We start from the raw sequence: 144,179 nt of genomic DNA, 5'->3' as shown, positions 1-144,179 counted from the left end.
CTATCTTCTATCATCCATACAGTCCGACTTGCCTCATCTTTTGTGTTTCCCAAACTTGAAGAACATCGTCGATGAATAACTCTGACAGTGATGAGCGATGCCAGCAGCGGTGAGGTTGTGGCTTCGTCAACAAATTCGAATATTTTACAGTGACGGTATAACAGACTGATCTCTCATTGAGAGAAATGTGTTCGTCGCCAGGGTGACTATATTAAGAAATAAATAAGTAGACGCGATAAATACATACGTAGAATATCTAAAACTTTTGTTTCATTTAAAATCTTTAAGATTTTTCACATAAAAAATCGGAGGCATTACTTTTCAAGATGCCCTCCTATTTGTAAGTGAGAAACTAAAACTCAAAACAAAGATCCAATAGTCTGTGAATATTCTCAAGTGAGCATAGCAATTTTCTGCTCTCTTTTAGAAACACCCGTTATAGTGATCCACGTCTTCACAACTAAGACATCGATATTAGTAATGAGCCAAAATATTGACATTAACTGCATAATAGCGCGTTGGTCCACCTTTTGTAAGCTATTACAGCAGCCATTCTGTGTAGCACGGATTCAACTAGCCCTTGATACACTATGTGATCAAAAGTATCCTGACACCCCCAAAAACATACGTTTTTCATACTAGGTGCGTTGTGCTGCCACTTACTGCCTGGTATTCCATATCAGCGATCTCAGTAGTCATTAGACATCGTGAGAGAGCAGAATGGGGCGTTCCGTGGGACTCACGGACTTCGAACGTGGTCAGGTGATGGGGTGTCACTTTCGTCATACATCTGTACGCGAGATTTTCACATCCCTAGGTCCACTGTTATGGATGTGATAGTGAAGTCGAAATGTGAAGGGACACGTACAGCACAAAAGCGTACAGGCTGACCTTGTCTGTTGACTGACAGAGACCACCGACAGTTGAAGGGGATCGTAGTGTGTAATAGACAGCTATCCAGACCATCACACAGGAATTCCGAACTGCCTCAGGATCCATTGCAAATACTGTGATAATTAGGCAGGAGGTGAGAAAACTTGGATTTCATGGTGGAGCGACTGCTCATAAACCTCACGTCAGGCCGGTAGATGCCAAACGACGCCTCGCTTGGTGTCAGCAGCGTAAACATTGGACGGTTGAACAGTGGAAAAACGTTGTGCGGAGTGGCGAATGATGGTACACAATGTGGCGATCCGACGGCACGGTGAAGGTATGGGGAATTCCCGGAGTACGTCATATGCCAGCGTGTGAAGTGCTAACAGTAAAATTCGGAGGCGGTGGTGTTATGGTGTGGTCGTGTTTTTCATGGAGGGGGCTTGCACCCCTTGTTTTTTTGCGTCTCACTATCGCAGCACAGGCCTACAATGATGTTTTAAGTACCTTGTTGTTTCCCACTGTTGAAGAGCAATTCGGGGATAGCGACTGCATCTTTTAACACGATCGGGCACCTGCTCATAATACACGGCCTGTAGCGCAGTGGTTACAAGACAATAACATCCCTGTAAAGGACTGGCCTGCTTTCAGTCCTGACTTGAATCCTACAGAACACCTGTGGGATGTTTTGGAAAGCTGAAATCGTGCCAGGCCTTACCGACCGACATCGATACCTCTCGTGTGCAGCACTCCGTGAAGAATGGGCTGCCATTCCCCAAGTAACCTCCTACCACCTGATTGGACTTATGCCTGCGAGAGTGGAAGCTGTCATCAAGGCTAAGGGTTGGCCAACACCATACTGAATTCCAGCATTACCGATGGAGGGTGCCACGAACTTGTAAGTCATTTTCAGACAGGTGTCCGGTTACTTTTGATCACATAGTGTAGGTATATGACATGAGATGTCTACGCACAGGTCACGTAATTCCAGTGAAGGACGAGCCAGTGGTTTGTGAGCGCGGAACCGGCGCTTAATAGTGTTCCATCGCGTTCAGATCAAAACGAATTTGGTGGCCAAGATATCAACCTGAGTACTGTAGCCTGCTTGCTCCTCAAGTCATTGTAGCGCGGTTCGGCGTGATGTCAGAGTCAGTCAGGCTGCTGGAAGATGCCACCGCCGTCGGTAGGACACCTAGCATGAAAGGATGCAGAGGATCCGCGAATATTTTTCGCGTCGTCTACGGCTGTCATATTCAGCTGCTACCACCCTTCAGTTGCTACCACAGGCACTATGGAAGCTCAGGTGAATGTTGCCCATAGCACAATGCTGCCCTACGAGGCTGCATAGTGAATGTTTCAAGCAACTGTTCGCCTGGATGGCTGCTTACCCCGACACGACTAATGTGCAGCTTCGTCAATTAGCCAATACATTTCCATGGATGCTCAAGTTCGATGCTTATGAAGTGAGGAGAAATATTTTTGCGTCTGCAAGACTGATTATGACAAATGTCTTTCTACGAGAGTTGAGAAAACTTTTACTGACTTATGAAATGCTATATAGCTATTGAATGACATTTTCATGCCTTGCCTTTTACATATTTGTTTATTTTATTTGATATTTAGTTTTTAGTTGCGCTGTAGCATTGGTTTTATAAAATAAAATTTAATATATATACTGCTGTAGACACTTTCTGTCTACAGGTATATTAAATAATGATTTTATGATCTACATTCTTAAAAAATGAGCACTAGGAAACTAAAGAAGCATAATAAGGAGAAGTGATTGATAACAGCTGTATAAATAATTTCCTTTCCAAGGACGTGGTAATTTTTTGGTAGAATAGGTTGTTGTGGTGCATCACTTATGTAAATAGACATTCCCTTATCTCAATTGCTATCTTTACTGTTTTTTTTTTTTTTTTTTTTTTTTTTTTTTTTTTTTTTTTTTTTTTTTTTGCTTTGTCATGTTTAGGTATAAGTCACTGCATTTGCTGCTGCTATTTCCCAGGCTTTGTCCTACTGAATTTTACTTTGTACTGCTCCTAGAAACCAGTTTTACCACTGATTTATTTTCCTTGTTTGCTGCGTATTGCCTTATATTAGTCATAATGTTGCATTTGCTTTGCTAATTTAGATATACTGCTGCTTGCTTTGCCAATTTGCATTTTTTTGTCATTGTTGTTTGTGTTAACTGTTTTGTGCTGCTGCATTGCCTTGTTCTCTGGTTTATGTATCTGAGCTCAGTAGATTTAAGTTAGGTTAAGAGGCGGTATGCTATATAAGAAAATGAATTGTCATGAGCTGTGAAAAATGTATTGAGAAGCTATCAGAAAAAAATGGCCCAAAGAGTTTTTAATATTGAGGAATAGTTATTTTGAAAGAGGAAATGAACCGATAAGTAGGATTTAGGGACAACAGGTTTAGGTGGGATTTTCTTGGGAACAAATGATGAAGTAAGATAATGGAAAATAAATGATGAGGTAAGAAATATGTGAAAGTGAATACAGAAAGCATGCTTACATAGGATTTTTCTTTGTGGGAACAAATGTTGGAATAAGAAGAAAAGATCTGTGGGAAAACGAAGTCTTGATTGGAAATGAAGTATCACAAGTAATGTAGTACCAAATGTTACACTGAAAACAAACCCTGTCCTTTCCTTTTGTGTTATTCTGATATGTGTTTATGTGTACCCTTGTGTATCTGTGTTCTTCCTGTCTCTCTGTATTTACCTGATAAGATTAACTGAATTTTTCTCTTCTACTACTAAGCTGCATTTACTATGATGAGGAATTCTGTTATCCTCAAATCTAATATATTCTTTACTTTGGAAAAATGTTTAGACATTATTTATTCTGTTCTGTTTTCTTTTGATGCTCATGTGTCAAGTTAATATTTCAATGGATATTCTCATTTTTCATTTCGTTACTTATGTCACAATTCCTGGAATACTCATTTATATGCTTATTTCTATTTCTTTGCAAAGCCTGTTTTACTATAAATGTTATCTGTATTTTCATGTTCTTTAATGATGTTTTCTGTATCTTTGTAATTGTATTCTTATTCTGTAAAATTGTAAATTGTAGAAACACCAGTTCTTCAAATTATATAAATAGTAGGGATTCATCATCTTGTGGTGCAGTTCTTCTTGTTGTCTCCGTGCTTGCTAAGAAAATGGGATGAGGAGTTCCGCCTTATGCAAGACACCTTTTTTCTTTTGTTTCACCCATACATGTTTCAGCATTTTTGTGCTATCTTCAGTGGGTTCTATTTTTATTTTAACTGTAAATTTGTTGTTAACATATTAACATTTTCGTCGAAATCCCAGTAGGGATTCATTTTACTGCATATGTTTCTGTTGGTCAAATTGTATGTGTAAAATCTCTGTGTTAGTGTTTGGACGTGTGTCGATAATTCAGCAAGGGACTGGTTAACAGCATTGCTGATTCTAAGGACATTGCAATAAAAAAAATTGTGAGTGCTCATGTGGTGGTTTATGGACTTTATTATCCGCAAGACTCTTCAATTGTGATTATGCACCCACACAGTCGCAATTGATGGCTGCTGGCCATCTCTACAAGTACTACAATGGATCTGCACCCTTGGTGGCCCACTACTACCATAATCTCTAAAAGGACTGTAGTGGGTCCACACCCTTGGTGGCCCACTACTACCATAAACTCTACAAGGACTACAGTGAGTCTGCATCCTTGGTGACCCGCTACTACTATAATCTCTACAAGAAATACTTGGGTCTCCTTTGTGGTGACCTACTAATTCTACCGATATTCTACAAGACTTAGACTGACTCTGCTGTGGGTTTTCTCTGTTGTAACCCATTACCAATCTTTATGTCAAGAGTCAGCACTGTGTTTCCGTTGGGAGGACAACACTTCTTCAAGACTGCATGGCGATCCACTACTTGCGTGTGCATTTTGTTTTACTGCTCACACTTTGTGCATATACTGTCACAGACTACTACTCTGATATATGATTAGGACTGTCTTTAGGGACTGTGAGGACAATATTTGCTTCTGACCAACAGTACAGTAATGATTGTGTGCATTTAATCTATTTGATATTGTTAATATAAAAAATTTAACAAATTGATCCTGGCCACTACCCAAAATAATTAGTAAACTTTGTTTTTGGGGAACAGGGGGGCTATGTAAGTGGGCTGCTTCTGTGCTGGCAGCGCTGTGTAGCGCTTTGCATTGGATCTCTGAATGCGCTTTCTTTGTCAGAGACTCTGTGGCTGGTTGGTCTCATTGTTGAAATTTAATCGTCAGTAGTGTTGGGCAGTTGGAAGTAAGACGCGAGCAGTGATGGCAGTACTGTTGGGCAGTTAGAGGTGAATAGCCAGCAGTGATGGATGTTAAATGTGAGAAGTTAGCATTGATGGAGGGTAGAGGCCTGAAGTGTTAGCGTAGGCTAACGATCTGGAAGTATCCGACTTGGAGACTGAAAATAATTCATGATATTATATCTTTGTACTGGATGTCAATGACGAGTAATATTCGTGTTTGAACTGGATGTCACATTATTAAGGTAAAAAATACATTATTTGGTTTGTAACAAAATCTCTCCTTTGCTAACCACATGCCTATTAGTAGTTAGTGGCTTCAGTAGTTAGAATATTTTATTTAGCTGGCAGTATTGACGCTCGCTGTATTGCAGTAGTTCGCGTAATGAAGATTTTTGTGAGCTAAGTGATTAATGAAATGTATAAGTTATTGTCAGGATTGCTTCTTATTCTGGGTCATTCTTTTTTATTAATTATTTGAAGTCAGGCTGTAATTTTGTTTGACCAGTCAGATTGTGTTGCGCTAGAATATTGTGGGTCAGTGTTGACATGACAAGAAAAAGTAAAGAGAAAGTAGGCTCAGTACGTTCAGTTTTACTCAGCTGTTTCAGAATCAAATAACGTAGAAGTTTCATCTCCTCAGTCATTCAGAAATTTAAGTACAGATTGACACATTAAAAATAAAGAAGTTTCAAAAGACCGCTTTAGCTTTATGATAAATATTTATTTCTGATCCAACTAGTTTCGCGACGTTCGATCCACATCTTCATGGATATATGTTTATTTTTGAACTAAGTTATGAAATAGATATGTATCCCTGAACATGTGGTTTTAACGCCATGAAACTAGCTGGATCACAAATAAGTGATTTTCATATAGCTGAAGCGGTCTTTTCCATCATGATGTTTCTGTTTTCTCTGGATTTAATGGACATGATATACAAGTATTTTATGTGTGAAGATTGCCAGGAACTATTCGTGATGTTACAAATAGTCTTTCAGTACATTTACTGTGTTCTAGAAACAGAGCACATATTTTTGGTTTAGGTTAGTTCGATTTATTTAACCTGCACATCCTAGACACTGTGCTACAAATCAGTGTATCAGTGCCTCCTGCTAATATTTCTCACTTTTACTATAACTACAATGAACTTTTTGAACCAAGATTAGGATGGGCTGAAGATTCTGGAGTGCAAATTATTGTCTAAGACAATGCACAACCACAATCTGATCGTGCTCGGTCTGTCCATGCAAAATGAGAGCAGATTTCTCAGCAACAGCAGCAATGGGGTGATACAGTCCGTTTCAGCAAGTCAGTGGGCATCGCTATTGGTCATTTTCACAAAGATATCAGGAGATTTTCGGCAGTGTGCTGATTTCAAAGCAACAGTGAACCCACAAACTGACGTATATTCACTTCCTGTCTCACATCTGGAGAATTAATGGACAGATTGGAACAGGGCTGATTCTTTCATAAGATTGATTACCGTGAGGCATACTTACAGTTACCGCTGGGTTAGCAGTCCAAGCAACCTGGGTTTATTCCAGTTTTGAAGACTACTGTTCAGAAGTGCTTCAGCTCCAAATTTTTCAACGTATCCTGCAACAATTTGCAGGAAAAGTTCCTTCATGAACAAACTACAGGTGATACGACTGCTGACCATTTGGCAAACTTAGAATGTTTCATTTTTGAGAACATTTCACATTGAGAACAGCATTGTCTTTTCTTTGTACTTTAAAATGAACGCAGTCTCAATTGCAAAACGTCGTTGTTTTGTGGTTTGTGGTTGGCGTTAGTGGAGTCGTAACACCTGCTCCATTCATCGCTACCGCCTACCGTCACGATATGAGGTCTGAAGATGGTCAAAAACTGACAGAAATCAGTAACGACAAAATAATTTTTTTTTTGTTGACAGTTTTCATTTTAAAACTTGGAATGTTTGTTTAAAGTGCTTGCTGTGGCTGGCTTAAAGTGTCAAGCCACCCATTCATGGACTGACCAGTCTGCCAACCCCCTGCCGAATGGGTTTGTCTTGACATGTTTGCCTTTGCAGTGTGCGATTTTATAGCAGTTGGGTCCAGGGTCTGAGTGTGTTGGCTGTACCAACGTCCCACTAACTGCTAGCCAAGATCTATGGCTGTCGCCCCACATTCTAACCTTTTCCCTTCTGTTTTGGCATGCCGAAAGCTGCCACACAACTGGGCACAGGTAGGGTCCACAAGCAGTCAGATGGGTCAGCAACCCACTCATTGGGGGGAGGGGTGCGCCTTAAGAACAAAAGGTGCTCTTGCTTTTACGAAGAACTAGAATTTTTAGGACTTGTCATAAACTCTCAGGGCATTCATCCTGCAGTTAAAGACTTGAAGGTACCATGCAACATGAAGGAGCGGTAGCCATCATGCGCAAGCTCATGTATTACATTAAGATTACTGCAAGCACTGCGCAAACTGCTGCTTCACTGAACTGGCTGCACTTGTGTGGTCCCAAGAATGTCAGAAGGCATCTCAGTGGTTAAAGGATACATTGTTACGTCGTCGTTGTCTGAGTCATTTTCATCCAGCCAAGCTGATTGTGTTAGCTGTGGATGCATCTTCTTACAAAACTGGAGCTGTGGTCTCCCACAGAACTGGTTCGTCTGATCGACTTATTGCTTTTGTCTTACAAACTCTCAACAAAGAGGAATGCAGTTACAGCCAACTTGAAACAGAGATGCTCGCCATTATCTATGGTGTTACCAAATTGCACCAATATTTGTACAGCTGAATGATTACTGATCATCAGCCTTTAACAGGTCTGTTCAATCCTTACACTTCTCTTCTATCATGGACAGTGCAAAAACTGCAACTTTGGGCTCTGTTGTGATTCTTGAAGTTTTCCCGGCGGACATAATGTTCCATCATATTTCGGGCGTGCACTCGGGACAGCGACAATTCTTCTTGCGATATTTCGGCTAGAAACCTCCCAGCCATCTTCAAGGCGAGTCGGAGACTGAGTTCATAGCGTTTGCGCGTGCCTATTTATACGGAGAGTCACGTGATACAAAGCTGCTGAGGATTGAAAGCGCATGCGTCAAAGATATCAAAGTCGCCACTACTGCGCTAGTCATAGATAAGATGTATATAGCAAAGATAAACATATAAGCGCAGAGCGCAAACAAAATAGTGGTGCTGAGAATCCACAGTGCTTGTAAATAAATAGTTAATCTTTAAAAGTGGTAACATCTGTCGGAAGTGAAGATGCAGAAATTCTTTCCGAACGAAGGTGTGAAATCAGCTGACACAACATTTGATTCATCAGAGGAATCCAAATGCCGGGATGGTTCCTTTGAAAGGCCACGGCCTATTTCCTTCCCATCCCAACCTAATCCGAGCTTGTGCTCCGTCTCTAATGACCTAGTTGTCGACGGGACGTTAAACACTAGTTCAGTTCCTCAAGTGCCTGAAAGCCAGGTGTCTGCTGTGTACGGTAAGCCTTCTTCAATACAAAATGACAACAAAATTTTTAAAACTCTATTTTTCTCCTGTGTGAATACAGGAAAGCTCCGCGTTTGTAATATAACTTAAGTCGGGAAGATGCTCCAGGGACTGCACGCCAACAACTGTCACACTTGTCTTGTCTCGATAGCCATTCATCCTCTCGGAGTATAACCGGTCTTGCGGTTAAGTAGGTTAAGTTCTTTCTTTTGCCATAAACGTCATATCAACTTTACAGCAAGGAATATTATTCACTGTGACGCACAATGTTGCACAACGTCGGGCTGCGATCGTTGACGCTCGCACAGAGCTTATTGGAAGTTACTGGAGAGTTCTTCAGTCCTCAGTTCCGGAGACCAGCGTTGGTTAGCCAGTTTGTTCGAAATCCCTGCTTAGCCGATACATATGCACACGTCTATTAAAACATGATGGTTTTCAGACTACCCTACAGACTGAGAACGGTTTTAAATGTTTAAATATGTATGTTTAGCGTTAGGTCCGGTATATGAAGGGCTTATTTCAATAGTGGTACAAGTCCACTTCTGTTCATTCTGGGATACAGAGTCCTAAGGTTAAATGAGCGCTGAAAAAACTGCAGTTGAGATACCAGAAATATTCAAGTATATGGCCTCTTGCTAGAGATGTACCTTTCTTTCTGTTTGTTTGGACCATTAATGTCAGAAGCATTATAGGCAGAGAAGTGGAGGTAATGGACTTGTATCACTATCGAAATAAGCCCTACGTATGTTGTTCGCACTCTTCTCGATCTATTTACTTCTTACATATTCATTATAAGCAACGACTGGTGCTGCATCTCTGCAGTCGCTTTTAAGAGTTTTTTTTACTTATTATGAGCCGTGGCGCTTTCTGTTTATCTCTGGCACCAGCTGTCTGTCGGTACTTAATCTTAGTGGCCTTAGTGGCGTGAAGTTTAAAAGGAGCGGGCTAAGGCGGGCTGACACGTCAGTTTTCAGCGAGATTGTAAGCGGTTAACGAACATGACTCTTGTACACCGAGAGTGGTTCGGCTACGGCGGTTGCAGCGAACTGTCAGCCCTGGAGCAGTGGGGGGCCACTATTGGTGAGTTAGTCGGCGCGGCGAGGCAGCATTGGCGTAGTGGAACAGGGGCTAGCAACACTCGCAGTGGAAACCGTTGCTGCCCGTGGGAGTTTAGGCTGTGTCCTGTCCTGTGGCATCAGGCAGTATCTGCAACCCTCATGCTCGTCTTACAGTAGGCGCTCTTTCTTGTAGTTATGCCGTTTTAAGTTCTGTGCTCCGAAATACCAAGTTGCTGGCAGTTATTTTTGTGTTGGAAACAGTGCCACGTTGTGATAGCACTGCTTTACTTTCTGGCTCAACAGTGTCCGACTTCTGTCCCTTCCATACTGCTACGCATATTTAAACCAGTTTGTTGTGCCTTTAACATGAGTTGTCTATGATCGTGCCAGCATGTACCATTTAATATTTTTAACGTGAAGCCATTGAAAAACCCTAACTCCTCTTGTTCTATTAGCGACTCCTGAAGTACATTCAGACTGGGAGGTATCATTAGAAACACTGTAAATTTCAAATCCGACTGCTGCACGTTACTGTGGTTCGTTGTTACTTAGGTTAGTTAAGCCGCTTAATACCCAGAGAATCTATAGCTTGAGTTGTGTAATTAAATACTAATACCTCTGTCCATTTACGCTGTGTTTATGCAAAGAGGAAAGATAGAAGACGACTACTCATAATTAAATTTCACCTCTTTATCTGAAAGTTTGTCTATATGAGCCACAATATGAGCTGCGTGGTGTCTCCTGATCGGTTAATTCAGTGTTTGCTATCTTAGATTAGTGTTGAGTAAAAGGCTGACGGCCTCACAAGAGTCACAACGCTCGGGTGTAAATGTATTGGATTTTTTTATATGTTGTAGAGTGCAACTTGTTTGTGTTGTGTCCGCGGCTGTCTTCGATGTTGCTGCCGTCATGCGCAGTCAGGGGGGAGGGGGGCGCTCGCTCTCTCAAGCGGCCGTAGTGCAACGACACAGTCTTGATGAGAGAGCGCCTTCCTTAAGAAAACTTTTAGTCGTAAATCATGCTATTTTCAATAAGAGTAATTAGATGGTACTGATTCTACTGGGCCCATCAAGATGCAGAATAGACGAACTAAAATTTCTGTTTGAAGGCGTCTGCTTTTTCTATTTGTCTCTTGTTGTTGTTGTGGTCTTCAGTCCTGAGACTGGCTTGATGCAGCTCTCCGTGCTACTCTATCCCGTGCAAGCTTCTTCATCTTCCAATACCTACTGCAGCCTACAGCCTTCTGAATCTGCTTAGTGTACTCATCTCTTGGTCTCCCTCTACGATTTTTACCCTCCACGCTGCCCTCCAATACTAAATTGGTGATCCCTCGATGTCTCAGAACATGTCCTACCAACCGATCCCTTCTTCTAGTAAAGTTGTGCCACAAGCTCCTCTTCCTCCCAATTCTATTCAATACCTCCTCACTAGTTATGTGATCCACCCATCTAATCTTCAGCATTTTTCTGTAGCACCACATTTCGAAAGCTTCTATTCTCTTCTTGTCTAAACTATTTATCGTCCACGTTTCACTTCCATACATGGCTACACTCCATGCAAATACTTTCAGAAACGACTTCCTGACGTTTAAATCTATACTCGATGTTAACAAATTTTTCTTCTTCAGAAACGCTTTCCTTGCCATTGCCAGTCTACATTTTATATCCTCTCTACTTCGACCATCATCAGTTATTTTGCTCCCCAAATAGCAAACCTCCCTTACTAGTTTAAGTGTCTCATTTCCAAATCTAATTCCCTCAGCATCACCGGACTTAATTCGACTATATTCCATTATCCTCGTTTTGCTTTTGTTGATGTTCATCTTATATCCTCCTTTCAAGACACTGTCCACTCCGTTCAACTGCTCTTCCAAGTCCTTTGCTGTCTCTGGCAGAATTACAATGTTATCAGCGAACCTCAAAGTTTTTATTTCTTCTCAATGGATTTTAATACCTACTCCGAACTTTTCTTTTGTTTCCTGTATTGATTGCTCAATATACAGATTGAATAACATTGGGGATAGGCTACAACCCTGTCTCACTCCCTTCCCAACCACTGCTTCCCTTTCATGTCCCTCGAGACTTATAATTGCCATCTGGTTTCTGTACAAATTGTGAATAGCCTTTCGCTACCTGTGTTTTACCCCTGCCACCTTCAGAATTTTTGCCTTTCCTTGACCTTTCTTCTAAGATAAGTCGTGGGGTCAGTATTGCCTCACGTGTTTCAACATTTCTACGGAAACCAAACTGATCTTCTCCGAGGTCGGCTTCTATCAGTTTTTCCATTCGTCTGTAAAGAATTTGCAGCTGTAACTTATTAAACTGATAGTTCGGTAATTTTCACATCTGTCAACACCTGCTTTCTTTGGGATTAAAATTTTTATATTCTTCTTCAAGTCTGATGGTATTTCGCGTGTCTCATACATCTTGCTCACCAGATGGTAGAGTTTCGTCTCTTACTTGGTTTAAATGTAGTCGCACCGTGTCATGCTTTTCGTTTTTTCTTTTTTGTATTTTATTTAAATAAAGTTTACCGACTTAAACCAGTTATTGTACTCTGAATGTCTATGCTGATACCACAGTGCAGCGCTGTTATGGTCTTCCACCGCTTAAAGTTTGATTAATAATCAACAATGGCGGCGGCAGACTTCTGGCGTAAGATGTCATCCTCAATCTGCCAACGGCCTTGTCAAAGAGGACGAAGGAGTAGACAGAGGTTCAGGCCACTCTCTTCTCCTTGTGGTGGGACACTGTCCTGAAGGTGGAAGGGTCAGTAATGATCAACGGCATGAGGATGCAGAATGCAGTAGCAACCACTCCAATAAAGACAAATAATAGTATCAGCAGGACAAGTGGCCTGTAAATGAAGATGTGTCATAATGATCTCTCTGTTGGGAAAAGATTCCGGAATGCCCCCCATTCTGATCTCCTGGAGGGGACGACCAAGGGGCAGGTGACCATGAGAAAAATATTTGATAACCAACGCGTCGTAGAATGTCAGGAGCCTGAACGTGGCAGGGAAGCTAGGAAATCTGAAATAGTAAATTCTAAAGTTCAGTCTAGAGATAGTAGGGGTCAGTGAAATGAAAAGGAAAAAAAGACAAGGATTTCTGGGCGGACGAGTATAGGATATATCAACAGCAGCAGAAAATGGTATAACAGGAGTAGGATTCATTATGAAGGTGGTTCAGAGAGTGTGTTGCTGCGAAAAATTCAGTAATGGGTTGTTCGTATTACAATCGACAGCAGACTAACAGTGAAAACAATACTTCAGGTGTACATGCCGACGTCGCAAGCTGAAGATGAAGAGATGGAGGAATTATATGACGACATTGAGAGAGTAATACAGTACGTAAAAAGAGATGAAAATCTACTGATCATAGGAGACTGGAATGCAATTATAGGGGAAGGAGAAGAAGAAAGGGTTACGGGAGAATATGGGCTTAGGACAAGGAATGAGGGAGGAGAATGAATAATACAGTTCTGTAATAAATTTCAGCTGGTAGTATCGAATACTGTGTTCAAGATCACAAGAAGAGGAGGTACATTTGTAAAAGGCCGAGTGACACTGGAAGATTTCAGATTACATCATGGTCAGACAGAGATTCTAAAATCAGATACTGGATTTTAAGGCGTACTCATGAGCAGATATACACTGAGATCACAATGTAGTAGTAATGAAGGGTGGGCTGAAGTGTAAGAGGTTAGTCAGGAAGAATCATTACACATAAAAGTGGGATACGGAAGTACTAAGGAATGACGAGATGCACTAGAAGTTCTCTGAAGCTATAGATACAGCAATAAGGAATAGCTCAGTAGACAGTACTGTTGAAGAAGAATGGACGTCTCTAAAAAAGTAAATAACAGAATTTGGAAAGAAAAACATAGGCACAAAGAAGGTCACTGCTTAGAAACCTTGGGTAACAGAAAAAATAGTTGATCGATGAAAGAAGGAAGTACAAAAATGTTCAGTGAAATTCAGGAAAAGGGAAGTACAAATCGCTGAGGAATGAAGTAAAGAGAAAGTGCATGGAAGCTAAGACGAAATGGCTGCATGAAAAATGAAGAAATCGAAAAAGAAATGACTTCGGAAGGACTAACTCACCATACAGGAAACTCAAAGCAACCTTCGGTGAAATTAAAAGCAAGGGTGGTAACATTAAGAGTGCAACGGGAATTCTACTGTTAAATTCAGAGGTCAGACTGAATAGATGGGAAGAGTACACTGATGGCTTCTATGAGGCGGAAGATTTGTCTGATGTCATAGAAAAAGAAACAGGTGTCTATTCAGAAAAAAAATAGGAGATCCAGTATTAGAGTCAGAATAAAAGACTGCTGTGAAGGACTTATGATCAAATAAGACAGAAGGGATAGATAATATTCCAATAGAATTTCTAAAATCATGGGGGGAAGTGGCAACAAAACGACTATTCTCGTTGGTGTGTTGAATGTATGAGTCTGGTGACATACCGTCTGACTTTCGGAAAAATATCATCCACACAGCAAGAGCTGGCAAGTGCGAGAATTTTCGTTCAATCAGCTTAACAGCTCATGCATCCAAGGTGCTGACATGAATAATATACAGAAGAACGGGAAAGAAAATTGAGGATGTGTTAGATGACTATCAGTTTGGTTTCAGGAAAGGTAAAGGCAACAGAATGGCAATTCTGACGTAGCGGTTGATAATTGAAGCAAACCTAAGGAAAAATCAAGACACGTTCATAACATTTGTCCACGTGGAAAAAGCGTTCGACAATATAAAATGATGCAAGATATTCAAAATTCTGCGAAAAGTAGGGGTAAGCAATAGGGAGAGATGGGTAATATAGAATATCTACAAGAGCCAACAGGGAATCATAAGAGTGGCCGAGCAAGAACGAAGTGCTCGGATTAAATGGGTGTAAGACAGGGATGTAGTCTTTCGCCCTTCTGTTCAATCTGCACATCGAAGAAGCAATGATGGAAATAAAAGAAGGGTACTGGAGTCGAATTAAAATTCAAGTTGAAAGGATGTCAGTGATACGATTCGCTGATGAGTGAAAGCGAAGACGTGTTACATGATATGATGAATGGAATGTACAATGTAATGAGTACGGAATGTGGATTCAGAATAAATCGGAGAAAGACGAAAATAGTAATAAGTAGCAGAAATAAGAACAGCGAGAAACTTAACATCAGGGGTGATGGACACGAAGCAGATGAAGTTAAGGAATTCTACTACCCAGACAGCTAAATAACCAATTAGTGACGGGGCAAGGAGGACATCAAAAGCAGACTAGAACTGGCAAAAAGGGAATTTCTGGCCAAGAGTCGTCTAGTAGTGCCATAGATAGGCCTTAATTTGTGGCAGAAATTTCTGAAAATGTGCATTTGGAGTACCGCCCTGGATAGCAGTGACACATGGACTGTGGGAAAGCCGGAACAGAAAAGAATCGAAGCATTTGAGATGTGGTGCTACAGACAGATGTTAAAAATTAGGTGTGCTGATAACGTTTGAGGAGGTTCTGTGGAGATCCGGAGAGGAAAGTAATATGGGAAATACTGACAAGGAGAAGGGACAGGATGATAGGGCATTTGTTAAGACATCAGGGGATGAATTTCATGGTGCTAGAGGGAGCTGTAAAGGGAAAAACTGTAACGGAAGGAAGAGGTTGGAATACATTCAGCCAACAGTTGAGGGCGCAGGTTGCAAGTGCTACTCTGAGATGAAGACATTGGCACATGAGAGGAATTCGTGTCGGGACGGATCAAACCAGTCAGAAGACTGATGTCACAAAAAACCATTAAATTGGACTAATCCTCCTACGCCCTCAGCCATGTGCTCTGCAACCACCTATCATATTGCTTAACACAAAACAATTTGAAGGCAAATGTAGGTACAGAGGTATGCTATATATACCTGAAGCTACGGTTTAATCACTGTTCCAAATATTCCCACACTTTTCTGTGGGATTAAGCTCGCGTTGTTTAGCAGAATAGCGAAGGTGTTTTCGTGTTTGAGTATTCATCAAACCAGGGAAGGATGAACACAAATGTCAGTCTGGAAGAGAAGGACTTACACAGCATTTGCATCACGAGAATGTACAAGAAATGATAATACTTGACTGCCTAGAGTGTTGAAATGAACATTCTGGTTCATGTTCACGGGAACCTGAATTAGTGAACACGAGTCATAGTACGAAGATCTCCCCCAAAACACACAATTACCTCTGTTTTCAGCTACAAGCTCCACGCACTGCGATTTAAACATCTGTGTCATCGGTACACTATTGTGTAATATGAAAAGTGTCAAAATTGCAACCCGTCGGACCACACACTACGTCTGCAGTCAACTACTGCCCAGTTCCAATGTTGCCTGGTTCACTGAAGTCGTGTAACTTTCTGTTTCGCCCTTATAAGAGATTTTTTTCGAATGCCCAGTGCATGCAGTTCCCTTCACAGTGCTAGCTCAGAAACTATCCCAAATGAACCTGCATTCATTGACAACTGCAATTCCTTCCTGTTTTGAAATTTATTATCGTACACAAGGCGTAATAGTCATCTCTGGTCCCTATCAGTTAGGAAGGAAGATTAGAAAGGAAGATTGCGGTTTAAAGTCCCGTCGGCGTGGAAGTCATTAGAGACAAATCTCAAGCACGAAATATTTCAAGGAGGGCGGAATTGTCTGTGTCCTTTCGATGGAATCATTCGGCATTTGCCTGGAGTGATTTAGGGAAATAATGGAAAACCTAAATTTGGATTGCTGTACCCGGATTTGAAATGTCGTTCTCTGGAATGAAAGTCCCGTATGCCAACCACTGCTCCACCTCACTCTCTCCTATCGGTTAGCATCTTTTCGCGATCACAGTTTTTGCACCATTATTAGTGGCACACCGTTCCTTGCAAACACAACAGGCAGTCCACAATGATGCACCAAAAATCGGGTAACTTAATTCATAGTGTGGTCAAGGCTGCATCCAAACTCGATAGCTAATTTCTGTCATTCTGTTACGTCTCTATGTCAGCCTACCTTACTTCACTGATTCCACGCAAACGACTGGAACATACTACAACTTCACTGCTAATTTGACTGCCTGGTACCAGAGCTACACTGTAAACAAGTCTGCTCTTTCAATGTGCTCACTTGTATTCTTTCCAGGGTGGTAATTTTACACTGGTTATTAATTTCTTTGTTTGTGCCTAATTATTAATGTTCTGTATTGGTAGATGGTTGATTTGATACTGTGATAAGAATCTGACAGAGAAGAGAAAGACCTGCTGAAAAAACAATACGTACTTTCATATAATGCTTATCTGATATTATTATTTCCAGAATTTTTTAATAATTTCCTAAATGAAGCCTATCAGCAGGGTGCACCTAACCCAAATGATATACTTGGTATGTATTGCCTTCCCAGGATGAAAATGCACTGACTGATGATGGTGATGTGATGATAATGATGATGACGATACAGGTATGTAACATGTCTGTATATACATCTGCATGTGAGTGTGTGTGTGTGTGTGTGAGTGTGTGTGTGTGTGTGTGTGTGTGTGTGTGTGTGTGAGTGTGTGTGTGTGTGTGTGTGTGTGTATTTATGCTTGGTATTTATACATCAGTGTCTTTTCACAAATATTGAGTCATGTTATTTTGTATGGGCCAGTAGAAAGGGCAAGCCAAATTCCATCTTCCTCCTCTGATGAATATGATTATTTTGATGATAATGTATCTGAAATGCACTTGGCTTGTGACATAAGTGGGTCTGAGTGGTAGAGGATAGAATAAGTGACCTGGTAGAAATATGCTATGTTGATGTTGAGACTAACTCTAGATGGCCTGATACTGATAGTAACTATGGCTTACGTAAGTACAAAACAAATAATTTATGATTCCTAACAAACGCTTCTCTCTTTTTCCTTGTAATAGTTATTGACCGCATGTGTCTGTTTTTCCACAGGACTGCTGGGACCATATGGATGGGAGTTAGCAACAACACCCCAGTCTGGACCATTGATATTGAAACCTTCCCGTCTTGTCTAAATCTCTTTTGTTACGCAGCCTCCCCTTCTACAATAACCTATGAAACCTTCCCTTAGGTTTTCTATCTCTTGCTTAATAATAACAAATGAAATCTTCCCTTTTAAATTAATTCTCTTTCTCAGTCTTCGCGTACAAATTTAAATGCTGCTTATTAAAAGTGATTTTCTGATTATTTCGACGAAACATATAATGTGTCGTCGTCGTAGCCCTCATCGTTACCTGCGATAACCCAAAACTGTTCCTTACATTTTTTACTGTTATTGGATCGCCATCTGACTGCTACATCGAACTGCGACATGAGTATACTTACTATATTTTACTATACTCTATTAGCTGCTGGTGGGCTGTCATAATAAGTGGCTGTATTTATTACCAAAGACGATGTTATTCTTTAATAGCAAAGCTGACGTTATTCTTTAATTAATTTGTCTGAAGTTACGTAATTCGTAGTTAAACTTTTTCTTGACAACAATAAAATTTTGCAAAGTTTTACGCCGATGGTTTTTGGGATGGATTATAATCAGTAATGCAATATTGCTGGCAAAAATTAATTATATTCCGAATGAAATGATTTTACAAACGTTCAAATGGGACTTACTTTTTACAATAATCTTACAACTAGCATTGCGCAAACATACCTTCAGTAGTCTTGAGTTTCTCAAAAAAAAAAATAATTCAATAATATTAGTTCCTCTTATGATAATAGTTAGCTGGCGTCTCTGTACATCCGTTTATAATCTCTTGTAAATCATAGCTGGTGGCTGACAGGCACATCGCTCCTCTCAACCTCTCGCTTCAGACCTGCTACCGACTCGCTTCACATCTCGGTCTCTTCCGCCAACAATGCTTTCTGGTGCAGACAATCCCTGCTACCATTACAAAATGTTTCAATGGGCGTCCTTCCCGCTCTTTTCTTAAAATGTATTCATACGCGGTCTCTACCGCCCATTCTAAAATTATATCAATGTGCGGTCTCTCCTGCCAACAATACTTTGGTGCAGACATTCCCTGCTACCACAATTATTTCCAACATGACAAATATTATTCCTACTTAATCCTATTAATAAAATATAAACATCTTTCATAAATTGTGGTTTGACAATAGAAATGTACGCGTCTTACGGTATCTTCTAGAGTGGGACTGTTGACTTCATGGTAACCTCACTCAGTCATCTTTCTCGCCATGTCCTGGAGTGTCTCATCAACTTACTTGGTCACCTCACTCACCATGTCCTGGATCTAGTTGTTGTAATCCTATGGCTAGCATCAGTCTCCTTTGCTGTCCTGTTGACGTAGAGGAGCACCAGGTTAGGTGCATGTCGGGTTTAAATTACTATGTGGCTGCCGACGCATTTGGGGGCAGAATCTCGTGTGCTCATGTTAGAAATAGTACGGGCGGCTACTGATGTCCAGTTTGTATCCTCAACATGTATCTATCTATTCTGGAAAGGAATTTTCGCAATATGACGAATGATCCACGTATCTCGCCGTTAAGTGCAGTGCAGTTTTTGTGCCAAAAACTCACAAAGTAATCTGGTGGTATTGGAGAGAATACCATTGTCTGTATTATGGGAGAGGGAGGGAGGGGGCGGGGGATGGTGTGACATGACACGATACCTCAATCGCAGATGGGATCCAGAATTTTACCTTGAGTGTCACGCTGGGTCTCTTTTCCAAAGTGGAGGAAACAGAATCTGGTAGAGCAATCAGCTCTGTACTCCATCTAGACATACATGCACAACTCTTTGGCTCATAATATGGGGGTCGAGTATACCCTGATTGCAGAGGATACAGCTGCTGAACGGGGTTTTATTAATGTTAAAAATAAAGACGACAAATTTTGATTTGCCTGATTACTTCTGCCTTGTGAAAGAAATTGCATAAAATTAGCAGAGCGTCCAAGTACACACCATGTGGATGATGATATTTGTGGATGTAATAACTTTGATGGTATCGGTTTCTCTGTTGAACTTCAGCACAAGAAGGAACACTGGCGTGGCAGTTCACTTTTACAGCCAGAAGGAGGGAGAAAACAAGCCACGGAAGGAGCACAGTGTGGAGGATAATAAAGTTAAGCATAAAGTCTTCAGAGCCCTTAGTCTTTTTTTTTTTTTTTTTTCATTTCGCTGGTCAGTGTCCCAAACAGGTAGATTTGCTGCAATTCTCCAGGGGCAGAATCAGCACTATATCTGGATCGGACACATATCCAAACTACTTTCCACCCAGTGGAGTAAATATGGTCATCAACGGCACTTTTCTCCTAGAAGTCTCAACTCGTTTACCTGAAGCAAGTTCGTGATAAACATCTGACAGACTACTCTACACAGGAAATGGTACATGTAGAAATGTCTACTGGGGCAAACAAGTTGTTAATGTTTAAGAATGCCCACCATCAGAGAAGTTGTTTCTTTGTAATATGCCGACTTAGAGTGCCCCCTAGGTGCTGTGATATGCAATGAAGGTGAATCCCTTGCCTCTCATGGTACTTTTCCAGAACGACACATGCCACATATGACAGTGCATTAAGTTCTGTGCTGATGTGACTTGTCTTACCCATTTTGATTCATACGTTAGGGACAATAATGTGGGATGGTTGCTCTCTGAGCTCGAAAAACTTGTGTAGGATGTTGGCAGGATTTACCACATCAGCATTCCCACTATCAAATCGCAGGAAAATGACGAATTATACAACAAATCAGTTGACTGCGATACTTGTGGGCTCCCATAAGATAAAAAAATGGAAATTCGACGTACAGACCACAGTCATATGATAGGAAAATACTGCTGCGCAACACACATGCAATTTAAAATACCAACTACAATGACAAATACTCAATGACAAATACTCATCTGCTTCCACAGTTTAAAAAAGTATGAGGCTCACTTTACTGTTGACCACTTGACTGATTTTGGCTAGAGAAATGGAAAGGTTAGGGTCGTACCTGATAGCATGCAAAAAGAGATTTCATTATCCAAGTGAATCACCAAGAACATTACCTGCCACTTTCTAGACGCACTAAGTTTTATGTACGCACAACTTCAGAAATTTTCTGGAACAGTGCATCGCAAGGAAATGCATATCACTGGAGATGCACATCCTGATGATGAAAAGTTTCACCTCATCACGAAAAAAGTAGTCTTCCCATACGAATATCTGAATTTGATGGAGAGATTCAGTGACACGACACAGCCCAACATAGCTACATTCATGAGTAGTCTTACACACAGTGCCATAATAGATGCGTAGTAATGGCATGCAGTGAATGTTTGTCAGGAATTCATCACCCCCAATTTATGTGAGTAAGCAAGACTTTACACGGACTTGAAAGTGCACTTACTTGCTGATATTCTCGATAAATTCCTGTGTGTATGCATGTCCATATCCACGATGAATCTTGCCTTCTATTACACAATGCCAGGACGTTTGTAGGAGGCCATTAGAAAAAGACGTGTCTCAACATCGAACTTTAGACCAACATAGACATGGTGCTCCTTTTCGAACGTGGGATTCGCAGGGGATTTTTCCAATGTGTGTACAGTTACCCCAAGGCAAACAATTAGCTAATCTGTCGATATGAGTAACATCCTGTACCTAGATGTAAGCAACTTACACACGCACATCATGCTACAATCTCTGTCAGTTGGAGGGTTTCAGTGGCGTCTGATGAAGGCATCATCAGACGAGGTGAATTTAAGGATATGACTGGAGAGTCCAGTGAAGAATATGTCATGGAAGCAGAACTGGAATATCCTAACAACTTGCATGACACACACAGCGATTTGACCCTATTTTAGAAGCGAGTAGTTCTGCACAATGGTTCAATGGTTCCCTCCCCAAGCGGATGACGACACTGTGGGATAAACAAAGATGCACTGCAGAAACCTCAGGCAATGCCTCAGTTTTGGAACAGAACAGATCACATTCATCTACACTAACTTTTTGAACCAGTTAGGCTGGTTGAATAATTATGTTAATGTTAAGATCAACATGAGCACTTCTGCGATATCTGACTTTGAAGGAGATTTATTTAACTAAAGAACAACGCATTTTACGGCAAGCAATGGACAATTTGAGAACTCACAGTGAAATTCGCGTAGTTTACCGCTCGAAGGGGCATTGTGGTGCAAGGGATTATATCGCCAGTACAAATTTGAAACGGTTCACTATCTTAAATCAAGGATTTGTCAGTCACGTATGGTTCAGGTTTTAACAGAGTTCACGTAACCAGTTTGTGTTGGTATGTGTATACTGGGTCTATACAAACCCCATAAGTATTAATTTCACTATGAGTTTGTGAAAACTTGTTTCACAGATGTAGTGTTATGTTATCTGGATATGGACAACTACGTCTGTTGGATGTAGCTTGTAATCCATATAAAGAAGTATGGTGCCATTTCAATATGTCTGGATATGTGGCCAATAATCCTGATGACATAATGCCTGCAAGCAATAAGGTCATCGGGTAATTAGCATAATGGAAGATGGGATGAGTGGGTCGTAGATTGTGGAGTTCGTGGGCTTAGATCGAAAATGTACACATACCTACTGCTTGAAAAGGCGTTGATGGCCTAACAGAACCGACAAGCCGCTGTGTTATCCTCAGCCCTTAGGCATCACAGATGCATATATGGAGGGGTATGTGGTCAGCACACCGTTCTCGCAGTATTTCTCAGTTTTTCTAACTGGTGTCGCTACTTTTCAATCAAGTAGCTCCTCACTCGGCCTCACTGGGTGCACTCCACTAGGCAACAGCACTCCGCAGACCCGGACAAAGACCCATCCAAATGATAGCTAAGCCCAATAGTGATTAACTTCGGTGATGTGATGGGAACTGATGTTACCACAGCAGCAAGGACATTGGCAATATATATACAGGGTGAGTCACCTAACGTTACCGCTGGATATATTTCGTAAACCACATCAAATACTGACGAACCGATTCCACAGACCGAACGTGAGGAGAGGGGCTAGTAAAATTGTTTAATACAAACCATACAAAAATGCACGGAAGTATGTTTTTTAACACAAACCTAAGTTTTTTTTAAATGGAACCCCGTTAGTTTTGTTAGCACATCTGAACATATAAACAAATACGTAATCAGTGCCGTTTGTTGCATTGTAAAATGTTAATTACATCCGGAGATATTGTAACCTAAAGTTGAAGCTTGAGTACCACTCCTCCGCTGTTAGATCGTGTGTATCGGAGAGCACCGAATTACGTAGGGATCCAAAGGGAACGGTGATGGACCTTAGGTACAGAAGAGACTGGAACAGCATATTACGTCCACATGCCAGCACCTTTTTATTGGTCTTTTTCACTGACGCACATGTACATTACCATGAGGGGTGAGGTACACGTACACACGTGGTTTCCGTTTTCAATTACGGAGTGGAATAGAGTGTGTCCCGACATGTCAGGCCAATAGATGTTCAATGTGGTGGCCATCATTTGCTGCACACAATTGCAATATCTGGCGTAATGAATGTCGTACACGCCGCAGTACATCTGGTGTAATGTCGCCGCAGGCTGCCACAATACGTTGTTTCATATCCTCTGGGGTTGTAGGCACATCGCGGTACACATTCTCCTTTAACGTACCCCACAGAAAGAAGTCCAGAGGTGTAAGATCAGGAGAACGGGCTGGCCAATTTATGTGTCCTCCATGTCCTATGAAACACCCGTCGAACATCCTGTCAAGGATCATCCTACTGTTAATTGCGGAATGTGCAGGTGCACCATCGTGCTGATACCACATACGTCGACGCGTTTCCACTGGGACATTTTCGAGCAACGTTGGCAGATCATTCTGTAGAAACGCGATGTATGTCGCAGTGCTCTCCGATACACACGATCGAACAGCGGAGGAGTGGTACTCAAGCGTCAACTTTAGGTTACAATATCTCCGGATGTAATTAACATTTTACAATGCAACAAACGGCACTGATTACGTATTTGTTTATATGTTCAGATGTGCTAACAAAACTAACGTGGTTCCATTTAAAAAAACTTAGGTTTGTGTTAAAAAACATACTTCCGTGCATTTTTGTATGGTTTGTATTAACCAATTACACTAGCCCCTCTCCTCACGTTCGGTCTGTGGAATCGGTTCGTCAGTATTTGATGTGGTTTACGAAATATATCCAGCGGTAACGTTAGGTGACTCACGCTATATATATATATATATATATATATATATATATATATATATATATATATATATATATATATATATATATATATGTGTGTGTGTGTGTGTGTATAACAATAGGGCCACTCTATTTTAATGGAAATGCTTTGCTAACTGAACTATGGTAACTGGGCATCTTTACATATCATGAATAGTCTACACATCACAACGAAACACTGTGCGGAGAGATAAACAATCATTTATTTTCTCTTGATTTCAGTAAACATTTTAAAGTACGTGAACCAAGCACAGGTAAATATATACTTCTTTAGCAATGTCAGTTAGTGAAGATGCAACATACATACAGAGTCCAGAACACACATCTAAATTAGTGCCAAAAATCTCCTCTCAAGCGTTCTTATGGGTGAGCATCCTAAGCATGTGCCATACATTTCCCAACAATTCATACACATGCTTCAACCACCCTCTCAAGACTGTCATTCACAGCACACTGCACGGAGGAGCTAGTATACATCAAGTTTCTGAACACTGATTCCTGAAATTGAGAGCACATTGCAGTGTTCTCGTCATTGTGTATTTCACTTGCGAGTATTCTTGGTTAGTCCGCAACACATATTGTCCATCAAACCAGTAACACAGGAGCCTTTGAGAGTTGAACAGTACAGTTATCTTTACAAAATTCTAACATACCTGCCACCATTCATAGGATGAATACATTACCTACAAGACAGTAAACTAGAGATTTTCAGACACTACCAATGTGTTGAATTCATGACTAGAGGACATGCCCACAATCACACGATTTTTCCCAGGCACCTTAAGATTGTATGTTACGGAGGAAATATTACTTTAGGTGGTGAGGTATTTCATCATAACCATCCAAAGAGTTGTGTCAGTGTTTTTAATTTTTGGGGTACAAATATTTTTCTCTGTCCTGCTGCAGTGTCTTGCTGGTTCACTGTTGCTACTGTTATGGTGGTGGAAAACTGAATCCCAGGAATGGGTGATCTGGTAAACCAAGTAGGCTGTTGGTGAGCTGTTGTTGCAGTGTAGACGTGTGTCAAGAGCCCATAAATCAGGTATGTCAACTGTTTGCTGCTACTGCTGCTCCTCCACAGCATCTTCAGGGGTCCTTTGCATTGTGGGGGAAATAATAATAAAAGAAAAAATGAGTAATAGTGAGCACTGTGAGGAAACTGTTAATATTTATACTTATATTCAAATTTGAGAGTCTCATTCTTCTTTTTATTCTGTTGGGATATGGTGGATTATCTTTACTGATGCCTCATTGTGACTGACCGATGTATGGAGCATGGATGACACTGCAGAATGAACTAGGCAGATAAGTAGTGGAATAATGTTCATCCTGGTGCAGTCTTAATTGTTGCCAAATTTATTCAAGATGGCGGCTCTATCTGGGTGGCCCCTACACCTCCTGTCTGGGGGGGGGGGGGGGAGGCTAGATTTAGGAACGTTGCACTGGTGCCATCACCAACCCCACTCCTCCCCTCTCCCACTTCCCCTCGCCACTATTTCCCCCTCACCTCCGTAAATTCCTTCACATCCTGCTGGAAAAACTTCCTAACTTTGACAGGGAAACTGAACTGACAAATACCCCCAACCTTGCTGCTTGAAATTCAAATAAATACAACTGCTTACAATTGGTGAAACATAAGAAAAATGTTCCTGTGAAAAAAGGGACCTCATGACACAAAATGGGCAGTAAATTCGAGCAACAGGTTGTTTAATTATTTAAATATTAGTCAAATTAATTAATTAAATTGCTGTAAAATGGGTTAAATGGACTAGATATTGGTGATGGACAGAGAGGAGTTCAACAAGTGTATTACCTGTAAGAGTATACAACCCTTTTCAGCAAATAATAGTGATGCAGCAGGATGGGCTGAGGGTACAGTTTGCAGCGCAGGAAACAATTTCATGCTATTGCACTATCATAGACTGAATGAAGCAGAGGTGCTCGCCTTGGTGTTTGAGGCTCTACTGAGGACAACTGAAATGGGTCGTGTTCTTTCCAATCACATGTGTGTCTATATGTTCACCTTGCTGTGTGCCCTATTCCACAGAACCACTCGAAGCTGGCGGGGAACTGCCTACAGCTGATACCAGAAGAATTGCCTCCTACCGATCTTAAGTGTCTAGCTACTGAGGAACTTGCGCACAGACACATGGTAAGAAGGGATAGGACAGTAAACTATAGCTGAAGTGTAGGAAGGCCAATACAGTTACCACAACCGACAGAAAATGCTTCATTTCTCTAATTATAGATAAATACAGTCATAAAAAAAACACCACTCGTAAACAACAGATCATGAAACTCACGCACGGACAATTGAGAAAAATCATTGTAATAACACAACTACCGCAAAAACTGACCTCAAAAGATATTATCAGGAGAGATTTGTACCAGCTGCAAGTGTGTTCACCTCAATTGTGAATACAGACTAAGCAGCTTAGAACCAGTTTTACCTCCCCTCCTACCTTCCCTTCTTTCTCCCTCAACTCCACCCATAGGTAGGGATACCGGTTTTCCAGGCCTGTTCTAACATGTCGCTGATGGTACAATTCGCAGGCAGTGATATAATGTTTCCAGTCTGCAGCAGTCAGTCACAGATGGATGAAAGACTCAAGACAAGATGCTTTCTGCAAGCTGTTAAAAGTATTTCTCAGAAAGACTGCCCGCCCCCCTGTAACAATAGCAATATACTTGACTATGTGTCATGGAAGAAGAACTGAATGGTCTACAACGGTGTGCTTTTAAATGTTCTGGATGTGCCATCACTATCTGAAAGTGGTCTCTGGCAAAGTCTAGTCAGTCTCACGAAGGAAAAACATTGAAATAGTATGTCTTGCGTAAATGAGATACATATGGATCTTGATGCTTAGTTGTCTCATTGTGCGCCAATGTGCCCGCTCTGCCCGTGACAGGTGGAACACCCACACTAGCTAGCCTCTGCTGCTGCATATGGTTATAACCCGTCATCACTCGTGTTTATCCTATTTCTTCAGGTAAACTGTCGAAAGACTGTCTGGTAGAGGTTTCAGAACTTCACTGAACCAAATAACAGCTTTGTGTGAGCGCGTGCGTGCGTGGTTGTGCTGTACACATGGTGGCGGAATAGATAGTGGAGGAATTTTACACAGCTCACTTGCTTCTGTTGGTGTAACACACTGCATATCTGCCTAAAGTGTTGCCATTTTTGGCAGCTCAGCTTCCACAATGTCAGTTCATTTATTTAGAAAAGTGCCTGAATAAATATGAACATTCATTTTCTGCATAAAGTACTGCCATCGTGTATTCTTCATAATGCTTGATACAACGAATATTGTACTAACAGACCTTACCTCACATTGTCTAGAGTGTAGTTTTAGGCTTTTGAAACGAATAGTGTGATGGCTACAGTGCTAATAGTGGGTGTAGTACTAAAATCAATGAAATCGCCAGCTAAATAATTGTAAACTCACTCTGGTGGTGTGAATTATACTTGTTACAATGCATATTGAACTGAGAACATTGAATTTTGCAATGAATACACTAAAACATAAGCACGTAACACCATACAACATTTCCAAAACACTCATTCAGTCAGGAGGCTCCACACACTATGATGAGCAGAAGACTCCACTAATAATGTAGTGTTGGTAGGTCCAAACAACATGATAACCGATACGGATTGAACACACCGGCATTGATAGACATGTTTATCTTGTGAGTGGTACCAGTGTGTCTTAGGAGGAGAGAGACATAACCCTCTTATAAGCCAGCGTATATTTTTTAAGAAAAGAAGAAACATAATAGCAATAACTCTGTTACACTGTGAGCGCATCCTAGTCTTGGTTCTGGTCCATTTGCTTGTGATGGTCTGCGTTGGTCGGTGTTGGATTGACAATGAATACTGTTTCATGTCTGTAAATGGGGCAAAGACAGCTCTCCAGACGAAGAGATGCAATGGCCCTCAGCTACACCATGTGGTGGGAGGAAGTAGCTCCAGGGGGCTGCACTCGCCAGAGGGGCAGCCACCATCACCAGCAGCCACTGAGGTCGTTGCGGGCAGTCGCTACTCAGTGTGCTGGAGACGATCACCCCTGTTTCCGTCGCTCACTGCCAGCAGCCCTCATGCTCTCCTAGTCTACAAGCAGTCAAAATTAGTGTCTGCGGAAGCCTCGTAAATAAATTGTCATGCATGTGGACGTCACAAACATTTCAAACGCACAAATACAATATAGAACAGCAGCTTTCTCGCTATCTGTTAAAAAGTTAGGAAAAAACACATTCTTACATACAACAGCAAGGTACAATTCTCAACCTCCACTCCGCACTATCTCGTAACATCCAACTGAATTAATTATACGAATTCGGCCTATGATACTATTGTGGATGATGGATGAGCAAACTGCCATGATTTTTATACACCCAGGCGAGCATGTAAGTATCCTCATTTCTATTGTATTTTTCTCATTGTTATTGTATTTTCCTTATTTTTATGTACTTACCATCAATTTTCGCCATTTTACCAGGTTTTCGATAATTTCAACGCATTTTACCCAGTTACTCGAGCTCCAAACCACTGCTCTCGATGACCTGTCATGTCAACAAAACATCTCATCGCGTAGATCTCCTAGACTATCAGCCAATGACATTGCAGCTTGGTTCTTAGTTTCTGTTGTAGCTAAACCACATCACCTTCCATTCCTTTGCGAGGGCTATATAAATGTGGACATGTCATGAACCCTGTTACACTGTCTACACCACATGACACAAATACTATTTCTGTGTGTGGGAAACAGCCAGGAGCAGAGAAGAGGTGCAAAAACTACGTTCCTTCGCCGAAAAACATTATAAATTTGGTGGGATTTTATTACGATTGGGCATCTCTATCCATGTGGGTGGGGGTCACGAAGTGTTCTCATTTGTAGCATGAAGTCGGAGATTGAAAGATCTCACCAACAGCTTTGACGATTACCACCCCAACAAACATACACTCCTGGAAATTGAAATAAGAACACCGTGAATTCATTGTCCCAGGAAGGGGAAACTTTATTGACACATTCCTGGGGTCAGATACATCACATGATCACACTGACAGAACCACAGGCACATAGACACAGGCAACAGAGCATGCACAATGTCGGCACTAGTACAGTGTATATCCACCTTTCGCAGCAATGCAGGCTGCTATTCTCCCATGGAGACGATCGTAGAGATGCTGGATGTAGTCCTGTGGAACGGCTTGCCATGCCATTTCCACTTGGCGCCTCAGTTGGACCAGCGTTCGTGCTGGACGTGCAGACCGCGTGAGACGACGCTTCATCCAGTCCCAAACATGCTCAATGGGGGACAGATCCGGAGATCTTGCTGGCCAGGGTAGTTGACTTACACCTTCTAGAGCACGTTGGGTGGCACGGGATACATGCGGACGTGCATTGTCCTGTTGGAACAGCAAGTTCCCTTGCCGGTCTAGGAATGGTAGAACGATGGGTTCGATGACGGTTTGGATGTACCGTGCACTATTCAGTGTCCCCTCGACGATCACCAGTGGTGTACGGCCAGTGTAGGAGATCGCTCCCCACACCATGATGCCGGGTGTTGGCCCTGTGCGCCTCGGTCGTATGCAGTCCTGATTGTGGCGCTCACCTGCACGGCGCCAAACACGCATACGACCATCATTGGCACCAAGGCAGAAGCGACTCTCATCGCTGAAGACGACACGTCTCCATTCGTCCCTCCATTCACGCCTGTCGCGACACCACTGGAGGCGGGCTGCACGATGTTGGGGCGTGAGCGGAAGACGGCCTAACGGTGTGCGGGACCGTAGCCCAGCTTCATGGAGACGGTTGTGAATGGTCCTCACCGATACCCCAGGAGCAACAGTGTCCCTAATTTGCTGGGAAGTGGCGGTGCGGTCCCCTACGGCACTGCGTAGGATCCTACGGTCTTGGCGTGCATCCGAGCGTCACTGCGGTCCGGTCCCAGGTCGACGGGCACGTGCACCTTCCGCCGACCACTGGCGACAACATCGATGTACTGTGGAGACCTCACGCCCCACGTGTTGAGCAATTCGGCGGTACGTCCACCCGGCCTCCCGCATGCCCACTATACGCCCTCGCTCAAAGTCCGTCAACTTCTTCTTCTTCTTCTTCTTCAGTAGCTCTACAGCCCTTGGTGAGCCTTGGCTTCTTCAACAATCTTCCTCCACACTTCTCGGTTATTTGCTGCTCTTTTCCACCCCCGGACTCCCATACTGGTAAGATCCATTATTACCTCGTCGATCCATCTTCTTCTAGGTCTCCCTTTTCGCCTAACTGAATGGATCATACATTTCATCAATTTCTTTGGAGTTCGATCCTCTGCCATTCTCTCCAAGTGTCCTAGCCATCGTATTCGCTGTGATTTCACAAATTTTACTATGTCCCTGCCTTGTATTAACTCTTGTAATTCGGCATTGTAGCGTATTCTCCAGCCTTCTTCCTCCCTTATTGGCCCATAGATTTTGCGTAGTATTTTCCGCTCAATGCTTCTTAGAGCATTTTTATCGTGTTCTGTCAACGTCCATACCTCTGAGCTGTATGTGATAACTGGGCGGACTAGGGAATTATATATTAGCAGTTTAGTTTTTCTTGTAACAAGGCTATTTTTGAAAAGCTGCATATTTGCAAAGTAAGCTCTGTTTCCTGCTTGTATTCTTTCCCTTATAGCCTTTCCAATACTGTTATCATTTGTTATTAGGGCTCCCAAGTTGTTAAAAGAGGCCACTCCTTTGAAGCATTTCCCATTGATGTTTAGGTTTTTAGGGGTTCTTCTGGCCTCAGATTGTGACATTACCATATATTTTGTTTTGTTTTCATTTACTATGAGGCCAATTTTTAAGGCTTCTGTTTCCATTGCCCGGTATGTTTCTAGGAGTGTATTGGTATTTCTTCCTACTATAGCAATGTCATCAGCGTATGCACATATCTGGCTAGTTTTCATAAATATGGTGCCTCTTTTGTTGATTTTATTTACTGCACTATGCAGGGCTATGTTGAATAGGACAGTGGAGAGACTATCCCCTTGCTTCACACCTTTATTAAAGTCAAAGCTATCACTTGTTCTGCTAAGGACCTTTACTTTTGCTCTTGTCTCTGTCATTGTCATTCTGATTAGTCTTATTAATTTAGCACATATACCAACTTCTTTCAGTACTCTGTATAGTTCTTGCCGATTTATGCTGTCAAAGGCTTGTTTGAAATCGATGAATAAGAAATGCAGATCTATATCATATTCATAGAACTTTTCCATCATTTGCCTTATCACAAATATTTGATCAGTTGTTCCTCTGCCTGGTCGAAAGCCACACTGATATTCCCCTAGTATGCCTTCTGCACACTTTTGTATTCTTTCGTTTAATATACTTGTGAAGATCTTATAAGCTGTACTTAGGAGTGTTACACCTCTATAGTTCTCACATGCTGTTCTGTCCCCTTTCTTATAAATGGGGACTATTATTCCAATTTTCCAATTATCTGGCATAGTTTCTGTTTCCCATATATCTGATATTAATGTGTGCAGTTCCCTTATTACAGCCTCACCACCAGTTTTTATTAATTCAGCAATTATGCTGTCTTCCCCAGGGGCTCGATTGTTTTTTGACTTGTACACAGCCTGAGAGACCTCTTGTAGTGTTGGCTTTCTTGCCTCATTGGTTTCATTGTCTACTTCCAGCTCCACTCTTCCCTCCTGTGCAGCTGTCTCTTCATCTTCTAGGCTGGTGCTTAGTGTGTCTTTGAAATACTCTGCCCATCTTCCCACTATCTGTTCTTCCTCCCTTATCATTTTCCCATCTTTACTGGAACAGGCCGTTGTTTTTGGTTGGAATCTATTCTTCATTTTGCCTATGGCATGATAGAACTTTCTTATTTCACTCTGTTCCTTTAGTTCTTCTAGTTCTTGAAATTTCTTCTTATTCCACTCTCTTTTCTTTCTCTTGCACAGTCTGTTAGCTCTTCTCCTTAATTCTCTATATTGTTCCACATTATTTCTGGTTTCTCTCTGTAGCACTTTTGTTCTGGCCCTGTTCTTTTCCTCTATTGCTGACCTGCAATCGTCATCAAACCACTCCTGGGTTCTTCTGTTCCTTCTTATGCCTATTATTTCCTCTGCAGCATCCTTAATGGCTTTTTCGAACCTGTTCCACCTTTCGTCTACTCCTACTGTGGTCTCTTCATTGCTCAACTTTCTGCTTAGTGTTACTTGGTATTTTTTTACTTCATCAGGGATGTTCAGTTTGCCTGTATTCCATTTCATCATCTTTCCCATTCTGTTGCCTTTCGTTAGTGACAGTTTCTCTCTCAAGACTGATTTTATCAAAAAGTGGTCTGAATCACAGTTTGGTCCTCTGCAGCTCCGTACATCCGTAACTGACGTGGAGTGGCGTGCGATCACTAAAATATGGTCAATCTGATTGACTACCCCATTGGCTGCAGACTTCCAAGTACCCAGATGGATCCTTTTATGTGGAAAGCAGGTACTTTTAATAAAGCACTTGCCCGCGAAAGGCAAAGGTCCCGAGTTCGAGTCTCGGTCGGGCACACAGTTTTAATCTGCCAGGAAGTTTCATATCAGCGCACACTCCGCTGCAGAGTGAAAATCTCATTCGGGAATCATATTATTCCTTGCTGCGAATTGGCATAGTAAGTCTCCATTCTCATTGTTTTCTTCATGTAGTGAATATTTTCCAGAAACTCCATACGGATGTTCATTCCTCCCTATTTTTGCATTAAAATCTCCTATTACTAGCATCAGGTCATATTTAGGTACTGCACAGCATACTTTTTCCAAGCCTTCGTAGAACTGTTCTTTAATTATATCCTCTTTTTCCTCTGTTGGTGCATGTGCATTAACTATTGATATATTCCTAAATTTACCTTTTAGTCTGAGTCTGCACATCCTTTCATTTATAGGTTCAAATTCTAGAAGGCTTTTCCTAACTTCCCTAGTTATTATAAACCCTGTTCCAAGCTGGCCTATTCTTTCTTCTGGTCCACTATATACCAATGAGTACTCAGGTTTATCTATCTGCCCATTCCCCTGCCATCTTATTTCCTGTAGCCCTACAATATCATATTTGAATTTTAAAATTTCATTGGCTATTTCTTTCATTTTTCCAGGCTGAAGCATTGTCCTCACATTCCACGATGCTACTGTTAGATCCTTTATCCGTTTCCTTTGCCGGGGTCGTGATACATGCTTTCCATCCAGTTTCCGAGGCTTCTGTTGAATTTCCGTAATATTCTTTTTTTACAGTATGGGGTTATTAGCCCCATGCCCAACCCCCAACCTGGAGGACCAGGATTTGTATGAGGTTTACTCCTCTAGGGAAGCTGGCTTCACTACGCCTCTAGAGCCCTCCCTGCCCTATGTTGTGGGACACACTTTGTCTGGCTCCTCTGTCAAGACCAGTCCGGCTTGGGAGACCCTGCCAGTAGCTATGCTACCGCCGGCATAGCTCTCGACTTCACCGCCCGGCACTGAAGGTGCCTACTATAAGGCGGTGTCCCCTGGGAGGGAAAGTCCGTCAACTGCACATACGGTTCACGTCCACGCTGTCGCGGCATGCTACCAGTGTTAAAGACTGCGATGGAGCTCCGTATGCCACGGCAAACTGGCTGACACTGACGGCGGCGGTGCACAAATGCTGCGCAGCTAGCGCCATTCGACGGCCAACACCGCGGTGAATGTGTTCTTTTTTCCATTTCCAGGAGTGTATCTTATCTGTAGCAGCACTCTGCCCCTCTATTTCGAAACGAGTTGCCCCTTCTTTGAACCCACTGGCTACGATCCTGAGAAAAACTCTAGAGAGTCTCTATATGTATCTTGTAAGTCTTACTGTGTCTCTAACCAAACTCCTCCCCCCCCCCCCCTGGAACAATGATTTAAGTTGGAACTGACCAGAAGTAGGAGGGCACTATACCCTCTACATTTGACATCTGGTGAAGGAACAGTATGACCCGAGTTCCACGACACCAGTAAACTTCGATATTCTGCATTCGTAAAGAGCGTTACATGAGCGTAATTGCTTTGTGATTACAACATAATAACGTGAACACTGCAACTCCAAACAGTGATCCATGTACATGTGTTTTACCGACGGATTGTAGATAGCCTGGCTCTGTTGTGGAGCATGTATCAGAGCTGGATAGTATAAACGGAAGTAGCATACCACGCCTGAGAAGCAATAACAGCATATATTTATGGAAAATCAAGACAGCAGCAGCAGGACAAGTCAACTCTGTACACAGGTTAACTCCATACACGTTCGAGTGGGAATCAAGCTAACACACAGATTTCCAGACTTAGAGTTCCTATCAACCGCACCACATCATGAGTTTGCAGACACGCTCTTTGATGCATTGGTCGAGTAGGACATCGAATAGTTTCCAGACTTCGATTATCCTTCTCATGTAGCTACGAAATGTGGGTTACTACACTTTCAACAATCTAGTTCGATTACTCTCATGCTAGGGACATCCGAAAGGCTTGCATGTAGATCATTGGAAAGCGGGAAACTCTCAAGATTTTCAATGGACTGACGTATATTAACCTTGTAAAACCAAGCCACATATGATTGTGTTAGCAATATGAACATATACATATAAAAATACGGAAAAAAGGCATAAAATCGCCAATTGCATGGGAACGAGAGTGTGACAGAAAGAGGAATACGAGAAAAAGTCGACATTGAAGCACTGGGAGCCAGGGAAAGAGTAACGGATTACCGACAGGGATAGGAGGGTTGTTTAACATGAATGACCACCAAATGTAGAATAATAAATATATTTTTGTCTGACCATAAGCTCAGGTGTGGCCTCTAAGTTATAGGCAACCACTTTACCGGTTTTAGTGTTAGGACCTCTAACTATGATAAACTTTACGTTCTTTCTAGTTAAAGAGCACTGTATTATCAACTTCGGGACTTCAGTATATAGAAATACAGAATGGATCGTGTGTTTGACCTGGTGCAAGACTGTTTAAGTGTTTCAAACTCTAACAAACACTACTTACTGTGTCCAGACTTGTGACTGCCATAAACTTTAGTCCTCCTTAGCTAAAGAGCATTGTATTGCCAGCTTGGGGGCTGCAATAAACAATTACAGGATGTATAAGTTGTCTGGCCCTGTGCAAATCTGTTTACAATGTGCTTCTCTGTAGTCTCTAGCAACCACGACTATGCAGTGTGAGCTAACAGGTACCTTACAGAAGAGTTGCTAAACGGTTTTTTAACAACGTTCCTCAGTATGTCGACTGAAGTAATAAGTAGACAGATGATGCATTCTAGAGACAGGGAAATGTTGTGTCAGGTCGTTTATCGCACATTTAACAATTATGTCCCGTTGTTCTCTAGGGGTATAACCTGCGTTCGACTCGTATACAATTGCGTATTCTGGATGTGACTTAGAGAACTATCTACCTGCAACCATTAACAGCATTCCTCCCCATACCACAACCAGCACAGGCCTTCCTACCGATGTGTAATGCGTCATGTACAACTCTGATGGGAAATCATTTTCGGCACCCTCCTGTAGGTGAAAGAAGATCCATGTGAAGTACAGCATTTCCCCACCAAATCTTGGATATAAATCGAAACTTCAGTTTCATAATTGCAGTGATGAATCATATACAACTGCATGTTCTGTGTGTGACAGAGTGTTATTTACCTGCAATCGCCAACAGCAAATCTCTCCATACCACAGCCAGAAGAGGACTTGTAACACATGTGTGATGAATCATGTCCATCAAACCGGCGAAAACCTATTTCACCGCCCTTTTCTAGGTGAATGAAGATGCGTGTAAAGTACTCCATTTCCCTGCCATAGCTTGACACAGATCAAGTCTTTAGTTTCATAACTGCAGTGATTCTAAGTCAGTGACAGGGGTTTGTGAGGTACTGGAATCCCTGTGTATACGTCTGCTGAACGGTTGTTGTTGTTGTGGAGGAGACTGTGTTCTGTTCACAGACTTAGTGTAGCGTGGCGTGTAATTTCACATGCCACACACTGCTCCTATGGATTTGTCTATTTCCTCATAAGATGTCGTAGTTTCATTCACTTTCCTTTTCTGAATATCATTTGATACCACTGTTGTGAGCATATATAGTGCGTGTGTCAAACAGAATCTCTTTACCTTCTTAAAGTCTGTCACCATAGTGGGTATTTGTGAATGTATTTGTATTTGCTGCATTGGGTTAACAGCGTTGCATTCTACAACTAATATATCGAAAACCACACTGCTTTAACATTACAGTATGTTTAAGTGTAGAGCCGTATAGCCTAAGGAGGGTGTGTCTTTATGTCCCATGATCATTTCACTCTTTCCAACATCTTCTTGGTATAGATTCCAAGAGACTAGAACGATACTCCAGAATTGACAGCACAAGTGATTTAAGTAGTATGTTTCAAACTGCTTCCGTCTGGAGCTTCATCATGCATAAACTATACGTTTCTTCTTCTTAACTGTATGTCATATTACCAGCGTGCTCACAACTGTGCAGGTTCGTGTGTACTACACACAAATAAAGAATACTAACCTTCTCAGCATGCATGTATCTAGAGAGGTCGCGTATACTTGGATGGTTGACTTGAGTAAGACTTACGTAACAGTCTTCACAGAGCGGCAGTTGCGGTATTGGAATGAGAATACTGGTCTGTGTCAATAGCGTTGGTCGAGGAAGCAAGTTTAAAACATGAGTTCCCTCTTTCGGAAAGTAAAACATCCAAGTGAATTGATTGTGTGGAACTCAGCTCGGTATATTCCTTCACAAGATGTCGAATGCAGTGGGTACAGTGCCCTCCTGCTTCTGGTCAGATCCAAATTAAATCGGAGACGGTGTTGCGGTTGGGGGGCGGGGGGGGGGGCGGTTGGTTAAAGGTACAGGGAACAGTTAGAAGACTCAGAGAGGTCATACAGAGTTTTGCTCAGGATCCTTAGCCGATAGGGTTCAACGAAGAAAGGGCTCGTTTCGGATCAGGGGGAGAGTACTGCTATTGACATAATTCGTTTGTTGGGGTGGTCATCACCAAAGTCATTGGTGAGATCTTTCAATCTCCAACTTTGTGCTACAGCTGCGAGAATGCTTTGTGACTCCCCTCCCCATCAATATAGGCAGACAGTGCCTGTCGTAATAACATCTTACCTAACCAATAAAGCATTCCAGCTAAGGAACGGAGCTTTTGCACCTCCTCTCTGATGGTGTCTATTTCCCACACTAAGAAATAGTATTTGTGTCACGTAATTTAGGCAGTGTAACAAGGTTCACGACATGTCCACGTGTATATACTCTTACCACTCGCAAAGGAATGGAGGGGACTTTGGTTTTAACTGTAATACAGCAATTGAGAACCATGCTGCAATGTCATTGGCTGATATCACACGAGATCTGCGCTATGAGCCGTTTTGTTGAGGTAACAAGTCATCGAGAGTAGTGGTTTGGAACTCGAGTAATTGAGTAAAACACGTTGAAATTGAGGAAAACGTGGTAGAATTGCGAAAATTGAAGGGAAATTCGTAAAAATGAGAAAAATACAACATAAATAAGGATGCTTACAAGCTCGCTTGGGTGTACGCAAATCAAGGCAGTTTTCTCATCCGTCATCGACAGCAGTATCGTAGACCGAGTTCATATTTTTACTCAGTTCAACGTTACGAAATAACAAGCAGGACGGATTGGGGGAGGGGGGAAGGTTATGCGAATTGTGCCTTGCTGTTGCGTTTAAAAATAGCTGTGTTTTTGTGCGACATGCGAAGAGATATGTAAGAGGCTTATGTCTTTCTCCTCTTAAGACACACTGGTAACATTCACAAAAGAACACTTCTGTCCGTCCCGGAATGCTTGCTCAGTATTGGTTATCGTGTTGATGTTTGGTCCTACCAGCATTACGTTACTGACGACGTCTTCTACTCACCATAGCGTGTGGAATTTGCTAGCTGAATGTATGTTTAAAGTCTGATGTATCGTGTTAAGTGTTTATTTTGTAGTTCATTCATTGTAAGATTCGATGTTCTCGGTTCAACATTCGTTGTAACAAGCGTAAGTTCACACCACGAGAGTGTGTTTATACTTATTTAGCTGGATATTTCATTGTTTTTAGTGCTGTATCCACTGTTTGCAATGTTGTCGTCACAGTATTCTTTTCAAAAGACAAAACTACACTCTTTACACGATATGAGATGAAGTCCGTCAGTACAACATGCGTTGCAGCGCGAATGAGAATGGAACCTGGAGAATACACGAGGGCAATATTTCATGCAGTAAATGAGTGTTCATGTTTAATCACTTACTTTTTTAAATAAATTAGCTGACATTACAGCACTGAGCTGCTAAGAACGTCAGCATTTAGGCAGAAACTCAGCGTGTTGCTCCATGAGGAGCAAGTGATCTGCATACAATTCCTCCACCACCTGTTTCTCTGTGAGCCACGTCAGCTCGTATCGATTGCAGTCTGTAGGCAGTATCTCAGGTTTGCTTTCCCTCTGGTCGCCGGGCGGTGCTCTTGCACCACATCTTCTGGTCTGAAGGCGATAAAGAGGGGAATCTGTCAGTCACCGGAGGACGTGGAGGAAGGAAGTCGGTTGGAGGAAACGTACACTCCTGGAAATTGAAATAAGAACACCGTGAATTCATTGTCCCAGGAAGGGGAAACTTTATTGACACATTCCTGGGGTCAGATACATCACATGATCACACTGACAGAACCACAGGCACATAGACACAGGCAACAGAGCATGCACAATGTCGGCACTAGTACAGTGTATATCCACCTTTCGCAGCAATGCAGGCTGCTATTCTCCCATGGAGACGATCGTAGAGATGCTGGATGTAGTCCTGTGGAAAGGCTTGCCATGCCATTTCCACCTGGCGCCTCAGTTGGACCAGCGTTCGTGCTGGACGTGCAGACCGCGTGAGACGACGCTTCATCCAGTCCCAAACATGCTCAATGGGGGACAGATCCGGAGATCTTGCTGGCCAGGGTAGTTGACTTACACCTTCTAGAGCACGTTGGGTGGCACGGGATACATGCGGACGTGCATTGTCCTGTTGGAACAGCAAGTTCCCTTGCCGGTCTAGGAATGGTAGAACGATGGGTTCGATGACGGTTTGGATGTACCGTGCACTATTCAGTGTCCCCTCGACGATCACCAGTGGTGTATGGCCAGTGTAGGAGATCGCTCCCCACACAATGATGCCGGGTGTTGGCCCTGTGTGCCTCGGTCGTATGCAGTCCTGATTGTGGCGCTCACCTGCACGGCGCCAAACACGCATACGACCATCATTGGCACCAAGTCAGAAGCGACTCTCATCGCTGAAGACGACACGTCTCCATTCGTCCCTCCATTCACGCCTGTCGCGACACCACTGGAGGGGGGCTGCACGATGTTGGGGCGTGAGCGGAAGACGGCCTAACGGTGTGCGGGACCGTAGCCCAGCTTCATGGAGACGGTTGCGAATGGTCCTCGCCGATACCCCAGGAGCAACAGTGTCCCTAATTTGCTGGGAAGTGGCGGTGCGGTCCCCTACGGCACTGCGTAGGATCCTACGGTCCTGGCGTGCATCCGTGCGTCGCTGCGGTCCGGTCCCAGGTCGACGGGCACGTGCACCTTCCGCCGACCACTGGCGACAACATCGATGTACTGTGGAGACCTCACGCCCCACGTGTTGAGCAATTCGGCGGTACGTCCACCCGGCCTCCCGCATGCCCACTATATGCCCTCGCTCAAAGTCCGTCAACTGCACATACGGTTCACGTCCACGCTGTCGCGGCATGCTACCAGTGTTAAAGACTGCGATGGAGCTCCGTATGCCACGGCAAACTGGCTGACACTGACGGCGGTGGTGCACAAATGCTGCGCAGCTAGCGCCATTCGACGGCCAACACCGCGGTTCCTGGTGTGTCCGCTGTGCCGTGCGTGTGATCATTGCTTGTACAGCCCTCTCGCAGTGTCCGGAGCAAGTATGGTGGGTCTGACACACCGGTGTCAATGTGTTCTTTTTTCCATTTCCAGGAGTGTATTTGTCACACGCCTATGGTCACTGTCTTGACGGGTTCGCTCTGATGGAGCCGTTGCAACGGGGACTGCTTTGATTGTCATTAGCTGATTCTGGTGCTCTGAAAGGGCACCTCTTTGCTGCTGCTGGGCTGTGTTGTGTGATCTAGTTTGGTTGCATTAGTGGGCTCTCTTGTTACTGCCCTGCGTTATATGATTCCTTGGTGTGATAATTGTGGTGATAGTTTTTTATTGTTTGGTTTTAATAGTGTTTCTCCTTGCCAAATGAGGCCTAAAATTATTACTGTCACAATCTGTGTAAGTGGTGGAAATGTGACTATCGTTTCCAGTGCTACTGGTGCTCTCATGAACATTTATTATTACTATGCTATTTTTTGATTTTGATCTGGCCAGATATATTAGTTTACAAGGTACACTGCCAAAAAAACTAAAATTTTCTGTATTGGCTCCCTTGGGTGTTATAAGGCCAAATCCATAACCTGATTCTTGGAGCCTGATTTGGTCTGTGGGCAATCCTGTACTGGTATCTGACCTTACGTTATTAACAGAATCAGCATTTCAACCTGGAAGGGAAGTTCAGACAGTTGTTTAAAACCTACTTAATTTATATTTGTAGTTAGGTTATGTTAATGTGCTCATTCTTGGTTCTTGACAGTGTTTAAATTGTACTGTTCTTGAAATTCTTAGTTTAATCTTTTAATAGAATTTGCGGGGGTCGTTCTAACTTATTCTGGATTGCTTGTTTAGCCATCTGTTTGTTGAAAGTATGTTGTCATACTCATTTACACTTTGCTGTAACTAGGCCTCTTCTTGTCAAATGGCACTTATTTTACGAGCGCCCTGCTATTGCCTGACGGGTCAGCTACTGTTTCTTCAGACTACGCGTGCAGATGGCTTGGAATGACAAGGATGAGTGCACCGGCGACACTATATTATTGGACAGTATTTGGGATTCGCCGCTGCAGTACCCTGTGTGAAGCGACTGTTCGGCACGGTGACTACTGTTCAAGTTAAGTTCTCTCTTCTCTGGTTCGCACGGGGATCCCTTTTGTGTCGTGCCATTTCTGTATAAAGTTGTCCCTAGTCAGCTGGGCCATTTGTTGGTTCTTGTGTCGCTTACGTTTGTCAGCTCTCCCAAAAGATCATGTTTGATTTGTAATTTAAAATCATTTCGTCAGCTTGGACATTCAAATTGTTTGAATATTTTTAACTGTTACTAAATTTGTGCTAGTTGTTGTTACATCTGACCTTCAAACATTTTGCTTTACATCTGTCAGAACCACTTAAAATCTAGGGTCTGTAATTTAAAACCAGTAAGGTGTGTTATTTCTAAAAAAACTATTTTATGGTTTTTATTGATATTGACGATAGTGAAAAAGAAAATTGTTCAATAAAGATGAATCACTTGGCAAATAATGAATGGTGTCGTAACCTGCGGCCTAGCCCTTCCAAGAATTCCTGTTAACTGGTTTGCTGCAGCACACTCCATCATCCGTACAGCAGGAATCTCAACCGTCAACAGTATATGTGCGCACACACACACACACACACACACACACACACACACACACACACACACACACCTGTGATTAGTTACAGTGGAGGATCAGGAACCTCTACCAGACAGCTTTCACTTTATCTGTGAAGTAGAATAAATGCGAGCGATGACAGGCTATAACCGTACTCAGCAGCGTAGGCTAGCGAATGTGGGCATGTTTCTCCTACATGAGACTGACTTTACTTAGTCAATGACCACTTTCAGATAGTACTGGCACATCCTGAATGTATGAAAAAACACCGTCGTTGACCATACAGTTCTTCATCTGTCATGAATAGTAAGCTACTTTGCTATTACTCCAGGGGGCCACTCTTCCCAAGAAATGCATTTAACAGTTTGCAAAAAGCATCTTGTTCTTGAGTCTTTCATCCATCTGTGACTGGTTGCTGCAGACTGGAAACAGTATATCACTGACAGCACATTGTACGATCAGCGACAGGTTAGAACAGGCCAGGAAAACCGGTATTCCTGGCAATGGGGGAGATGAGGGAGGAAGAGGGAAAGGTAGGAGAGGGTGGTAAGACTGGTTCTAAGCTACTTAATCTGTATCCACACACTGAGGTGAACTCACATACAGCTGTCATCACTCTCTCCTTGTAAGATCTTTCGAGGTCGGTTTTTGAGGTAATCGTGTCATTACAATGATTTCTCTCAATTCCAGTGCGTGGATTTCGTTTTCATCCATTGTTTATGAGTGGTGGTTTATACACAACTATTTCGATGTGTAATTAATGAAGTACAGCATTTTTCGTCAGTTGTGGTAGCGTGTATTTTCCTTTCACTACCTTACTCATTTTTACCATGTATGTACATGTGTGTACAAGTTCCTCAGCAGCTATACACTTTTAGATCGGCAGGAACAACTCTTTGAATACTTCAGTGGAAGTTCGCTGTCCTATCCCTTCCCACCACGCATCTGTATACAAGTTCCTCAGCAGCTATTTCACTTATTGGGCGGTAGATGCAACTCTTCCTACACTTCAGTAATAGTTTTCTGTCTTATCCCTTCTTATCATGTATTGTGTACAAGTTCCTTAGCAGCTATACACTTTTAGATCAGCAGGAGATAATTCTTCCAACAGTGGCTGTAGGACAATTCCCTATGTATTTCAAGTAGTTTTCTGGACTACCGCATGCAACAAGGTGAATATGTACACACACACACACACACACACACACACACACACACACGTGTGATGAGAAAGGCTAACAAAACCCATTCCAGGCATCCTATGTCGAACCCTATAAACTAAGCACATGTGGTTCATTCAATCTCTGTTAGCAGAAGAGCGCAAAATCATCCCCTGCACTGTGGATTGACTGGTCAATGCAAAAAACATTAACAGCTCCAGCACTGGCAGTAGTCTGTATGAGTTTTAAGTGCATCCTCAGTCAATCCTACTCTATCACCATTATTTGCTGAATTAATCTCCTGTCTGCCGAACGCCAACAGTTCATCAGTGGAACACATTTCTCAACAACTTAATTAAATAATTTAAATCAGTAAACAGTACATTGCTTGAATTTAGCACTTCATGTCATGTGATCCGTTTCCTCACGAGCGCGTTTTTCCATCATCCTGCCAATTTTAAGCAGTTCTGTTTAGTTAGATTTCAAGCAGAAAATTTGCAGGGTAGTTGTCAGGTTTCTCTGCCAAAATTTAGAAAACTCTTCTAGCAGGATAATATACATGCAAATATGTGAAAACAATTTCTAAGACAGTACCTTATATCCTTCCTCTTAAGCAGCAGAGAACAGACTGGGTCTTCACAAATGGGAAGTGGGGGAAGGAAGTGGATAGAGAAGAGGAGGAGACAGGAGCTAAGGGAGTGGGAGGAGTGGGAGTGGTGACATCATTAGTGTGATATTGCCACATCTACCCTCCATGGTGGGGAGGTGGTGGACTTCGCAGGGAGAGCTGCCAGCTTGTATAAATTTGGCAACAATGCAGACTGCACCAGGGCAAACATTATTCCACTGCCCTTATATCCACACAAAACTATCCCTGAATAAAAAAGTAGTAGGAATTGATCTCGAGGGTAGGTCCACCATCTAGGACGCCATTTGGCATCATAGTTCAGTCATCTTGACCCTGAGAGCAGATGCATCACACTGGATGCCATCTTGTTGACCTAGAGGATCGTCGATTTGACTATGGGCCATCACAGTTCCGCCATCTTGGATGCTCTTGGCCTTGAGGAGTCATGGTTCCACCATAATGGAGTCACAACCTTGTCGATCTTGAGGTTTCTTGTTGAGACGACCTTCGACCAACATTGTTGCACCTTCTTCGATCTGCTGTGTCATAGTGTCGACCATATCGGTTAAATCTGGCACTATGCAGACTAGGCTCATATCTCCGATCAACAAGACTACATCCCTTTTCTATTTCCTGCCATTTTTAAGTCACCCCATTGACTTAGAGGGTAAGGTGGGAAGGAGGGGTAACCTTAACCTTGATAAAAAATGCTGGCTGAGGTTAAACTGGTACTTTTCCCCTATAGCCAGTTGATGACAGCTGTGAGTATTACCATTCTTTTCTTTTTTTCTTTCTTCCTAGATTCATCAGTCTTCTGACTGGTTTTATGTGGCCCACTGCGAATTCCTCTCTGGTGCCAATTTTTTCATCTCGAAGGAGCGCTTACAACCTATGTCCCCAATTATTTCTTAGATATATTGCAATCTCTGTCTTCCCCTAAGTTTTCATCCTCTATAGCTCCGTCTAGTACCATGGAAGTTATTCTCTGATGCCTTAACAGATGTCCTATTGTCCTGTCCTTTTTTCTTGTCAGTTTTTCCCATATATTCCTTTTTTTCGCGGATTCTGCGGAGAACTTCCTCATTCCTTACCTTATCAATTTCATAACTCGTTGTTGCTAAACAATGTTACGAATTATTTACAGCATAAGAAAAAAAATCGGAAGAAGTCAACATTAGGGAACATCAGATTGGGTTCCAGAGGAAGGTAGAAGCGAGCAATGCTATTCTAAACCTTTAACGCATCTTAGTAGATAGGTCGAAGAACGTCAAATTTACGTTTATTATAGAGAACGGTCACCAGAATACTGTTCGAAATTCTGAAGGTATCAGTGATAAAATACAGGGAGCGAAAGTTAATTTACAACTCGAACAGAAACTCAAATGAGGTATTTATAGTCTAAGAACATGAACAGGTAGCCGTAGTTATGAAGGGTATTAGACAAGGTTGCATCATACCCTGAAGTTATTCAATTCATACAATGAATATGCGGTTCTGGATGCAAACGAGAAATCTAGAATTAAAATACAGAGAGAAGAACAAATAAAAACTTTGAGGTTTGCTGATGTCAGCTTAATTCTGTCAGAGTCGACAATGGATTTGGTAGAGCAGTTGAACAGTGTCTCAAAAAGACGTTATGAGATGAACATTAACAAATGTAAAACAAAGGAAATGGAATATAGTCGAGGTAAATCATGTGTTGCTAAGATTGGAGAATTATATTTGGACACTAAATGTACCTAGCAGATGTGTTTTTCTATTTGGGCAGCAAAATAACTTATGATCGCTGAAGTAGGAAGAACATTAGACAAAGACGGCTGTAGCACAGAATGCATTTCTGAGAATGAGAAATTTGTTGACGTGTCATAAGCTTCAGTACTTTTCTTTTGGTCATCAGTCTTCTGACGGGCTTCGAGCGGCCTGCCACGAATTTTTCTCCTGTGCCAACCTCTTCATCTCAGAGTAGCACTTGCAACCTATGACCTCAATTATTTGCTTGATGCATTCCAATCTATGTCTCCCTCTACAGTTTTTGACCTCTACAGCTCCAATAGTACCACGGAAGTCACTCCCTGATGTCTTAACATATGCCCCATCCCTGTTACTTCTCCTTGCCAGTATTTTCCACATATTCGTTTCCTCTCCGATTCTGCGCATAACTTCCTCATTTCTTACCTTATCAGTCCATCTAATTTTCAATATTCGCCTGTAGCACCACATCTCAAATGCTTCGATGCTCTTCTGTTCCGGTTTTCCTGCAGTCCATGTTTCACTACCATACAATGTCATACTCTAGACGTACATTCTCAGAAATTTCTTCCTCATATTAAGGCCTATGCTTGATACTAGTAGAGTTTTCTTGGCCAGAAATACACTTCTTGTCATTCCTAGTCCGCTTTTGAAGTTCCCCTTGCTCCGTCCGTCATTCGTTATTTTTCTGACGATGTAGCAGGATTCCTAATATTCATGTACTTCGTGACCATCAATCCTGACGTTAAGTTTCTCGCTGTTATCATCTCTGCTACTTCTCATCACTTTCGTCTTTCTTCGATTTACTCCCAGTCCATATTTTGTACTCATGACGTGGTTCAATCCATTCACGATACACATGTAACTCTTCTCCTCTTTCTCTCAGGATATCAATGTCATCAGCGAATCGTATCACTGATATCCTTTCACCTTGAATTTTTATTCCACTCCTGACCTCCATTATTGCTTCTTCGATGTACAGATTGAAGAGTAGAGGGGAAAGACTACATACCTGTCTTGCACCCTTCTTAATCCGAGCGCTTCGTTCTTGGTCGTTCACTCTTATTGTTCACTCTTGGCTTTTGTTTTTATTGTATATTACCCATTTCTCCCGATAGCTTACACCTAGTTTTCTCAGAATTTCAAACATCTTGCATCATTTTACATTTTCGAACGCTTTTTCCAGGTCCACAAATCCTATGAAAGTGCCTTGTTTTTTCTTTAGTGTTGCTTCCATTATTAACCGCAACGACTGAATAGCCTCCCTCATACCTTCATCTTTCCTGAAGCCAAACTGATCGTCATCCAACATATTCTCTATTTTCTTTTCCATTCTTCAGTGTATTATTCTTGTCAGCAATTTGGATGTATGGGCTGTTAAGCTGATTGTACGATAATTCTCGTACTTGCCAGCTCTTGCAGTCTTCGGAATTGTGTGGACGATATTTTTGCGAAAGTCAGATGGTATGTCGCCAGACTCATACATTCAACACACCAACGACAATAGTCGTTTAGTTGCCACCTTTCTCTACCATTTTAGAAATTCTGATAGAATGTTATCTATCCCTTCTGCCATATTTGATTTTAAGTCCTCCAAAGACTTCTTAAATTCTGATTCTAATACTGTATCCTCTAACTTTCCTAAATCGACTCCTGTTTCTTCTTCTATCCCATTACACAAATCTTCCCCCTCATAGAGGCCTTCAATGTACTCTTTCCACTTATTCGTCCTCTCCTCTGCATTTAACAGTGGAATTCACGTTGCACTCTTAAGGTTATCGCCCTCGCTTTTAATGTCACCGAAGGTAGTTTTGACTTCCTTTATGCTGAGTCAGTCCTTCCAACAAACATATCTTTTTCGATTTGTTCACATTTTTCGTGGAGGCATTTCGTCTTTGCTTCCCTGCACTTTCTATTTATTTCATTCCTCAGCACTTGTAATTCTGTATTCCTGAGTCTCCCGGAACATTCTTCTACTTCCTCGTTTCATCTATCAACTGAAGTATTTCTTCCGTTACCTATGGTTGCTTCACAGTTACCTTCTTTGCACCTATGTTTTCCTTCCCAACTACTGTTAACGCCCTTTTTAGTGATGTCCATTCCTCTTCAACTGTACTGCCTACTGAGCTACTCCTTGTTGCTGTATCTAGATCCTTAGAGAAATTCAAGCGTTTATTGTCCTGCCTTAGTACTTCTGTATTCCAGTTCTTTGCGTATTGATTCTTCCTGACTAATCTCTTGAACGTCAGTCCACTCTTCATCACTACTACATTATGATACGAGTCTATATAAGCTCCTGGGTACGCCTTGCAGTCTAATGTCTGATTTCGAAATCTCTGATAATGATGTAATCTAACTGAAATCTTCCAGTATCACCTGGTCTTTTCCAAGTACAGCTCCTTTTCTTGTGATTCTTGAACAGAGTATTCGCTATTACTAGCTGAAATTTATTAGAGAACTTAGTCCTTCTCTCTCATTCCTTGTCCCAAGCCCATATTCTTCTATAACCTTGCAAGATACCACCTGTGGGAGGGAGAAAGAGATGTGAATTTTATTTAGATTCTATAAATGAAATGCAAGGAGTGTTGTTCAACATATAAGTGGTTTATTCACTGTAACTGCATTAAACTGTATATGCAATAATTATTGAAATTTTATCAAATTCATTAAACATTCACTCACAAATTATTCAAATAACGATAAACAAAAATAAAAAAGTTTGGATCGCCAGATACTGTAGAAAGTATTAAAAAAAAAAGACAAATAGAATTGAATTGACACCAAGAACTCACAACAAATGAATTGTATAAGGTGCCTGCCCTGGTATTTGTCCTTTAACATGGGCATTGTATGACTTCATTCTAATTTAACATATAAATAAATTACACGAAATGGGTTGACCTGGTGTAATAAATGAGAAAGGAATAAAAAAACAGCTGAACATACGACTCTCTTAGTTTCAGTATTTTATTCTTTTTTTTTCCCTGCAACTTCGTAACAAAATCTGCGGAATTTTCGACGTAAGTACCATAACCACTTAACTTCACATATTTGTTTACTCTGTATTTCATCGTTTGGAGATTAGTTATGTTCACGTAGGGCGCTTCAAACACTGTTTTCTACCATAGGGCACCAACACATCAAGAATATTTCGCCACAGTGGAAGAATAAAAATCGAAAACTAACGATTATGTAAAGTGTATCTTGCAAATCATGTGAACAGCCGTCTGATGATGAACTCGTCAGTTCGAAACCGATTACGGCGCTATTTACCTAAATAAATAGCAGTGTTAATAGTGGCTGGTTGCTGTCATCTTCTTTGTAAGAATTAACCTACATTAATTGTACACAGTCACTGTTTCACTATGTCAGTTTTAGACAAAATAGCAAAAAGTATATTTTCGTTAACTGACGTCCTACCCAGTGTTAGAATATTTTTCGCCAGCAGTTGTAAGATGCAGCTGACGTCATCGTCTTAGTCATCGTAAAGTTCCTGGGATGTGCGCGAGCCGCTTAGCATCGTATGTTTAAAACATGTAAATCTAATATACAATGTCTGATCAAGAGTTTTTGGAAACCTATTAGTGGGCATTGATATGGGATGTATCTACCCTCCGCGTTTACTATGGCTTGAATTTTTCTGGGGGTACTTGCAGTGAGGTGTTTGAATGACTGTGGACAGATGACAGCCCATTCTTCCTCCAAAGTTGCTGGGTTCTGGAGCGAAGGTTTTCTATTGAATTCACATAGTGACAGTGGGCAAGTCAATCCATTTCAGGAGGACTACAGCCCGCAGATCAGTGCCTCATAGATGCCAATGTATAAGAGGTTACATTCTCATGCTCACGAAAAGATCATTGTCTTTGTATTGTTGCCCTACTGTATGGAGTACACGATGTTGTAGAATTGTGTTCATATCCTTCAGCATTTAGAGTTCCCTTCACAGCAATGTGAGGATTGCACACTAGACTCGCATACTGTAAGATCACCTCCTCCATACTTAGCAGCTGCGAATACACTTGGTGGCAAGTAAAGTTCTACAGGCATTCGCCAAACCTAAAATCTTCCATCGGATTGTCACAGAACATAGCGTGATTGGTCACTCTAAATCACTCGTTGCCAGGCTTCCAGTGAATGGGGGCACCACTCTTTACGTCACCTCTACAGTCACGTGACATTGACTTCAGAAGTGTGTGGCTTGTGAGAAGCCGCAAGGCCATTGTTCTCCACTCTATCGAACTCTCTGCACACAGTTATTGTGTTAGACCACCCTCAACACCGCTCGATAGCCCCTGTCCGTCAGCATATGGGGTCTCCCAGGACATTATGGTAGTTCCTCCACATTTCCATTTCACAGTCACATCACCAACAGTCGACATGAGGAGCCTTAAAAGATCTCAGATGTCATTATTAGACTTTTTATTCACATGACTGCGAATGGATGCCCCATGTTCGAAACTCTCCCGATGGGCCATTCTGCTGTTACTGCTTCTGTGCTGACGACACAATACTCCCCGCTTCCTTTTTCACGGTGTTTCCCAATTCTGTTAGGGCTCCTAGCGTAAAGTTCCAAAATTCATTGCGATCTCGAGGCGACTTACGACCATAAGATCCTTGAAGTTTCATCCACGAAGTTGTACTGCAGTGCTACATGCAATTCCAAAAAAGGACTACAGTGACTGTTTCAAAACACTTTTAATACTATTTGAGCTGTGTATTGATTCATGTGGAGACCGTATGAATAAACACAGTGATTTTTTGAACATAATCCATTACTTTTATTTTTTATAGCCACAGCCCTAAGTAACAGGCATACACTGCGTATACTGACTGGTCCTCCTCCCGTGATATCTAGAGCAGCCAAACGGTTAAAATGGCTCTGAACACTAAGGGACGTAACATCTGAAGTCATCAGTCCCCTATAACTTAGAACTACTTAAACCTAACTAACCTAAGAACATCACACACATCCATGCCCGAAGCAGCATTCGAACCTGCGACCGTAGCAGTCGCGCGGTTCCGGACTGAAGCGTCTAGAACCGCTCGGCCACCGCGGCCGGCTCTAGAGCAGTCAGCTCCGCGTTAGGTCAGAGTGTCCAGTTACGTTTGATCAGTTAATTGTAAGGAGTATTCAAACGAAAAGGTACGAAACGTAGTAACATCCAAACCAGTTGAAATCTGCATATGTCACTTTGGGATAAGGCTTCATGAAATAACATAGTGAGACATCTAGGCAATGGAAGCATGCGTCGTCATTTCCCCCTAAAAAATTCTAAGCTGTGTCCTCGGCTGCGCCTGTGTCACCGTCTTTTTCGATGTCCGAGGTGCGAGACTCGCCGAATTCATCGTGCGTGGAATAACCATTAAAATGACGTGCACTGAGAGACACTTCGTAGCTAACACAAGTCCACCAAGTGCAAACGGCCTGGAGTATGACGGAGGGAGTGATTCTGCTCGACGATAAAACGCGTCCACATGTCTTCAAGGTCACACAAACTGTAATGGCCACGTGCAAGTGGGAGCGGCTTGAGCATTCGTCCTGCATCCCGTACGTGTTGTCCTGCGACTTCTGTGTGTTTGGTCAACAAACAAAAGAAAGAAAAGAAAAAAAATCTTAAACGTCATGACGGAAGTGCTTCAACTCGGACGACGGCGGAATGTTGGAAATAGTGGAGGACTGGCTCCTGTCACAGCACAGGAACTCTGGGAACAGGGAATCCTTCAGCTCCCAAAAGAGTGGGATAGTTGTGTTCAGGCCTCTGCGGCTCATTTGGATAAAGACTTCCATTGTATCCAATGTCGTTCCCTACCTTTTCTTTTGAACACCACTCATAAAAATAGATTGCTAGTATTGTCTGTCCTATTAAGGGGAGGTTTACTATCTTTTGGTTCAAAAAATAGATTTTTAATTGCAGATTTTGATCCATAAAAGTGTTTAGAATCCACCCATGAAACGGTTTTTCCGAATACGGAACGGAAATGTTTGTTATTCGCGGTTGAACAAAAAATGCACCTGCCTGAAATCGGCCTTTTTCGCGCACCAGTTCTTTTCTTTCGGAGGACGAGTTATTGTTCCGGTTCTTGGGAGGAAACACAAAATTCAAATGAAGTTGGCCCCCAAGCATTTGCGTTCTGGTGCGAAGACTGGAGACTGCGACTTTCCTGGCATGGAGCAGCTTCAACGAAGTGTATTCAGTGATTCTGAAGACCATGACAACAATGGACGTCACCCTGGGACTCTATTCGACGCAGTTCGCCAAGCAGCCGAAAACTGCTTGTCACCGGCCGTACGAACGGCTCTGGAGCAGCGCAGTATGGCCAGATCGAGCAGAACGCCCTCTATGAGGAGGAGGACGGTCTAGTTTATGGACCTGGAATAGCAGATTGAACGTAAGTTGCATAATATTGCGTTTTATATGTAGTAAAAACTTCAAACGCGTTTTTCTCGAAATGACTTTTTTTTTATCGCGCGGTATGGTAACTTCAAATCTACTGAACCGATTGGCATGATTCTTTGTTTCCGACGAAGCTAACTAAATTGTCTAGGAGTTATACCACTTTTATTCCGATCCATCAACTATAAATATTTTTCCTTGGCCGACGAAGTCGAAAAATCGATGACAACACCCTATTTTTTTCAAATGGCCGCCATTTTGTTTCCTATGGTCCCAAATAACTTAAGCGAGGTACAACTCCTAAAGAATCTTATATACTTCTCTAACGTCAACTCAATTTTGATTTCAGACGAGCCAGCTGACCTGTGACATACCACGTGTGGAGGTCTACATCGAAATTTTGTTTCGTTCCGACCGCACTTCCTCCTTTGTTCTTCCACATTTCCGGTCGAAAAAATTGCAATTTGTAGAGGAAATACCAATAAACATTTTGACCAAATTTGACATTGATATCTCGAAATGTGGTGCTACAGAAGAATGCTGAAGTTTAGATGGGTACATCACATAACTAATGAGGAGGTATTGAATACAATTGGGGAGAAGAGAAGTTTGTGGCACAACTTGACTAGAAGAAGGGATGGGTTGGTAGTACATGTTCTGAGGCATCAAGGGGTCATCAATTTAGTACTGGAGGGAAGCGTAAGCGTGGTGGGTAAAAATCGTAGAGGGAGACCAAGTGATGAATACACTGAACAGATTCAGAAGGATGTAGGTTGCAGTAGGTACTGGGAGATGATGAAGCTTGCACAGGATGGAGTAGCATGGAGAGCTGCATCAAACCAGTCTCAGGACTGAAGACCACAACAACATCTATAACACATACCAAGAAAAAAATTCTCAAAGAACATACTTTTTCGGGCAAAAGATAGTAAATCTCCCCTTACTAAACCTGTGACAATGTAATGAGGAAAAACAATAAAAGTTTCATTAGGCACCGTCCGTCTCCGATGCAAACTTTATCTAAAACCACTCTAGCGAGCCACGTTGTAGAATGTCGACCGCTGCCGCATTCTTCCCCATCGCTCTCTACTAGGGCGGTTCGTCGGAAAACGACTGAGGACTGATACGATTACGCCGAGAGCTTTTGGCTGTTCACAACTGTGAAGGTGGACTAGAATGGCACGTCATTGAGCAATAATGGGAAAGAGGAGACACGGGCACGAAAAAATGCTTTCTGGGTGCCCGATCTCTCTACCTCTGACACACACACACACACACACACACACACACACACACATAGCTGTAGACCAGATTAGCTGTAGGTTTCGAAAGGCAGCTGCCAGTATCGGCGGCGTGTCCGGAGGGCGGCAGTTGCATCAGGCGGCGACTGTCCCCGGCCCTGCCGGCGTGGCGAGGAGACGCGAAAGTCTTTGTGCGGCGCGCGGCAGCTCGCGCCAGTCCCGCTCCAGACACCGCCACAGCCAGTCGAAGCAGCAGCAGCAGCAGCAGGTAGGGGAGCAACGAGTCGGACCGGCTGCCGCGTTTGGCCTCCATCACGAGCACCTACCTGCCCCTATACTGCTCTGCAGTACTAAGCAGTAATTAACAGAAGCAACATCTACGTCTACACTTGTACGAAAGGCAGTACTCTGCTGCATAGGCTGTCGTAGCTTGGATAAAGTATGCTTTTATTACCTCTTTTTCACTTCTGCGTCGTTTAGAATTAGCAGTTGCATGGTACCGCCCCTCAAACGGCAAAATATGGGCTACAGTAAAACTTACGGTTGTTTCATTTTATCCATTAGAAATAACTGGAGAAAGCCTGTGACGGTAAAAACAGTGAATTTCTTTCGTCTTCTGTTTTTACAGCATCATTGAACTACTTCCGTCAATCATTTTCCGGTCATCTTCATCAATAGGTTTTCTTTCTGAAATTCCCAGTGTTTTTGTCGTTGCTCATCTGTAAATACCTTTCTTATTGTTTGTTGTTTCTCTCTTTTTCCTTTAAATCTTAACTCTATGGTTTTCAGTTTCTTTAAGTTTTCTGTTTTGTTCCGCAAATCGTCCAGTGTTAATTGTAGCTCTTTCATATCCTCCCTGACTTCCTTTATCCATCCTACTTGTTGCTTCTTGTTCCGAAGTTTTTCTATAATTCTCTTCGTAATCTCGTTTCTGGTGCCCTCATAACATGACCAAAAAAGAAGTCCTTTCCGTATAATATCTGTAGCTGTTTCCAGTTTGCTGTACACCACTCCATCTGGCATCTTTTTGGTACTTTTGATAATGCTTGTTCTAGCTATTCTCTCTTTTAGGATTTTGTCGGTTCTGTTTTTCTGGTTGACTAGAGTTTCTCTTCCGTATCTCGCCTCTGGTCGAATCACCACGTTCCAACGTTTTGAAGTTGACTGATGGACATTTTTTATTTAGGTAACCCATTTTAATTTTGAGCTTTTATCGTTTTGTCAGATCTTTCTTGCCTTGCAGGTTTCTCGTCCGAGTTGTATGTTACAATTCCTCCGAGTTATTTAAATTAGTTCACTATTTTTACTTTCCTGTTCAGTGTTACGTCAATAATTAGCCTACTAGTGAATCTGTTACCATTATTTCAGTCTTTTCGACTGATACCCGGAGTCCTATTTTTGTGCTATATTTTATAGGGTTGTTATTTGATTTCTGGCTTCTTGAATGTTATTATCTATAACTACGTCATCTACGATTCGCAAGCAATTTAAGTTTGAAACTTCCTGGCAGATTAAAACTGTGTGCCCGACCGAGACTCGAACTCGGGACCTTTGCCTTTCGCGGGCAAGTGCTCTACCAACTGAGCTACCGAAGTACGACTCACGCCCGGTACTCACAGCTTTACTTCTGCCAGTACCTCGTCTCCTACCTTCCAAACTTTACAGAAGCTCTCCTGCGAACCTTGCAGAACTAGCACTCCTGAAAGAAAGGATATTTCTTTCAGGAGTGCTAGTTCTGCAAGGTTCGCAGGAGAGCTTCTGTAAAGTTTGGAAGGTAGGAGACGAGGTACTGGCAGAAGTAAAGCTGTGAGTACCGGGCGTGAGTCGTGCTTCGGTAGCTCAGTTGGTAGAGCACTTGCCCGCGAAAGGCAAAGGTCCCGAGTTCGAGTCTCGGTCGGGCACACAGTTTTAATCTGCCAGGAAGTTTCATATCAGCGCACACTCCGCTGCAGTGTGAAAATCTCATTCAATTTAAGTTTATTTGATCTTTCTTGTTTCCAGTTCTATTTTTAGGGTTTTCCTTGTACCATCCCCTCATCACGTATTCCAGAGCACAGTTGAAAAGTAATGGAGATAAACCATCTTCCTGTCTTATTCCTGTTTTAATCGTAAATGGCTCAGACATTTATTCCCTGTTAGTTTAGGTGTTTGTTAGGGTTAAGTTCATCATTTTTATTTACTTGGGATGGAGACAAAAATTCCTTAGTATCTTCAACATTCAAGAAGATATGTAAATACAATCGTAGGCTTCTTTATAAAATATCATTTTCTGCTACCAGTCATGAATTCTTTTTACTTTTATTTTGCACGACTCTTTTCGGGAATTGATTTCTATTTTCAAGTGCGTTTTTCGTGTGCTATGGCATTCATTCGTAATGTTAGCGATATGTGAAGTGTTGCAGTGTTCTGTTGTCTTAGATCTTCATGTGGCCCACTTGAGCATGGAATCAATCGTATTAAACATCTCACGTAATTTTCTGAGCGCAGCACACAATGAAAGCATCTAACGTCACGGTTTCATCCGATATCGGCAGTCTTCATATCTAAAAACCTGTCGCAGCGACTGCTGACTGACCGACTGAACTGACGGCGTGCAACAGGTGCTGTGACTTTTCTTTTGGTCTGAAGATGGCCTATGCTGCTTGCAACCGTTTATCAAAGTATTACAAAAACTGTGATATAGACTGTGTTATTCGGAAAAGTACGCCGTTATACTTGCCAGCGACAAGTCACGTTCAAGAAACACCCGCTGTCATTTTATTTTGTTGTACGGCAGCTCGACTGCAGTCTAACATTTATTTACTTTCGTTTTCAATTTAACTTTTCTGTCTATCAGACAAAAATTCACAACGATTAAACATAGTTACAAAATAATGATGTAGGCTAAACCAATGAATTAAAATTTTAGTTAGCTGCTTCAATCTACGTCATTACTCAGTATGCCTCAGGAGTATCAACTGTATATGATTAATAGTTACAATTCAATTTTTATCCAGATACTCCAGTGATAAAACCTATCGTCAAGAATATAGTCATAGACTACGTTTAGCACTTCACAGCTATTGTCTGGTCTTACGTCTGGCACTGAACTTTGGTATTAGATTGTTCTTTTCTTGGTCGTTGTCCGATATTACACACTTCATATGCGACTCTATCAACTGCAGCGAGATATCAGTTTAGAAAGTGAAGTATTCATGGAACATTTATGCATTAAGGATTGAAGTAGCAGTAAAATCTGTGGAATAGGGTTGTGGTGTTGAGATTATTTCAATAACATGAAAACATCTGTCAGTGAAGTGTGGAAGTTGCAGTCATCCTTGACCGTAGCTAAGGCATATGCAGTCTACCATGGCAAACTGCAATCAAGACTTACGAACATGTTGCTCTGATCTCCAGGACCGTATGAGGGCGAAATCGAATTCAGCCTGTGAGACCCACTAAGAAAGGGAGCTGCTACTATGTTTGTAAGAAATAATAGCGATCTAGAGCGTGTTTTAACAGAAGACCAAAAAGCGAAAGCCGTATCTAAAGAAGCTAAACAGAACACACCACGCGTGTCCGTTCTGCTTGCTCTCGTATTGGCTTTTTTCCTTTCCCTGTGGGTAGTTCACTCAGATGTTAAATAGACCGGATGTTCGCAGGCGGCCGAAAATGCACGGTCGGTAAACCTTAACGTGCCCGCTTCACGGAAAGTGACTCATCAAGCGGTAGGCACCAGAAACACCGCCGCTGTGCGAAATTAGAAAGTTCGTGCAGTGTCGATTTCCACCAAGTGCCTGAAATGCAGTAAATGTGCTATCACATGTAGGACAGGGTCAACGGATACGTCGGGTCATAAAGTTCTACCGGACGTGCTTCACTATGGAAAAACACTGTAGGAAGAAGACGTAGCTGGCAGAGGTGAGAAGCCGTGGGTGTATGAGCATAACAGGGATGTAGCAGGATGGGGTTGAGGGTACGTAGCCGAATCCGCCAACACACGCGACTGCAGTGTCCTCTACTAGAAGGTAGCGGCCTCCACTTATGGTGATAGAAGATATGTTCGTCACCAACATTTTTTTGTCACTGAGGATGAGAAGTGATGGCGTACTGTGTCTTGCCACCAGACCTGGTGTCAATTCCCTGAGTTAAACCCTATGTGAACCACGAAGCGTTCGTTCGCTTAGGACAGAATGTACCTTTCCGGTGCATTCTGTTGCTTCTCATGATAAATAACAGATGTGCATGTAACGCGCATGTATGGCTTAGAAAAAGACAACGGGGAATCACACTTGCTAGGAGATCGCCGGGAAAACAATTTGCCGTGTCATACGTTGTCACAACGCTCACTAATTGCAACAGTAATTTAATCAAAGGGCTATTCTTCCTGCATAACACATTAACAACGCGATAAGAGTGAACCAAGTTGAGTGAGCTTCCTGTGTTAAGTATTGTATTCACTAGTAACTTCTAATGGACGCCCGTAAGAAACGGCTCGCCAGGAAACGTCTAATGAGTATACTGAAAGACGACTATTTTATGCCAAAATAACTTTATTTTTTGTCTTTTTCTGTCATTTAGAAGCATGTTTATGTAGGGTTAACACAGGCAGCCAGATAATGGGACCTTGACTCCCGAAACGCTTTGGTAAGGATTATGATCCCGACATTAGTGACTGGTTGCTAAAGTAATTACACAGAATAACAGTAAACCTGCGAACACGTCATGAAATAGCTCCCGCGGTACTAGAGGGAACTGTAGAGGGAACTGTAGAGGGTAAAAACTATAGAGAAAGAGAGACATCGGAATATATCTATTAATTGAGGACGTTGGGTATTTCTCTGGGATGAAAGGTTGGTTCTGAGGTGGAGGCGTATGTCAAACAAGTCGGAAGACTGATAAGAAGAAAAAGCACTTGAAGAAGAAGAAGAATAGTCTCGAGCAGTCTCTTAAGTTGTATGAACGAGAATTTTGCCTTCTTCGTGCACAAGAAATGCTTCAGTCTTCCGATGGATTTATGCTGTCGTTCCACCTCACATTGAGTCCTTTCGCCTATTTATGGGCGTTACGTTACTCCCAGTTATGGTAAGGGTTAACTGCCAGTCCCTCTACCCGACGACGTTCGTCTGCAATTCCTCCTGCATTTAACAAGTATTTTTAACGACGTAACATTCGTGTGGATAACGGCATTGTCTGTGAACAGCTGGGAGAGTTGTGAACGTTATCTGCTATGTTGCTGGCATACATCGTAAACCGTAACGATTTTATCACGTTTCCTACACGGAAAGCTTCTTTCGTACCTGGCGATGTCTCCACATTTCGACCTAAGCACTGTATTATGTTATGTAGAATGTTCTCTACTCGCGCTGCGTAGCTGCATCTAAGCCTTTCCAGAAGTGAAGAAACGCATCTATACCTTTCTAATTAGCGTGGACACACAAAGCAAGCCGTGTTAATTACATGTTCCATAGATCATTTCAACGGTTCTTTTATCGATATAATGGGGAACGATTTAGTTTACGGAATATGTGTACATAACTAGTGTTAACACTGATGATTTAATTTAGTCCTATCCGTGCAACTACACTGAAAAACAAGTATTTCTTCCTTTTGTATGCTAGCTGCAAGTTTTGTTAGTAGAAATTCGTCAATGGAATAGCTGTCCAAGAGAAATGACTAAGTTAGAATTGAAAGTTACTTTTTTATTTGTCAGAAATTTTGAGTTATTTATCACATGATCAAAAATTTTCGTTACTGCTCACTGAACGCCTTTCTGAGCCATCCACAACGTTAAGAAAGGGTAATAAAGATCATTTCTCCTTCCAGTGTTCTAAGTATGGACATAATTGTTTTTCTCGAATTGAGATGGAACATTTGTGACGAATTTCCTTAGGGAATATATTTAATGTGACGGCGTGCCTATCTCCTTGAAGAGATAGCTACATGACGTCTGTGGGTGAACATCAAATATTTTTACTAGTCGCTTTTGTGCAATTAATGCTTTCTTTCTAAATGATGAGTTAACTTGGGAAATTATTCCATAAAACATTGAGAGGAAATATGCGAAACATATATGGAGATTGATTCTTGTCTCCGTGATAGCAGTTTTACGAAGAGCAATAACGGTTGAACTTAATTGTTTGAGTAGATCATCAATATGTCTCATTCCAGTTCAAGTTTGCATCAATATGTACACCAAAAAATTCGAGCGTTCTTCTGTTTGCTGACCCCTGCTCGTGTGTTACATCAATTGTTGGTATGACTACTTCTTGTAAGGAATTGAATATAGTGTGCTTTTTAAAAATTTTGTGCGAATCGTTTTCTGAGAGCCGTTGTACAATTATTTGGAAAGTATCATCTAACATCTTTTTCTTGCTTTCTCTCTAACGGGTTTTGTTATAACCTTAGCATTACCTGCAAAAAGTACCAACTGTGCTTTAAGTGGAATGTCATTCACGTATATAAGGAATAGGAGTGGACCCAAAGTAGACTCCCTTTGTAATTTCTCCCCAGTCACTAAAATTTTCTAACTTTGCGCCATTTCTTGAACTACTCAGCGCACCTTTCGCGTTCTGTTCATGAAGTATAATGCAAAACATACATGCGTAAAGCCATCAGTTCCACAAAACATGAGTGTTTTCAGGAGAGTAACTTTATCTACAGAATCAAACACCTTGGAAAAATCACGAAAAATACCAACTACCTAACGCTTACATTATTTTATGAATGAATGCATAAACAGCATTCTCAGTCGAGCAACCCTTCTGGAATCGGAACTGTGATACGATAAGTAAATTGTTTCATTTAAGTGTGGGTCTACTCTTGAGTAAAAATTTTTTTCGAATATTTTGGAAAAATATGTCAGTAATGTTATTGGACGATAATTGATTCTGTATCATCATCTTTCTTACGAAGACGTTCAAAAATTTCATATTTTAACTCACCTGTAAAAATCGCCTTTGCCAGGCACTATGTATCTACGAGTACGTACATTCTAATAAAGTTGGAGCAACTGAGATTGGTTTTTCAAAATTTTTATAATTCTGTTCATTCCAGGGAAAGATGTCGATGCTTCTTCTAGTTGCTTAGTGTTGCGGACTTACATTTAAAATACATTCTCTTGCTTCTTCAGCTGAACCATCTACTTATAATTTTGCAGCTACATTTAGAAAGTGACTGTTAAACGTACTAGCAGCTGGTGAATTATCAGTAACTACATTGTCATTTAGTTTAATCGTTATGGTACGTTGTCAATGACTGGCTGCCGTGTCTTCCATTTGTAAACACCCCATAAAATTTTGATCTTATTATCTGCATTGTTTATTTCTGTCAGAACGTGCATACTTCTGGACGTTTTAATTTTTTGTATTATGCAAGTAATCTCGGCTCTAAATTTAGTCTGCTCTTTATGTAAATTCCCCTCTTCCTCTTAGATGAAACATTCTCTTAGTTATCCACAGCTGATTTGTTTTTTTAATTGCTCTTATGGACAGTTCCCCAGGAAAGTAACTATCAAATATTGACAAAAACTTACTATTGGATGAACTGAATTTGACATTAGCATCTTGTTCTATATGTACCTCATGCCGTACCACCCCTTATAATTTACTCTTAAAACACTGTGTCCTGTTCTCATTAACAAGCATCACTGCTTTGTATGAACTTGCCTCGGGGTTTTACGATATCATATTGTTTATTTGCATTAATTGCCCATCACGATCAGACAGTCCATTAGCAGTTGGGTAAACATTAGTTGTTGCAGCCTGAGCACTTTCTTATGTTACCAGTTCTCCTACTATCTTGATGCACGCGAGTGATGATTTCGGAATTAGTGTTGACTCCTTCAGAAGAATCGTTTCCGAAACTTATCAGACCGAGTACCAAATATGTTCCATGTTTCTACAACAGACTGATTTCCATAACATACACTACGTGATCAGACACCTGGCTAAAAATGACTTACAAGGTCGTGGCGTCCTCCATCAGTAATACTGGAATTCAGTATGGGGTTAGCCCACACTTACCCTTGATGACAGCTCCCACTCTCGCAGGCATACGTTCAATCAGGTCCTGGAAGGTTTCTTGGGGAATGGCAGCCCATTCTTTACGGAGTGCTACACTGAGGAGAGATATCGATGTCAGTCGGTGAAGCCTGGGTCGAAGTCGGCGTTCCAAAACATCTCACAGGTATTCTATAGGATTCAGGTCAGGACTCTGTGCAGGCCAGTCCATTACAGGCATGTTACTGTCGTATAACCACTCCTCCACAGGCCGTGCATTATGAACAGGTGACCGATCGTGTTGAAATATGCAATGGAAATCCCCGAGTTGCTCTACAATAGTGGAAAGCAAGAAGGTGCTTAAAACATCAATGTAGGCCTGTGCTGTAATAGTGCCACGCAAAACAACATGGGGTGCAAGCCCCCTCCATGAAAAACACGATCACTCCATAACATCACCTCCTCCGAATTTTACTGTTGGCACTACACACGCTGGCAGTCGACGTTTACCGGGCATTTGCCATACCCACATCCTGCCATCGGATCGCCACATCATGTACCGTGATTCGTCACTCCACACAACGTTTTTCCACTGTTCAATCGTCCATTGTTTACGCTTCTTACACCAAGGGAGGCGTCGTTTGGCATTTACCAGCATGATGTGTGGCTTATGAGCAGCCGCTCGACTGAAATCCAAGTTTTCTCACCTCCCGCCTAACTGTCAAAGTACTTTCAGTGTATCCTGATGCATTTTGGAATTCTTGTGTGATGGCCTGGATAGATGTCTGCCTATTACATATTACGACCCTCTTCAACGGTTGGCGGTCTCTGTCAGTCAACAGACGAGGTCGGCCTGCACGCTTTTGTGCTGTACGTGTCCCTTCAAGTTTTCACGTCACTATCACAACGGAAACAGTGGACCTGGGGATGTTTAGGAGTGTGGAAATCTCGCACGCAGACGTATGGCACAAGTGACATCCAATAACCTGACCACTTTCGAAGTCCGTGGGTTCCGCGGAGAGCCCCATTCTGCTCTCTCACGATGTCTAATGACTACTAAGGTCGCTGATATGGAGTACCTGGTAGTAGATGACAACATAATTCACCTAATATGAAAAACGTATGTTTTTGGGTGTGTCCGGATACTTTTCATCACTTAGTGTATATTCTGCGCACCGGTTTTCATAACTACAGAAACGATCTCCTTGTTTCGTTTACTTGGGACGCTCTGTTGTCCCAGCGACGACAACTATTGCCACAAGGGGACGCAGTGTGAGCATCCACAATCGATACAGATATCATTAATTAATTGCCTCATTTTACAGGGCAGAGTCTTCTGTACCAACGCACTTATTCATCTTAATATTCCGTTATAACAACACAAGCAATTATTCACGTATTCGCTGTAGTCATTCTCACTTCACATATACACACTGAAAGGTTTACATATTAAGCTGCTAAACAAGCAAGGCCAAATCAACTCTGCTAGGGCTTTGACAAGGAAAAAAGTGCGAAAATATGGAGTTTCAGCATTGGCATGCTATGCATTGATTGTTTTGAAGTCTCAATAAACAGTCGATACGATTTAAAGCAGTTTCGTAGTAAGAACATTAAGCAAGGCTCTTCTGTTTCTGAGTACTCGCTAACTTTCCATTCTGCTCTCGGCTGTCTCACGAGAGAAACTGGTGGACGGCGAGCACCTTGTGGCTCTTGCGTCACTGCAAATGACTCAGCGAGGGGCAATGTCCATTGACTCAGGGAAACCTTTCAGCACACATACCAAAGGACTCACTTCTGTAACCCTCAGTACGTAGAGAAACCTAATCTTTTTTCTGTTTAATCAACTCGTACGTGAGTTACCACCTGCTCGTTCAGTGGAACAAGCCAATGACAAGTCTATTTCAGTAACCGTTTCATTATGTCAGGAACAGCTAAACAAACGGTACGCGTCTAGGTCAATGTAACACAGCAGTAAACGGATTTACAGAGTCTAGAATCGGAGAGTTTCCTGTAGGATATTTCTCAGTAGTCTGTCACACGTGCTTCACACATTTTTAAAGAAGATCACACTACCTTTTTAGATATCAGATACGATCACATTATCCATGTCGGTGAAAGGGAGGCGACTGTTGATGAGGTCACTGCAGATCCTCGCAAGTAATTCATCAAACCAAATAATCTGTGACAGTATGCTGGATAAGCCAGAACAGCAATATGCTAGGCACCATATTGAATGTATGTAGAACCAGTCCCTGTTCTAGCATGTTTGCATGAGGTCTCTATAACAACGGATCCTGCCTTGTGACTGTCAAAAATAATTTAAGACTAAGGTAGTCGAAAGCCTGATGCATAGAATTAATTATGCAGGGTGACTAAACTGCCACTACAGATGGGATTTTATGCAAACCACAGCGCCTTCAAAAACCACATGCAAGATTTTCATACTCTCTCGCTCACTAGGCACAAACTAGTAGTCCCACAGAAAAAATGAACATGACCACTTTTGTAGGAAATTTAATGCAGGTAAATTTTGTACTGTGATATGTTTTCGCTGGAGGCCATAATTTCTGAGCTATTCAAGGGAAACGCATTAGGAGGTCACTTTTGTGCGTTTTCCTTGAATAATTCGAAAACTAACCAAAACATATCCTGGTACAAAATTTAACTACATTAAATTTCCCATAAAAGGTCTGGTTCATTTTCCCTGTAGGACTAATAGTTTGCACGTAGTGAGCAAGAGAATGTGAAATTCTCACACATTATACTTGAAGACTTGCGGGTTGCATAAAATCCATAGGTGGCAGTTAAATCGTGCTGTATAGGCTGTTTCAGAAACAGAGAGCATAATGTCAGATATACATTCCTCACATGTAGACATATAAGAAGTTTGTTACGTATCTGAAAATGCTTGGTTTCTGTCTTCAAAACAGTGATATTTACCAGAATGTCTTTCTTCTCGCAAATAGTTGCCATTGAAAATGCACAAAATGTCCACGTTCTGCCAAATAAAGGTTTCACGTCTCATAGCCCTGCAAACAAGACAAACACTATCCCAAATTCCAGGAGTATTGCGTATTTCCTCACAACCTGTAAGAATTCTATTCTGAAGTGACTCCGTGTGAGTCACCAGAGATGAACACACCGACTATAAACTGCCCTAGATGTGGAAATAGATAGGGTACAAGTCAGCGTGTAGGTCAACAAATTGGCCCACCTCCACCAACGTATCGACCAAGAAAAATTTGATCCAAGTATAGGCGAGTCTTAAGACTGAAGTTTGCAGGAGTGCAGTCATGCAAGAAGTGAGCCTGTTAACGGATGAACAATGGAGTGTCTTAAAAAAAAAACAAGAGGTACGATATTGTCTCGTAAATTTGGATAAGCTTACCCCGTAAGTCTGTTCACAAATACTTTGTGTCAGATTAACCAGTTACCAATGATACCAGACCAAAGGCTGAAAGAGAACGGGGTGCAACGGCACGAATACGAAATAGCAGTGCCTGTGATATTAAGAAGTACGATGAAATGTTCCTTCGAACATGTATGTATGTCCAAAGGAACAGGCACTGCAGCGACTACATTCGTCAAGAAATACAGGAAGTGTACACTATGTGATCAAAAGTATCCGGACACCTGGCTGAAAATGACTTACAAGTTCGTGGTGTCCTCCATTGGCAATGCTGGAATTCAGTATGGTGTTGGCCCACGCTTAGCCTTTATGACAGCTTCCACTCCCGAAGGCATACATTCAATCAGGAGCTGGAAGGTTACTTGGGGAATGGCAGCCCATTCCTCACGGAGTGCTGCGCTGAGGAGAGGTATCGATGTTGGTCGGTGAGATCTGGCACGAAGTCGGCGTTCCATAACATCCCAAAGGTGTTCTGTAGGATACAGGTCAGGACTCTGTGCAGGCCAGAGACTAGCTGTTTCATGAAAATAACTGGTGACATGTATTCCATAACCTGAAACGGAGAGCAGGTGGAACAGCTTGTTTAGAATGTTACAGTAGTTAGCAGTACGATAAAATAATGGAACTGCTTCCGGAGAGAGTAGTCTCTGAAAAGCTTACTAGTTATGGCAGTGCTGCAGAAGTACTCGTGGCATTTTTGGAGTCTTCCAAAGTAGCAATAGAGTACTGGAAGACGTGAAGTTTCCAACAATTCGGTTTCTTTTCTTATGGGTTCACAAAATGGAGAGTCATTGTAATACAGAGGCCTAAGATACTGAGGTACTTCTAATTACTGTTCAAATGGCTCTGAGAACTATGGGACTTAACTTCTAAGGTCATCAGTCATCTAGAACTTCGAACTACTTAAACCTAACTAACCTAAGGACATCACACACATCCATGCCCAAGGCAGGATTCGAACCTGCGACCGTAGCGGTCGCGCGGTTCCCGACTGTAGCGCCTAGAACCGCTCGGCCACACCAGCCGGCTCTAATTACTGTATCACAGGTTTCTTGTTCAATACACGCTGCGTGTCCAGTAAACGAAAATTGCACTTAATTACAAAACATCATTTTTAATGTCACCGGCATTTTGGCAGTACAGTCAGTACAGTACAACTGTCGCACTACCGTCTATTAGCTGTAGGTACTATGAGCACGGAAAGAGTGCTGTCTGAGGCTCATGGAGGAGAAATTCAAAATTGGGACGTTACAAAGAATAAAAACATTTCTGCTGTCGCCCGACTACTGAAAATGGCCGGTCTCTGATAGAGATGACGCGTCAAATATTGTGCGTCAAATGCAGACGGCGATGGCATCTTCCGGTAAGGTAACTGCCCGCATCGCAAAACCAAAATAGTGCTACCGTAGTTCGAGGAAAACAACAGTGAATTTAAGCTGTTTTAGAATAAATTTCTTTTATTTCTGTCAACGATTACAAATTGTTTTGGTCTTTAGACAGTGGCTTTCAGTCATCCATGCTCAGACATGTTTTAATTGTCCTGTTACACTGCCCAGTGGTATTAATTTGACCATCAGCTAAAACCTGAACAATAATTTTTTGCAGCGCGAGACGTGCAGGAAGAGAATCAGTGAGGTACTGAAAAGTACCGACAGCGATCTGGAGCAATGCCGAGCCCAGTGGCGTGATCAGCTGTGCTATGTTTCTCGGTTGAAAATCCATGGCGCGAACAGCCCAAGCGAGATGGTCCTACAGGTTATCGACTGGGTTTAATTGCTGGGAGTTTGGTGGCAGGGGAGTACAGAAAAAGCCTGATGCTCTTCGAAACACGCACCTACACTGCGAACTTACATTGTCCTACTGGTAGATGCCATCGTGCCGAGGAAAAACCAACTGCATTTAGGTTAAAAATGGCTCTGAGCACTATGGGACTTAACATCTGAGGTCATCAGTCCCCTAGAACTTAGAACTACTTAAACCTAACTTAAGGACATCACACACATCCATGCCCTAGGCAGGATTCGAACCTGCGACCGTAGCAACTGCATTTAGGATTGGACGTGTTCCCCAAGAATATATGCATACTTTTGTGGATCCATTGCGCATTCCACAATGACGAGATCACCCGGGGAATGCCACAAAAACATTTCCCAGATCATAACGCTCCCTCTCCGGCCTGGATCCTTCCGACAATTGTTGCAGTGTGTTTGCCCTTAGACGTTCCACGCCTTACACGCCCAACACCCATCTGTCCGACGGACCATAAAATGTGATTCATCCGAAAAGGTCATCTATCGCCACTCAAAGGAAGTCCTCTTGCGTTGCTGGCGTTCAGTCCCAGCCTTCGTCGGTGATGAACGGCAGTCAGCATGGCTGAACGAGCCAGACACCTGCTGCCGAGGCCTGGACGCAGCAACGCTCGCTTAACGAGGCTCTTGATTCATCCGGTCAGTCTGTTGCTTAACAGTTGCTCGTCCCTTCGACCGCAGACATCTTCGCAGCAGTCGTTCACCCGCAGTTTCCTCAGCGCCTGTTTTGGATAGCACCATTTTCCCATACACGGTATACCTTAACCATGGCGACACGAGAACAGGTTATTACAAAGTTAACCGTTTCGTAAATACTTCCACACCTGCCCGAAAGATAATGATCATTCACTTTTCGATATCAGATGAATCGGCTGCTTTGCCGCATTACGACAGCGGCTGGACTGTTTTCCCACGTCTCCCCGACTCGCGTTATTTACCCTTCATTGCTAGCACTGACTTTTTTTTCACTGCGCCTTCTACCCTAGCATTTACCTCTCAATAATGTGGAGATACGCATTTCGAAATATGATGCAATTTCAGTCTGACAGTTTCTGCTTCCGTCAAATTATCAGTCGGAATTCGCACTCTTAAATCACTGCAAATTCTTTGAACGACTTACTCGGCTTCGAAGTAGTTTAATTAATATCATCAATGACGGAAAGATAACCACCTGTTCATCGGACTGCGATGTGGGACAATTTGAAACAATCAAATATTTGTAACCAATAGTTTCTCTGCAATAGTTTGAGAACAATTGCACAGCGAAAAACAAGCGAATCCTAAATACGTGGTATTTTGTTTCTAATGTTAACGTAAAACACTTTCCGAAAAACTACTTCTGCGACTTCAGCAATATCGTTTATATACAGGGATTTTATTTCAGGGGGGCAGCAGATGACTCAGATTTCAACTTTCTGCCTTCCATGAGTCAAAACTAGATGTTGACACGATTCTTTGCGCGGCATGACGAAGAAGACCATCATAAAAAGAGTCCACGGCAAAGAACTGCAGGAATGAGCCTCGATAACGCATCACAGTGATTACTACGGTTCACAAGAGAAGCGCTGTAACACGTGCTAAACATGTACATAATGCGTGCTTCTTTTGCTTTAATTTTTTCGTTTTATTTGTGCCACCTCAGCCAGCCTCCGATATACGTTCAGTCACTCACACACACACATAATCACGCATGAGTTGCATGCAATATGTGCACTGAGTGTAAACATATTATTTGCATCACTATTTGCTCCCATCATTGTCATTACATGTTACTCCAAACGCCAGTTCAACATGGAGAGCATTATTGCAACATTCTTGCCTCTAGACACCTTTCCTACGGTGCACTGCTTACGTCACGTCAGCTGTATGAAAGTTATATTTAGTTAGGCACCTAACGTTGTTCTCTAGAGAACAACGTTACACTACGAAGTGGGCCGCAAACAAGACACGCTACGCCACTCAAGTCGTCTGGCCGTAGATTCTTAATGTTGCCCGTGAGAGGCCGGGCCGGGTCGCTAGTAAAATATAAACAGGAATCTCTTCAGCTACAACAAAATTGAAAATGCTATGCACTGACTAAAGGTTAACTAATGAAATTTGACATTGCCAGATTGTAAATCGCGAACTATTTTGTACTTTCCTATTCACAGTTATCTTGATTGCTTTATGGGGAGTGTCGACAGTTTACTTATTTCGACTCAGTTACTAGCTGCCTTCGACGTGGGCATCTGAAACGTAAAGGTTTTTGACGATTTTTTTCTGTTATTCCGATATTTTGAAACATTTGCACTGTTAGGCAAAGGAGCCTGTAGACACTAAATAAGGAAAGCCCTCGGCTGATCTGCTTTCCAAGTGTATCAGTCTAGGCAAGATACTCGGCTCCACTTCGGATCGTGTTCTAATTGCTGTAGGTAAAGTGAAAATATTAGTTGCCTATATTTCTTGATCGCTTTCAGTTTCTTCTTTTCAATTTAACTTCAAACGAGGAAGGAATATGTAGTATGTTGTCCCATTTCCTGTGGAGGAGTTTCCAGTGTAGCATTCGCATATGAACCTGTGAATCTCGTCAGCGAAAAATATCTCCTTGTCTAAATTACTTTGCACCTTTTCTCTGAAATAATTCAGGAAGAGAAGGCAAATTATCAATTACACCGATCGAACTCTGTGTTTAAAGTTCAGTCATACAGGTGATAAGTTTAGACCTCTTCAAATTCTGAAATCTGCGTCCCACTATTCGAAATGTAATTCTGTTCAATATGGCCGGAAATGAGTTCTAATGGAGATAAGCCCACTTTAAGGTAAAAGGTCTTTGTCAATGTAGGTTTAAGTGATTGAAAGCACATTTGAGAACCTATCAGGCAAGTGGGATTCGTCTCCCTGTAGTAGAGTATTAGCTCCATATTCAGGACAGCAGCAATATTGCCAACAATGGCTGCCATTATCTGTAACACAACGCGTGCAGGTCTTGTTTCTCCGGACTTGCCTCTGCAGCGATCCTAGTGCGTAGACATCCTGCATACCCTGTTGTGTGAGCTAAAGTGCTAGTACAAGACACAACATAACCACTTGCTTGCTGAGTCCTCTTACGTGCACTCAACCATTGAAAACTACACTGCTGAACATCATTTATCTCCACCTTGGAACGAATTTCCTGCCTTAAGTCCACATGACCTTTCCTGCTCCTTCTCCTCTAAGGGATAGTTTCCTGCAGTGTGTCCCCACTTAGCAAATATCACCCTTCGTACATATAGTGAGAAAGTATGTTAACAGCAACTATTTTTAATACGTGATGGAGAAATAAAATTGACTTTTGAAAATATAACCAAGTAAAACAACAGGCAACTACTCGAAATGTTAAAATGGAACTCCTCTCCGGTATTTTTTTGTGCAGGGTATGTCTCACAACTGGCGAGTATTTGAAAGAATCCATATTTCAGAATGTCCAAGGGCTGTTGGTACAATAATTATTCATTCACGACCCGTTTCAGTCATCCGACCATCTTTAGGTATAAAAACTTATTTACATTTGCCTTTCCCTACAAATCCAAACAGCACTACCTAACATACCTGAACATTACGCCCGATTAAGAGTTTGTTTTGTAGCGAAAGTTGGACGGCTGCCATCGAATCTGCAAAGGGTTGGAACCATACCCATGAATTTAAAAGCGAGACAAAGGTGGGTGCCCCAGTTCGGAATAAATAATGCTAATGGCTGTATGTGGAGAGCTATGTGGCAATAGCATTATTGTATACCCGTTAAGAGTAAAAGACAAATATTTTAACTGCAATCTCACGCAGTATATGTATAGCTTTTCACTTTAGAAGTAACAAAACAGTGCCGAAACATGGCTATGTTTCTTGGGAAATATTGGGATGGGGCTTAAATTCGTAGAGTTTTTCTGTAAGTTTAACAAACACAACAGATACACGTTACAGTGACTTTAGTCATCAACAAATATATTCTCCTTCACTGTTTACATGAGTTTGTCAATACTGGGGTATCTTTTCGAGGCCGCGACTGCGAAAATCACGCAGTTTTCAGGCGAAAAACTCGTCGAACCATGTTTGGAGTGCATCCAGTAAGAAAGTTCCTTGAAGGTTGTTTAATAGAGAGCGGAAAAGGTGAAAATCTGAGGGCGCAATATCGGTTGAATAAACTGTGTGTGCAATGGCTTACCAACGTTACTACTGTATAGTGGTTTTTGTCAGTCTAGGAGAATGCGGGCTGGCGTTATCGTGGAGTAACATCACTTCAGGCAGTCTTCCTGATCGTTGTTCTTGTACTGCATCTGCAAGACGTCTCAGTTGTTGACAATAAATGTCAGCAGTCATGGTGACACCTTGGGGAAACAATCCCAGTTACATCCCACCGTCGCTTTTGTGGATGCGCACATGTGTTTGTACAGGAAATTTGGGCTCAACCATTCCTTTCTCTCCTTACGTTAGCATAATGACACCATTTCTCGTCACCAGTAACGAAACAGGACAAGAATGGTCGGTGTTATTCACGACCCAATCGATGACCAACAAGCAGTGATGTACATACTCATACGACTACCGCTCATTTTCGTGTTTTTTTGCTTAAAACATGCGATACTCATACGCCCGATTTTTGAACCTACCCCATAACATGCAAATGTCGCAACGTTGTAATGATCCCCTTTCATCACATTTGCCAGTTCTCGACTACACTGACGTTTAACATTGTGGATTTATGCGATGTTCATCAAATCCCAAAGAACTTCCTGAATGTGGAGAGTCACAAGGTCAAAACGATCCTCCTTAAAAAGAGAAATAATTTTTTTTTTTGCGTGCTCTGTCCAATGGAATTATCTCCACTCACGGCGCAAATGTTTCTCGCTGTCTTCGCTGCTGTCACCCTCTATAGTACTCAAACAGAAGAATATGTCGGAAATGTTCCGATTTATCCACTTGGCACTCCATTTTCTAGCGTCCACAGCTCCACCCACTACCTCCAAATCACAAAATGACAATATGTAAACTCAAACAGCAACAGTGAAGTACTCCTACAAATAAAACATGATAATCGATAAATAAACCCATAGCAACAGGAATACCAACAAGCAAAACAAAAACACTGCGAACGTATGGACCAACCTATTATTTTCTTCATTTATGTGGCCCTGTTGTCCATAGTTGCTTTAAACTTCTAATTGCAACGACAGAACAAAAATATCCTCAACAACCTACTATGATGTGAATAGTAAGCTTGACATTTTATCCAGAGGAAGAATTATTATTAGTAGTTTGTTAATCTTGCATTATAAAAGCTAACTGTGTAGAGGTTTGAAATTTAATGCAGTAACTGCTTTGGAAAATCTTCACCATCCAGATTTGTTCCATGAGTGTCATCTTGAAGTCGTAGGTGCAATTACCATAACATTAACTGTACGGTGAGTGCGTTTTCATAGAAGAGGGGAATTCTTCCCTACCCACAAGTCCCTCTCCCACCATCCAGATTTTGGTTTTCCGTGATTTCCCTAAATCGCTCCAGGATATTGACGGGATGGTTCCTTTGAGAAGGGCACGGTCGGTTATCTTGCACATCCTTCCGTAATCCAAGCTTGTGTTCCAATGACCGCCTGTCGAGGGGACGTTAGTCTCTAATCTTCCCTCCCTCCTCCTTTCTTTCTAGCCAGAATAGCGAACCGGAGGACATAGGCTGTGCCGAGTGCGTCACTAAGATGGGTGGGGTCGCTCCAAGTTCAATAACACCCAGCGTACCTTCTGGTATGTGGCGAACCTGTCCAAGTGAAAGTCTCAGGCGGTAGCGGCTCTGCCGCTCACCCGCTGGTCCCGGCTAGAGAGAGGCAGCGGACGGAGAAAGCCATCTGGTACATTGGCTCCGTTCGACCACGGAGGAGAAACCGGCTGCCCATCGTCGGCAAAAGTGAAATGGACGGTTTGTTGAGTCACGGTGCAAGGCAGCAACCTGCGTACTTCCGACTGCGATATTTCCGTTGCAGACTGCAGCGACTACCTTGGCATTGCTCCAGGCACTTGCGCCGCTGGTCACGCACTTTCAAGGTGACGCACTTTCAAGGTAACGCACGCTCCCGGTCGCGCGCAGCGTGTGATCTCTAAGGACGTTAGCACTCAGGACTGCAGGACGGTCTGCTTAGATAAAGATGCCGCCGTTTTCGGAACCTTCTCAACGTAAGAAGTGGTTGATATTTTACACGAATTGCGAAGAGTATTGTAAGACATCAAAAGCAAAACGGATTCGCAGGAAACCATCGATATTAGGAGAACCTTAAATACTTACGGTTTCCTGGTATAGGTTAATGTTCGCTAAATTTCACTACTTTGTGATGTAAGTTCGAAAACTGTTCATATGCCATGTGCATACTATTCCTCTTTCTCGTGTAGTTGTTGCTTCATTTGGACCCATACGTTATGGGCTATCTGCCATTCCGGATTTAGCATTGTTCTGTTTTTGTTGGCGCGACTGCTACGGTCGCAGGTTCGAATCCTGCCTCGGGCATGGATGTGTGTGATGTCCTTAAGTTAGTTAGGTTTAAGTAGTTCTAAGTTATAGGGGACTGATGACCTCAGACGTTAAGTCCCATAGGGCTCAGAGCCATTTTTTTGTTTTTGTTCTCGGATATCATTGCTGTCGTGGTTACGTCACTTTATGGTGGGAGTATATGCCGTTCAATTTTTTCCCTTTTCACGTTTCTGCAAGAAATTTTTTGTGGTATTGGCATGCTCATATTCACACCGAAATATTGTAACAGTAGTGCTAAAAAAATCGTACGTGAGATATTCTATATAGCTAGTTATGTTGCTTACTGTCTAGTCGACCACATTTGTGTTATTCAGTATGTGTAATTTGCGTGACAATAATTGTGCTTTAACCACTGTATTTTGTGCTCAACACGAAACTTTATATATTGTGACTATCGTACCAAAATGTTTCCGTAGGCATTTTATAAAAGCGTAACCATAAACTTTGTATATATTCCCTATGAAGATATTTTATAAAACTGCTGACGAAGAAAATTAGACATGTAACTATATTTTTTACATTGAATTGTTGTGTGAAGTGTGTCGCTGAAGACTGTCATTAGGACCGACCTGTGAAATGAAATACTGGCATAGATACCCTGGTAGGAGCTATTTGTACAGGAAGCGATAATGATGATATGAATTGGATCTTACCGCACTGACGATAGCCACACATTGTTTGAAATCTAGCTATATCTCCAATAAACAAATTATTAGCGACTTATATCTGCACAATTCTCAATTTTAATGAAAGTAAGTTAAGGGCGTTGAAGCAACAAGGTAAGAGGACACATAAGTAAGAAACGAAATGTTTACGACATGCTATGCAAGGGAATTCACGAGGTAAAAGTATATCTGATTGTATCCATAGGGAATTCAGTAATAATTTGGAAATTTGTGGTAAGGTGTTATGGGACCAAACTGCTAGGGTAATAGGTCCCTAAGCTTACACACTATTTAATGTAACTTAAACTAACTTACGCTAAGGACGACAATACACCCATTCCCGAGGGAGGAGTCGAACCTCCTACGGGGGAGCCGCGCGGACCGGGACAAGACGCCCCAGACCGCACGGATACTTCATGCGGCTTCAGTAAAATGTGGTCGATGAAGTACGCAACAACCAAAACCAATGGCTCTCACATTTACAATGGATGATCCAAAGCCGTCTCCCACAGCAAGTATACTTTTATAAACCTAGAGGGAGCCCGGGCGTAGGTCGATTGCAGGCACGATGTAGCCTGTAATTGCAATAATTTCTAAACTGGATTTACATCCCTCCTTGTTTGGAAAGAAGCAGCGTTTTGCGAGAGCTCCGAAAAGGTGGAAATATTGCTGTGTGTGATTTCAAGCCTTAGCCGTGTTCTGTCTTTCTGTTGGAGGAGTGAAGAATCATCGAAAAACTGGTTTAAATGGGAGTGGGAATAACTTTTATGCTGGCTTACATATCAGAAATGAAAGAGGAAGATCAAGGTTTAACTGGCAGTCTTCGAGAGAAGAGACGGAAAACTAATTCAGTTAGTCAAGGATGTGGGAGGAAGTTAGCTGTGGCGTAATCAAAGCAACCATTTCGACATTCGTCTCAAATGACTTAGTAAAACGACAGAAATCCTAAATCAGAAGGACCGGGCGGGACACTCTGCGGATAGTCTAGTGACCTAACTGCGTCGCAGCCTCCGTCGGTCTGTACGTACACCCCACCGTTACTAATACGACAAATGGATACAGTCTAGGTGTGGGTCATCTACTGGCGCTCTGCACGTGACGATAGTCGAGCACGTCCGCACGATTTCCAAATTAATCCGCAAAGAGAGCAGAAAGGCTGAACCAATGTTCCGCAGTTTCTACTCAGGAGAACCCAATTTTGCTTGTGAAATATTTCGGTAAGTTTCTCATAAGACACATATAGAACCTGGAGTGACCCATCTTTGTGGAAATGAAGTTATTCGTGCGTTTGTTTGTCCATTTACTTAATTTTATCGAAGTTCATTGTTAGTCTCTTGGAGACACTGACGCAGAAGTTCTCCAGTTCGAAAGAGCTCAGTGTACGTCACTTTGTATGCTCCGGGCATGGGTGTGGCCACTAACCTGAGCGTCTCATACTCGTTTGGCATATGTTACCGGGTTAGCTGTGCTTTAGTCAGGAATATGCCAAACGAGTATGAGACGATAAGGTTAGCAGACACAAGAGCTACGGTTTTAGTTTAAATTTAAGATGTCATATCCTGGTAAATTAATTTATGTTGGTAGTAGAAGTTTCTAAATTTCCACCTACTTTTCTCATGGCTGCCACAGTGCCGAATACAAGGGGAGATGCGTAGAATATTAGAATAATAACGATCATCGTGTTATTGCGTTAATGGATGGTAAGCGGAAGAGTGATTGTCTGTGGACGGCCTAATTTCTCTCATTTGCCGTCTTGGTTGTACACGAGACACCTGGTGGCACACTGAGTGAAAAAGAAAAACTAATGAACAGTATAACTGTCTTTGAATTTTGTCTGCCCTTTCGTTATTCCTAGTTGTTAAAGCCCAGGACGGCGAAATAGGAGCAGCTTTCACAGAGAGCACAAAGAGTGGTGAAATTGTGGGGCGATTTTGACCTGATACCTACTGAAAGGACTACTGCATTTACGAGATTGTGGTGAAATCGGGTAGTCGGGAATCGATATAAATCGTGTTGTGGAATTACCAGTAAAACGAGTAACAAGGGGAAAGTGTGCTTTTGAGCAACTTTGCAGCCACAGCCGGATCTGCAGCGGACTGTGCAATACGTGTTGTTACTCGCTGCCGTCTGGGAGTGATTCAACTGGTGTAAGGCATATACCTGCAGCGACAACTGACTACTTCATATCCAATTTTGTAAGTACCACAACATCTCCGATCGGAACCATTTGTCTGACTGTTGTGGTATTTACAAAGTTTCATAACACTGGATCGCTGTCACTTTCATAGTGAAAACGTCGCCTCTCATCAACTTCAGATCCATTCACCTTCAGTGATTTAATAAGACTACTGAACTAAACTCCGCCCGAACAGGCCATGAAGGCCCAACGGTACCGCCCGGTCGCCGTGTCATCCTCGGCCCACAGACATCACTGGGGAGGGGGGAAGCGGTCAGTTCACCGTCCTCCCAGCCATATGTCAGTTTACGAGACCGGAGCCACTACTTCTTAATCAAGTAGCTCCACAGTTCGTCTCACAAGGGCTGAGTGCACCACGCTTGCCAAAAGCTCTCGGCAGACCGGATGGTTACCCATCCAAGTGCTAGCCCAAACTGACAGCGATTTACTTCGGTGACCTGACGGGAACCGGTTTTACCGCTGCGGCAAGGCCGTTGGCTTTAACAAGACTACGAAAAAACTAAATCAGGGCATCCGAAAGGTAATTACGAAAACACTCTTCTCAAAAACTATTGTCATCTCTTTCGTTTACTTGTTCGACGAACAATGCAAATGCTGTTTGTCAACATCATTTACAAAAGAGACATAAAACATCATTTATGTTTTTAAATAAACGAATATCTCACGTCAAATATTTTTAATGTACTTATAACGCTTAACGAGTGTTATGCGAAAGAGGTAAAATTTTGAGAGATAAACAAAATAATCATTTGGAGAAGACTGACCATAATTTCCTCCGGAATAAAAAAGTTCAAGATTCTAACTTGCCATATACATGATCAATGCCGAAAACTGCTTCTGTGATGAACGACAGGAACGAACACGAATTTCCTGACGTTAGACAGTGGTGACACACCAAGCTTTCATAGCGCCTTTGACGACCCAGATGTCAGGCCAAATTAAGTCGCATGCGTCACCTCACCTGTTGATGAGCAGTTAATGGTTTTGTTGTGGTGGCTTAGTCCGAAGTCATAAAGAGACTTCTGTACACCCTGAATCGTCTGAAATTCCCAGTATATCGTTAATGGCATTTGAATTGTTACTTAATGGCATTTTCGTACTATTACTATTTTTATTTTTTTTTAATATATTTGACTTCTCAGTTTTAACGTAATATTTACGTAAATCATGAACGATATACTTCTAACTTCCCACGCCAAATGGTGGGTGCTATGTTTTACAGTAAGCAACCGTGTATATTTGATGTCATTATGTATGGGTTCTGACCCAGTGCTTATGCGGAAGTCTATAACCACTGTTATAACAATGCTAGCTTGTCCAAAGGGACAAACGAGACCTACATCAGCATGTCGGTTAAATATGATAACAAAATTGTTTATCCACACCTACAAACTTTTTTGTAATGAACATTGAGTTTCACGGCATTTTAATTATTACGTAATGGCAGTTTCGTACTATTACTATTTCTTATATATTTGACTCCTTAGTCTTAACGTAACATCTTACGTATATCACGAACGTTGTACTTCTAACTTCCCACGCCAGATGGTGGGTATTATGTTTTTTTTAAAAAAAAAACTGTGTTATACCTCATTTCATGTTATTCATATATTATTCTTTTTTATTGTCTTTTTCTCTTTTGCCTGTCCTGTACTCTGACAACTTATTATCGATCTGTTTTATGTTTTATAAGTTTGTTTTTTAAAAACAATACGCCAATGTATTTTAGATGTTTCCTTCCCCCTTCGTCTGCTATGTGTTTTTACGTACATTTTAAATTTGAATTACTTCATGATTCACAAATGCACAAGAGTTATTTAGTGTTAATATCTCGCAAAACCAGTAATATTAAGTCTTCACGTGACACTTGTCACATAGAGGGCGTTACAAGCCCTGTCACACCGAGGTCTGCTGAATAGGTGCATGTAAACAGCGGCCTCAGTTCTCAGTTTGTGATCGCTCTAAGCTTATTGACACCAGTGCCTACCAAGTTAAATTATATATTACAGGTATGTTCTTATCAACTGTTATGTTCATATGCAGATGTAGTTGTGATTTTCTGTTTTATACTCTCTGATAGTTATGTGAAAATTTTTAACTTCTAGCACTGAGGATGGTCACTAAGTGACTGAAAATCGATTTTGCGGGTAATAAAACAAAAAAATACGACCAATGCTGTCTCTCCTTCCAAGTATATCCATTATCTGGTCGTGGTGCACAGGACACTCCATGGAGTCGCCAATCAATATACCTGTTTTATTAATTTAATTATTTATTAGAATTGTTATAGCCGACTTCTGTATTGCAAAGCACCAAATTGTACTTAGTATATTGATCACTGTTTTCACTTGTAAGATAGAATGTTGATAACTAATTTTATGGAGCTTTTGCCTAACTGTTTCTGACAAATCGTGATTTTAAAACTTTGCATTGAAGCGTACTGGTAACTACGCTTGTGTAGCTCAACAATTTCAAGCAAACTCATTCCTTCGATACTGAGGAATATCTGTCATCTACTATTAGTTCCTGCACTGCCACTTTTAGCTGATATCACATACCTCGAATCATCAAAGCGTCATAAACCTTCAAGTCAAGAGACAAAATGCTTGCATCCTGCTGCTACCAGGATCACAAGAGTTGTGTGACAAGCTGTGCTGCACGAGAAAGTAGCGTCAAACGGACCGCAACGGTTTTGGAGAGACTTTCTTGGCATTTGCGTGAAGTCTCTTAGGGATATCTAGATCATTACGGCCGAGCAGCACGCTCCACATATCATCGTCACTCACAGTAACGTGGCTTTGACTCGAGTGATTTACCTTGTCTGTTAAAAAATAAATCTATTCTTGATCCACTGAATGAAGTTGATATTTTTTGTCACGCAGGACTCAATGAATTCCTCATTAATCAAGCCTCTTCGAAGTTGTGGCAAATCCTAATTTCGAATGACTTACATATCTCTAACGTCCGAGACTCGGACACGCCTTACCTCGGATTCTACAGATTGTACTAAGAATCACGACTACAAAAAAAAAGTGATCGTGCATTCCGCAGTGCCCATGGCAAAAAATTACCTCGTTATGTTTCCTACTGAGTGCTCTTTATATCGATTTAGCGTTCTCGGGTTTTCATGCGCATGAATTCATGGAAAGTACGAGGGTCGTTCAGTAAGTAATGCAACACATTAAAAAAAATCCATTAATATACATAGACAAACGTCCTTGTTGTTGCTTCACATTTGATGTTTGTTCTGTGCGCCGGTGAACTTTCGAACCGTTCTGGCAGATGTCAGAGCCGTAGTACAGCATCAAAACGTCGTCTACATACGACTCACGTTACAAGCAGCATGCTATTACTGAATTCTTGTGTGCAGAAAAAGAAACCGTGGTGAACTTCCATAAACATTTGTGTGCAGTATATGGCGGCGATGCAGTTGATACAAGTACAGTTAGGCGATGGGTAAAGAAAGTTACAGCCTCAGGAAATGCAGAAGCAGAGCTTCATGTTCAGCCACGCTCGGGACGTCCTGTCACAGTCACTGCTCCAGACTTGCTGAATCTTTCGGATGCCATTATTCGTGCCGACCGGCGCATACAACTCGACAATTAGCTTTACAGTTGCCACCCAGTCTGCAATGATCGAGACTCTCGGATATTCAAAGAGGTCCTCACGATGGGTTTCACGAATGCTCACAGCAGACCACATGATTCAAAGAAAGGCCATTTCATATGAATTGTTGGAACGTTTTCAGACAGACGGAGAGGCCTTTCTGTCACTTTGAAGATGACGCGAGTGTCAGTCATGCAGTGAAAACATGGCTACGCCTACAGGACAAGAGCTTTTAGCAGCAGGAATTACATGCTCTTCCACAACGATGGCGTACGGCCATAGAACGAGATGGAGAGTACGTAGAAAAATAGAACATGGACAAGACATGTTCATGTATATTGCCACCAAATTCTGACTCTTAACAACAAATATGTTTTGAGAAAAAAACTATGGGGCATTACTTATTGAACGACCCTCGTAGATTACTGTCACTTGCATCATCTTCCGACGATGTGGAAGATGGGAGACATCCTAGAATTTTATGTTGGCAGAAAGTATTTTATCATTTGGTAGGTCTTCTGAACCAGCTTATATTGAGTCACCTGCACCCTTACCGGCTTCTAATCTTCCAGAAGAAATTAACTATTTCTCACCTGAGTATTCCGCAAAGGGCCAAAATAAGCTACTGGTGAGCTCGCAACTGAAGAAGCGTACTCAAAATTAAAACAGATTGCCATATACACTGGGCACGAACTGAATCCTACTAAACAATGTTGTATGCTATTCTGAATCAACACTAAAACGCATCTTGTAACTTTTTTCCTCCTCTTTCTTTGGTTTTTTACGAGTCGTTGCCTCAGGCAGTGCTTTTTTTCTGGAATGCGGTGTCAGCACACATTCCGACTGGGGGTGGGGGTGGGGGGCACGGCGAATGTGACTGAGGCATTTAGGGTGGAGACTGCGGCGCCCTCACCCCTGTGCCATAAAGCCCTAATGCCTTTTGTGGGCTTTAAGTGCAAGCGGCAGTAGCGAAGATAACCTAACAAGCTGTGACGATGTCTTCACTCTCCTGCTTTCTGCTATCTATGTTACCGCTAAGGCCAGAATTCCTTATCTATAGCATCCAGCAAAGTAGTTCAGTAACGTGATAGCAAGACACGTCCCGTCTACACACGGTAATTCACTCCTTCGTTGTTCTTTGAAGTTGTCAAATAGGCAGACTGGCGATCTGTTATATTAAAATGTGTGGATAAAAATCCGAAGTAAATATCGAAAAAGTTCCTTTATTCATAACTAGTTTCAGGTCACTGAAGAGCCATATTCAGATCAAGAACAATTATTACTTAATTCAGTGTTTATCGGCCACAAGGCATCGTGATAATCAGTTGAGCTGAATCGTTCTTGTTATGTACACACTAACGTTGTAAATTATATAATCACGAGGTCCTTGTACTTTAGTATGTACAAGAAAACAAGAGCGATTTAGCTCAACAGATTATGACGATTTCTAATGCCAGGTGGCTTATACATATTGAAATCAGTAAAAATTTTTATCGATCTGAAGATGGCTCGTCAAGAATCTGAAACTAGTTATCAAAAAAGGAATTATTCCTACCTTGACTTAGAATTTTTATCCACGTGATTTAGTTCTAGAGCTCTGTGCCGATGGCACCAAAGTTAGTGTCCACAAGCTCACGAGTGATAAAGGAACTGAAATTCAAGATAGAAAAGCAAAACTAGGGAGATTTTAAATGTTCCTTTACTGCAAATAAGGCCAATGTTAGTGGCGTTGAAGAACAGCTGAATTTACTAAAATTCATCGATTAAATGGTGGAATCTCTATCAGATTCTGTGCAGAGTTCGTAGATCAGCACTGCTTTTAACCATAGGACTATCGCTTGTTCCCTGGATCGCATTGGTAACACCAGTTTCACCTCCTGTAATGATGCAGACACACAACAACGCCTGACCACCGTGCTTTGAGACACGTTTGCTGACAGCTTTCAACAGCTTTATAACCGAAGTTTGTTGTGGCTAATGGTGACTACTTCGAAGTCTAGTAAAGATTTTTGTTTGTAACTCGTGTTTCCTTTTTCTCTTTTTTATTAGGAGAAGGAGATTAGTGTTCCTTTCTTTCTGAGACTATTCACCGAATTTGTTGACGTACCTATATTCTAATTCTATTTTTAAATGATGGCATTCACTTTTTAAATGCTGCAGTCCTTCTGTGAAATTTCAAAAATTACTGTGGAAAATTAAGATTTCTGCATATGTGAAGACATGTCCCACGGTATAGCATGATCATGTACCCAGAAACAAATACTCTAGTGCAATATAAAGCGTTTGCAATTGAGAAAATGTTGTCACATTGTATTTAATCGTCTATCTGTTACATTATTTCTCCAACATACCGACAATCAGTAAGTGAAATCAAATTAGAAGTGTTGTTAAAAACCAGTTATAGGCTAAAAATATTTTGAAATAGAAGCTATTGGAAACTAAAACAAATTTCCATTTTCACGACAGTAAAATCATCAAGACATTAAAGTAAGTTAATTCATTTGCAGGTACCACATGTTCCATGGTAAAAGGCGGTGCATGACCGACGAAGTATGGCTTTGCTGTCCACATGTTATATAAGTTCTAAAAATATATAACATTCTGTACCTTAAGAATTAACAATGTATCCCAAATAGCTTTTGCATATAATACAGCAGTCAACGCGAAATATTTACAAATTTTGCAGAAGACGCAACATCGAGCCTAACAACAACAAAAACTGTAGAAAATGGAGGAAACTACTTATGACAGTCACTAGTGCACGTTGTCATGTGATTCTAATCAGCCACTAGACTGAATTAACAACGAGCAAGCATCATGTATTTCTAGATACACTATCCTATAGGTACAGCTCTCTCCCCTACCATAGATCCCTCGAACAGAAAACTGTGCTGGTATCGCAACGGAACTTCAGACAATGAATACGTCCAGACGAATGAAGAAAATACACGCCCCTCTCCGCGAACTACGTTCTAGTTGTATTCTTATTTCTCTAACGACCAAACATTTCGCCACGGATACCGTAAGGCTTCGAAAAGCCTGTATGCGTGAGAAACAACGAAACTCGCATTACGCAAGAAGGGCGTTGCTGTATCGAAAGTCCTGAAATGTACTGGAACTGCACCTATGTAATTGATTAAGCTATACCCACGACCTCATAATCTACCTCGCACCGACAGTCTGTCTGCTGAGCGAGCACATGGAGAGCCAAATAATTATAATCGCCGGTGCCTCGATGCTGTGATGTTGGAGCTCTTTCCATTTTTATTAGTGGGTTAGCTGAATATCCGGCGTTGCAGGGTATGTACAGTTTCCAGTCTTCTATTTTTCCGTCTCCTCATTCTCCCTCTCTCTCTGCTCGCGATCCTCTCCGTCTCCGCCTTCCCACTTCTGTGCTCTCTGTCAGACACCTCTTCACCCCTTCTCTCTGTCCAACTGCTCCACCTCTTTTCTCTGTCCACCTCCTCCACCTCCCTTTAATGCCATTCCTTCCTCACCCTCACTCCATCCATTTCCTCCTCCCCCTCTCTGTGCATCTCCTCCTCTTTCGCTTCTCTGTCCATTTCACCTTCCCCTCTCTCGGCCTTTCTCCTCTTCCCCCGTATCTGTGCCCATTTCCTCCTTCCCCTTTACTGTCCGTGTCCTCCTCATCCCCTTTCTCTCTCCACCACCCCCATGGGGGGGGGGGGGGGTCGCTGGTCGTTCTTACCCCCACAGGACATCTTTCGAGATCGTAATTAACATGTGTACCAAATTTGGTTGAGTTGTTCCAGAGGTTTAGGATGAGCTTTTTAACCGTGGTTTTGTTCTTGTATGGGCATGTTAAATGTGTTTCATTTAATTCACACGTATATATTTACAGATTTCACCTGTATCTATAGTGAATTTTGAGCTATAGTATCATTTACACGCAGCTCAATGTTAATGACATCGTGTCTCATGAACTGTGTATAGTACAATGCTATAATCTTGCAAGTACATCCAGTGGTATATGTGGGTACTGTCTGCGGAATGTTTTGTGACTAGTTAATAGTAAAGAAGTAATAATTTGAAACATCGTGCATGATGCTGCATTTCTCACCCATCTTAGTGTTTATGAAGCCATATATCCTGAACTGTGCGTTGTAAAATGATATAATTTTGCTTGTCTGAGAAATATGTCGCTACAACAGTACGAGGGTCACTCCAAAAGAAATGCACACTATTTTTTTTAAAATCCATCTTTTACTCTGCATGTTTGAAAGTTTTATAGTGTGTAGATACATCCTTTACGAACAATATTTTCATTTCTCCACACAATTTGCATCCCTCTCAACTGCCTTACGCCATCTTGGAACCAGCACCTGTATACCCGCACAGTAAAATTCTGGACCAACCTGTTGGTGCCACTGTTTGGCAGCGTACACAAGGGAGTCATCATCTTCAAACCTAGTTCCACGAAGAGAGTCTTTTAGTTTCCCAAAGAGATGAGTCACGTGGAGCCAGGTCAGGACTGTAAGGCGGGTGTTTCAGTGTTGTCCATCCGCGTTTTGTGATCGCTTCCATGGTTTTTTGACTGACATGTGGCCGTGCAGTGTCGTGCAACAGCAAAACATCCTGCTTTTGCCGATGTGGTCGAACACGACTCAGTCGAGCTTGAAGTTTCTTCAGTGTCGTCACATATGCATCAGAATTTATGGTGGTTCCACTTGGCACGATTTCTACAAGCAAGAGTCCTTCGGAGTCGAAAAACACCGTAGCCATAACTTTTCCAACAGAAGGTATGGTTTTGAACTTTTTTTCTTGGGTGAATTTGCATGATGCCACTCCATTGATTGCCTCTTCGTCTATGGTGAAAAATAATGGAGCCATGTTTCATCATCTGTCACAACTCTTCCAAGAAATTCATCTCCACCATTCTCGTACTGTTCCAAATGTTCGCTGCATACCGTTTTTCTTGTTTCTTTGTGCGCCACTGCCAACATCCTGGGAACCCACCTGCCACAAACCTTTTTTAACGCCAACACTTTCAGTATTTTACAAACACTTCCGTCCCCTATCCCAACGTAGCGTGACAATTCGTTCACTGTGATGCGTCTGTCAGCAGTCACCAATTCGTTAACACTCTGCACATTGTCTGGAGTGTGTGCAGTACGAGGCCTGCCGCTGCGAGGACAGTCTTCAATATTGCCGCGCCCGCTTTCATCACGTAACCTGCTTGCCCACTGACTAACTGTACTGCGATCGACAGCAGCATCTCCATACACCTTTTTCAATCTCTTGTGGATGTTTTCCACTGTCTCGTTTTCACAGCACAGGAATTCTATGACAGCACGTTGCTTCTGCCTAACGTCAAGTGTAGCAGCCATCTTGAAGACATGCTGTGACGGCGCCACTCACGGGAACAGGTCGAACCCTCTGCCAGGCACTTAAATGTGATTTGCAATCGATGTAGATGTAGAACTAAGTTTGAAAACAAGAGAGGATGTATCTACACACTGTAAAACTTTCACACATGCATAATGAAAACTGTATTTTTACAAAAATTTTCATTTCTTTTGGAGGGACCCTCGTAGTATAGAAGTAATAAACTGGGACACCATGCTTCATGTTTTAGTTTTACTGTGTGAAGATAGAAAATGTAGTAACAGATAAACTTTTTTCCTTTCATCATTGTGCCGGCCGGTGTGGCCGTGCAGTTCTAGGCGCGTCAGTCTGGAACTGCGTGACCGCTACGGTCGCAGGTTCGAATCCTGCCTCCGGCATTGATGTGTGTGATGTCCTTAGGTTAGTTAGGTGTAAGTAGTTCTAAGTTCTAGTGGACTGATGACCTCAGAAGTTAAGTCCCATAGTGCTCAGAGCCAGTAGAAGCCTTTCATCATTTTGTAGGGGTTGTGAGCAAGAAAAAGTTTCGTAAAGGTTTGAAATTATGTGTGAAGTCCTCTTTCTCAATTACTCGATGACAAAAAGTAAGGGTATTCCGGCTTTTTGGTCTACACTGGTGTTTCACTCCAACCTCTGCTCCTTTGTCAAGTAGCTGCTTCTTACTCTCACAGCAGTTCTTTCCAGACAATTTTGGTTGAAACAGGTCCATTGATTTACATGCATCTGTTTTTATAGTATGAATGGACTAATTAGTTCTGTATCTCATTTTTCATTGGTTTTTTTCAAGTCCCCTCTTCGCCATGATCAAGTGACTGGTGCCGTTTAGTGCCATTTTACATCCATATCTGAAAAAAAATACCGTTCGTTGTTTGTATGTGATTTTCCCATAAAACAACAACCAATTTCATCGGTTGAATCGCTTGAACCATTTACACGACTCTCATGATTCCCGCGGGCGCGAGATGCCCAGCAGGCACACAGAGAAAGCGCGCTGCGGCTTTCGATGTGCTTGCCGGAGTCACAGCCTGGACGAGATCCTAGAAATTGCTGTATGTGGGACAACAGCTATGTAACAGTAACGACGTACGGAAATAGTTTTACAGACAGGCCCGTCTCTGAGAAAGCGCTGTACGGTATTGGGTGTTTAGGGCTGAACCTCTCAACTTAAGTAGCACTTCAATCACATTTTACGAAAATTCCTTACACTAGAGCCAATGTGTACTCACTTTCAATAGGTGAAACTGATTAGAAGTGCGAAGTGTATTGCTACCATATAAATGCACTGTAATTTTTCTTACGTCTCAATCTAGAAGGCTGTGTTTCTACAACGACAGTAATCAATACAGAATGACAACAAAAAGGAAGTTATGGCACCTCTTACATTATATTCATTGCGCACTGCAGAGAACAGTGAATTTATGACAGCACTTTTATTTACTTAACTGGTAATCAATCTTCGCCTCCAAATCGTACAATAGCTTGCAGAGAAAAAATACAAGTCACTTCCCAAATAGCGTGCTCTTCACTGTAACTGGTCAACAGTTCAGTTATTTCAGGTTATCAGTAATCTTAACGCTTACGTCTGACAACTGGAAACTCAGCTACAGTTTGAAAATATATATTGACGTACTGTTAGACGTAGCACGTTGGATGACATTACTACTCATATTATTCGACGAGGTTTTTCTTTGCATAGTTATATTCATTCATTATATTCATTTCTTCTTATTCTTTAAGGTTTCACAAATATATGAAATTACCCTAGCATATGTACAAAGACGAAAGGTCTTACATCTAATTTCTAAATAATTTTGAAGACACAGAGCAAGACAAGACACAGAATAACCACATTTCATCCACCACTCTGAAGATACATACAACAGCCCAGGCGAGGAGTCATCCCTTTTAGTCGTTTTATAAGACATACCGGTTTCCTAGTGTAGTTGTAACATATTAATTACTTGCATATTTCAATCACTTTGTTCATACTGTCTTAAGAATACAGAATCACAACAGCTACGCCGTGACGACTTTTAATAGCGAGACAACGATCCTAATTGTCACCATTTTTAAAAATCATTTACTTAGTCTTCCGGTTGCTATGGGCTGAAATGAAGCACTGTGGCGGAATAAAACTGTTAGTCGAACTAGATATCGAACTCGACTTCTATTTCATGTCGGGAATACTGAGTAACCTGTCAGAAAGGTTGGCAAAAAAATTTCCCGTGCGGCCGTTTACTTAAGCAGTATTTTATCAGAAAAGGATCCGATGTCCTGAACTACAAATCCAATACAGCTTCAATTCTCAGCTGTCATTTCCTGAAAAATTAACAGTGCGAAAAGAAGTTGTCTACTGAATTATCCTTCTGTTTCTAACAGAAAAGACGGCTTCACCTCGGTTTTTAGACAGCAGCACCACGAAACTTTGTCAATTTTAGTAGTTTGTGTCAACGTAGTTTTGAAAATTTGTAGGTGATACACTAATAATTTCTTAGAAACACAAAAATGTGTATCCTGTATCATAGAAGCATTGTATTTAAGTGATTTGTTACATTTATATGTTATTGATGTTTAAATTCTCAGGTTTAAAAATCAGACAAACATTTTGTCATAGGAAATGAGCAAGTTATTGCTGTATCTGTGATCATATCTAGTACATAACAGACGCATTCTTACGCCAGTGCCTAAAATGTTTTCCGATAGGTAAGGAGCTTAATTTGTCTTACGGCTCGTAAGACGTTAGTTCTACAATTTTCCTATACTAGCTCGCATTGAACTACCGATGAATAAAATATCGTGCAGCTGAATAATGGGCGTCCACAGAGATCTGTCCAGGGGATCTGGGGCAAGACACAAAAATTGATATTTTCGTATAAATGAGTTGCACAGATTCGAAGTTTCGAGGCGTGTCATGCCACAAGACCCAAATTTAGGTGGCGCAAAGACTTATTATGTCGCAGCAGCCGGACGCGGTGGCCGAGCGGTTCTAGGCGCTTCAGTCCGGAACCGTGCGACTGCTACGGTCGCAGGTTCGAATCGTGCCTCGGGCATGGATGTGTGTGATGTCCTTAGGTTAGTTAGGTTTAAGTAGTTCTAAGTTCTAGGGGATTGATGACCTTAGATGCTAAGTCCCATAGTGCTCAGAGCCATTTGAACCATTTTTTTTTTTTATGTCGCAGCAGAAAACTGTTATCCGTTCAACGTTCGTTATAGGCAGCTTACTTCGATACTTAAAAGGTAAACGCTATTTCATGATTATGTTCAGAGTACATCATTCTGTATTATTAAAATGATTATGGATGTGAGATTCTTGAAGCTGATGATCAGAAATTTTATCCTTATCTCATTACATCTGACATGTATCCTACTAAACGATCTGTGTCTGCTTTGAGTTTAGGTCAGTGCAAAATAGCAGCTGCACCAAATGAAATGGCATAACTTTCCATGAACATTGCGACAACCAACAAACAGAAGGTGTACAGAAATTGCTAAGGCCTTAGAACTTTCAAACTGCGATCAGTCACGACATGTTCTGCAGAAATACGTAAATAATTTCTGGAAGCGTATGAGAGTTCTGTAATGAATGAAAACTCTGTACGCTAGATTCCAGGGGCGGGTAGGACGGGAAGGGGGAGGCACAGCCGCCCTTGCTACTCCCCCCCAACCCCCACCCCCCTCTTTGCGAAGTTGGCGCTGCAATAGTTTTCATAGGTCTTGTCAGTTAACTTTCTGCCGTGTTAAAGAATATGTTAGATATGACCGATGTTGCCGTCTTACTATCCAGTTCCATCTGAGACCGAAATTTATATCAGGGTCTCTGGTACAACAGTCGCAGCAGTATCCGACATGTTTGGGCATATATTGTATAATAGCGGTAGTTACATGTCTCGCAGCTCTTTACATGAATACCGTAAAAGTATCTTACAAATCAGTGTACAAGCTACTCCCACCTTAACCTCTCTGCCTTCTGCATTACTTCCCTCTTCGCTTACTTGTTTACTAACCTCACTTTGAACATAAATTTCTGGGCGAATTTTGCCGATGAATTCTTCTCGGGGCATCAGCAGGTGAAATGGCTGACGTGTAGCGACTTTTCAGCAAGCTTTTTACCTGCCGTGTTTTGCCTTCGTCAGAAGATGGTAAGAAATAAATCTAACGAAACATCGCCACAAATCGATCCCTTTAGTTGGCCGATATCCCGAGAAGAATTAATTAGTAGATCTCCCTGTCTCGTTTAGAATCTTGCAATGTTTTTAGCGCCACACCCGAAGAGATATAAATGGGGCTTGTAAAACCAGTAGGGCAAATCTTTCGTCGTGGATAATGGTCTCAAGTGTAGAGCTTTGTGTTCTCCACTGTTCTATCTGGCCTTGAGAAACACATAACGGTAAATGAGTAAGAATTTTCGCTGAGAGGGGTTTTATTTTTTTATTTTTTTTTCATTCGTTATGTGGACTTCCTCACCGTGGCAGAGCACGCGCTGCGTGAGACCGACCACGTAATAAAATTCACCGACACGGAAGTTCTGGCTGTAGAGAAGCACTATCACACGCGCTTGTTCAGAGAAGCTGTAGAAATACGCAAACACGCAAATAGCTTCCACAAGAAGAAAGCCTTAAGGTAAACGGATCCTGGCTCCCCGTACTCCAGGGAACGACCGTCGCAGGCAGCAAAGGGAAAACCACACCGGAAAAGACAAGCGGAGAAGCCCTCGAACGTTGCCGCGCCAGGGACATATAGTCTGCGGCTGCGAACTCGGCTCCATTTCACCACCGGCAATGGGGGGTGAAGCTTTGAAAATGCCAGCTACTCGTGCTGGCGAAACGTCAGTAAAATCATCAGACGAACGTCGGCCGAAGACCCCGAGACAGAAGCAAATAGGCAGTTTCTCCTTGGCTATTACGCATCAAGAGCTGATGAAAGCAGCTCGTCGCAAGCAGCGCAGTATCGACAGGCCGGCGTTCAGAACCGTGAAGATACGCGATGTTTACCGCACAGGGGCTACCGCAAGGCCGTACTGACTACACGGAATCAGGTGCTCAGGGTTTCCAGATACGTCAGCGTACCTCATCATTACCCTGCACGCGACTAGCGAGGCGTTCGTGTTCGACGTGTCTCAACAGTCAAACTGCTCCTTGCAAGGCAAATGCATTACCATCGCACTCAAGGACATCAGTACTCGTCTTGCAACAGTTATGAGCAAAATTACCACATCTAACAGATTTATTATAGAAGCGTGGAAGGAAAACAATTCTTCTTTGAATTCCAGTGTTAGATTTGAGAGTGTAAATCGGGGTTCCTCGTTCGTCTAATTCGGTAATGAGAAGCGCCGCATTTTACGAGAAAATTGTAACTTTAGCTGTACAGTATTAATTTTCATGATTTAGTTAATCAAATAACGAAGCGTCAGATATCTTGGTTTTTACTTCGAACGTATATTAAATTATTACTTGCATTTATTTTGTCTCTCTATATTTCTCTTTCTGCGGAAGAATTTCCTTTGTAAAATGCAAAAAATATATGTTGAGGAAAGCAAAAAATTTTATTGTGTATGGCCGTATTTTTCCGCTGTTAATTTAATTCGGCGACAGAATTGATCTCACGGCACACATACACTCACTCACCCAGGTAAATAACACTGGCACATGTAAAAATAATAATAAATTCATGAGACTCAGTAATCGGATGCATGTCTTTCAACTGGATGCCGCTTAGGCGCCTTGTGTGTCCCAAACCTACCTCAGTTATCCAACCCGAGAAAAGGGACGTATAGTTCACCGTGGATTCCGAACCACATGTACGGTCGACTCCTCGCATCGTTGCGAGGCGAAGATTGTATTACATCTACATCTACGCCATTACTCTGCTATCCCCAATAAAGTGCATGGCAGAGGGTTCAATGAAACCACCTTTATGCTCTCTCTCTACCGTTCCACTCTCGGGAAAAACAAGCACTTAAATTTTTCTGTGCAAGCCCTGATTTCTCTTATTTTATCGTGATGATCAGTGCTTTTTTTCTAAAAAAAAGTTTGACGAAACTCAGACATTGGATATAATGCAGCGAAAACTACTTATAACTGATGCATGGGATGCCACCCGTCTGCTTTGAGCCATGACGTCATCAACATGTCAAACTACAAAAAAAAAAAAAAAAAAAATGGTATCGGCCACAGCTTCTAAATGCTTGAAACACTCAATGACATCGCTTTTCCCACCAAAAACTGTACTGATATCGTTCGCATTGCAATTACCAACCCGAAAAAATGAAATAAAAAATTTACGTCCGTGAAATAAATCTTTGGCACTCTTCCTAGTTCTCAACATTGTAGAAAAATTACTTTGTCGACGAAAAAGTTTAGGGGTTCACATCCCCCAGCGTTCCCCCAGAAAAACAGCAATGGTGATGATCATTTCTCCCTATGTAGGTGGGTGTCAACAGAATGTTTTCGCAATCGCAGGAGAAAACTGGTGATTGAAATTTCATGAGAAGATCCCGTCGCAACGAAAAACGCCTTTGTTTTAATGATTGCCACTCCAATGCACGTATCATGTCAGTGACACTATCTCCCCTGTTTCGCGATAATACAGAACGAGCTGCCTTTTTTGTAATTTTTCGATGTCATTCGTCAGTCCCATCTGATGCGGATCCCACACCGCACAGCAATACTCCAGAATAGGACGGACAAGCTTGGTGTAAGCAGTCTCTTTAGTAGACATGTTGCACCTTCTAAGTGTTCTGCCAATGAATCGCAGTCTTTGGTTTGCTCTACCCACAACATTATCTATGTGATCGTTCCAATTTAGGTTATTTGTAATTGTAGTCAAGTATTTAGTTGAATTTACTGCCTTCAGATTTGTGTGACTTATCGCGTAATCGAAATTTAGCTGATTTCTTTTAGTATTCATGTGAACAACTTCACACTCTTCTTTATTCAGGGTCAATTGCCACTTTTTGCACCATACAGGTATCTTATCTACATCATTTTGCAATTCGGTTTGGTCATCTGATAACTTTACAAGTTGGTAAATGACAGCATCATCTGCAAACGATCTAAGACGGCTACTTAGATGGTCTCCTATGTAGTTAATATAGATCAGGAACAATAGATTGCCTATAACACTTCCTTGGGGAACGCCGGATATTACTTCAGTTTTATTCGATGAAAAAAAAGGTTTAAATGTGTGTGAAATCTTATGGGACTTGACTGCTAAGATCATCAGTCCATAAGCTTACACACTAATTAACCTAAATTATCCTAAGGACACACACACACACACACACACACACACACACACATAGCCGAGGGAGGACTCGAATCTTCGCTGGGACCAGCCGCACAGTCCATGACTATAGCGCCATAGACCGCTCAGCTAATCCCGCGCGGGCGAGGTACTTCACAATGTTTGAATACAGTATATGTTCCAAAACACCACTGCAAATCGACGTTAGTGGTATGGACCTGTAAGCATATTAAACGCACGCTGAAAACTTCTGTGGTCTGATCGGACCACGGACAGTTGATGACAAAATAGTAAACAATCTCTTTTTCAAACTGTCAGAAATGATTACTAATTTTGACCAATTAATGGATTATGGGCTGTGATAAATCAAAAGCCAGTCTTACAGTTGCTAAAGGGTTTATTAATAACCATGTCTCTGAATCTCAGAAACATTCAACTGTCTTTATGCAAAGAAAGTTTTCACTTACTGAATAGAAACAGTTTAGGAGAACCTTATCGAACAAGAATACAAGGACAGTTCAGTCGCTCGAGCGTGAAAGCACACATAGGGCGGTCAGTCATTTCAGTCGTGCTCTTGCTTATGACGAAAAACGACTGTTACATATTTAGAAGTACATGGCGAGAATATCGATAGTTGATTGTAGCATGACGGTTTGAACGGTCTATATTTCACTACAAAAGTTGTTCTGATATTCACCATTTCTCGGTCCTCTGTGTCACCTCGCGTCATGGACATTGCGATGGACGCCAAGTGCGTGTAATAATGGTAACATGCACGAACTTCGTGTTTTAAGATTAACTAATTTTTGCGAACGCGATACTTGCGGTAACGATAGATGATACCTCACCATTACATCCATGATAAGTTATATAAATTTGCAAAATTTTTCGGCAAGTAGTATGTAGTGGTATGAAAACGAGAAACTTATCCGTACCAAAGCACGGCTTCGACCTTCGAAGGTGATTTACTCTTGCTAGACTCTTTAAAACTGTGTTTGATCCGATTGTACATTACTTAACCGGTACAATTTCAGGTGTTGTTTATGATATAACAAAAGTACTTTTTTCTATTGTGCTGAGTATAATACAGAGTGTCGTTTCGATCCCCTATTCAAAGCAGCACATCATAACACAAAAACAGTTGAGACATTCTCGAATTACCCGCTTCAACAGTGTGACGAACTCCATGTAAACTAAAGAAATTTAACCTTTTTGATGCGCGAAGTGGCAGCGTGGTTTAAAGCGCCATGTCACGGATTGCGCAGCATCCCCGCCGGAGGTTCGAGTCCTCCCTCGGACATGGGTGAGAGTGCTGTTCTCAGCATAAGTTAGTTTAAGCAGTGTGTAAGCCTAGGGACCGATGACCTCAGGAGTTTGATCCCTAAGAAATTCCCACACATTTGAACATTTTTTTAATCTTTTTGTACAATGACGTGCGAGTTTATCAGACGAAGATAGTTGGCGACTACACGTAGAAAAAGCACTGAATAACTACAACGAATCGTTTTGTCAAGAAAAGAGGCATGAATGAATAAATTCTCACACAAATATTTCCAAAGAATCCGTTTATTCCTAATTTGTCTTAAAGAATTTAGGCAATCGACGGAAAACTTAAATGTGGGTGGCTAGGCGAGCTATTCAACCAACGCCTTTCCGAATACGAGCCTAACGTCTTATCACTGCACCACCTAGGTATGCAACTAAGTTGATTTCTTGAGAATTTTCATTTCAGGCCTCTTACCGAGCTTTATTAAAAGAGGAGACACAAACTTGGCATGTTTGTGTAGTAGAGGTGTCGCGGAAATAAGTCGAACGGGAGGTTCCCAAAGAGAAGATCTATGCATTACAGAAAAGAAAGACTAAAATTTCGATAGAGGCTGTTCAAAAATGAGTCAAGCGACATATTTCTCCCTGATATAATCTACTTTTACACTATTGAACAGTGTATTAGCAAAAAATGCCACCCGAGTAACACCCTTGAGGCTCTGATTAAACTGAGTTCTCTCTAGCAGCCCACGTGCCGGTGATTCTAATCTTACAACGTCGTGGTAGGCCTGTTGCGCAGTTTTAGAAAGAGTTTCGAAAATAATGGAAAATTTAACCATTGAGTCGATCCATGATGCATACTCTGATAATGCTGCCTTCGGAGAACAGGTATCCGGAGTCAAGTTTCATTCCAAAACAATGTTTTAACTTCTGACAGCCAGCTTAATTCCTCCAGCACCACTGATGCAGCGTTAATGTCCACGCGCTTGGCGTCTATTTTCTAGACCAATTATCACTCAGAGGTGGTACAGCTTTTATATTTGGAGGCTGATGTCAGATAAGAGATACACAATTAGGTGATTAAAGATTCATGCATTGTTCCGTAAGTCCGCACGACATGGAATGAAAAATGAGTATGTCACGTTGGTGGTAGACACTGGAATGAAAGCAAGGATTATATTTAGAGCACGAAAACTTAGTCTACAGTACGCTGACATGTCTCCAGAAGGTAAAGTTGGAACGCTTTGTGCAAAGCAGCATGATAATCTCTCCCTCTCAGGCGTCTCTGGACCCTCTTCTTAGTCTACCACTCACTGCTTGCCTGATCTTACATTAACAGTCTTATCTCTTCTGTCATTCACTCTGTAACGTCTCTCTCTTACCGTCTCTTATTGACGTTGCTCCTGCTTGCCAGTTTTGTTCCGTGTCTTCCATTCTGTCCTTTCCTTTAGTACCGCCCTTGTCACTGGTGGGATCAGTCTGCAACCTTAACCAGTTAACGATCGACACTAAGTAACTGCGCCTACCAAATCACCATGCAGGGTCCTAGAACTGCCAATCTTGTCAGCTGAAAAGTCCGTTCGCGGCAGCTGGTGGGCAGCATGCGATCTCTTGGATTGCTCACATGCTCGCTCCTTGTGGCACCTCTCAGCACTGGCCGCTTGCTCCCCAGAGGAGTGCACACTGGATTTACTCGTGAATAGCTATAGGAATTACTTAAACCTTTCGTTTGTACTCCTGAGTTCTCAAGAAAGCTGCAACCCAATAACAAACCCACTTCTTTGTAATGGTGAATTCCTGTGCTTCGTTCAAGTGCAACTCCTCCCTCCCGCCCCCTCCCCCCTCCTCCCAGGTGCTTTAGGGCACGGCACTCTTGCCTTAAATAAGACAACCTTTAAAAGTGAAGCATTAATTCAGTTAAACTGCACGTGCTCCTGGCTTTCAGGGAGATGTATTTCCAGGTGTGGCTTACATGGAGCCATTTTATCCTGAGCACTTGGTGCCGAAGTATTATAACGATTAGAGGTTCTTTTCTCCATCGATGACTCATTATTTACATTCAAGAATTCCTCCATGTTATAGGAGGAGTTGTTAAGGAGAAACATCTTGAATCTACATTCGAAAAGATTTCTGCTATATCTCTGAAATTTTATTTCCATGATTAAAGTGTCGAAGAGATGTATAGCTGCGTGTTTCATCCCTTTCTATACCAAAGTTAGATTCATTAAAGGATAATGCAGATTATTTTCCCTTCTAGTGTTGTAGTTACGAATATTATTCTCAAGCTCCGATGGACAGTTGATAATTAATTTCATAAATCAATAGACACGAAGCCTAAACCTACAACAGTAGTACAAAAATGGTTCAAATGACTCTGAGCACTATGCAACATAACTTCTGAGGTCAACAGTCGCCTAGAACTTAGAACTAATTAAACCTAACTAACCTAAGGACATCACACACATCCATTCCCGAGGCAGGATTCGAACCTGCGACCGTAGCGGTCGCTCGGCTCCAGACTGTAGCGCCGAGAACCGCACGGCCACTCCGGCCGGCAACAGTAGTACAAGTTTATATGCCAACTAGCTCCGCAGATGAAGACTGTGGTGTCACCGCTAGACACCACACTTGCTAGGTGGTAGCTTAAATCGGCCGCGGTCCATTAGTACATGTCGGACCCGCGTGTCGCCACTGTCAGGATCGCAGACCGAGCGCCACCACAAGGCAGGTCTCGAGAGACGGACTAGCACTCGCCCCAGTTGTACGACGACGTTGCTAGCGACTACACTGACGAAGCCTTTCTCTCATTTGCCGAGAGACAGTTAGAATAGCCTTCAGCTAAGTTAATGGCTACGACCTAGCAAGGCGCCATTAACCATTTGTAACGTTGCATGTACCTCAAGATAGAGTCTCACTTGTATCATCCAGAATGCTTTATACCAAAGGACAATATAAAAGTTAAGTGTTCTAGTAGCTACGTTCTTTTCTTTATCACATTCATTACGAATCCTGTTCCAGACTTAACGCAAGACGGCGTGAGTTTACGCGTGCCCTTTCGGCTACTTCACTGTGGACTGGCTGCCTTAACAGTCCACTACAAAGACATTGAAAAAATGTATGATGAGATAAAAGAAATTATTCAGATAACGAAGGGAGAGGGAAATTTAATAATCATGGGGGACTGTAATTCAATAGTAGGAAAAGGGAGAGAAGGGAACATAGTAGGTGAATATGGAATGGGGATAAGAAGTGAAAGAGGAAGCCGCCTGGTAGAATTTTGCACAGAGCATAACTTGATCATAGCTAACACTTCGTTCAAGAATCATGAAAGAAAGCTGTATACATGGAAGAAGCCTGGAGACACTGGAAGGTTTCAGACAGATTATACAGGGTGTTACAAAAAGGTACGGCCAAACTTTCAGGAAACATTCCTCACACACAAAGAAAGAAAAGATGTTATGTGGACATGTGTCCGGAAATGCTTAATTTCCATGTTAGAGCTCATTTTAGTTTCGTGATCAAATTGTAAATTTTCACAATCAACATGTTTGGGCTGACGAGAATTCGCACGCAATTGTGCAATCACGTCATAAACACAGATTTTCTGTGAACGTTTGGGCAGGCATTGTTGGTGATGTCTTGATTGGGCCCCACGTTCTTCCACCTACGCTCAATGGAGCACATCATGATTTCATACGGGATACTCTAACTATGCTGCTAGAACATGTACCTTTACAAGTACGACACAACATGTGGTTCATGCATGACGGAGCTCCTGCACATTTCAGTCGAAGTGTTCGTACGCTTCTCAACAACAGATTCGGTGACCGATGGATTGGTAGAGGCGGACCAATTCCATGGCCTCCACGCTATCCTGACCTCAACCCTCTTGACTTTCATTTATGGGGACATTTGAAAGCTCTTGTCTACGCAACGCCGGTACTAAATGTAGAGACTCTTCGTGCTCGTATTGTGGACGGCTGTGATACAATACACCATTCTACAGGGCTGCATCAGCGCATTCCATGCGACGGAGGGTGGACGCATGTATCCTCGCTAACGGAGGACATTTTGAACATTTCCTGTAACAAAGTGTTTGAAGTCACACTGGTACATTCTGTTGCTGTGTGTTTCCATTCCATGATTAATGTGATTTGTAATAAAATGAGCTCTAACATGAGAAGTAAGCGTTTCCGGACACATGTCCACATAACATATTATCTTTCTTTGTGTGTGAGGAATGTCTCCTGAAAGTTTGGCCGTACCTTTTTGTAACACCCTGTGTAATGGTAAGACACAGATTTAGGAACCAGGTTTTAAATTGTAAGACATTTCCAGGGGCAGATGTGGACTCTGACCACAATCTATTGGTTATGAACTGTAGAGTAAAACTGAAGAAACTGCAAAGAGGTGTGAATTTAAGATGAGACCTGGATAAACTGAAAGAACCAGAGGTTGTAGAGAGTTTCAGAGAGAGCATTAGGGAACGATTGGTAGGAACAGGGGAAAGAAATACAGTAGAAGAGGAATGGGTAGCTTTGAGAGATGAAATAGTGAAGGCAGCATAGGATCAAGTAGGTAAAAAGCCGAGGACTATTAGAAATCCCTGGGTAACGGAAGAGGTATTGAATTTAAATGATGAAAGGAGAAAATATAAAAATGCAGTAAATTAGGAAGGCTAAAAGGAATACAGAAGTCTCAAAACTGTGATCGACAGGAAGTACAAAATGGCTAAGCAGGGATGGCTAGAGGAAAAATGCAAGGATATAGAGGTGCATATCACTAGGGGCAATACAGATACTACCTACAGGAAAATTAGAGTCCTTTGGAGAAAAGAAAACCACTTGTATGAATATCAAGAGCTCAGATGGAAAACCAGTCCTAAGCAAAGAAGGGAAAGCAGGAAGCTGGAAGGAGTATATAGAGGGTCTATACAAGGGCGCTGTACTTGAGGGCAATGTTATGGAAATGGAAGAGGACGTAAGGGAAAATGAAATGGGAGATGTGATACTGCATGAAGAATTTGACAGAGCACTGAAAGACCTAAGTCGAAACAAGGTCCTGGGAGTAGAAAACATTCCATTAGAACTACTGATAGCCTTGGGAGAGCCAGTTATGACAAAACTCTACCATCTGGTGAGCAAGATGTATGAGACAGCGAAACACCCTCAGACTTCAAGGAGAATGTAATAATTGCAATCCCAAAGAAAGCAATTGCTGACAGATATGAAAATTACCGAACTATCAGTTTAATAAGTCACGGCTGCAAAATACTTAAATGAATTCTTTACAGACGAATGGAAAAACTAGTAGAAGCCGACCATGGGGAAGATCAGTTCGAATTCCGTAGAAAAGCTGGAACACGTGTGGCAATACTGACCCTACGACATACCTTAGAATATAGGTTAAGGAAAGGCAAAACTAGGTTTCTAGAATTTGTAGACAGAAAGGTTTTGATAAGGTTGACTGGAATACTATCTTTCGAATTCTGACGGTGGCAGTGGTCAAATACAGGGAGCGAAAGTCTATTTACAATTTGCACAAGAACCAGATGGAAGTTATAAGAATCGTGGTTTATGAAAGGGAAACAGCGGTTGAGAAGGGAGTGAGACACGGTTGTAGCCTATCCCCGATGTTATTCATTATGTATGCTGATCAAGCAGTAAAGGAAACGAAAAATTTGGAGTAGTAATTAAAATCCATGGAGAAGGAATAAAAACTTTGAGGTTTGCCAATGACATTATAATTCTGTCAGAGACAGCAATGGATCTGGAACAGCAGTTGAACTGAATGAATGGACAGTGTTTTGAAAGGCGGAGATAAGATGAACATCATCAAATGCAAAACAAGGGTAATGGAATTTAGTCTAATTAAATCAGATGATGCTAAGGGAATTAGATTAGGAAATGAGACACTTAAAGCAGTAGATGAGTTCTGCTATTTGGGGAGCAAAATAACTGATGATTATAGAAATAGATAGGATATAAAATGTAGACTATCAATGGCAAGAAAAGCGTTTCTGAAGAAGAGAAATTTGTTAACATCGAGTATAGATTTAAGTGTCAGGAAGTCTTCTCTAAAAGTATTTGTATGGAGTGTAGCCATGTATGGACGTGAAACATGGACGATAAATAGTTTAGACAAGAAGAAGATAGCTTTCGAAATGTGGTGCTACAGAAGAATTCTGAAGATTAGATGGGTAGATCACATAACTGATGAAGAGGTACTGAATAGAGGAATCTGTGGCACAACGAGATTAGAAGGGTTCAGTTAGTAGGACACGTTCTGCGACGTCAAGGGATCACCAATTTAGTGATGGAGGGAAGCGTGGAGGGTAAAAATCGTAGATGGAAACCAAGAGATGAATACACTAAACAGATTCAGAAGGATGTAGGTTGCAGTAGTTACTCGGAGATGAAGAAGGTTGCACAGGATAGTGTAGCATGGAGAGTCTCTGGACTGAAGATCACAACAACAACACAAGTGAATATATGTTCTGTAAGGCTTTTGTCAATCCAAGTTTCCTAAAGAGATACCTGCAAGACACGTGTGTGTGTGTTTCTGTGTGTGTGTGTGTGTGTGTGTGTGTGTGTGTGTGTGTGTAGCCGACACACGTATTTTTAATACTTTCTTGTGTGCAGTGAATACTTTTTGGGTAAGTGAGGACTAACATAGAATATTATCCGAAAAGACTCAATAGAATGAAAATATGCAAATTATATTAACTTACTGACTTCTGTACACTCCTGAACTTAAACCTTGAAGCAAGTCTACTTTATGATTTCTCAAGTTTCAGTTTTCGTCAATAAGCACATCAGGACCATAGAACTTTCTACGAAGCTGAATGAACTGTGGTTTTTCAGAGTTTAAAAGCTAGCCCATTTATCAGCCAGTAATTTAACAAAAGCATCATTTATTCTGCAGTTACACAGACGTTGGGTATTAACCAATTAATCTTCGCTTGTTCCAAGTTCCAGTAACATAGAAAACAATTACTCGCAGAATGCAGAACGCTGAGCAATACTCGTCTTTCACTACAGAATGATAAGGCAGTTAGTATCTTCTCAATAACGTTTATTTTCGCACCTGAAGATGACGAACAGTTGGCTCGCAGATATATAGTGTATTTTAGACAATACCACCCGACGCGATGCCCATGAATCTTTCATGTTTATTTTCGATAAGAATTTTAAAATCTGACCTCAGACGTGTAGAGAAGGTGCAGCCATCAGTAGTTAATTAACGTAACAGTTGTCACTGATCAGACCTGTTCGTAAAAGTTTTTTGCAAAGAAAAATTTATTTATTATTTCCATATTAGTTTACAGGAGGTTTTCTGTTGTGTGATGTTAAGCTTCTCCGGTAAATCAGTTGTTTGTATCGCTCTAGTGTGCCCAGGCTGGTGCAGTCGTTTACGTAAAACGATATTTCGTCGTCGTATCTTGACGTCTTCTTTGGGTGACACCTGTAGAATAAGCGTCCTCTTTATGTAAATGAGCTGCAATGTAGTCGGAGGGAGTCGCAGTTTGGCGAAGACTCTGCAGGTATTACCTGAAGATCAGTTAGTTTAAGTAATGTGTAAGTCTTGGGGCCGGCCGGTGTGGCCGAGCGGTTCTAGGCGCTTCAGTCTGGAACCGCGCGACCGCTACGGTCGCAGGTTCGAATCCTGCCTCGGGCATGGATGTGTGTGATGTACTTAGGTTAGTTAGGTTTAAGTAGTTCTAAATTCTAGGTCACTGATGACCTCAGATGTTAAGTCCCATAGTGCTCAGAGCCATTTGAACCATTTGTAAGTCTTGGGACAAATGACAGCAGTTTGGTCACGTAGGAATTCACACACACACATACGTTGTCGAAATATCGTTACATCAACTGGTGAATCCGGGTGGAAACACGAGAGCAATACATTCTTTTTTGCTAATGGTGAAGAAATATTGTTTACTTTTAAGTGATATGTATATTTACACGTTTTAAAAAATAGCTTTTTGTAATTTTTTGTGGCTGAATAATCTAACTTTGAAGGCTAAACGGTGTAATTGTTGATAACTACATAGTCTACCCACGTTAAGGGCCCCATACGATAGATTTTAGTGGGGGGCCTAGACCTGGAGATACTGAGTATTTTTAATATTTTGGATGACAAATAGCGACTCTACAGTAACCATCAAAAAGTTCCAGTTAAAACCTACGTAATACCGAAGCTTAAATCATTTTCTTGAAAGCAAATCATATGACTTGGCTATATTTTTTCCTTTGCCTGTGATTTAGGGGGGAGGAGGGGTGGCATGAGCGCCCTTGACCCACGTTGAAGGCCAAATAAATAATATAAGTAAAAAAAAACAGCTGTCAGCAGTACGGGGCCGAGAGTAGTGTGAACCGGATTGTTAGGAAAGTGTCACAGTAAGGTTGCACAAGACGTGGCGTGGCGTGTGCTCCACTTGCCGGAGTCATCAGTGACAGGCGGGGCAGCGAAGAAAGTGTTCCGCGGAGCGTCTCGGGTCAAGGCAGTGCGTCCCTTGTGCAACTGGTGGGGCGGTGCCGCCCACCTCACCCGCGGCTCGCCACGCCACGCGCCGCCCTACAGCGTTCCCCACTCTGCGGGGGACCGCTTCTTGTCGCGGATGTAGCCCCAGGAGCAACTGCCGTGTCGCTTTCACCTCAGCTTCGCTCCACTCTCTTTATCTTGGAACGGTGGCGCGGTGTGTTATCTCGAACATTGCGTAATTTCGTGCATTCTTCTTCGTTCTTCAGCAAGCTGGTTTTCTTGCTTATTTTACTTTAGTGGGCGTTTCCGCTTATCAGCAGCTGCCTGTTCTCAGATGCCACAAATGTCTATTCTGCCAGCCTTCTTCCTACAGTCCTCTCCTTTCAATGACTTCTGCTATAAATCCCGTCCGCTTTATTCTCGGCCTCCCTCGGCTCCTTCTCCCTGGCTGAGACCAACTGAGCAAACACTGTGGCCATCGTCGTCCTTCCAAGCGTCGGACGCGTCCATAGTATCTCAGCGCTCGAGCATCAGTCCTATCTGTGAATGGTTCCACAGCATCATACCTTAGGTGATCCAGTCGAGTCGCTTTCGTGGTCCGCCGAAACCTGTCCATTTCGACAGGCTCAATTTTCCCCTTTTGTTTCTCGTTCACTGTCCAGCAATCCGAACCATATGTCAGAACGTAACACTACCTTCTTTGTTGGCCTGGATATGTGCCGGCGCCAAAAGACACCGTTTAATGATCAAACAGCCACCCTCGATTGACTTATCCTGTGGGATATGTCTAGCTCACACAGTCCAGACTTACTGATTAGTGAACCCAGATACTTGAACACGTCTACATTTCTTTCCTGACCCACTTCCAACAAGATATTCTGTTTTATCCATATTGACTGTTAGTTCCCATTTTTAGAAGCATTCATTAGCTTTCTCGTTTGATGCATGGCATCGTCCGTATGCAAAGCCATAAGTACTTGATCGTCGGCAAAGAGTAAGTAATGTAAACTTTGATGCTGTACTGCCATACCGAAACATCTGCACTAGCTATTCAGTAAGTAAGAGTACAACTTAAATATTTGGTGACGTAGAGCATCCTTGTCTTAATCCTTTACTTGTTTCAAAACTTTCCGATATCTTGTAACCAACCTTTAAAATTGCCTCGCATTGGTGATACATCATTTTCACCAACTCTGTGGTTGCATCACCCACTCCAGCCTTTACCATTGCTGTCCATAGTAACCTCCTTGGTACAGAATAAATAACCATGAAAGCTAGATCTTGATTTTTTGCGATCATTTTCTGATATTTCCGGCTTACACATAACATGTTATGAACATAGCTTTTCCCAGCGCTAAAACATGTCTGTTCCTGCGATACAACAACCTGCCCAACATTTTCTAATCTGTTCTTCATTATACTACTGAACAACCTACTCACCGAAGCCATTACACTTATTCCTAGTAATTAGTCGAATCTCTCTTGCTCCCTTTCTTACACATGGCGGTAATGCATTACTTCTTCCATTCCTGGGGCACTTCATCTCCTTATCTACTTTATCAAAAATAATTATTAGTGTTAGTACTATTTTAGATCCTCCGCACTTTAATAATTACATTTCTATGTCTCTAGGACTGGCTGCCTATAATTTTCTGAATTTTGAAGGACCTGATAAACTTCTTCGTCTACCATAGGACAAATCTCAACTTCTTTCTGCTCTTCTAGAAACGCTTCCATATCCTCTGTAAGAGGATCTTTAAAATGTGTCCTCCACTCAGAAATTGCAATAATTCTAGTTGCTCTTCTAAGTTTAGCTCTCACTTGAAGTATAAATCGCCAAGCTTATGATGCTCTATTGTATCCAACTGACTATCTTACGTCGACACATTCATCTCTGATTTTCTTGCTCTACTCTTATTGGATGGCTATTTCTTTTTCACTAAATCAGAGTTCTTCCACACAGCCTTCTCTCTAGCTGAGTGAGTGCTCGCATAGGTTAATCTGTATAGCGCTAGGGAGCTGAGTAACACCATCTGCGAGCCAGTTTAACTACGAAAGATCTGGTACGCTGGCCAATCTTTGTATAACTCTTTTGGTAGTTTCCCTAGACTAGACTAATAAAGGCAGGTTTATACGGGGTCGTTCAGTAAGTAATGCCCCACATATTTTTTTCTCAGAAGATATTTGTTGTTAAGACTCAGAATTCGGTGACAATATACGTCAACATGTCTTATCCATGTCCTATTTTTCTACGTAGTCTCCATCACGTTCTATGGCCGTACGCCAACGCTGTGGAAGAGTATGAACACCCTGCTGGTAAATGCTCTTGTCCTGTAGGCATAGCCATGTTTTCACTGAATGACTGACACTCTCGTCATCTTCAAAGTGCGTTCCCCGTAAAGAATCTTTAAGCGGCCAAAAGAGATGGAAGTCCGAGGGTGCCAGATCTCCACTGTGGGGCGGATAAGGCAATGATGTCTAATCCAATTTGGCGATGTGTTCCCGGGTTCTCCGACTTGTGTGTGGGTGTGCATTAGCGTGTTGGAGCAAGATTTATGATGGATTATTGTCCGGTCGAACACGTCGGAAACGGTTCTTGAGTTTATTCAGGGTCTTCACGTATGCCTCTCATTGATGATTGCCCTCTTGGCATCACATCCACGAGAATGACGCCATCACAATCCCAGAAGGCTGTCACCATGACTTTTCTGTTAGAAGGGGTTGTCTTAAATTTCTTCTTTTGTGGTAAATGAGGGTGATGCCACTCCAGGGATTGACTTTTTGTTTCCAGCGCAAAGTTGTGTGCCCAGCTTTCGTCCCCCGTAATCATCCATGATAGAAAGGCCTCTTCGTCGGTCTCAAAACGCTCCAACAATTCAGATGAAATGGCCTTTCTTTGAATCTTGTGGTCCGCTGTGAGCATTCGTGGAACCCATCGTGAGCACCTCTTTGAATATCCGAGAATCTCAATCATCGCAGACACACTTCCAATGCTGACCGACGACTGTAGAGTCAATTGTCGACTTGTGATGCGGCGGTTGTCACGAATAATGACATCCGCACGATTCAGCACGTCTGGAGCATTGGCTGCGACAGGCTGTCCCAAGCGTGGCTGATCATGGAGGTCTGTTTCTGCATTTCCTAAGACTGTAACTTTATTTACTTATCGCCCAACTGTACTATCAACTGCAGCGTCTCCATAACTGCACACAAACGTTCATGGATGTTCACCACGGTTTCTTTTACTGCACACAAGAATTCTATAACAACACGCTGCTTTTAACGTAAGTCGTATGCAGACGCCATTTTGACGCTGTTCTACGGCTGTGTCATCTGCCAGAATGGTTCGAAACTTCACCGACGCACAGAAGAAAAATAAAATGTGAAGCACCAACAAGGACGTTTGTCTATGTGTATTAACGGCTTTTTTTTAAAAAATGTGGGGCATTACCCTCAAAAACAAAATCCCCAAGTATAAGCCATAAAGAGAGACGCTGATGTTGTGGTGATCTTTATTCCAAAGACTGGCTTGAAGCAGCTCTTCTCGCTTCTTTATTCTGTGTAGCCCTCTTCATCTCTGAATAATTACTGGAACTTACATCTATTTGAACTGTCTTACTATATTCATCCCTTAGTCTCTCTCTACAAAATTCACCCTCTCACATTTTCCTTCATTAAAAACAGACGATATCTTTGATGTCTCACTTGTACCATCAACTTATACCACCTTTTGGTCAAGTTCTACCGTACATTTCTGTTTCCCCCTATTCCATTCAGTACTTTCTCACTAGTTATCCGACCTACCCATCTAATCTTCAGCATCCATCTGCGGCATCACATTTCAGAAGCTACATTCTATTCTTTCTAAACCGCTTATCGTTCACGTTTCACTTCCGTACAAGACTACGCTCCAGATAGATACCTTCAGAAAAGACTTCCCAACTCATAAATTTATATTGTTGTTGTTGTTGTTGTTGTGATATTCACTCCGAGCACCAGTTTCATGCAGATCTCCATGCTATTCTATCCTGTGTAAGCTCTTCATCTCCAAATAACTACTGCAACTTACGTCTCTTGGAAACTACTTGCTCTCTCTCTACAGTTTTTATTCCTCGAACTTTCCTCCATAACAAAATTGGTGATCCCTTGATGTCTCAGAATTTGCCCTATCAACTGATCCCTTCTTCTTGTCAGGTTATGCCACAAACTTCCTTTCTCCCCAATTCTGTGTAGTACCTCCTTATTAGTAATAGGATTTACCAGTCTAATCTTCAATATTCTTCTGTAGCATCACATTTGAAAATCTTCTATTCTCTTCTTGTCTAAACTGTTTATCGTCGGTGTTTCACTTCCATATATGACTACACTCTATTTAGATACTTTCAGAAAGGCTTCGTAACACTTACACCTATGTTGTATGGTAATACAATCCGCTTTCTCAGAAATGTTTTTCGTGCTATAGTCAGTTCTCTCTACTTTGACCATCATCTGTTATTCAGCTGTCCAAATAGCGGTACTCATTTACGCCTGCTATTTTTAGTGTTTCATTTCCTAATCTAATTATGTCAGCGTTGCCTGATTTAATTCGACTACGTTCCATTACGCTTGTTTTACTTTTTTTGTTGCTTATAACCTCTTTTCGGGACACTATTCATTCCATTCAACTGCTCTTGCAAACACTTCGCTATCTCTAGCAGAATTACAATCTCACTGGCGAACCTCAAAGTTTCTAATTCTTCTTCCTTAACTTTATTAAACAGGTGTACCTAAACAATAAGCACTAGAAGAGAAATGTGGGCAGCTTTCAATAACTAACGTGTTAAATCGTATTGAATGACTTCTGTCAAAACACTCCGCTCCCAATCATCAGTCCCTGTAACAACTCATATTGCTCAATTTTAGTACTATTTGGTCTTCTTTATCTTGCAGCATCAAGTATTTGTAGGGACAACGGTTAAAATCTCCGTCGAGCCTCCGAAATTTAGGTATTCTACAGTTCCTGTAAATCGATCAAGACAGATGATTCCTCAGTATGTGAGGACTCCATAGTAGTCTTAAAACCTAATCTTCCGTCCTTCCCTTTCTTGCTCTGCAACGGGCTCCCATGCTGGGCACAAAGTTGGAGTTCTTGCGGTAGGGCGTTCCACCGTTGCGGTTGATCACTGCTGGATGATCATTGGTTCATGTTAACGAGCTGCAATAAGTCTCCTCATTGCATCTCAAACTTACTCTATGAGATTTGTGTTGGACGACGGGCAGGCCAATCCATTTGCCGAATGGAACCGATAGAGGTACTCAAGGTACCCTCCGCCACACGCCATCAGGTGGCTTGTGGAGTACGGATGTAAATGTAGATGTAGATATCGTCTCGCTGCAAAACTCCACCAGCTGCGCACTTCGATGCGGTCGCCCATCGTCATTCGTAAAAATGAAGTCAGTGCCGAGTGAACCCTGAATAGACGCACATGGGGAAGTAAAGTGTCACATGGAGAAGTAAAGTGTCTCAATGACGGTGGGTGTACCATATGCAAAGATTTCGAAGTGAGTACTCCCATGCAACAGTATTTCTCCTCACACCATAACACCCGGCCCATTAAAATTATCATGTTCGAGAAAGTTCGTTCCTGGGTGCATTACGTGCACCATCTATCGACATAATCACTACCTCCTCTCATACGAGTACAGCACGCTTACATTTTCCGTATACTTTCACCATAACATAATCTTCTGTATTGAAAACAGCACTACGTGGCTCTTCACTTCTGCCAAATTTGTGGTCTCCTTCTGAAGAAACACTGACGTTTGTCCACTTCACTGATCAGAAAAATCCAATCTCTCATTTTTAGTTAGCCGAAACATATTAACTATTCTTTAAAACTGAAATTTTAGATGATCAACATCAACTCATAGTGTCACGAACTTTGAAATTCATAATTTCCGTGTTAAATTGGTTTACTACCAAACCAGGTAAATAAATCTTTGAATGGTTTTCCCATTTGTCATCCGAGACGATAGCGTAGAACTATATTGGAGATTTCATTTCTGTTCATCCAATTGATTCTATTCATCCCATTTTACGATACCTTTCATTTCGCACATCGCTTTTCTAGTGTATAACGTTTTATATAGCAATATGTGACACATATGCTCGTGGTCCACTCACACTGTTACCAGTAACGCAGTCATGATAGCTTTCACTTACTTCACAGAATGGAAGCGTCAGCTGTATGTCAACGGTCGAAAATGTGAAAGCTGCTAGGGGGAAACATCCGGCTCTTATGCAAGGAGATGAAACGTCTCCAAAATGGAAGGCACGCAGAAAGCCCACTGTTAGTGCTAAGGTTATCGATTGGCTTGATGCGTCTCACTATGAATTCTTCTCTTCTGTGAACTTTTTCATCTCAGAGTAGCACTTGCACCTTAAGTCATCAACTATTTGCTGGATGTATTGCAGACTCTGTGGTATTGCAGACTCTGTGGTCTTCAAGAGTTTTCTACCCTCTGCAGCTTTCTCTATTGCTCTGGAAGCTATTCCCTGTGGCTTTCACACGATCATCTTCTCTATTCTACTTGTTAACATTTTCTGTGTGTTACTTCCTTCGCCGATTCTGTGGAGAACCTCTTCAATCTTCACCAGTCAACCTAATTTTTAACTTCCATATAAAGCAATACATCTAAAACACTTCGATTCTCCTCTTTTGGAATGTTCCCACATTCCTTGAGTAGCTACTTACACTACTGTGTTTTAAAAATACGTTCTCAGACATTTATTCCTCAAATTAAGGCCGATGTTTGATTTTAGTAGAGTTACTTTGGCCAGAAACTTCCACATTGCCAGTGCTAGTCTACTTTCTACATCCTTCTTCCTTTGTCCGTCATGTGTTAGTTTACTTCCAAGGCAGAAGGATTTCTTTACTTCACCCACCTAGTGGTCAACAATTTAGACGTTAATTTTATCGTGTTATCTTATTTCTTCTACTACTTACTATTTTCGTCATTCTTCGGTTTACTTTCAATCCAGATACTGTACCCATTAGACTGTGCATTCCATCCAATGGGTCCTGTAATTTTTTTTCACTTTCACTGAGGACGGAAATGTCAGCGTATCATATCACTGACGTCCTATCACGCTGAATTCTAACTCCAGTCTTGCAGCCTTCTGTTATTTGTCCCATTTCTTGTGCAGTGTATAGATTGAACAATAGAGGCTAAAGAAGGCGTCCCTGTTCTATAACCTTTTTAATCCGAACACTTCGACCTTTGTGTTCCATTCTTATCGTTCCGTCTTGTTTCTTGTACACACATTCTTGTACAATATACGTTGTATATTACCCATATTTTCCTATAGCTTACCCTTATGTTTCTCCATCCTTTTACATAATTTATAGGTCTTCAGATCCTGAGAACGCCTGAATTTTTCTTCAGTCTTGCTTCTATTATCAAGCGTAACATTATAACTGGCTCTCCTGGGCGTTTACCTTTGCTGAAACCAAACTGATCGTCTCTAACATATCCTCACTTCTTTCCCATTATTCTGTAGATCTCATTCTTTTCAGAATCTTGAATGCATGAGATATTAAGCTGACCGCATTCATACATTTTTACGCCTTTGCTAACTTCGGTATTGTACTGATGATATTTTTTCCGAAAGTCTAATGGTATGTCTCCAGTCACATAGATTCTACCAAACAACTTGAATAGTCGTTTAATTGCCACTTCGGCCAATGATTTTGGAAATTGTAAAGGAATGTTATCTAAGCTTTATGCCTGATTTGACTGTAAATATTCCAAAGCTCGTTTTTATTCTGCGTCTAATACCGGACCTTCAGTATCTTCCACTTCTTCGTCTATCACGACATCAGACAAAATCTTTCCCATCCCAAAGTCCTTCAATGTACTCGTTCGACCTGTCTCCTCTCTCTCCTCTCAGTTTAACAGTGGAATTCACATTGCAGTTTTAATGCTGATATTCTTGCTTTAAATTTCACTGAAGGTTGTTTTGACTTTTCTGTACTCTGAATAAGTCTTTACGATGTCGTTTCTTTTTCGACATCCTTATATTTTTCCTGTAACCTTTTACCCTAGCTTCCCTACACTTCTTATTTATTTCATTCCTGAGTGATTTATATTGCTGGATTGCTGTCTTTTTCTGAACATCTTATTATTTCCGGCTTTCGTCGATCTTTTTCTGTTAACCAAAGTTTTTTCCACAGTTACCTGTCTTGTAAATACATTTGTGTGCTCAGCTTGTGTGATTGCCCTTTTTAGAGATATTCATTCCTCTCTGATTTGTCTACTGTGGTATTATCGCAGTATCTATGGCCGTAGGGAACTTCAAACGCATCTCATCAATCCTCAGTATCTTAGAATCTCATCTGTTTCCACACAGAATCCTACGGACTATTTTGTTCAGCTTCAGTTTCTCTTCATCATTACTAAATTGTGGTCAAAATTTATATATGCTCCTGGATAGGCCTTAGAGACCAGTGTCTGATTTTGGAGTCTCTAACTGACCACGCTGTAATCTAGCTTCCAGTGTCTCCAGGTCGTTTCGAAGTTATATCTCCTCCTCTTGTGTTGGAGGATGTTTTCGCTACTACTAGCTGAAATTTGTGACAGGGAGCGTCAACGTAATCGCGTAAGGTGTAAACCGGGATCTAAGCTTTAAGCACTCACTTAAGATAACTATGCAATGCCATTTCACTTCCTCTCTTCACAACGTCAAACACTACAAGTAGCAGGTTTAACATAGTTTCTTATGTCATCCTGATACAATGGTACGTGATAAGCGTGCAAATGACATTTGTTTTGGCGTGGGCTTCCAGCACACTGTATTCAGACTATGCAAATTAACATAGGCACATGAAATCATCGTTAAGTACAGATTATCTTTCAGCATTCCATTATGAATGCGCAACCTCATAACGTCCCACACAGTATGTTCTTGCATTATGTGCTTCAAAACTATCTCAGTAAATGTTGCTGGTTAATTTCATCATAAAACTGTGAAAAGCCAACAAGAGTATGTACTATACTTTAGATTTTGGCCTCTGAACACTCACTGATCCTAGCCACGGTTTTATTTTGTTTAATTTATACTGTGGACGACGTATTTTCCGAAATACACATCAATTTCAAGTGCGAGTTTTTGTATTGCATTGCGACTAATGTGACGCTTCCGTAGTGCAACGACCGTAAAATTTATCTTTACTAGTATTTTAGTGCCATAATCCTTACTAGAAAGGGAGGATTAATACGTATGGACTTCAAAAAGTAAGTCACACTTTCGCCTCACGCTAACATCACAGCGCAACAAGAGAGTATGTGTTCTGGGTTCCTACAGACACAGTTCTGATGGGATTTGGATAACGGTGCGGTAACTGGAGACGTACTTCAAAATTGAATTACGAGGGACAGTAAGATTTTTGAGGTCTGATTGAAATTCTGGTGGCAAACGGTCTTAATGCATCGTTGCGTTCAGCCGTAGTGAAACATTGCCAACAATTTGCCCAAGGCTGATGCTGACTGGAAAGTCCAGATCTTGCACGTCGCGATTTCCATCTTTTCGGTAGACTGAAAGAACACGCGGGAGGAAAGAGAATTTCCAACGCTGAGGACGTTCAAACAGCGATTGTCGAATGGCTACGTGACGAAGGTGCGGATTACTGTCGTCAAAGAACTGAACGACGTTGTTAACGGAGACTTGGTGACTATTTTTCAACATACTTTCCAGACCTCTATAAACAAGGTCGGAACTTTCTACCAATATCATGTATCTGTGTACCTGTCAGGCGTAGTGCAGCATTCAACAAGAGTTACTCGTCTTGCCACAATAATCCGCAACCTAAGTTCTGAAGTCACCTCGTACGTGGCTTGATTCGCCTTGGAACGTACCCTCTTGGACTACGAATATCAAGCCATTACGAGATACTGAAGCTCCTCTCCTGCAATGTTGCCAGCTCAATATTAATCTGTTTCATAAGTGACGATATGTTTAATATGTGACCATACGGTGTGTAATTCACAAACACATTTTGTAAGACTTCATTATTTTCGGAATGTTTAACGGGAATTATCTATTTTGACGAGTCTGCTACAGGGTTTATCACATTTGAAGATGACAAGAGCTGTAAATTTGAAGCGACCTTGGACGTAATAAATAACGGTGTAATATGAAAACTGATCAACTTTCCTGAGACTCTCTTGTGCTGACTGAGTAAACTCGTGAGGGATCGCGCAAATCGTCTTTGAACTTCTCTATTGCTTCCTTTAATCCAATCTGAGCACTTTTTCAACATGCTTAAGATGTTTTTACTACACATCTAACCGAAATGTCGCTGAACTCTGAAACGCGTTTAAACACAGTGCACTTCTTTAAGTGAGCCTCTAAGACCCCGAGACCGATTCGGAACGAATGCAACCGTAACGGTTATTCAAATAATGAACCAGTGTTTGCATGAAGTACTCTCGTATTTTCTGTTGTACTAATCAAAAACAGTAGCTCTCTCAATCAATCATAGTCTTTTAGCTATACACGTAGCACAGGGAGTTGCGTCTAGTTTCAAGATTTGTGGCAAGTGAATTTAAAAAAAATGGATAATAATCTTACTCACAACTGATACTGGTCATTATCTCCTTAAAATACTTATGTAAACGCTTATCCCTTCAGTGACACTTGCTGGATGGTCAATATGACTGTAAATATGTTTCTCACTGTGGTCCAATCTATATAAACAAAGACAAAAATGTTCGTTTATTCAAACTCCGAAAGTTCTTGACCTATTGTTTTGATATATACAGGGAGGTCCATTGATCGTGACCGGGCCAAAGATCTCACGAAATAAGCGTCAAACGAAAAAACTACAAATAATGAAACTTGTCTAGCTTGATGGGGGAAACCAGATGGCGCTATGGTTGGCCCGCTAGATGGCACTCCCGTAGGTCAAATGGATATCAATTGCGTTTGTTTTAAATAGGCACCCCTATTTTTTATTACATATTCGTGTAGTACTTAAAGAAATATAAATGTTTTACTTGGACCACATTTTTCGCTTTGTTATAGATACCGCTGTAATAGTCACAAATATATGGTTCACAATTTTAGACGAACAGTTGGTAACAGGTAGGTTTTTTAAATTAAAATACAGAACGTAGGTACGTTTGAACATTTTATTTCGGTTGTTCCAATGTGATACATGTACCTTTGTGAACTTATCATTTCGGAGAACGCATGCTGTTACAGCGTGATTACGTGTAAATACCACATTAATGCAATAAATGCTCAAAATGATGTCCGTCAACCTCAATGTATTTGGCAATACGTGTAACGACATTTCTCTCAACAGCCTTCGGTAATGTTCGCACACGCATTGACAATGCGCTGACACTTGTTGTCTGGCGTTGTCGGTGGATCGCGATAGCAAATATCCTTCAACTTTCCCCACAGAAAGAAATCCGGGGACGTCAGATCCGGTGAACGTGCGGGCCATGGTATGGTGCTTCGACGACCAATCGACCTGTCATGAAATATGCTATTCAGTACCACTTCAACCGCACGCGGGCTATGTGCCGGACATCCATCATATTGGAAGTACATCGCCATTCTCTCATTCAGTGAAACATCTTGTAGTAACATTGGTAGAACATTACGTCGGAAATCAGCATACATTGCACCATTTAGATTGCCATCGATAAAATGGGGGCCAGTTATCCTTCCTCCCATAATGCCGCACCATACATCAACCCACCAAGGTCGCTGATGTCCCACTTGTCGCAGCCATCGTGGATTTTCCGTTGCCCAATAGTGTATATTATGCCGGTTTACGTTACCGCTGTTGGTGAATGACGCTTCGTCGCTAAATAGAACGCGTGCAAAATATTTGTCATCGTCCAATAATTTCTCTTGTGCCCAGTGGCAGAACTGTACACGACATTCAAAGTCGTCACCATGCAATTCCTGGTGCATAGAAATATGGTACGGGTGCAATCGATGTTCATTTAGCATTCTCAACACCGACGTTTTTGAGATTCCCGATACTCGCGCAATTTGTCTGCTACTGATGTGCGGATTAGCCGCGACAGCAGCTAAAACACCTACTTGGGCATCATCATTTGTTGCAGGTCGTGTTTGACGTTTCGCATGTGGCTGAACACTTCCTGGTTTCTTAAATAACGTAACTATCCGACGAACGGTCGAGACACTTGGATAATGTCGTCCAGGATACCGAGCAGCATACATAGCACACGCCCGTTGGGCATTTGATCACAATAACCAAACATCAACACGATATCGACATTTTCCGCAATTGGTAAACGGTCGATTTAAACACGGGTAATGCATCACGAAGCAAATACCGTCCGCACTGGCGGACCGTTACGTGCTACCACGTACTTAAACGTTTGTGACTATTACAGCACCATCTGTCACAAAGCGAAAAAACTGGTCCAACTAAAACATCCATATTTCTTTCTAGCGGGCCAACCCTAGCGCCACCTGTTCCCCCTTCACGCTAGATGAGTTTCGTTCTTTGTAGTTTTTGCTTTTTATGCTTATTTCGTGAGATATTTGGCCCGGTCACTATCAATGGACCACCCTGTATATATAAAGGGAAAACATTGTTACCAAAAATCTCAAAATGTACGTTTCTGATTTACTTCAAATTTGTAGGCATTACTGTGGTAAGCGTTTAGGCACGTATAGGCTATACACTTTTAATACATAAACGAATATATAAAATATACACTAGTGAAACGTTGTTAGAAAAAGTGAAATTTGTACTTACTGCTTAATTGGTTTATGATTCGCATATTACTACAAAATTTGAATTAGCAATAACAACAAACAAGGCTCACGGTCAGAGGGGGGGGGGGGGGGGGAGGAGATGCACAGAATGGTGTGAGGTAATAAATGAAAAAACGAGAATGAGGAAATGGACAGAGACAGGGGACAGAAGGAGAGGGAGAGGGGGGGAGGAGAAGATGGACAGAGTAAGGGGGGAGGAGACAGACTGAGAAAGGGAAAGAAAGAGGGGGCATGAAAAGATGGACACAGAGAAGGAGAGGAGGTGAAGGACAGAGAGAGGGGAAGGAGGAGGAGACGGACAAAGAATAAGAAAGAGGGTGGCGGAGAGGGACAGAGACAGCAGAGACAAGTTGATTAGGGCCTATATCCAGTTTCCACACATATTGGAAACGCATGCTTTCTCTTTTCTTTGTTTTCAATTTAAGCAGACTGAGCTACAGTAAAAGAGTGTCCGGGTACGGCTGCCTACATATGTGTGTGATACCTGACGTGTATCGACAACTGAAGATTGTAACCAGAGCTATAGTCGAAAAGACATGTGTAGAAAATGTAACACAGATTCAGATTCAGTGGAACATCTGTTTCCTTCTTCTTTTTTTTGTGGTATCAGTGCTGTGAAGAGGAAATCAGACATGAAGACCATTGGAGGTGTAGCAAATGTAGAGAAGAACAGAGGGGACAGGATCCGCATTCCCTGTCAATAGGAACCAACCTGAGTTCCGCGAGAACTCACTCAAGTAAACCGACGTTAGGATGGTAGGATGGGCGTCGGAACTCGGCTCCTCCCAGATACAAACCCAGTGTTTGGAAATCTGCTCCGTGTCGCTCTGCAGCAGCGCTTGAAAAACAGAAAAGTTCATGTTAATGAGCAAACACTATTTTTGCTTTATCAAGTTCCGTAACGTTCGCTTCTCTTTCCACAGTCTTCATATCTATTTTATTAACAATAATATCGTGTAACCGAGTAATGGTTTGCATACATTCTCTGCAAGCCACTGTGGAGAGTATGGCAGTGGGTATCGAAGATATTCATCTGCTTTCCTATTTCACTCGCAAATCTAGAGGAAAGTGAGTCTGCCACCTTATCAGCGTTATTTAATGTGTCTTTGATATGGGACAGCAGAATTCCCTCCAGTCTGTCCAAAATGTTGGTCCCTTTCCTCAGTACCGTTCAGCGTCTCTTGTACTTCTTCATTTCTACTATAGCTATAAGTGGCGATACTGTGCGTAGACTTTCATGATTATGGAAAATTTTATTGAAAATCAAAGAACCTTAGAACCGGATATGCCGGCCAGGGTGGCCGAGTGGTTCTAGGCGCTACAGTCTGGAACCGCGCGACCGCTACGGTCGCAGGTTCGAATCCTGCCTCGGGCATGGATGTGTGTCATGTCCTTAGGTTGGTTAGGTTTAAGTAGTTCTAAGTTCTAGGGGACTGATGTACTCAGAAGTCCCATAGTGCTCAGAGCCATTTTTTAGAACCGGATATAGGTTAACGAGCAGTAAACGTATACGCTTCAAATGTTGACTGTAACTTAGCTTTCTGGTAAGACTACTTTTCAAACAACTGTCGCCCGCTAAGGTGATGGCCAATTTAGTGGCTGATAACTGATTCAAAATTTCTCGTTTTCCCTTTTTTACTTCAGGTCGCAGTTCCGTCCAAACTCGAAAGCACATTGAAATAAAACGGTTGTATGTGTTTCACGAATAATGATCGAATTATAATTATTTCAACTTCAGCGGTCCAAAGGGTTTCACCTGCACTATAAATGTTTTGGTCCCAGGGACAATACAGCTGGAAGTTGTATCTCATAAAGTCTAGCTTAGCTCTTAAATATCAACAATGAGTATTTTTCCTTTATTTCTGTATCAGAGTAAAATTACGCGCCGTAATCTAACTGCGTCCACCGTCTGCTCTTGCTTCCAGTTTACGTGAAGATGGCAGCCAACAGGTTCGTGATGATCGCCCTCGTCGCCGCAGTGGGTGCGGCCCTGGTGGCAGCCAGGCCGCAGGAGGACAGGACCGAGATCAGCAACGAGATCCCCCTGGTGAGACACAGCAGGGCGCCTGCTCTCCTCCAACGCCAATGATGCAGGCTGGTTATAGTTAGAGCGCGGCTACTCGAGAAGGTTCAGTATGGGGGCTGTAACTGTCGTATGGCAGCGAAACATGGTAGATAGGCTAACGCGTTAATGCGGAACCGATTTACGCTGAAAAAAAAAATAGTTCCAAGTTTGAGCTCCAGGTGCAAATCTGGCTCTGTTCTGCGTCCAGTGCTCATATTGAGCAAACTGTGTAAGTGTCGGTTTGTAATAAAATCAATGTAATGCCTTTGTCACTTTTTGACCTTTCATGCCTTTGTCCCATTTCTAATCCATTACATCTGGAATTTTTTCTATGCGTCTTTCCAGCATTCACAGTTTAGTACCTGGTGGCCAAAATTGGAACTAATTTTTTCCAGGGTACAACGGTTCCGCATTAACGCAACAGCCTATCTACCAATTTTTTCTGTCGTACGGTAATTACGGCCCTCAATGGACCTCTGTAAGTATCTGCACTCTCATTATAGCCGTCATGTATATTGCGACAAGCTATTCGGCACCATAGCGTCTAGCAGGCCACCGCACACGACTTTCTTTTGTGAGATGTGTTTGAAATTCGTGCAAACAAGTAACAGAACTCTTATTACCTCTCATTGACTGAGCGCTACGAATACAGTCAGTGACCACCAGCTACTCTTGTGAACTATTTCCGCTCAATAAAAGGTGAGTATTTTTTGCATTGTTGTTGTTGTTGTGGTCTTCAGTCCTGAGACTGGTTTGATGCAGCTCTCCATGCTACTCTATCCTGTGCAAGCTGCTTCATCTCGCAGTACGTACTGCAGCCTACATCCTTCTGAATTTGCTTAGTGTATTGATCTCTTGGTCTCCCTCTACGATTTTTACCCTCCACGCTGCCCTCCAATACTAAATTGGTGATCCCTTGATGCCTCGAACATGTCCTACCAACCGATCCCTTCTTCTAGTCAACTTGTGCCGCAAACTCCTCTTTTCCCCAATCCTATTCAATACCTCCTCATTACTTATTTCATCTACCCATCTAATCTTCAGCATTCTTATGTAGCACCACATTTCGAAAGCTTCTATTCTCTTCTTGTCCAAACTATTTATCGTCCATGTTTCACTTCCGTACATGGCTACACTCCATACAAATACTTTCATAAACGACTTCCTGACACTTAAATCTATACTCGATGTTAACAAATTTCTCTTCTTCAGAAACGCTTTCCTTGCCACTGCCAGTCTACATTTTATATCCTCTCTACTTCGTCAATCATCAGTTATTTTGCTCCCCAAATAGCAAACCTCCCTTACTACTTTAAGTGTCTCATTTCCTAATCTAATTCCCTCAGCATTACCCGACTTAATTCTACTACATTCTATTATCCTCGTTGTGCTTTTGTTGATGTTCATCTTATATCCTCCTTTCAAGACACTGTCCATTCCGTTCAACTGCTCTTCCAATTCCTTTGTTGCCTCTGACAGAATTACAATGTCATCAGCGAACCTCAAAGTTTTTATTTCTTCTCCGTGGATTTCAATACCTACTCCGAATTTTTCTTTTGTTTCCTTTACTGCTTGTTCAGTACACAGATTGAATAACATCGGGGAGAGGCTACAACCCTGTCTCACTCCCTTCCCAACCACTGCTTCTCTTTCATGTCCCTCGACTCTTATAACTGTCATCTGGTTTCTGTACAGATTGTAAATAGCCTTTCGCTCCGTGTATTTTACCCCTGCCACCTTCATTATTTGAAAGAGAGTATTCCAGTCAACAATGTCAAAAGCTTTCTCTAAGTCTACAAATGCTAGAAACGTAAGTTTGCCTTTTTGCATAGTAAATTAATATTTCTGCTCATTTTATTCACAAATTGAGCGTGCGCACATTTTATTTTTATTTATTTACACGTCAAGTTCCGTAGGACCAAATTGAGGAGATCATCTTCTAGATCGTGGAACGTGTCAGTACATGAAATTACAATATGAAAGTAGTAACAGATAAAAATTAAATGTGTATGAACCCGAAAAAGTCAGTCCATAAGTTTAAGTAAACGCAATCAACAATACGACAAGAATCAGACTAATTTTTCAAGGAGCTCCTCGACAGAATAGAAGGAGCGACGCATGAGGAAACTCTTCAGTTTAGATTTGAAAGAGCGTGGATTACTGCTAAGGTTTTTGAATTCGAGTGGTACCTTATTGAAAATAGGTGTAGTAGTATACTGCACACCTTTCTGCACAAGAGTTAAGGAAGTCCGATCCAAATGCAGGTTTGATTTCTGCCAAGTATGAACTGAGTGGAAGCTGCTTATTCTTGGGTATAAGCTAATATTGTTAACAAGAAATGATTGCTTAAATGGCTTTATGTATGCTGTCATTAAACTAATTTTATTTTCAACGTCTCTAAAGGAATTACCCACGACTTCCGACGTAATGACCCACTTGAATATCACTTACAATCCGCGGATACCCGTAAACCAGTGTTGTATCGCTGTAAGCAATGTTGCCCTTGTATTGTACTGTATTAAACCAGGGACCTAGAAACGATGGTAAACCTTCGTCCCGCCGTAGCCCTCAGTGGTACACAACACCACACTAGAGTGCTGCAACGCTCAATGTTTGACCCGTCACGGATCGCCTGTTGACGTGGGGACCGAGCCGCTCTTCTCCGGCCCCACACGACTCGGTTCGGTCACGTACTCGCCCCATGTCTGTTGTCCGGATTCCGGACATGCGGATAACCGAGCATGACCGATCACCGCTGACGTCTCACCTCGCCTCGACCTTGCTCGCTGCACTGTACTGTACAAATCCAACGCCTCTCTGTCTGTCTCTCTGTCTCTCTCTCTCTCTCTCTCTCTCTCTCTCTCACACACACACACACACACACACACAAACAATGTATTTACCTCTGTCTCGCTCTCTTTTAATACAAAAGTAACGTTTCCAAGAACGGGTACGTGACGCAGCTAAATTCATAAAGCACTTCGAAAGTAAAATGATATTTCAACACAATCGCGGATAGAAGACGAGTCTCATTTCCAAACAGAAGATACATTTTTCCTTTCATTAATAGGAAACATTAAATAAGGGCTGTCCCTGTAATCTAAAAGACAACCATCTTCATAAAGAAAGCATACAAAGAACATTAAACATTTACAGACGTAACTTGTCATAGTTTTCACTTGTTTGCAACAGAAACAAAATTATAGTTGTTGCTGATCAGCAGTAAATCACTAACGCGTTCCGGATTTAATTGGCTGCGGCGATTTGTTAGTAACATGCTGGCTGTACTGAAGCATCTTTCACTACGTGCGCTTTTTGCTGGTATACATAAAATTCGTCTTGCAACTGCAGACAGGCCTGGCAGATCTGTTACACGTCTGCTCCACCACTTTAAGATGTCATCATCATCTCCGGCGTGCATTAAAATGTAGAGATCTATTTCATCTGCTGCGCATGATCTGTTGTTCCTCCATTCCTTGAGACGATATCTCTTTTTGGGTTGTGATGACGCAGTACTTAAAGGATCTATGATAATAAACAAAAGAGACAAGTAATACAGAACTGATGTGGAAATCATCGAAACGTTCCCGTAAAAACGAGGTGTTTTACGTTAATGAAATATTATACGAATTATAACATTCCCGTTTCTCTATAATACTTTATCCACTAACTGTGCAAAAACGATTACGTTAGTGATTGTACCTGCGTAAGTAGCACACATTTTTCGCACATTGTTAAGAATTTCCTGCTTTTCATTTATTTCAAGCATATTAAGATCACGGAAAGAGTGCCAAAGAAACGTATCAATTTTATGTCTGGAAGTGATCACAATCGTATCACAAACGAAAATCAAGGCTCGATTTTTAATCCTTTGTACCTCCCGTTAAAAAACACATATCTGTTAGTACACATCAATTACGCTAGTTAGTTATAAATCTATCGCCTATCATAATGAAACAGTGCTTTTAACTGCAGTAATTACTCACCTGATAGTGTCATTGACACTGCAAATCTATTGCAGTTTGTGAAACCAAAGAAGAAGTGACTAGATTGTCGGTTCTTTTTCGCCTTCTACTTCATCTGCGGCCTCTTTAAATAGACCCAGAAAATGTACAATTTTTACTGCTAGCTCATTATCATATCCTTGCAATCTGTAAGCGGAGTCCTCTTCCATTAGCAAAGCAGCAACTTCGTTATACTGAGTGTGTAAGGATTCCAGCATAGTGCACAAGCTGTTCCAGCGTTTCAATGATGATTTCAAAGACGTGCAGAGATCACTTTTCTTAATGTATCTTAGAATGCATTTTGCAGCATTTATTGTTGATGCGATGTTCGGGGCATGATTTAACAAGACGTTATCTTCATCGAAAATATGGCTAAGTGCTATGTTTATACAATGAACAGCACAAGGAATCCTTTCGTGATTTTCCAAAGCCTGTATTACATTGGCACCCTGGTCGGAGACAAAAACAAAACTGTGCAACATGTCCGGCGTAATGTCCCAATAAGCCATCCTCTCTTCAATTTCTTTCATAATATTTACTCCCGTCTTCTTAACGTCCGGCAATTTTGTTGTAAATAAAACATTGTTCACAAGAGACCAATCTGTGTTAATGTAATGTGTTGTTAACGTCAAATGGTGCACCTGATTATGCGAATCAGTCCACATATCAACTGTCGCAGCACAGGTTTTATTAATAACTTCCGCAATAACAGAAGGCATTGTGCTGTTTCGTATTGCATCAGCTTGTTGTTTGACATGTCTGCTTATAGTAGAGAGATGTGGCATGACATTTCCACATTAACTTCTCCATAATGCGCAACTAGATGTATTAATTCTTGGCCTGGTTCTCTGAAACCTTCACCGGAAACAGCATTAAAAGGTCTCATATCTTTAGCACACATTCCAACACACTTTGCTGTAATACTGTTTTTTTATTACTGCCGGTATCCTTGAAGCATCTGTATCTTTGTGAGGTTTCTTGCAACTGTTTCTTTAAATGAGTGGTTCCCAACTGGAAACACAGTAATGTGGAGCAGTTTATGCACGATACGTACCCAGTAGACGCACTGTTTTCGTCTACAACCAACAGAAACGTACTCCATACTTGGCTTTTTAGAGCTTCCCGTTTCTTCAATGTGTAAACATTGGTTTCAATCTTACGTCTTACTGCACTGGCTTCCTCGGGCTGCATGATTACAGAGAGAGACACACCACAAATGAGAAGCACGTATTGGCTGCAGTCTCACACAGATAATGACACGTGTAATGTGTTTGAAGTTACGTGCTACGTGTTCGATTACGACATCTATGCTCGGTCACTAGAACTAGTGCTGGCATCTTATCCAGTTAGTGTGTGCTCGCCCCATGTCGTATTTTGTGCTCGTTTACTCGGTCATGCAGGGCTCTACACAACAACCGGCCACGGCAGTCCACCCACGCCACCGCCGCCTCACACCGAACCCAGGGTTATTGAGCGGTTCGCCCCCCCCCCCCCCCTCCTCCGGGAACCTCTCACACGAGTGTAACCGCATGTGTTTGCGTGGTAGAATAATTATGGTGCACGCGTACAGTGTTTGCGCTGCAATCGCCGACACAGTGTAACTGAGGCGGTATAAGGGAAACCAGCCCGCATTCGCCGTGATAGATGGTAAACCGCCTTAAAAACCATCCACAGGCTGGCCGGCACACCGAACATCGACACTAAGCAGCCGGGATTCATGCCGGGGACTCGTACACCTTTCCGCTCGGGAAGCAGCGCGTTAGACCGCGCGGCTAGCTGGGCGGGATTAATGTAACCCTTACTGCATATCGTCTCTATTCTCAGACCACCCTTCTGCACTTTGCAGGCACCGTCGGTAGTTCGTTACGGAACTGGCGTCTCCCACTATTTAACTGCTGCCAACAGTAGCTAATACAAAGATTTGTGATATGTCGTAGAAGTTGATACACTACATTGACAGAAATTGAAAGTCTTATGCCATGAAGCGCCAGTCCGATATTTATCAAACTTTGTTTGAATGTTTATCATATAACCAATATTAAATAGTTGAATTTTCATTCCATTCTTAACTAAGATCAATCATCAATATTTATATGACTCCCACGGGTACGAAACAAATCTTGTATATGCTGTTGCATCTAAGCAAACTTTCGAATGCCATCTTGAGGATATTGTATTATGTTATGTTATGTTAACCGGGGACCTAGAAACGACGGAGAGGCTCCGTCCCCACCACAGCCGCAGTGGTCCGCAACCCCACGACGACTACCGCAGTCCACTCACCCCTCCGCCCGCCGCCCCACACCGAACCAAGGGTTATTATGCTGTTCGGCCCCGTGGACCCCCCCCCCCCCCCCAGGGAATGCCTCACACCAAACGAGTGTAACCCCTATGTTTGCGTGGTAGAGTAATGGTGGTGTACGGGTACGTGGAGAACTTGTTTGCGCAGCAATCGCCGACATGTGTAGCTGAGGCGGAACAAAGGGAACCAGCCCGCATTTGCCGAGGCAGATGGAAAACCGTCTAAAAACTGTCCACAGACTGGCCGGCTCAACAGAACTTGACACAAATCCGCCGGAAGGATTCGCTCCGGGGACCAGCGCTCTTTCCCTCCCGGAATATCTTGAGGATACTTTCCATAGTTGAAACACAATCTATTTAATTTCATTTATCGCTGGCTGACAGCTGGTATGGAAGTCTACGTTAACCCATCGCAACCTACTCATGTTCTGCGGATGACAAATCAGGTAACAGGAAGTAATGTGTCTTTACATTCGTCAAGGCATTTGTGGTGTGAACTGTACATTATGCCACTACAATATACCGTTTGGTGCGCTGGTCTGAAAGGGATGGCAACGAGGTTTAACATTCTTGCCACATTCTGAAAAGTCTTTTTATACTGAATACGCGTTTAAAAGTGCAATAATAAAATCGACTGTTCTCTCTTCTGACATAGGATTAAATAATTGAACGTGTCTTGTACAATACCCGCTATAACTTCTGTATACGATTAAGAAGCCATGTAGTGCGAAATAGAAAATTAAAAAAACAGAAGAAAACTAGGCTGAGAATCAAAATCTCGAACTCGAGTATCCAACGCAAAAAACTATCCACTCCAGTAACTCGGCAGCACAGAAACGCAGTATTGAATGAAGAAAAACTTCCCATTGAAGTATCTCGACAGCGCAGAAACACAGTATTGAATGAAGATACTTGTCACACATGTGAATACAGTGTTGTCAAGTTGCCTTTCTTTGACGTCAGTTTTCTACCGAAAATAGGCACGGGACGACATTTTTGCTGTCCATACGCAGGGAATCCCGATGTGGCGTCAGAGTGCACGAATTTTGGCAAGCCACGGCACTCCACCTAATCCAGTCCTCAAGTAGTGCTGTTACCACGTATCCTGTGGAAGGAACTCTGAAGAGGTTAGAGTAATATGAACAGCAACAGAAACGGGAGTAGGATTGATTATATACAGGTAGAGGTAGGTAGCATAGAGAGTGTGTTACAATGGACATTTCAGTGGTTGAGTTTTCCTCATCAGAATTGACAGGAAACCAACACCAATAATAATAGATCAGGTATACATGCCGACGTCACAAGCAGAAGACGAAGATATGTTTTCTCTTTATAAGGATAATGAACGGATAATTCATTGTGTAAAGGGATGATTATATTATCATGGAGGATTGAAATGTAGTTGTAGGGGAAGGAATAGAAAACACAGCTAAGGGCGAATGTGGACTTCCTAGTCAGATTGAGACGGGAGAAAGCTTAATTGGTTTCTGCAACAGATTTCAACTAGTAATAGAGAATACACAATTCAAAATTCACAAGACAAGAAGGTATACTTGTAGAAGGCCTACAGACATGAGACGATTTCTGCTGAATTACATCGTGGTGAGAAAACGGTTGCGTAAAAAAGATACCGGACTCTAAGGCATACCTAGGGACCAGACGTAGATGAAGAGGAGGCTAAAGTTTAAGAGAATCGTTCGAAAGAATAGATGTGGAAAGAAGTGGGATGTTGACGTACTGAGGGATGATGAGACACTTTTGCAGTTTTCTAAGGCTGTAGAAATCGCGATAATAAATATCACACTAGGGATAAATGGACGCAGCTAAAAATGACAACTGCGAAGAAACCTCGGGCAGCAGAATAAATACTTAGCTTGACTGAAAAGACTGAAATACAGAAATTTTCAGGGAGAAAATCCAATACTACCATATAAGGCACTTAGAAATGAAATAAACAGAAGTTACACGAAAGTCAAGGTGAAATGGCTACAGAAAAAAGTGAAGAAACCGAAAAGAATGATCGTCGTAAAGATTGATTCAGCATATAGAAAAGTCCAAGCATCCTTCAGTGAAATGAAAAAGCCAGTGCGTCAACAGTAAGAGTGAGAAGGGAATTTCACCGTTAAATGCTCCCCCTGCGGGTCCGGGGTAAGAATAGGCCCGAGGTATTCCTGCCTGTCGTAAGAGGCGACTAAAAGGAGTTTCAACCGTTTCGGCCTTCCATGTGATGGTCCCCCTTGGGGTTTAACCTCCATTATTCAAAATTCTACAGAAGTACGAGCCTTTTGGGGAAGGACGCCTTACGTGGTGTATCACTGGTCCTCCTCGCACTAAGACCTTGGCACTCAGCACTGTAACGGCGTTGTAACCATACCCACTATTCCTCAAATTGGGCCTAAACGCCTGATGGGTTGTACAAGTTACGCCCATAGTGCGTCCCCATCTGCACCTACGATCATGATGGACTTTCCATGGCACCCGAAATCCAGCACGGTAGCCAGCCCGTTGTGGTGGGGTCGTCATGTACCCTCTAGGTTGTAGCCCCCTGACAACACAGGGATCGTACTGCCGATACCTGAGCTGCACCCTCCCCACGTCGGCCAAGGAGTAGATGCCCATCTCCTTGGGGCATCAGGACTCCCGGCAATGGTCATCCTGCCAGGTGGCCGTTGCTGAGGTTGGGTGGCGCCCGTGGGGAGAGCCCCTGGTCGGAGTGGGTGGTATCGGGGCGGACGTTTCGCAGATGAAACGTCAACATGTATCAGGTCGCTCTGCGGCTGAGTCTTTTAAAAAGAAAGGTACTGTCTCTGGTTCTGGTTCTCCTGCCCTTTCCCCCTTGGCCACTCCCTGGGAGGAAGGACAGGCCCGCCGGCTTGGGGCGAAGTACTTCCCCCGCTATTTGGTCTGTTCTCGGACCGTTGGGGGGACGTTCGCCACCTCGAAGCCCATGTTCTTTGTTCAGCACATCGAGGACATCTTCAGGGAAATCGAGGCTCTCAGTAAAATCCGTTCGGGGTCTGTTCTTATAAAGACCACCTCCGCCACACAGTCGGCGGCGCTCCAGGCATGCGACCGACTAGGGGACATCCCAGTGTCCATTGTCCCGCATCTGGCACTGAATAGGACGCAGGGGGTTATTTTTCATCGGGACCTCCTGCTGCAATCTGATGAGGAGCTCAGGGCCAACCTGGAGCGCCGAGGCGTGCATTTCGTCCGGCGAGTCCAGCGCGACCCCAAAGACCGTCGCATCGACACCGGAGCCTTTATCCTCGCCTTTGAGGAGGACGTTCTCCCAAAGAAGGTAAAGGTGATGTGCTACCGGTGCGACGTGCGACCTTACGTCCCGCCTCCTATGCGCTGCTTTCGGTGTTTGCGCTTTGGGCACATGTCGTCACGGTGTGAGGCTGAGCCCCTTTGTGGCGATTGTGGACGTCCTCTTCGTGAGGAACATACGTGAACCCCACCACCTCGGTGCGTTAATTGTCCTGGCATCCACTTGCCTAGATCTTTAGACTGCCCCGCGTATCAGAAGGAGAAGAAGATTCAAGAACTCAAAACTTTCGATCATCTCTCTTATTCTGAGGCCAGGAAGAAGTATGACCGCCTCCATCCCGTGACGTTGACAACTTCGTTTGCCTCAGTCGTGTCCACTCCTTCCGCAGTATCCTCACCCCTATCCTGTCCCCCCTCCCCCTCCTCCCCCCATCAGGGGTCTATGCCTCCGCCTCCCAAATCCCTCCCTTCCAAATCCTCCTCCCCCGCGGCCCCCGCCCCCTCTGCCCCAGAGGCCACCCTTCCTCCTCCTCCCCCCCCCACCGCCGCCTGAGAAGCGATCCTATTGTCAGGCATCCATCGGGGAAACGTTCCGGACCCCGGCTTCAGAGGTCCGACGTTCCAAAACGAACCCCGCGCGTGAGGACATTCTTCGGGTCCAGCCCACCATCCCTGTGCCTCCTCGGACTTCCAAGAAGGCCTCCAAGAAGAAGTCTCTATCCCCCTCTCCACCCCGGCGCGTTTCGTCTGCCGCTCCCTCTGTGAGTCGCTGCTCCCGGCCGTCCTCACTTTCGCCGGGACGCTCTGCTGCCAGGCGCTCAGCTGGTCTCTCGTCGGCAAATGATGCTGACCCTCCTACGCAACCCGGGACAGCGGCCGCAGCTGGCGACGACTCGATGGAACAGGATCCGCCTCCCGCCGGTTGAAGCGTTGTTCCCTCGAAACCTGGCCCTCCGTGGCCGTCGAGGTGACCAGCTCTTCCCCCGTCTCGTTCCCCCCTTTTTTCTGACTAGCGATGGCCTTCTTACATTGGAACATAAGAGGTATTCGATCTAATCGGAAGGAATTACAACTGCTCCTCCGCCTGCACTGTCCGCTCGTCCTTGGTCTCCAGGAAACCAAGTTGCGCCCAACTGACCGTATTGCCTTTACCCACTATACCTCGGAGCGGTATGACCTCACCCCTGTGGACGGTATTCCAGCTCATGGTGGGGTCATGTTGCTCATTCGGGACGATGTCTATTACCATCCCATCCCATTGACCACCCCACTCCAAGCAATAGCTGTCCGTATTACTCTTTCTGCCTTTACTTTTTCAGTTTGTACCGTCTACACTCCATCGTCATCTGCAGTTAGTCGGGCTGACATGATGCAACTGATTGTTCAGCTTCCTCCGCCGTTTTTATTGTTTGGCGACTTCAATGCCCATCATCCCCTTTGGGGCTCTCCTGCATCCTGCCAAAGAGGCTCCCTCTTGGCGGATGTCTTCAACCATCTCAATCTTGTCTGCCTCAATACTGGCGCCCCGACTTTCCTCTTGGACTCTACTCATACCTACTCCCACTTGGACCTTTCGATCTGTTCTACCACTCTTGCCCATCGGTTCGAGTGGTATGTCCTTTCTGACACCTATTCGAGCGACCACATCCCCTGTGTCGTTCGTCTCCTGCACCACACCCCATCCCCACGTCCTTCGAGCTGGAACATACCGAAAGCTGACTGGGGACTTTACTCCTCCCTGGCGACCTTTCCGGACCACGATTTTCTCAGTTGTGACAGTCAGGTCGAATACCTCACGGCTGTCATCATCAATGCTGCCGAACGTTCCATTCCTCATACTACCTCTTCTTCACGTCGCGTTTCCGTCCCCTGGTGGAATGAGGCTTGTAGAGACGCTATCCGTGCTCGACGACGTGCTTTACGCACCTTTCGCCGCCATCCTACGTTGGCGAATTGTATTGGATACAAACGACTCCGAGCGCAATGCCGTAGAGTCATCAAAGACAGCAAAAAAGCTTGTTGGGCCTCTTTCACCAGCTCCTTTAACAGTTTTACTCCCTCTTCTGTCGTTTGGGGTGGCCTGCGCCCACTGTCTGGCATTAAGGCCCACTCCTCGGTACCTGGCCTGTCCTCGGGTAATGAGGTCCTTGTTGATCCTGTGGATGTCTCCAACGCCTTCGGCCGCTTTTTCGCGGAGGTTTCAAGCTCCGCCCATTACCACCCTGCCTTCCTTCCCAGGAAAGAGGCAGAAGCGTCTCGGCGACCTTCCTTCCACTCGCTGAATCTGGAAACTTATAATGCCCCCTTTACTATGCGGGAACTCGAATGTGCGCTTGCACTGTCCCGGTCCTCTGCTCCGGGGCCAGATGCCATTCACGTCCAGATGCTGGCACACCTTTCTCCGACGGGCAAAAGCTTCCTTCTTCGTACCTACAATCGCGTCTGGACCGAAGGTCAGGTCCCCATGCGTTGGCGTGACGCCGTCGTTGTTCCTAACCCAAACCTGGGAAGGATAGACACCTTCCTTCTAGTTACCGCCCCATTTCTCTTACAAGCTGTGTCTGTAAGGTGATGGAGCGCATGGTTAACGCTAGGTTAGTCTGGATTCTTGAATCTCGACAGCTACTTACCAATGTTCAATGCGGCTTTCGTCGCCGCCGCTCCGCTGTTGACCACCTTGTGACCTTGTCGACATTCATCATGAACAACTTTTTGCGAAAGCGCCAAACGGTAGCCGTGTTCTTCGATTTGCAGAAGGCTTATGATACCTGTTGGAGAGGAGGTATCCTCCGCACTCTGCACAGGTGGGGTCTACGCGGTCGCCTGCCCCTTTTTATTGATTCCTTTTTAACAGATCGAAAGTTTAGGGTACGTGTGAGTTCCGTATTGTCCGACGTCTTCCTCCAGGAGAACGGAGTGCCTCAGGGCTCCGTCTTGAGCGTAGCCCTTTTTGCCATCGCGATCAATCCAATTATGGATTGCATTCCACCTAATGTCTCAGGCTCTCTTTTTGTCGATGACTTCGCGATCTACTGCAGTGCCCAGCGAACATGCCTCCTAGAGCGCTGCCTTCAGCGTTGTCTAGACAGCCTATACTCATGGAGCGTGGCAAATGGCTTCTGGTTCTCTGAAGAGAAGACGGTTTGTATCAACTTTTGGCTATATAAAGCGTTCCTTCCGCCATCCTTACATCTCGGTCCCGTTGTTCTCCCATTCGTGGAAACAACTAAATTTCTAGGGCTCACACTGGACAGGAAACTTTGTTGGTCTCTGCACGTCTCTTATTTGGCTGCCCGTTGTACACGTTCCTTTATGTCCTCAGAGTTCTTAGAGGTTCATCTTGGGGAGCGGATCGCACTGTCCTGCTTCGCTTGTATCGGTCCATAGTCCGATCGAACCCGGATTATGGGAGCTTCGTCTACTCGTCTGCTCGGCCATCCCTCTTACGCCGTCTCAACTCCATCCACCATCGGGGGTTACGTCTTGCGACCGGAGCCTTCTACACTAGTCCCGTCGAGAGTCTTTATGCTGAAGCTGCCGAATTACCATTGACCTACCGGCGCGACGTACTGCTGTGTCGGTATGCCTGCCGGCTGTTGTCAATGCCCGACCACCCCTCTTATCAGTCCTTCTTCGCCGACTCTCTCGACCGTCAGTACGGGTTGTATGTGTCTGCCCTGCTGCCCCCTGGAGTCCGCTTCCGTCGCCTGCTTCGACAATTGGATTTTGCCCTCCCTACCACCTTCAGAGAGGGTGAGCCCGACACCACCTTGGCTCCAGGCTCCGGTTCATATTTATCTCGACCTCAGCTCGCTCCCGAAGGAGGGTACTCCGGCTGCAGTGTATTGCTCACGGTTTGTCGAACTTCGTGCGCGACTTGCCAGTCACACCTTTATTTACACCGATGGCTCCAAAACTGACGATGGTGTCGGCTGTGCCTTTGTCGTCGGGGCCTTTAAATACCGGCTCCTCGACCAGTGTTCCAGCTTTACGGCCGAGCTTTTTGCTCTCCATCAGGCCGTTCAGTATGCCCGCCGCCACAGCCATTCATCGTATGTACTCTGCTCTGATTCACTCAGTGCTCTTCAGACCCTTGGAGCTCGCTATCCGGTCCATCCCTTGGTGCAACGGAGCCAGCAGTCCCTCCATTCTTTCGCTGATGATGGCTCTCCTGTCAGCTTTCTGTGGGTTCCCGGACATGTAGGAGTGCCTGGGAATGAGGCTGCTGATGCTGCAGCCAAGGCTGCAGTCCTCCTGCCTCGGCCAGCCTCCCATTGTGTCCCGTCATCTGACGTTAGTGGGGTTGTTTGTAAGAGGCTTGTGTCGTTGTGGTGGGATACTTGGTCATCCCTTCAAGGAAACAAGCTCCGGGCAGTAAAACCGTTCCCAACTGCTTGGACAACCTCCTCCCGACCATCTCGGCGAGAAGAGGTCCTTCTGACCAGGTTGCGGATTGGGCATTGCCGGTTTAGCCACCGCTACCTACTCTCCGGTGACCCAGCCCCGCAGTGCCCTTGTGGTCAAGCATTAACAGTGCGCCATGTTTTATTGTCGTGTCCCCGCTTTAGTCAGTCTCGTGTTGTCCTGTCCCTGCCATCTACTTTACCGGATATTTTAGCTGATGACGCTCGAGCAGCTGCTCGTGTTCTTCGTTTTATAACTTTGACTGGCTTGTCCAAAGACATCTAACTCTTTTACTTATTTTATCTGCATCTTTGTAAGGACTTTGTGTCCCCCCCCCCCCTCCCCTTGAGTTTTACTAGATTCTATGTGCTCTAACAATTGTGACTGGGCGCTAATGACCTCAGTAGTTGAGCGCCCTTAAACCCGAACAAAAAGAAAACCGTTTAATGCAGAGGAAGGGCAAACAGGTGAGAAGAAACACTGAAGACCTCAGCGGGAGAGGACTTGTCTGGCGGCATGGTAGAAGAAGAAACGCTAATCGATAAGCAAGACACAGAGAATCTAGTATCAGCGTCAGATTTTAACAAGGCTTTAGAAAACTTTCGATGAAATAAGGCAGAAGGAATCAATAACATTCTTTCAGAATTTCTAAAATCATCATGGGAAGTTCAACCGAACATCTATACAAGGTTTTTTTCAATGTCAATAAACTTCACCTACAGCTGTGTATTTGAGGTATATTATTTTATTCTGAAAGCAACCAGTTTCGGCATTTCATTTTGCCTTCCTCATTCCCCATACACTTTTATCCAAATAAACGAACTTGTCGTATAGCGCCATAAATCACTGGATATCGTTTATTTACATAAAATCATATGGGACCTTAAGATGGCAAAATGAAATGCCGAAACCGGTTGCTTTCAGAATAAAATAAAATACCTTAATGTATACGGCTGTTGGTGAATTTTATCGACATTTAAAATTTCTAACCAGCCAATGTACCCTGGCCATGATGGACCAACAGAGATTTATACATGTTGTATAGGTTCCATGCGATTGGTGACATACCATCAGACTTTCAGAAAAGTTTCATACACACATCCCAGAAGATGGCAAGGGCAGACAAGAGCAAAAGTTATCGCTCAGACTACTTAAGAGCTGATTCATCGAAGATACCACACGAACAGTACACAAAACAATGAAAAATAAAATTGAGGATCTATTAGATGACGATCAATTTGGCTTTAGGACAGGTAAAGGCGCAATAGATGCAGTTCTGACGTTGCGATTTATAATGGAAGCAAAGCATAAGGAAAAAAGAACATATTCACAGAATCTATCGATCGAGAAAAAGCGTTCAACAACGTAAATGGTGCAAATTCTCAGAAAAATATGAGCAAGCAACAGGACAAGAGAATGACAGACCATAGGACAGGACAAAGATCCAATTGGTCGGAGTGAAAACGCTGTAATACCGGGATGCATTTTTTCGACCTTCCTGTTCAGTCTATACATAGAACAAGAAGTGACGGAAAAAAGAAAGATTCAAGAGTAGGATTAAAATTCAGGGTGAAATTAGCTGATGACATCGCTGTCGCCAGTGGAAGTCAAGAAGAATTACAGTACCTATTGAAGGAATGAATATTCTAATGAGTACAGGCTATGGATTGAGAGTGGACCGAAGAAAGGGGACAGTAACGAGGAGTAGCATATATACGGTCAACTTAATATCGGAATTGACCATAAAGCAGTAGACGAAGTTACTGAACTCTGCTATCTTGGAAGCAAAATAATCTATGGCGGAAGAGGCAAATAGTACATAAAAAGAAGATTAGCATAGAGAAGTGGAGATTTCCTAGCCAAGTGAATTCTACTGGAATCGAACATAGGTCTAAATTTGAGGAAAAAATTTCTGAGGATGTATGTTCGCAACACAGCATTGCATGATAGTGACTCATGAACAGTGGAAAAACTGGAAAAGATGAGAATCGAAGCGTTTGAAATTTAATGCTATAGAAGGATACTGCAAAGCAGGTGAACCTGTAAGATAAGGATATGGGAGGTGTTCCGCAGAGTCACACTGACAATAAGGGACAGGATTATAAGACATGTGTTAAGACATGAGAGAGTAGCTTCAGTTATACTAGAGGAATCTGTAGAAAATGAAAACTGTAAGGGAATACAGGGATTGGTATACGTTAAAGATATAATTGACGGTGCACGGTCAAGTACTGCTCCTGAGATGGAGAGCTGCTTGCGAGGGAAGAAGTTGTTGCGGGCTGCATCAAACTAGACGGAAGTCTAGCGACTTAAAATTGAAAATATATAAGAAAGAAACTCCTTTTCATATATTCTATATTTGAAGTAAATAATAATTTATTCTTTGATGACTATAGCTTTGGTACGAAAAATGATTATATAGCTTCGAATCTCTTTGAATCTTTATCAACGGAAATAAGACGTCTGACAGACAGCAGCAGGCTTTTGAAAATCGCGTAAAAGTTGTTTCTCCTTTAAAAGAAATTCTTCATTATAAAATAGTTATTAAATTGCTATAAGTACTGAATAACGTTCCCCTAACTTCCCAACATACAGCAACGTTAATAAAGTTGATGAAGTGTGGAATAGCTGTCAGATGATGAATACCAAGCTTCGATACTGATCTTGAATAAGATTTATGAAATAGGTAACTAAATAAATATCTGATAGTATCGTGTGAGTCGTTCACCCTGTAATGCGTTTCTATATCACTTTTAGTTTGTGGACTTAAATTTGATTTGCGGAGTGTAAGGCAAGCCACTCAATGAAAACGCCTGGTATTTATGCTAGCAGCGCAACACGTCGGATGATGTGGTTGCCTCGCTGCAGGCTTGAAAGGCGGCAAACAAGGTTTTAGAGTATTGCATAGACAATATTTTGAACGAAAGAAATGAATACCCAACCAGTGCTGGACATCATATTTGGAGAGAATATGCCGGTTTCGTCTCAAAACGTAAGAAATAACTTGATTAAAGATAGGAGCAAAAAATATAGCAGTTCTCACGATATTTATGACAAATGTGCAAGTTCTTCGTCAGAATCTAAACCAACTTAGAAGGCTGTACTATGTGCGAGGACTATCTCGTACACCTACTCTCAACCTGTTGTTAGTATTGCTCACTACCATCGACCCATAAAAGAGATCGTTGTCTACTCTGTTGACATTGTCTTCTTATTACTTTCCGATTGTTGCCCCCATTCTAAGACGATGAATCTTTTCGTACTCTGGAAGAAAAGTTAGGTATTAAATTTCCGTTGACTTTGTCATCATTATACGCGAAAAACTGCGCAGATACGGAGAAGGATAATACCGTAACCTGGTTCAAAGAGCCATCTCGCGATTCACGTTAAACGACATAACACGGAGACCGCACAGCAATCAGGTTTTTGTATTTTTTATATTTATGTTACATGAAGTTAAGAACTGAAATAACAATCAACCTCAAAAATACTCAAGAAATTCGACTTCGAAGTTTATAGAGTTTCTTTAATAACCTAATATTTGTTCATTCTTTCGGAGGAACAGTGTGGCTGTGTGATAGAATCCTCGCTTTCCAGTTGGGCGGCCCAGAAACGATTCTGGGATGGCGTAAGTTTTTAAACAAAGGTGCAAAAAGTTCTACGAGCATTTACATGAACTGTAAAATACATGAAGAAGAATACTTTCATTTGTAGTGTTTCTCATTTAAACTACTTTTATTAAGAAAAGTTTAGTGAAGATCTGAAATTAAGAATATATACTTGCTATGAAAACAGAGTTTAGTGCGCATTATGTAATTAGAAGTAAGAAGTTCTGCATTTTTCATGAAAATTACAATTAGGTGTTTTAATTAGCATACGCTTTAGGAATTGTAAATTTAAATGACGTCGGTAGTCGAATTGAAAGGAAAAAATGAAAAAGTAACCAAAGTGAGACTCGAATCAGCATTCCAGTGATTACCAGATTCGACCGCTAAGGACTTTTTTGCGTCTATATGTGTTTTACGTACACTGTAATTTTCGCAGAACTTGCACATTTGCTTGCATCTCAGAATCTAACCTGGGCCAGCCAAATGGCAGACGAGCATTCTACCACAGAGCCACACTGGTTTCTTCGAAATAATGAAATTGTATTAGAGTGTTAAATACTCTTGAATAACTACAAAGTCTATTTTCTCGAGGATATAAAAATATAAAAGTACAATTTCCGTGTTGTCTCCGAGATAGATTATTTAACGTGAATCGCAAGGTGGCATCTTGAACCAGGCTAATGCGCTTTCTTCTCCATGTTTTTCTAGTCTAAGTTTGTTTATCGAGTATAATGATGAGACAACCAACAGAAATTTAATATCTATTTTCTTTTTTAGAGTATGAAAGTCCTACAATGGAGGAAGCACTTATTCGGAAAGCGAGAAGAAGAAAATGTTAAAAGAAAGTCAAAGATCTCTTTTATGGGTTGATGGAGTGAACATTAATAACATGAGGTTCCAAATAGGGTAGTGGGCAAGATAGTCCCGTCAGGGTCGACGTTTTTGGTTAGTTGTTTGAGGGCAGACGGGACAATGTAAGTGATAGAAGGAAGAGGCAAAGGCTGTATATAAGTAGTATTTAAGAGTGAACCTGAAACAGTGGACGCGGACCAAAATAGAAGTATACAGCTCGTTTTATATTGCACGGTACATGAAGAGCTCTGTACTTTTTTTATAAGTTGGTTTATTTTCTAACGAAGAACTTGCGCCTTTGTCATAAATATTGCGAGAACAGTTGTATTTCTCGCTATTATGTTAAATTAACTTATTTGTTACGTTTTGAGACACAATCGTCAAACACTCTTTAACTATTATATCCAGAAAGTTTTATTTTTCGTTTTATGTCGTCCAGCGTATTTTCTATGTAGCATTCTACAAACTTGTTAGTCGCCTCTTCAATCCCGTAGCATGACAACCGCATCAACCGTAGTGTTGCGCCGCTAGCCTTATTACCAGGCGTTTCCATGGAGTTCCTTGGTTGGTTGGTTGATTCGGAGGAGGGAACCAAACAGCAAGGCCGTCGGTCTCATTGGATTAGGGAAGGATGGGGAAGGAAGGCGGCCGTGCCCTTTCAAATGAACCATCCCGGCATTTGCCTGAAGCGATTTAGGGATATCACGGGGAACCTAACTCACGATGGTCGGAGGCCTGTAGGTTTGAACCGTCGTCCTCCGGAATGCGAGTCCAGTGTCCTAACCACTGCACTACCTCTCTCGGTATGGAGTTCCTTACACTTCGCAAATTAAAACCCAGTCTTTAGTCTATTAGTGAAACGATTTACAGGGTAAATGATCCATACACCGCTTATCAGCTATTTACTTACTTACCTATTTCGTAAATCCTATTGAAGATAAGAGCTGAAACTTGGTATGTATCATCTGAAAGCCGTTGCACACATCATACAAATTATTAACTCGACGGTATGTTGGACACTTAGGGGACAGTTATTGACCACGTATTGTAATTTAATAATTACTTTGTAATGCAGAAGGTATTTGCTTTATAAAAACCACCTACTACGTGTCATACGTACGTATTTCCGCTGGTCAGAGTTTTGTAGCTACCTAATCGTTATTTGCAACAAAACAGTAATCTTCAAAGAATATAGATATTTATTGTTTCCTTGAGCTACAGAATATGTGAAACGAACCTTTTATAGTTGTTAGAGGTCTGAGTTGTTTGGTATAGCTCGGAAGTAATTCGTCCCTGGTAGCAACCTCTTCGTCTCAGAGTAGTACTTGCACTCCGTGCCCTCAATTACTTCTTTCATGTATCGCCTGGCAATCGAAGCCGGATTACCCTCGTGGCAGGTGAGCCTTCTACGACAAAGCCACGCTGCCTGTAGAAAAATTGACCTCTCCCTAGGGTGTTAGAGACACTATAAAAATTTCAAAACCTATATTCTCGACAATTTTTGAGAGTTGTGTTGAGCTGCGTAATAACATAACGGAAAACCCTATACTCCACTATTTTTTGTTGTTGTCGTATTCGTATTTGCTACTGTTTTACTGTACACACTATGTCTTCCTAAAATTCTGGTGTTACTGAAAAACATCTTTACACACGTGCTCCAATTTCGCAGAGGTTCAGACTGAGGTTGAACGTTATTTGTTTCAGGGTATTGACGTGAGCAATTCCCCAGCGCCGACCAGCATCAGTACAAACTCCAGCAGTGTGTCGGACTTCACAACTGAAGCCCCTACATCCACTACAGTTCCGACAACAAGGAGCTCAATGTTCTCCAGGATAATCAATGATATTTTCCAGGTAAGTCTAGCGATCATGTCTGAGTGTTTTCCGCTATACGATTTCATACGTAATATTTTTGTTCTAAGTACCTGCCATTAAAAATTAAAACGTCAATGTACTGTTTTCAAGTGTCGTCATTATCAAACTCCATTTCCCAGAATGTAGGTAATGCCAGTGATAAGCGATCAAGTAAAAATTAAAAATATCTGCATGAACTAAAAAATTAATTTCATTTATTTTGCCGCCAATATACAGCACTTCACGTCTGTATAAGTGGCGTACATTTTTAAATACATACTAAAATGAAGCTGAAATATAGCAATACTGAGAGTAGATAAATCCTACAGAAAGAAAAGAAAATTTTAGTAATTTTCATTCCCCCGGTGGAGAAATGGCAAGTAATGACTAGTTTGCCACTTATCAGAATTTGGCTTACAGTCCAAAATAAATTTTTGTAAGGCAAGGGTTTGGGTACACGTATGCCACGATGTTACTGGTGTGGAAATCGTGATTGAGAGGGCGTCGGGTAACTGTTAGTGACGAGTCTGGTTACGGAAACACTGGAGATAATGTTATGTTAAAGTGTGTTTCAGGACGTGTCGGTACTTTATGAGCTGGTACAGAATCAGATACTTGTGTATGGAAGGCTTGAGAATCGCATGTCATCCAAGCAATCAGAAGTAGTAATACAACTAACGGAAGGGTTAAGGCACTTTCTGCGTTTGAAAGGGCGAGGGTGACGTGGATAGGGGTTCCGAGATTTAGTTACCACTTTCAGCCTGTTAATGGAAGCAGATGTGTCTATCTTCGAACCGAGCAGAGTGCCACAGTTGTTAGCACATTGGACTCAAATTTGGGTGACCGATTATTCAAATTCGCGTCCGACCATTCAATTTTAGGTTTTCCGTCTTTTCTCTTGATCGCTCGAGGTAAATGCTAAGATTTCTTTGAAGGGGTGTGACCGTTTTCCTTCCCATCGTCAAAAAATCCGAGCTTGTTTTCCAACTCTAATGACCTCGTTGTTGATTTCTTTCCATGCATTGTGTATTAGGCTTCCTAGTCAGTCTTTGGTATGCCTGTCGAGTATTGTCTCAATTATATGACTGGATTAGTGATTTTCTGCCAGAAGGGTCACAGTTGACAGTAGCTTACGGGAAGTCTTCTAATGAAACAGAGGCGAAACCTAGAGTTCCCCAAGGAAATGTTCTCCGCCCTCTTCTGTTCCTGATCGATATAAAAGAGTTAGGAAACCATCTGAGGAGCCCTCTTAGATTTTTTATAGATGATGCTGTCATCAGAAGCTCGAAAGAAATTACAAAATGATTTAGACAAGATATCTACTCTACACGATGCGAAAAGTGGCAGGTGACTTCAAAAAAAAGTGAGGTTCACCACATGAGTACCAAAAAATTCCGTTATATTTCAGTTACATGATAAATCACAGAAGGTTGTCGATTCAACTCAATACCTAAATATTACAATTGCGAACGACTTACATTGAAACCATCATATAGACAACACAACGCTTAGAAGATGCGACAAGTATGTTAAAAAGACTGCCTACTTTTGAATTGTCCGTCCTCTCCGGGAGTACTGCTGCTCGATAAGGGATCCTTACCGGACATGACTGATGGAGGACATCAAAAAAAGAGGATTTTGGGTGACAGTCATTAAAACAAGTTTTTTGTTGCGGTGAGATCTTCACACGAATTTTCATTGAATTAACGCCCGTCTTCACATTAGAAATGAAATGACCATCCTAAAAGAAATGAGAGACATCAATGGTCACATTCGAAGATACAGGTGCCCATTTTTCCCACGTGCTGCATGACTGAGGAAAGGCCGAGAGATAGTCTGCAATTGCTTCTATGAACCCTCTGCCAAGCACTTAAACGTGAATTTCTGAGTAGTCACGTAAACGCAGATGTAGATTTTCATTTTAGGAATTTTAATCTCTATGTCCGTGAACAAGACCGTCGGGGATAGACAGAGGAATCGAGGGAACAATGTTCGGGCGGTTTTTTTCTGTAGTTAATTCCTGCGTTTTTGCTGTGTTGCACCAGTTGATGAAGTGGTTGAGGCTGAGCTGGAGAGTTCGTTTGCATTAAAAGGAGGGTTAGAAAGTGGGGTACTGAAGCAGGGGTAGGGAATAGGATCGTAGAGTCGTAGTTTATCACAGTAGGAAGTAGGAAGTTGACGTAGATAGTGCAGTAGAAAGCGAAACCAGACTGTATACAAAGTGTGTTTAACGCTGAAGACAGCAGAACCTAAACACACCTGCGTAATTACACTAGATACATGAAAAACTTTCTTTCTGAAAAATTATGTCATCTCTTGTAAAACTAAATATTATGTCCACGCAATAGAAAAAGTATGGAAACATTCTTTAGAACATCTCTCAAACGCGTGTTGTGAAAGTTGTTGAAATAGTTAGTATTTTCACGGATGGAAATGTGTACCGCTTTATCATTTCGATATATCAATCGGTGTTTCAAAGACAAAAAGTGTCATAAGCTACAACCCAGCTGCAGGAGAAAGGAGGGGGAGGCGGAAATAAGGAAATCAACTTAATTTTGCACCAATAACATCTGTACACATTTTTTGCTGTTTCATTCGATTGGGTAGCTCTCTTCAGTTTTATCGGAATACCCGATTCTTGTCAGACGGTATAAAACGTTTTCGATCAAAAAAAAGAGAAGCAAGGAACAACTTGCTGCTGCTCTGGCTGTGCAACTGATTGGACACCAAAATATCAGAAACTGACTCAACTGTTTTTATTAAACTATCACTAATTGTTTACCTGTAAGTTAGAGAACTTACAGTTGCTCCAATTTCTGAACATTTCAAGTCAGCTACTCACAGAGAAAGGTAAGGGATGTTAAAGAAGGATGACGAATGTAATAAGCACATTGAGGTGAAAACTTTACTGTAAGGTAAGAGAAGATGGAGGACGGCGTCAAACCACACACAATATTTGTGACTATAAATAAACGCAGAAAATCTGTAGCGCGAAGGATGAACGAAGCCCATATAGCACGTTTAAATCCGTTAGAAGCTGTTCGTGGTGGTAAATTTCGATAACTTCTATTCCCATCGGGTAGACAAATGTCAGCGTCGTTGTATTTATTCTCTTAGTTATTGAAGGCGCTCACATAACGTACATCACATAACATCTAATTCCAGCTCTGTCCAATTTTTTCTCCTACCTATTCTCCAGAATTAATATAGTGCCAGGGAAAGAGTGACTAAAGTAATTCACGTGACAGTACTGACAACATTGGCAATCCGTGGGAACTGCGGAAAATATGTGAAAAATTCAGAGACAAAAAAGGCAAACAGTATTTGTCAACCATACTTACATAGTCGTCAGAAGCTATGTTAGCGATGACTCGAGCTTTTGCTAACCATTCGTGCTGTCATCAAGTGCTGAAAAATAATTGCCTGTCTATATCGAGATCAATTTGCAGAGGTAGGCATACTATGTTCAAGCATTAATGAAGAATTGAAGCGGTTCAGATTTCATGTTTTTTTGGTTCAACAGTCATGGTATCTTTTATTTTCCGTGGGTAACTAGAAGTCAAGTGATAATTTCATTTTCTCTCGATTTGCTCTTTTTTTCATGTTTTTGCCATGTCTTCTTTCTATCTTCAGATCACTCCAAACTTGTTCTTTTATGTTTCTGCCTTTGAAGCCTCATAAATTTTAAAGTTCCTTTTACAGTTACATAATTCTGCTGCTCCTTCTGATTTTGTGTTGTGTATTTCTAAGAATTTTCTAACTTCCCGGGTACTGATTGTTGTTGATTTCATTTCCCAGAGATACCTGAACGTCTATTTTCTCATCCCAGTGTCCATCATCCTGTTTAAACATTCAAAAAATATGTCTTCTTTTCCTTATTTTTTTGTTTCACTGCTCTTAGTTTCCAGGCGTCTTTGCTACTTATAGGATTTAACTTTTTTCATGATTCTTCTAATATTTCTAGTTTGTTTGGTTTACAATTCAGTGGCAGACATTCACTTGTGTAGAGGCGTTCTGATTTCACTACTGTGTTATGATACATTACTTTTCCGTTTTTTTCAAATGCACGTTTTATTTTAAACATTTCTTGTCATTCGAAAATGAATTTTATTCTGATGCCTGCTCTAGTGGCATCACTTTAAAGAGTGCGGGCTGTATACCTGCATCTGCATTTTCAGATAGTATAGCAAAATAATTTGCAAATATCAAATAGTTGACTTCAAGTATCATCAGCATAATTGGGAAAAGTTTGTTGATGTACCTGTCTTTTTTTCATTCAAAACACTTAGGTACTATTTGTCGTAACACACAGTTGAAGACGCCCGGGCATACGCCATCATCTTATCTTATACCAGCATTAATTTCAAACAGCTTAGAAATACAGTCACCTACTTTACTTTTGAAATCTGTCTATATGAGGTGTTTCACGGATCAGATTTGTCAGTTTAGTCGAGAGTTTCCCTGTCAAAAACGTCAAGTGCCTTCTTCCAAAACAGCTTAACTATGTCTTTAGAGTTCAGTAGTCTGCGACGGATTGTAAATTTCAAACTGAATGTCTGTTCTAAGTGGGATCTGCCTTTTCTGAAGCAGCAAATATCTTTATTATAACTAATAATCACGGTACGTGCTCCTTACAAAATTGGGAATTCATGATTGCTGTGACAAGAAACTCTATAGTAACTGGAATCGACATGACGCCTGTGTCACATATTCGACTCGGGTGATGACGTCAGTCACAATAATGTTTTTTCCTCGTAGTGTAAAATGAAACGGAAGCGATGTAGTAGCCTTTCGTAGGAGTTAATGTCTTGATTTAAACACTTCTAGATAATTTCCCGTCAAATCATAAATATTTTCAAAATTCTAGAAAAATTTGATAGGGAACGTAACTACTTTATTGTATTGCTGGGCCTCGGATAACAAATCAACGGTTTCGACTTCCTAGCACGTCGTCATTACCTAATTAAAAAGATTTACACTGTAAGTTATATATGAACGAATTTCATAAATTTTGTAATTGAATATTGTTTCCCAGCATATGAATAATTGTATTACCTGAAGCTAAAAAACGTGTTGTTGTGCATGAAAACGGTAAGCTAAACGAACACTAACAGAAGACAGGCAAATGACGTCCTGATGAGCAGTTAAACCTAGCTACTATCTGATAAGTGCAGCCAGCAGAAAGAGGAACCCAAACAAAGGAAAAGGTAAAAATCAAAGAGTAGGGACATTATAACACATTGTAGAATACTTCGAAATCGGTTTTGTTAATGAAATTACTAGGTTCATTTAATGACTCCATTAATAACTTTTTAATTAATACATATTTAAGGATCTTAGCGTATCGAAAGGACAACGTCTAGGAATATCAGTCATTACGATCCTGAAGAAAACGTGTAAAACGGTAGTAACTGTGTCACAACTGCCCGCGACGTCCGTAGTTTCGATCTCGGCTTCTGATTAACCGTTTGCACCCTTAACTATGTTTTCTGAGTTAATCCTGGCTGTGTGCTGTTGCAGATCCCCATCACCGTGCTGCGAGCGGTCAACAACCTGCTCAACAACTCCTTCGGCAGGTCAGCACGCTCCTCCTGAACAGTTCGCCCGCAACTAGACGTCCGTGGACGCCATGCAACAACTCGCCATTGCCTGGCGAACGACCTCAAAATGGCATGAATGATGCTTAAACACTCGTTAAATGTATGGAAGAAAAGTTTTAACTCAGTCAATGTTTGTATGGGCACCGCCTGCTGTTCAGCTTGCAACAGGGAACTCATGCGACCTCACCATCTCACAAGCTATTTTTACCACTTTGAAACACCTCCTCTAAGAATGTTTCGTGGAGAGATTATTAAACGGTATTTTTGTGTAAATGTTCTCAATGTCATGTAACATTTCCCTGATCCCTTGCACTGACTGTTGATCAGTTTTATTTTAATTTGGAGGCAAATTTAATTTTAGAAAAATACATCATTCATGCCATTTTGACTTACATGTAACACTCAAATAGTGGAAAATTGTATATCATAAAAGTATGCAGTAAACACAAATTTTTTGCATGTCATCATCCATCAGTTTCATTATCATTTAATTTTTGCATTCATTTTTCGTCGTACCTTTTCATTCATTCTCATTAAGGCTATAGACTGAAAACTAAGTAAACACAAAGTCACTCGACTCGTATTGTTGATGGAAGTGTGAAATTTTAGTTGGTCCACCACGTTTTCAGGTTAGATAACTATATAAACCATTTAAAACAATAGAGTGTAAGAGAGGCAAATGCCGTCGCTTAACTAACACAGACAATTTGCTATGAAACTACATTAAACCTTATCACAGGAGTAAATCAGACCATTGTCTCTTTTTTACAGGTGCAATCTGCAGTAGGTAATATTTTCAAACTTGGTTTGTTAGCGACAAAAATAAAATGAAATTATTTATGAATACTGAATTATTTATTAAAAATTACTATTAAAAAAATTTTTTATGAAAATAAAATAGGTTATAGACATGTAAGATTTTTTCCACTTTCACTGATTGTAATAAATAATAAATATTCAAAATTTGAACTTATTGTCAGTGTTGTCAGAACTGTATTACTTCTCAGTGCTGATTCTCTTCAGCACTGTTTTCCTCACTTCCATGATAGCACTAGTTCAGGAGTCAACTACAAACGAATAAATGGAACCTTGACATTGGGCATTGTCACAACATTACTTAGTCACTTCCTGATGTATTATTTACCAGCAGACTTGAGTCAAGAGATTTTCGTTCACTAGGAGGTTTCATATTGGAATAACAACCCAACATAATTGTGGCATTTCGTCTTATCAAAAAACTACTGTTTTTATCTGACCAAGATATTCACCAAAAGTAAATATGTACTTTACTTGCCAGCAGATTTCCTCCTTACAATGGAAAAAGTTTCTAGATTCCTACACATCAAGTTACTAGTCTTCATCAATATTTGAATGAGGACAGAGTGGGCCATTGTCCAGAAGTATCTAATATAAATACAATACAGCTTTCCTCAGACAGTGAGTTAGTCACCAAAGACTTGAACCTTTTCGATCCTCTCCACTGTGTTTACAGACGCCTTGCTGTCCATGGCTGTAGAGTCAGATGAATGAAAAAGTTTGTATTGTACAAGTTACATTTCTGTCATTACAATTTTTTAATACCCTACTTACAACATTCCAAAGGCATGCTATCGTTATAAATGCACTTTAACATTATTTTACGTTTATATCGTACCTCTTTGAGTAGCCACTTTCCCTCGAACGAAGTTATTCTATGTCAAATTATTTGTTTCCTATAATTAACATACATTAACATCATACGCAGAGATTATGAAGAAATTTTACTTTTTACAGTGAGCTACACATTTGAAATTTCATTCTATAGTAACTGGAAAGAGGAGTGAACTTATAATGGCACATTCGAATGTTCACTGTGGAACTTTTTGCAAAAGCAGTGGAAAATATATTAAATGTGAGACTCGCATAATAGTTTCAGCTCCGTTACACAGTGTTCCACGACTGTTGTAATCAATTTATGCTGTGTCTCAATCTTCCGGCTCCTGTAAAAAAATGGTTCAAATGGCTCTGAGCACTATGGGACTCAACTGCTGTGGTCATAAGTCCCCTAGAACTTAGAACTACTTAAACCTAACTAACCTAAGGACATCACACACATCCATGCCCGAGGCAGGATTCGAACCTGCGACCGTAGCAGTCGCACGGTTCCGGACTGCGCGCCTAGAACCGCGAGACCACCGCGGCCGGCTCCGGCTCCTGTAGATTTCTTTATTTTTCTGAAGAGTTTTCTGGAGCATT

The 144,179-nt window shown here is 42.1% G+C and overlaps 1 protein-coding gene across 1 annotated transcript; it reads left to right on the top strand.

The window, feature by feature from the left end:
* Window positions 1-52,760: 52,760 nt before the first annotated feature.
* LOC126251596 (uncharacterized) lies at window positions 52,761-142,917 on the top strand. The gene is made up of 5 exons (XM_049952130.1): window positions 52,761-52,900; window positions 115,909-116,030; window positions 136,195-136,344; window positions 141,865-141,920; window positions 142,716-142,917. The coding sequence occupies exons 2-5, from the start codon at window positions 115,920-115,922 to the stop codon at window positions 142,729-142,731; spliced, it is 333 nt and encodes a 110-aa protein (XP_049808087.1). The 5' UTR covers window positions 52,761-52,900; window positions 115,909-115,919; the 3' UTR covers window positions 142,732-142,917.
* The last annotated feature ends 1,262 nt before the right edge of the window (window positions 142,918-144,179 follow it).

The sequence above is a fragment of the Schistocerca nitens genome, chromosome 4 (assembly GCF_023898315.1).
Source record: "Schistocerca nitens isolate TAMUIC-IGC-003100 chromosome 4, iqSchNite1.1, whole genome shotgun sequence".
Lineage (NCBI taxonomy): Eukaryota > Metazoa > Arthropoda > Insecta > Orthoptera > Acrididae > Schistocerca > Schistocerca nitens.
The sequence above is the reverse complement of the archived record's forward strand: the minus strand, read 5'-3'. Positions and strand labels throughout refer to the sequence as shown.

What these genes read in the sequence shown, in the direction of transcription:
- LOC126251596 (XM_049952130.1), top strand. Translation starts at nt 115,920, where the DNA reads ATGGCAGCCAACAGGTTCGTGATGATCGCCCTCGTCGCCGCAGTGGGT. An exon ending in TCAGCAACGAGATCCCCCTG is followed by an intron (nt 116,031 to 136,194) that starts GTGAGACACAGC and finishes TATTTGTTTCAG; the next exon opens with GGTATTGACGTGAGCAATTC. An exon ending in TAATCAATGATATTTTCCAG is followed by an intron (nt 136,345 to 141,864) that starts GTAAGTCTAGCG and finishes GTGCTGTTGCAG; the next exon opens with ATCCCCATCACCGTGCTGCG.